Here is a 101,179-nt window from a genome sequence, read left to right on the forward strand (position 1 = left end):
CACCTGGAGGCCATGCTGATGAGGCTCAGCACTGATCTCCTGAAGGTGAGCTTCTAATTAATGTCACATTACAGCTGTGCTGGGAATCCACTGACCTGTTCGTTAATCCCACGTCTTCCTTTCTCCTGTTTCTCTCGCTCAGGAGAAGAAGGACAAGGTGGCTTTGCTGGCTGAGGTGTTGAAGCTTCGCATGAGCAACCAGCACCTGAAAGAGGAATCGCTGTCGGCTAACGAACAGCTGCAGAAAATCCGCCAGATGTTCGGCATAAGCCCTGAATCCGTGGAGTAGAAAGCCACGAGGGATCTTTGTGTTTAAACTTAAAAATGGTTTAAACTTTAATTGGCGGTAAATAAAATATCACGACAATGTTTTAAAACTCTCCGAGTCGTATTAAAACTCCGATAATGCCTCCTAACACAGTAGTTTTGTCGCATAACTAAAATAACATTAATACACAACAAATAAATAAATAAATTATAAAAAACAAAACAAATAAAGCTGTTCCTAAAATGCTACTATAGTTATATTCAGTTATACATATATTATATCTGATTTAAAAAACCCCAAAAACTGTTTACAGCATTTAAAAACACTGATAGTCTTTGAACTGTACGGTGCATAAAAAATAAAATAAAAAAGTTATTTGACCTCTGCATCTTTTGCAATATAATGCAGTTTTGTGTAATTATTCAATTCCTAAACTGCAAGCCAACTTACTGAACTGCTTTTAAAACCTTGAATGCCTCTAAAATGTTTAACGATGTTTAACAATAAGTGATTAACTGAGACTTTTGTACATATTTTGTACGTAGTACTGGAATGCTTAAATACCTACATTACAGTACGATGTACCTGTTTGAGTACTCAGCATTATGTTGAAAATAAATGAACAAAATATGGAAAAATGTACAGAATATTCTCTTTACACCATATGTAGTTAATCATCCATGATATGCTTGGTGCCCAAAGTTTGCTTCCTTATATTTGTATATATAAACATAGATATTTGTAATGGAGGCTTATAGCGATCAGTTCAGCGTCATGTCTAAATCATCACACACCCACCTTGAAAAAATGGTTTGACTCAGTAACTACTACTACTACTAATACTACTATTACTACTACTACTACTACTACTACTAATACTACTACTACTACTAATACTACTACTAATAATAATAATAATAAGAAGAAGCATAATAAATAGGCAAAATATGTTTCTGCTAAAGAAAAAAAAGGGATTTTGGCTTCAAGAAACCACGTCATCAAATATGAACCACTCCACATGGATTGAGATGATAAACTGGTGGCTGTAAGCTTCAATTACTAGTGAACTAAATAATGAATGAAGCAAACTTCAGGGACCAAACATGTCTCTGCTGATCGACTAGCTTTAAGTTACTGGTGTAAATTTCCCTTTGGCTGATTTTTTTCCCCCCACAACGAGAAACACTTAGATAGCATCTCGGTGTGGTGTGGTTGCAGTGAGAGAATAAAGAACATGCTCAGGGCTTTGCGTTGGAGGTGAACCACAGGTCTCTGTGCGCCAGTAAGATGTGCAGTGGACTGGGAACGTAGTCCTCCTTCTCCTCTTCTGCCTCCTGGCCTTCGCTTACACGCACATTACGGTTGTGCTGACGACTGAACTGTCGGGCTTTCAGACTGCAAACAAAGAAAGGATCGGGTTACCATGACAGGGAGTCTGGGAACTGTTACATTTGATGGGTCAGAATTATTGGCACCCTTAATGGGGGGAAAAAAAAAGAGCAAAAAGGATATATATAAAATGATATTTTTGGCATGAACATACTGTACATGGATATTACATTGTTCTATTTCAACATGACGCTCCAAAATGGTTCTTAAATAGTACGATTTGTTATGGTTTCAAAATGTTTGGCATTTTTACAATGTTACAATTCGCCCTCGTTGAGGGAATTATCGCCCTGGTTGTGCTTTAAATCCTACTTACGAATTTATATCTATTATCAACAGATCAAGTCTCGTTTGTGTTGAAAGCATTTGCTTTCCCTCAATACAAGGTGACACCTCATATTTATGCTCCAAAGAGATGGGACATAAGGCCTATTGTCACCTATCGGTAGCTGAGAGAAGATGCTGTTATTAATTGATTTCATTTAGATCATATGAAAGTTCGTTCAACTGAGTAGACAATTTAAGTAATGGGTATATTTATATACAGAAGGGGTGCCAATACTTCTTATGATGACCATGACACAGTGAATGAAAACCTGCAGGCCTACCAGTAAACACGCCTCTCTTGTTTAGGCATGATGCACCACAAGTTAGCCAGCTCTTTGGTCACTACAGTAGAAGGAAGCCCTGGGTGGGTCCTGCTCAGAGGTCAGGAATATGTGTCGTTACTCTTCTCGTTTGAATGAATCTTTCGACATATCCAAATCTCGTTAAAGCACTTTACAAGCTGCATACCCACCTGAGATACAATCTCCTGTTCATGCGACAGAACATGATAAAACCGTTCACACATTTCTTCTTCTTCGGGCCTGAAACAGCCTGGCCTTTTCTGGAGGCCTTCTTATGGTGACCTTTCCTTCCTTTCTTCATATGGATGAGCTGATTTGGGCTCCAGGTGATGTCATCTGAATGTCTGTCCTCTACCTTGCTCTGATAGAAGGCAGGGCTGTCATTGCCACGCGTGCAATGCTAGTATAAAAAAGTGCAAAGGAAAATACACATTATTTCTATTTATACCACAGCACAGTTGAATTCTGAACTCTTATTAGTCGGAAGGTGTCGATGAACATTATTGTATCGTAACATTATTATTATTGTATTCTAACATTAGCATCCCAAATAAATCAAAATAATTTAGTATTTTCGCATCTTCAAAGTGGACGCCCTTTTTGCCGAGAATTTCCAGAAATGTATTCTTGGCGTTTTCTCACAAGATTTCTTGAGGAATTTCCCCGAGATGCTTTTTAAACGGTATTAAAGGAGTTCCCGCCTACGCTGGACGCCTATTGGCTGCTTTTCGAATATTTCGCTCCATGTGATTCGTTTAAAAAAATATTTTTTTGGAAAATAAAATGTTAGTTTTCTAATGAAAGAAACGAATACGCCGGCACGATTATATTTTTATCTACAACACCGATTTCGAACATTTAATCACACACCTTCAGATCAAAAGGTTTTTAAGATCATGAGAAACATTTCAGTTGAGTGTCCACAAACTTTTGACCGGCACTGTATATCAGGCATGGCTGTTACTAGGCTATATATATACGTTTTGTGATTGCTCTTACGTCTGCCACACTAAACAAAGATACGATTTTTCTTTGTATTATTTTAAAAGGAATCTTCATTTATTTGGAGAGCAAAAAACTTGGAGGACTCTTTGCAAACCATAGCAAGTCATGAAACTAGAAAGACAGTTAAATGCTGTTGTCAAATGGTTCAATTATGAGCAAGTGAAATGCACAAAAATAAGTGAGCACACCCACTGAAGCTCCCTGATCGTAATATGGTTTTGTGTTTACGTCTTATTTATTCCCACTGATCCATTTATAAAATTGCATGACAAACGATGTACCTTGGGAGCAGCAGGTTTAGGAGTGACCCACACATCTTCAAATAACGCTGTAAGAAAATAAAGAGCAGTCAAAATGGCAATGACCAAGACTTATTTTATAATTACTTCACTGTTACATAAAGATATGTCAAATCTCTAACTGCATTTTCCAAGCTATATCATTTTCCATCTATGTAACATTTCATTTTTCCCCCCTTCTAACATGTGCTGTAAGTAATAGAGTGAATCTATATGCTGTATTTGTTTTTCATTGGCCTAATGAAACTTCCATTACTACCATTACCAATGCGCGAATAGCATCAGAACTGCATCCGAATAGCATCCGAGTATTAAAAGTAATCCAAATATTTAAGATGGTTAGTTTGTTTGTCCAGTTACTTTTGAGCTTGTGAAAATGGCTGTAATTCATAAACGATGAATGCGACATTTTCGTTAAACCCCTTGAATTAAAGTTGAAGGTCTACACTTCAATCACATCTCGACTGCTTCATTTCAAATCCATTTTGGTGGTATACAGAGGCAAAAAAAGGTCAACAAAAATTGTGTCTCTGTCCAAATACTTATGGACCTGACAGTATATGACTATTTACTAGTACGGTAGTATGTGAAATTATATATACTGTGTGTGTGTGTGTGTGTATATGTATATATATATATATATATATATATATATATATATATATATATATATATATATACAAATGTAATTCTTTAATTGTATGGTTCTTCTTCTTCTTATTATTATTGTCATTAATATTGTTTTTATTATTATAACCTCTATTATTATTGAGATCATTATTGATTAGTAGTGTCATCATTATTATTATTGTTATCAATATTCTAGCAGTTATTATTATTATTTATTTGTAGGTACACTCCACTGTAGGAATTGTGGAGGAAATAATACATCGAAAATGATATTATATTATATTGCTTATTGAAAAATGGTATATTTGAATGTATAGTCACAAGGTCTTACTCTGCAGTTCCTCCTGTCCGTCAGGTAGCAGTGTGTTACTGAGGCCTCGAGCTGGTGATGTGAGCAGCGAGGGACTGAGATTTAGGCCTTCTTGAAATCCCAGCAGTGGCAGAAATGGCAGCATAGGTGTCTGTGGGAGGGTGGGACTATCATCCAACTGGGTTTTGCCCGAAGGAGGAAGAACTCCAAACATTTCATCTTTCAGAATAAATGACCTAAATACGGTAAAAATGTAGCATGGAGTAAATAAGGGTGGGGCGGAGCCGGGGGTGTATATGTGTGTGTGTGTGTGTGTGTGTGTGTGACGTGAAGCAGCATTACCACCATTGAGTTCTTTAATATCACATCAGGTCCTTTCATCATGTGTTATAATCATCTTATACCACAGCAATTAAAAAAAAATTTGCATTAAAAAAAAGTATTAGTAAATGTTTGAAAAAAATAACACCGCACATTTCATCGATTTATGCTATAGTGTTTAATGTTGTGGAACATATGCAAAACAAGGACGGTCTGTCACCCATTTTTGCTCTACATTATTATCGCATCCCTTTTTTTGTTCTTATTACAACCCCAATTCCAAAACCGTTGGGACGCCGTGTAAAATGTAAATAAAAACAGAATGCAGTGACTTGCGAATCTCATAAACCCATATGTTATTCACAATAGAACATAGAAAACATGTCAAATGTGTAAACTGAGTAAATGTACCCTTTTAAGGAAAAAAATATGGTGATTTTGAATTTGATGGCCGCAATTATTTACTAACACTTACTTTGCCAGCCTTTTGTAGCCCTCGTCCCAAGTTTTTTGAGACATGTTGCGGCTATCAAAATGACATTTTACAGTTTTTCACAGCCTCCCAACTTTTTTGGAATTGGGATTGTAAATAATCTAAAACAATCCCATAATACATACCCTGAAGGAGGAGAAGCAAGCTCCTTGCTTCCTTGACTCCCATCTTCACTTCCTGTCCTATCATCACAGATAGAGCACTGGCTTCCAAGTCCTTGACATGGTGATTCCTGATCCACACTGCTTCCTGCTTACAGACACGAGTGCAAATAAACTGGGTCTTATTTTACTATTTGGAAAGTACAAGATGCTTCAATAGGAACACCTGTACACCTGCACATTCATGCATTTATCCAAATCAGTGGATCATATTGCAGCAGCGCAATGCACTATCAATAATGCCTTAATGGTGAGGGAGATCAGAGGAGAACGGTCAGACTGGTAACTCACATAACCATACTTTACAACCGTGGAGAGCAGCCACATCAGGTTCCACTCCTGTCAGAACCTGCAAGAACAGGATTCTTGAGGCTACAGTGGGCACAGACTCACTAAGGTGAAGATTGGCAATGTTTTCCGATCTTGAAGCGTCCAGTTTCTGCTCACCACATTTATAAAGAGTGATTCATTGAGTTACTGTGCCGTTCCCGTCAACTGGAACCAGACTGGCCATTCTTCTCTGACCTTTCTCATTTCAGAACTGCAGCTCACGGGATGTTTTTTGTTTTTCGCACCAGTCTGTATGAACTCTAGAACAGGGGTGTCCGATCGTATCCGCAAAGGGCCGGTGTGGGTGCAGGTTTTCATTCCAACCAAGCAGGAGACACACCTGATTCCACCTGTTTAATCAGTTCATCTTGGCTTGCAAGAGACTCAGGTGTGGCTTCTGCTTGGTTGGAATGAAAACCTGCACCTACACCGGCCCTTTCCGGATTAGATCGGACACCCCTGCTCTAGAGAGTCCGTTGTGTGTGTGAGTGAAAATCCCAGGAGATCAGCAGTTTATGAAATACTCAAACCAGCCTGTTCAGTACTCAACAACCATGCCACACTTAAAGTCAGTGAGATCACATTTTTCCTTTTCTGATGTTCGATGTGAGCATTATCTGAAACTTTTGACCTGTATGTGCATGATTTGATGTATCATGCTACTTGGACAATTGCATGAATGATCAGGAGTACAGGTGTTCCTATTAAAGTGACTAATGGGTGTATATTATATAATATCAGTACATATTAAAAGTTAATCAATTTTTTGATTTGAAGAAGAATAAAAATATAAATAAATTGTAAAAAAAAAAAAAAAAAAAAAAAAATTCATAATAATAATGAATTAATCTTCATTTATTTTTAATTGAAATATGCTAAATTCCCTGCAACGTGACTGCTGCATGTCATGGAATTCATTTCCTTTTGTCAACTAAGCAAATACATGATCCAGTTTGACAGCATACTGTCAGAATAAAGCACCACGATCTGACCTGCTGTGGACGACGAGGTTGTTGGTAGAACTGCACTGACACTGTAGTTGGAATCGGAAGAACATGGAAGCGAGTTGTCCTCAGCAGACCCCACAGTTTCATCAGCAGCCCGTGTATGGGGACAGTCTCCATTTGTGATTGTCTTTACATTTCTATCAGCATCTTCTTTACGAAGAGTCTGGCTTTTGTCATCAAACAGTTCTGCATACAGTTGCATCATACAATATGGTTTTAGTTTAGCTTAGCAACCAAACAGGAGACCAAGACATCCATGACTGAGTGCAAAATGTGAATGAATAACATTAATTAAATTTCTGATTTATATATAGTAATAATAATGCAATTTAACGAGACATTGACTAAGTGTATTTTTTGATCAAATACACTGTAAAACCGGATAAGTTCATTTAACTCAAAAAATCTGCGGAAACGAATTACCTCAAAATTTTTAAGTTGATAAATCAATTTCTTTAAGCCAAATACACTTAAACAGAGTTAATTGAGTTAAATTTGTTATATTTAAGTGTATTCGGCTTAAAGAAATTGATGTTATTTTAAAAAATGTTAATCCAATGTTTTTCTGTCGTAGTGTCACTTCGTGCAAAATAAAGTTCTATACATCCAATGAACGCTCTTAATGAGATACCTACTTCTAAAAGGACGTGGTACGCATCAAGTTTGCATCAGGACATGTTTGTACTAAAAATTTTGGCATTCTAGGTACACCCGTCTCTAACCGAACCGTTGATATATTACACCAAATGGTTTAATTAATAGTTGTGGGAAGCTCTGAGCACCTGACACGCATAAACCCGTGTTCTAAGTGTTACTTAGCAGTAACTACCTGAATTCGGTGTGTCTTTCTTGCGGGAGCGACCACAGCTATATTTTCGTTTGGCTTTTAAGATGCACGGAGGTGTGCAGAGCTCTGAGTGAGCTGTGTCGTCACTCTCTGAATCGGACCCTTCTCTCAAAAACACACACACACACACACATATATACACAAACACAGACAGAATCTATATCAATGCATGCATCTGCTTACATAATCAACTTACATAAAAATAAATTGACCTAAAAAGGACCTAAGGAGAACGAATTGCACCTCTGTCATTGGGCTGAGGGAGGTAGTGAGGAGGAAGGTTGCTGTGTAATCTCTGAATATGAGTCTGGAGAAAGTCAAAGTAGCGTAGCATGTGGATCAGCGTCTCTTTCTGTTGGCGAGAACGTATACGTATAGAAAATGTTGGGGGTTTTTTTCAGCTTCAAAGCATTGGAAGATGTAAGTCTTGTGAGCTTTACAACGTAGCAGAATTCCTGTTTACCTTAGAAAAAGCTCGTCCGTTTTCTGGCTCGGAAACAGGTAGAAGACAGCTGATGTTTTTCAGGCTATTGCCCCAGTTTATATTCCAGTAACAGTGAGCCCTAAACAGTCCCAATGATCCAATGAGAAGTAACACAATGAGTAAATTTAGATTAGCTGGCAACGATTTTCATAATCGATTTTTAGTGATAAGTTGTCGCAGCTCTACAGTGCTGTGAAAAAGTATTTGCCCCAGCTTGATTTCTTCTGTTTTTGTGTATATCTCATTCTAAACTGTAGAAATTAAAGCATAATCTAATATAAAACAAAGGTAATCTGAGTAAACACAAAACACAGTTTTTAAATGATAATGTTATTTATTGAAGCAAAAAAAAGTTATCTAGTACCAACTGAGCCTGTGTGAAAATGTATTTACACCTGTAGTTACTAATTCCACAAATCTATGAAACTGCATTCATAATGGGGATCAACCGGGCCCGATTACTGCAAACCCTGTTCAATCAACCCTGTTCAATCAGGGTGATGTTGGTTAAAAGGTCTTACCCAGTAACACACTATGCCTAAATTGAAAGAAGTTCCAGAAACGATGAGGAAGAAGGTGATTGAAATACAATGAGAGTCATTATCATCATCTCCAAATGGAAAAACTCGGCACACTAGTGAACCTTCCCAGAAGTGGCCAACTTTCCAAAATTCCTCCAAGCGCACAGAAACGACTCATCCAGGAAGTCACAAAAGAGCCAAGGACAACAACAAAGGACCTACAGGCGTCTCTTGCATCAATAAATATCACTGTTCATGACTCCACTATCAGAAAGACACTGGGCAAAAATGGCATCCATGGAAGAGTGGTGAGGTGAAAACCACTGCTAACAGAGAAGAACGTTAAGGCTTGTCTGAATTTTGCCAAAACACACCTTGATGATCCTGAAACCTTTTGGGAGAATGTTCGGTGGATTGAGGAGTTGAAAGTGGAACTATTTTGAAGACAGGGGTCCCGTTACATCTGGTGTAAACCAAACACGGAATTCCACAAAAAGAACATCATACCTACGGTCAATTATGGTGGTGGAAGTGTGATGGTGTGGGGATGCTTTGCTGCTTCAACACCTGTTCAACTTGCAATAATTGAGAGAACCATGAATTCTGCTCTCTACCAGAAAATCCTAAAGGAGAATGTCCAGTCTTAAGTCAAGCGCAACTGAATTATGCAGCAAGACAATGATCCAAAGCATAGGAGTAAATCCTAGTCCTAGAAGTAAGTGAAAGTCTGATCTCCAGTTATCGGAAGCGTTTGGTTGCAGTTATTGCTGCTAACGGCGGCACGATCAGATTCAATCAGTTTTTCACATGGGTGATACCTTTACATTTACATGTATTCATTTAGCAGACACTTTTATCCAAACTGACTTACAAATGAAGTGACGAGAGGTGTTGGATAACCTTTTTTTTTTTTTTAAATCTTCAATAAATAAATAAATAAATAAATAACTATATTGTGTGTTTACTCAGGTTGCCTTTGTTTTATGTTGTATTTCATTTGAAGATCTGAAACTATTTAATATGAGATATGAGGTAGGAGGATGAGGTATGAGGATGGTGCAAATACCAAATTCAAACTATGCCTCTTGCCCAGAGATGCCATCTTGATGGGAAAAATAAATACATTTTGGAAACTGACTCTGCTTGGTCATATGATATAGATATAGTTATAGATAGTGACCCTTGTATCTCTAATAAAATATACACGGTATCATCTGAAAAGACTGGAATAGGCTCATTGGCCAATTTTTCCAGCCAAAGTTTTCCAGAACTTCTAAGTCTTCAGTTTTCTGATCTATGTATGGGATCTGACAAAAAGCCAGCACATGCAGTCTACTACATTATTTAATCACCTCATCTTGCAAGAGCTGTCTTTGAGTTTCATTCTGGCTGGCACCATGACTTCACCAACACCACAGACCTGTGTACATAGTTAAACAATTTAAATAATAATAATAATAATAATAATAATAATAATAATAATAATAATAATAATAAAATATATAATAAATTTAAATCTGTTAGTTACATCTCCTCAACGTTGAGGCAAGTGTACAATTTAACTCACGTGACTGACACACATCCATATTTAACATTATAGTTTGTCTTGATGGACAATTAATAGACAAATTATAATTGACATCTTTCATATCTAAATTCTTCTGGCGTTTCATTAACTTACCTTAATATTATTAAGACCTTTAATAAATTCTCATGACAGAATCGGTGCTGTTCCGCTCGCAGTCCTGCTTCGCCGCCATTGGCTGCGGTGAAAATAATTAGAGCCAATTATTTTCCTGCTTCACGTTGATTGGCCAGCGCACAACCAATAAAACGCGTCAGCTACGTATCAAACGAATTTATATCCTAGCGCAACAACCGAACTTTATCTTATTGGCAGCAGCGTTGCTACGCTGTTACTACGCGGAAAATGTTATACAGCTGTGAAGAATTTCACCTCAGTTGTCAACACTAAGTAATTCGCAAATGAAGAGTAAATACTTTATTGGACAAAAAAAAAAATAATAATAAAATATATATATATATAGCCCTTGTTCTTTTGCTTGTTTTACTTGTGTTGCTTACAGGCAAGCGAAATACAAATTAAAGGACCACACAGCAGCGTTGTGTGAAAATGATTCTTCTTGAGTGATTTGATTCACTTTGTTCAGTACACTAAACGATTCAAATCTTTTACACACTGATTCGTTTGCTCGAACCAGTGGGATTATAGACATAAACGATTATTTTGTGACCATATAACGCAGCAACTAACCGTCCCTAATTGTGCAGTCACGTTATCATAATTCTCTCAATACTAGTTTGTGGTGTCATTAAATAAAATCGAAGAAGGCAGAATAAAAGACATTTTACATTGTTTTTTTTTTGGAGAGGGGGAGGGATCATACTGATTATGAATAACCTCTCATTTTAAGGAAAGTACTTAGCTATCCCCCTTGCAATTTAATTGTATGTGTGCAGGACGGGATGAGTTAGTGCTGCGTTTCTGCGAAGATGAATAAGCGAATCATTTGCACATTCGGCTCAGTGAATCTTTTAGAGTCGGTACACTCCGATTCACCCAGAAAGAGTGAATCACATCGCTGTCACGCAGTGCTCGATCAGAGAGCCGCGCGCGTGCTGTGTAATGTGCAGTAGATAGACGATGCGAACGCTATATGAATACGAACTGATAAATCAAATGCATTTTGGAATTGTCATGTAGAATGGCGAGGACGATGCACTTTACCGTCCTTTCCTAAAACTAGGTGAATGCATCAAGGTTGTGCAACTCTCAGTGTCACTGCAGGTAAGTGCGATACTCTACTGTACACACTGTATTCAGTGTTCTTGTGTATGGCTGTAACTGTAACAGGGACATTGCTACAGTATTTATTATTAAAGTCTGTTGTTCGTATCAAATGATCATGTAATCAATCCATTTGAAATGTTCTGTAATAATAATGCAGATACTTCTGATCAGAAAAATCTGAATATTAACATAATTTGCACTGTGAATACCAGTGTGCAGTAGAATTTGGTTTTGTAGTGTGTAGTGTTGATGATATAGTCTGTTGTCTACTACAGGGGTTCCCAAACTTTTCCAGGGCAAGGCCCCCTAAATGGCATTAACATTTGACCTAGGCCCCCCTTTTGCAAGATGTCTTTAAAACACATTAAAAATACAAACTTCTGAATATATCCCCCCTTTCTTTTTATTTATTTATTAATAATTACATCTTACATCTTTACATTACATTACATTAGGAATTGATTGTGTGTGTGTGTGTGTGTGTGTGTGTGTGTCTGTGTGGTTGTCTGAAAAAAAAATCATGTAAAAAAAATCATGTATTTATTTATTTTTCACACCAAATTGCTGAGGCCCCTGGGCGCCCCCTGGCGGCCCCCACTTTGAAAATCACTGGTCTACAGTATACTTACTGTATTTATTGTCTTTGACCTGGCTCGCAGCTGATGTTCCAGTTCACTCCAGAGGTGTTGAGTGGGGTTGAGGTCAGGGCTTTGTGCAGGCCACTGGACTTCCTCTACACTAAACTCATCAAACCTTGTCTTTAATGAACTTGATTTGTGCACAGGTCTACAGTCATGCTGGAACAGGAAAGGGCTTTCCCCAAACTGGTGCCACAACGTTGGAAGCATACAATTGTCTAAAATGTCTTTGTATGCTGTACGTTTGCCTCGTACCTCCAGGGTTTCGGGTTCGATTCCTCGCCTCTGCCTTATGTGTACGGAGCTTGCATGCTTTCCCTATTCCAAAAGGCATGCGTTGTCGGCTGATTGACATTGCCAAACTGTCCTGTGAATTTTTTTTTTTTTTTAACATACTCAGAGGCCCCACTCTGTATGGTCTACCACTTTGTAGCTGAGCTGTTGTTGCTCCTGGACCAGGGGTGTCCAATCTTATGTGGAAAGGGCCAGTGTGGATGCAGGTTTTCATTCCAACCAATCAGAAGCCACACCTGTGTGGTAGGTTCTAACCACTGCATACCGGGAACCCCTCACAAGACCTGCCGTTTTGGAGATGATCCGACCCAGTCGTTAAGCCATCACAATTTGGCCCTTGTCAAAGTCGATCTGATCCTTAAGCTTGCCAATTTTTCCTGCTTCCAACACATCAACTTCGAGAACTGACTGTTCACTTGCTGCCTAATACATCCCACCTTTTGACAGGTGTCATTGTAATGAGATGAGCAATCTTATTCACTTCACCTGTCAGTGGTGTTTATGTTATGGCTGATTGGTGTTGGCTCAAAATGTGCATATGGCTTACAGCTGCAGTATGAGTTGGTGTATTAAAAGAATAGTCTAACCACATGCGAAACTGACACATTTTCAGCAATGTGAAGTTGGCTAAACGGTCTCAACGAGCAGCACACTATCACATGATAAAATTTTGAAATAGATTAGTCTGTAACGGGTTACCAAGCCATTTCTAAGGCTCTGGAACACCAGCAAACCACCGTGAGTGCCATTATCTCCAAACGAAGAAAACTTCAAATAGTGGTGAATCTTCTCAGAAATGATCAGCCTGATAAATTCTCAATCGATTGTGCTCTGAGATTGGTTGGCACTCTGTCCCGTGTGTCCCCTGCCTCGTGCCCCGAGTCCCCTGGGATAGGTTCCATGCTCCCCGTGACCCAATCTAGGATAAGCGGTACAGAAAATGGATGGATGGATTTTTTTGCAGAAATATTCCAATAGAACATGCAGTTAAGGAAACTGGTAGTGTAAACAAAGCAATTTTAACTATTCATGTGTCTGTTCATAGATTGAGTTACATTCTGAACAGTTTGAGATGAAGCGCAGAACGTCCAAGGCCACTCAGCTGAGCTGTATTTTTGCCTTGTGCAGTCACCCACCTATTTGCCGAATGAAAATCCTGCTACTCTGCTTGTGCGCGTTGTTGGCAGTGACCCTCAGTCTGGGTTTAATGCTGTCTGACCATGATGCAAGAAGATCCGAAGACTTATTACTCAGAGTTCCAGACCTTAAAAATGATAAGGTGGGTAACCCGCGTCTCTCTCTGTTTTGCGTGTATAATTGAGATGATACCGACCTGTCTGAAACGTAGACCTTTTTTTTGAATCCTTACATGAAATGAAAGCAGCTGTGAGTGGGCGTGTCTTGAAGGCATGAAGGCTCGAATGCATGATGAAAATGTGCAGGACACTTTGTATATTACATTTATTTTCCATGCATGTTTATACATACAGTATAATGTCCTGAGGACGGAAATGGCACCCATTTGATGGAATGGCTCATACACTGATAACTGGCTAACATTTACAAGATGTCAGGATTTGAGGGTTTTGAATTTGTTTCTTCATGTTTCCTCCATCTTAGAGAGGTTCCCCTTGCCTTATTCACTGCAGGCTAATATTTGTAAAGTTGCTTTGAGACAATATGCACTATAAAATGTAAATTCTAAATAATAATCCTTCCAAGACCTTGATAGCGAAATATCACCTACGCATATCTAACATGTCAACCTGGACATCTCTCTCCCACACCTCTTAGTTCATTTGTGATTTCTTTTCCTAGCTGACTCACAGACTGAGTAAGCCCACCGTGGCGCAGGTGAAGCGGCTGGTCTCCGAGGTGAAGTGGGCTCGGTTGTGGTATACCCATCTCAAGCCTATCCTCATAGAGCGACACCCAGGCTCTCCTGGTAGCCGTACTGTTCGAAGGGTAAAGTTATGAAAGAGTAATGATAAGGTGGACAAGAAGCATATTAATCAAATGTGCCAAAAAAATGTTTTTTTAAAACAAGGCGTACTTCAGAGACCATCATTTATACACACATTTGCTTAAACTGAGAAAAAAAGAATCTATTTACCTGATACAAAAGGGGATACAATTGTAATATAAATCTGTGGGCAGTTGTTGGGGAGTGACTCAACATCGTTGTAGACTACTTTCATGAATTCTTCTTGAAAGGCATTTCAGTTAGGTTTTTAAATCTGTATAACCTGTCCTTTCAGAGATGGAACCATATTTTGAGGGAGGAATTTGTGCATTTGTTACCAGAATTCTTGTGCGGATCTAACTGAAAAGTGAAAGAAACCGGAACTACTGTTTACTGTATTGTTCCAGTGTTGGAAAGTAAAATAAACTCTATAAGGACAGCTTTGGTAAGACTTTCTTTCATGTCTATCGAATCCTAGGACCTTTATTGTTTGAGTGTAACAATAACCCGCAATATATAGTTTTACATTGATAAAATTCAACAACTGTTCTTCTGATTCAGGACAGGGAAATGGGCTGTAATTCATGTCTGTAGTAATCACACATACACGATAGATGTGGTGTATAGGGATTAGATTTAACAACTCTGGTGTATTCCTGGTGTAAAAAATGTATGTATGGTTGAATTTCTCTTCTCTGTGGTCAATGCAGCATGTTTCGTCTGTGCTGGACTCTCTCTCAGCGGGGTGGTCAGTGCAGATCGATTCCTTCAACTCCAAAACCCCTCATGGCCCAATCAACTTCTCCAACATCCTGGCGGTATTGGACCCCATGGCTCCACGCCGCCTGCTCCTAGCTTGCCATTATGACACAAAGAACATACCTTTAGGGAATCATGAGAAAAAGCAGGTGTTTGTTGGTGCCAGTGACTCAGCTGTTCCTTGTGCTATGATGCTGGAGCTAGTCACTGCGCTGGACAGGCACCTAAAGATGCTCAAACAGCAGGTATGTTTTGTTGGCCTTCCCTGCCTCTAATCATATACATGAACTGTCCACTTTAACAGGAACACCTGTACACCTGCCCATTTATGCAGTTATCCAATCATCCAATCATGTGGCAGCACAATGTGTAAAATCATGCAGATACAGGTCAAGAGCTTCAGTTAATGATCACATTAAACAACTCTGGGACTTTAAACGTAGAATGGCTGTTGGTAGCAGATGGGCTGGTTTGAGGATTTCATAAACTGCTGATCTCCTGGGAATTTCACACACAACGGTCTCTAGAGTTTACACAGAAAGGTGCAAAAAACAAAAAAAAACCCCAAACCTCCTGTGTGCAGAGGGTCTGCAGGCTGAAACACCTTGTTGATAGGAGGAGAATGACCAGACTGGTCTGAGCAGCCAGGAAGTCTATAGTAACTCAAATAATCACTCTTTATAACCGTGGTGAGCAGAAATGCATCTCAGAATGCACAACACATCAAACCTTGAGGTGGATGGGCTACAAGAGCAGAATACCACATCAGGTTCCACTCCTTTCAGCTATGAACAAGAATCTGAGGCTTTCGTGGGCACAGAGTCACAGAAACTGAACAGTAGAAGACAGGAAGAAGACCAGGTGATTATTTTTTTCTAACGGTCCAGTTTTCTGTCAGATTCATGTTCTTCAGGCGGGTTGGGTCGGGGGTAGTTGGGGTGTGCAAAGTATTGTATATGCTTTTTCAGCACCCCTACCTTCTCACAATCTGTTCCACAGATGTAATTTCACACACAAGACGACAGTAACACAGCATTTAAAGAGGACCTATTATGCCCTTTTTTACAAGATACAAGGTAATATAAGTCTCAGGTGTCCCCAGAATGTGTCTGTGAAGTTTCAGCTCAAAATACCACACGGAACATTTATTATTCCATGCTGTAAATGCCCCTTTTTTGGGTGGAAGCAAGAAAGGGTGGAAGTTTTTGAGTGTGTCTCTTTAAATGCAAATGAGCTGCTGCTCCCCGCCCCCTTCCCAGAAGAGGGCTGTGCCTTTACAGCTCGTGCTTCGGATACTACGGCGACAACAGATCAGGAGAACCAATATGACTGACACCTTAAATACCTGTGTTCAGCCCTATATGTATGAATTATACCGACAATTAGCTTTTTCGGGTTAAAAATAAAAATGACAACATAGCTCTGGTCTCTGTGAATACAATCAGAGACAATGGTAACTTTAGCCGCAATAGCCGCAGAATTTGCTAACAAGCCCATTCGGAAATATATTCACAATATAAAGTGCGATACTTACGTCTTCATGAATAGTTGATACTGATCCATCCTTGAGAATCAACTTTTCAGCAAATCCTGCTTTGTATTGACCCTCGTTCACAAAGCAGTCTGGTGTAAAATGATTCGAACAAACATACACGAATTTAGCTATTTTTGGGGGCACATTTCCTTCAAAAATAAAACTATTCCAAGTCACCTTAATCTATCATTTAAAATCCACTTTTTTTATTTGGCAATAGGGTTGTCTTCTCATATTTTAGTTTCTTGATAGGAAGATTCCCAAAAGACATTCCCAAAGAACAAATGACTACATTTGCTTTAGGGAGCTGGTTTACAGAATAAATTGAGTGTCAGATGTGATAGCATGAACCGCTATATAGTGTTAATGCGTTTTGATGTATGGGAAAGTGTTTAGGACAAAGGAGTTTGCGCTTTTTGGTTTCTTGGTAACATTTTTGCCTTATTAGTCTTAAAAGAGAGAAAAAGAGAATCTGGTGAGGGAATAACTGTTTATAGTGGCAATAACATAAATGATAACATGAACTCTGCTAAATAGCCAACAGTATGTGGACAGCTGACCCTCACAGCCATACTGTACAGTATGTGGGACTTCACTAAACTGTTGCTGCAAAGCTGGAAGCACAAAATTGTCTAGAATTGTCTTTGAATGACGTAGCATTAAGATTTCTCTTTACTGGAACTATAGGCCAAGCCCAACTATGTTCCTGCATGACATTGCACTTGTTCACAAAGCAAAGTCCATGAAGACATGATTTGCCAAGGTTGGAGTGGAAGAACTTGAGTGATCTGAACAGAATCCTGATCTCAACCCCACTGAACACCTTTGGGATCAATTGGAATGATGGCTACCCACCAGGCTGTTTCACCTGACATGGCAACGTCTTGCATTCCTGTGGCTGAATGAACACAAGCCCTCACGTTCCAAAATCTAATGGAAAGCCTTCCCAGAAGTGTTCCCAGAATGGCAGGTTCAATACTCACACATTATGGGATGTCCAAACTTTTGGCCACAAGTGGGCCAGGTTCCTGGATGTTCCATAACATTAAATGTAATCATACAGTGGTGCTTGAAAGTTTGTGAACCCTTTAGAATGGTCTTTATATCTACATGAATATGACCCAAAAAATCATCACATGTTTAAAGTAGAAAAAGGGAACCCAATAAAACAAGTGAGACAGAAATATTATACTCGGTCATTTATTTATCGAAGAACATGATCTAGTATTACATATCTGTGAGTGGCAAAAGTATGTGAACCTCTAGGATTAGCAGATTAATTTGAAGGTGAAATTAGAGTCAGGGTTTTTCAGTCAATGGGATGATGATCAGGTGTGAGTGAGCATCCTGTTTTATTTAAAGAACATCATTCTACAGATGAACAGTACAGTACAGAGCAGCTTCAACTCTGGGATGTTGGTGGGTTTCCTCACATGAACTGCTTCCTTCAGGTTCTTCCACAACATTTCTGTTGGATTAAGGTCAGGACTTTGATTTGGCCATTCCAAAACATTAACTTTATTCTTCTTTAACCATTCTTTGGTAGAATGATGGCAAGGCCCAGATGCAGCAAAACAGGCTCAAACAATGATACTACCTCCACCACCACCACCACCACCACCATGTTTCACAGATGGGATAAGGTTCTTATGCTGGAATGCAGTGTTTTCCTTTCACCAAACTTAATGCCTCTTATTTAATCCAAAAAGTTCTACTTTGTTCTCATCTGTCCACAAAACATTTTTCCAATAGCCTTCTGGCTTGTCCACGTGATCTTTGGCAAAATGTAGACTGGCAGCAATGTTCTTTTTGAACAGCAGTGACTTTTTCCTTGCCACTCCGCCATGCACACCATTGTTGTTCGCTGTTCTCCTGATGGTGAACTCATGAACATTAGCATTAGCCAAAATGAACATTATCCAAATTAGAGAGGCCCTTGGTTGCTTAGAAGCTACCCTGCCTCCTTTGTGACCTCGTGGGCTATTACGCGTCTTGCTCTTGGAGTGATTTCTGTTGGTTGATCACTCCTGGAAAGGGTAAAAATGGTCTTGAATTTCCTCCATTTGTACACAGTCTGTCTGACTGTGGATTGGTGGAGTCCAAACTCTTTAGAGATGGTTTTGTAACCTTTTCCAGCCTAATGAGCATCAACAACTCTTTTTCTGAGGTCCTCAGAAACTTCCTTTGTTCGTGCCATGATACACTTCTACAAACATGTGTTGTGAAGGTCAGACTCTGATAGATCGGTATTCTTTAAATAAAACAGGACGCTCACTCACACCTGATCGTCATCCTATTGATTGAAAACACCTGAGTCTAATTTCATCTTCAAATTAACTGTTAATATTCATCATTTTCCTCAATACATATAGTGTATTATTTTTGTCTCATTTGATTCATTGGGTTCTGTTATTCTACTTTTAGGACTTGTGTGAAAATCAGATCAAGTTTTGGGTCATATTTATGCAGATATATAGAAAATTCTAAAGGGTTCTGAATACATTTGAGCAGTGTTCCTATGTCTGCTCTTTGTGAAGATGGCTCAGGTGACACTGCAGTTGGTCTTCTTTGATGGGGCAGAGGCTTTTGAGGAGTGGACCACCTCCGACTCTCTGTACGGTTCCCGACATCTTGCTGAACACATGTCCCATGTTCCACATCCTCCAGGCTCTGAACACACAACCCTGCTGCATGCTGTGGTAAGAGTGTGCGGGTGTTTTTTTCTTTGTCTGTATTTTTATCAACTATATTGAAATCAACTATACTGAAAATAACACAATTTTATTGCAATCACCAGGATCTCTTCATTCTCTTGGCTCTGATCGGTGCCCCAAGTCCAACATTTGTGAATCATTTTAAGAACAGTACTCGCTGGTTTGATCGACTTGTATTGGCAGGTAATGAAGGAAGGAATTTTAGTCCTGAACTGAGATGGTTTTAAATTCAAGTCCAGTTTTAATGTTTTGACATTTATAACAACAGCATGGCTCACTCATGAATGAGTTAAAGCAGTGCTTTTTCTATAATAAGATATAGAGGTCCACAGTTGAGATATTTGCTACTAGTAGTACTGAAATACTACTACTACTACTACTACTACTACTACTACTGCTATTACTACTGCTACTACTACCGCTATTACTAGTACTACTACTACTACTGCTACTATTACTACTACTACTACTACTACTACTACTGCTATTACTACTACTACTACAATTACTACTAATACTACTGCTACTACTGTTACTACTACTACTACTATTACTACTACTACTACTACTAGTACTGCTATTACTACTACTACTACCGCTATTACTAGTACTACTACTAGTACTGCTACTATTACTACTACTACTACTGCTACTACTGTTACTACTATTACAACTACTACTACTACTACTACCACTATTACTAGTACTACTACTAATACTGCTACTATTACTACTACTACTACTACTACTACTACTACTACTATTACTGCTACTACTATTACTACTACTACTATTATTACTACTACTACTACTACTACTGCTGCTGCTGTTACTACTACTACTACTGCTACTACTACTGCTGTTACTACTATAATACTACTACTGCTGTTACTACTATAATACTACTACTGCTGTGACTACTACTACTACTACTAGGGCTACTACTGTTACTACTACTACTAATAATAATCATTTATTTAAGTTGATTAAGTAACTGCTGGTTTGAAACAAAGACTAGACTTTGCAAATAAAAGGGCATGTCTATAAATAGTTCCAAAATTATATATACACAGGCTGTACACTCACACACACACACACACACACACACACACACACACACACACACACAGGTTTGTGCACAATGAGGATTTTACAATGGCTTCAAAGAAAACTATCCATTTTATAATAAGTAATAAAGGTCCCAGCATGTGGCAGTCCTCAAGATCCTGTATGTTATACTGAATCACTTTTTAATGAATAAAATGATCATTTTGTTGTAAATGAACTCTGTATCTCTTCTCTCTAAGAAAAGAGACTCCATAAACTGGGCTTGCTGTCTTCCCACCCCAGTGAGCAGGCATACTTCAGAAAGGATATAACTGTGGGGCCGGTAGATGATGACCATATGCCGTTCCTTCAGCAAGGTAAGTATGTGAAGTTTAGCCTAAATCAGTGATCCTTAAACATTTTGCTCCTTCTTATTCCTAAAACAGCCGAATATTTCCTTGTTCCTTGTTCTTTTTGGCTGATTGCAGGGGTTCCAGTGCTAAACATAATTGCTACACCCTTCCCATCATATCGGCATACAGTGGAGGACAGTGCAGACAAAGTTCACAGTGACACAGTGGAGAACCTCATCAAAGTGCTCGTGGTCTTTTTAGCAGAATATCTTGGATTGTAGATGATAATAACTCGACTGTGGACCTTCCACATACCTCTCAGAATCTACGCTAAATCTGAAAAGCTGCCTTATTGTTCAGTTTAAACCGAAGTACAGTATAACCTAGTTCTTTGGACTTGTGTTATGCTGAATAATAAGCTCAAGCTACCTTTCAATAGCCTTAGATTGTGTGTACAAAACACAGAATGAATGTACATTAGCATCACGTTTGTGGAGAGCTTACACTGCTTCTAACAAGAATGCAATAATAATCAATATAGAAGCCGTCCAGCAATATATACACACCCAATAATGGCTGTTAACTTGTATTCACACACACTTAAATAATGCAGAGAAATGCTGCCATATTATAACTAGAAATAAGAATAATAGTAATATTTCGGTTTAAAACAGGGCTTAAAGGACTTTTTACATAAATATTATTATTATTACTATTATTATTATTTTATATCTATAATTTGGGTAACAGGGTTGTACTTTAAAATGACAGCCAATATCACAATATTATTGATATTACAGAAAAAGGAATGAGAGAACTTACTTTTCTTCTTCCTGTAATCTTCAGAAAATTCAGATTATGTACTTTCCTATTGAACGTATGATTTATGGTATGTTCCTAATACTATATATCATTGGGGTGAATGAATGTGTTCAGGTAGCAGGGTTGGGTGAATGTTCTGGGAGTCAAGAGTAAAAGCATTTTACATTTCCAAGTATTACAGTAGAAGATAACATTAAATAATTGACCATAGGTGGGGGGGGGGGGGGGGGGGGGCAGGGTTTCCAGAGAAAAAAAATTTATGTTGGCTCTCACCAACTTGGATTACCTGAAAAAAACAGAAGCAAGTATGACAGTCAAAGTTTAGTTTAGTATCATTATTTACTGCTCTTTATAGTAGTTTTTATTTATTTATTTTATTAGGTAAAAGACCTTTTAATATCATTCTTTTTGAAAACGTGAAGGACACTTTACCCTGTGTAATGTGTATATATAGTGTGTTTTATCTGTCCCAACCACTCACACCAGCCATCAGTACTACAGTCGTATGAAGTACGAGTTTATTTTGATGGTTCATCATCAAAAAATGTTCTGGTATTTCACTTCAAATCTGTTTTACCTGCTCTGTATTTCAGCCAAATCATAGCATTTCAGCAAATGATAGCGTCATGTAAAGCAACCATTTTGAATGGCACTATTCAGTGTTACGCAGCTATTACACTATGATCAGAGTCACGGTGTGAACAAGTGGTCTGATATCTCATCAATGCTAAAATGTTCAGAAAGAGACTCGAATCCCATTTTTGAGTCCACTTGTATTGTGAAAACCAAAAGCACTGAGGCCATTTAAAGCTAGTTCCCTTTCCGGACAAGACTGAGTATGGCTCAGTGAAAAAGATATGTACTTGAAATGTTTTGAGGGGCGCATGGCGCTTCTTAGTGGTTAGCACGTTTGCCTCACACCTCCAGGGTCGGGGGCTCGATCCCGGCTGCTGCCCTGTGTGTGTGGAGTTTGCATGTTCTCCCCGTGCTGCAGGGGTTTCCTCTGGGTACTCCAGTTTCCTCCCCCAGTCCAAAGACATGCTTAGAATCTCCAAAATGAATGGGTGTGTGAATGTGAGTGTGTATGTGATTGTGCCCTGCGATGGATTGGCACCCCGTCCTGGGTGTGCCCCGTCTTGTGCCTGATGCTCCCTGGGATAGGCTCTAGGTTCCCCGCGACCCTGTAGGATAAGCGGTATAGAAGATGGATGGATGGATGGATGGATGTTTTCAAGCAGAAAGGCTAGTAGTAAAATGTAATACAAAGCGCTAATACAGCCAGAGCACCAGAGGGCGCTGTTAGCTAGAGATGTCATCGCGTTATCACCTCACAGCAAAACGATTTAAGGTCATGTGTGAATACTGTAGCAGCTAGTCTGCTAATTAGCTAGCAGAGGTTTTAAATAGCAAGTTGAGAGATTTAATAAACATAAACATGAACATAACCATTTCTGCACTTCAGGTAGTGACTCCTCAGTGATACAGCAGGTAAAGTGAATCTTCCTTCCTCTGCTAGATAAATGAGTGTGCAGTTTCAGCATTATGGACGTCCCATTTTGTCATACTGTGTCTCAGAAGCTCAGCATATTTCATAGTTGCTATGGAAATATTTGAAATGGACCTTTCAGACAGATAGTTTAAATTTACACGCAGCTCTGGTGAATTCTGGGTTCTGATTGGTCAGAATGTGTTGATTCATTTTCTATAACAGCAGCTCTGACACTGATGCAGCTGCAGATCACTGGATTAATATTCATGCTCTAGTTCTAATGTTATTTCTGTATGAACAGCTCATTTACATGCACTTGAATAGAGGACACTCCACATAAAAAAATATCCCAAACGTGTGCAGTCGTTGATCTTATGAAGTTTTCTATAAGGAGATTACGGTTTATTATAAAGAGAATAAAGAGAGGCTGCTGTGAGAACAAATGTTTATAGCTGCTATAATGTAAGTGATAACAGGAATGACGAACATGACGGTAGAATGAAATGTAACTATAAACGGCTAAAAAAAAAAAAGGATGTTGTTCTTGTATTCAAATGAATAAATGAATAAATAAAAGTTGTAGTCATTGGTGTATATTGCAGTGGTATAAAATAAAACACTTAGGGATATTGCTGTTTGGGGAAATGATCCGGGTGGTAACAGGAACTTCTAACTCTGTTGATTTATTTTCCTGTAACTGCACACCACCAAGTGTTTTATTCTTCACCTACTACGCCATTCATCTTATATAGCACTGCATCACAAGTAGAACTCAGAATCAGGAACTTTATTAGTCAGGTAAAGTATATGTAAGAGGAAATTTGTCTTCATGCAGGGAGACAATATATGAAAGACTGAGGTCTAGAAATATAAACATAAGATAAATATTACATAATAATATTTGTACTCACCCCACATAACCTTGTGCACATTTTATATATATATATATATATATATATATATATATATATATATATATATATAAATATATATATATATATATACACATACATACATATATACACATATATACACACAAGCGCTCACCTCTCTTTTTTTCTATAGGTTTCTCTCTTTATGCTGCCTCCATCTCCACCATGGTGCGTCACAGTAAGCTTCAGAAACAGGTGTTATCTCTGTACCGTCAGTTCCTGCGTGCTGGACAGGACAAACCTGATTTTTTACCCAGAATACGGGAGGAATTTCGCACAAACGCTGCCATCCAAAAGACAGATGTGATGCATATAGAATATTTGTGTCGACGAGCCCAGAGGCAGTTGGAGCAACTTCGCGATGTGAACACCAAACATCTGGGTTTCTTCAGCAAGACCAAGGAGGGCAACTGATTTCAAAATAAATAAATAATGTAAATTATGTATGTGTAAGCTCTATTTTGGTTTCATCTGACCATAGAACCCGATCTCATTTGAAGTTCCAGTAGTGTCTGGCAAACTGAAGACGCTCGAGTTTGTTTTTGGATGAGAGTAGAGGCTTTTTTCTGGAAACCCTTCCAAACAACTTGTGGTGATGTAGGTGACTTCGGATTGTAGTTTTGGAGACTTTCTGACCCCAAGATGCAACTAACTTCTGCAATCCTCCAGCTGTGATCCTTGGAGATTTTTTGGCCACTCGAACCGTCCTCTTCACAGTGTGTTGAGACGATATAGACTCACGTCCAATTCCAGGTCGATTCATAACATTTCCAGTTGACTGGAATTTCTTAATTATTGCCCTGATGGTGGAAACGGGCATTTTCAATGCTTGTGCTAGTTTCTTATAGACACTTCCCATTTTGTGAACCTCAACAACCTTTTGTTGCTATATATCACAGCTATATTCTTTGGTCTTACCCATTGTTTTGAATGACTAAGGGAATTTGGCCTGTGTGTTACCTCATATTTATACCCCTGTGAAACAGGAAGTCATGGTTGAACAATTTCCTGTTCCTAAAATTTTAAAAAATATAAATGGGAAATTCATATATAAATCCATATCATTGTTGCACACCTGTATTTAACAAAGATAGTGTGTCAGCTAGATGCTGTAAATGTAAATACGTACAGCCCTGCTGGAAAATAAATAGATACCATCACAGAAATTCTAAGGTTTCCACTACAAATAACATTACAAACCATCAGCTAACCGTTAAAACCATTAACATTGTTGGTCCTTAATGGGATCCACTAGATATAACATTCCACCAATAGAAGGCAACAAATTACCAGTAGAGACCCACAGCGACCATTACAGTTTCCAATAAAACCTATACAATTCCCATTATAACCATTAAAATTTCTATGAGGGTTTCTATTGTTGTTTTTTTCAGCAAGGAGTCGGATCCATAAGCATTTGGATAGTGACAAATTGCGTGTTTTTTTTTGTGTGTGTGTGTTTAGTTTTTTTGTATTTTGTAATTTGTAATCATTTTTTAAATGAAACAATCAAGATGTGATTGAGGTGTAGACTTTCAGCTTTAATTCAAGGGCTTTAACAAAGACATTGCATTAACCATTTAGGAACTACATCCAACTTCATTCCCTCCATTTCCACAGGCTCAAAAGTAATTGGACGATTCAAAATTGGCCAACAGTTTCCTTGTTATTTCATGAGATAAAAGGTCTGGAGTCGATTCCAAGCATTTAATTTGCATTTGGTAGCTGTTCATGGGAACTCTCGATATGTGGTCCAAAGAGATGTCGATGCAAGTGAAGAAGGCCATCATTAGACTGAAGAAACAACAACAAAACGAAACATATAGGACATTTTTCTTTTTATTTCGTGCCCGCGATATAATGCACTAATCGATTGGAGCCACTAGGGGGCACTGATACCCGACCGACGCTGTTAAAACTCGACAACAGAGAAAGCAGTCAGTGTAAACAGGAAGTGAACTAGGAAGTGAGTGAAAACCTACCTTATAACTAATAACAAAACGTTATTTGATTAATTGTTGTTGGGTTTTTTTGTTTTGTTTTTTTTAAATCAAGGAAATGTAAAAGGAGTTTCTTTTTTTTGTAAAACCATCTCTTGACACAGGCAGAAAAAAAAAATGGCGGAGTCGAGAAAGACAAGCAGCGAGATGACAGACTCTCAGTTAATTCAGCAGGTCAGTCTTATTATAACCAAGCTAACGATATAAATAAACTGTATCAAAGCCTTGGAGGAGTATAATCAAATATAAAAATCTAATCAGCTGTAACAAAGCTCTAATAGGCTTAATATAAAACTTAACATTATACAAAATCAGTTTTGCTTCTTTCTAATCCACATTTGAGTTTCAGACGTACAGAAGTACTTATTTATTATATACAAATGTTTATATCAGGTGTATTAATATTAAAGAATAAATAGTAAAATAATAAATGTTTATATCTAACTCTATGGGCATTACAACAAATCCTGTAATAATCAGTTACACACATTAAACATTGTCATGTAGTGCTGCTTCTCTGTCAGGATGAGAATGCAATGCTTGTGATAATAATGTCATTTTTTTTGGGTGTGTGTTGTGTGTTAAATTCAGTTAGCGCTGCTCGGCTGGCTGAACACCGACAGTGTGGAGTGTAAACGGTTCCTCACAGCTGTTACTGGCATGCAGCTGGCCCGAGAAGTCCTTAATCGATTATCAGGTCAAGGAAAAGTGGACGCTTACAGGGTGAGGTGTTTCTGTCGATCACGTGGTTATTCATTGCAGTTTATTTGATATTATCTGAAGATGATACAAGAACAATCATTCCTTCATCTTCAGTAAGCGCTTTATCCTGGTCAGGGTCGTGCTGGATCCAGAGTCTGTCCAGGTAACACTGGGTGTGAGGTGGGAATACACACACTCGTGCACACACACACACACGTTCACACGCTCGTTCATCCTGGCATGTTTATGGAGGTTGGAGGAACCCGGAGAATCCAGAGGAAATCGCAGAGATACAAGGAGAACATGTGGAACTCTACACAGATGGTAATCCGAGCTCAGGAACGAATTGGGGATCAACCGGTGAGACGGCAGTGCTACACTCTGTACCACACAATTAAGAAGAGTGGTATATAAGAAATAAGAAGTATTCATGGATACAGCAAGGACTTTTTTTTTTATATATATATATATATATATATATATATATATATATATATATATATATATATATACACAATACCGAGAACATAGCTCTGAGTATTGTCTAATAATCCATACCGTTATGTGAAGCATTACAGACGTGATGTGTGAAGTGTCTGGTGTTCGAATACACTTGTCGTGTCAGTGAACATTACGATATAAAATAATGCAGGAAAAAAAAAAACACCTGTGGATCAGATGGAAAAGTTTCATCCAATATTTATCTAGAGTTTCAGGTCAGTACGGGCATGATAACAGCATTCATTATTGGATTGATTCTAATTTCAGTATAGTACAGTGGGAAAATTTGTACATCTGTGCATAATACCATTTAAGTCATTTTTCGGCTTCGATGTCAGCGAGCCTAATCACGAATGCATTTCTATAAGTAGTTTTACATTCTTTAATGGGGTAGGGTAATAAAAAAAAAAGCTGTTAATGAACAGAAAAAGGCACAAAGTGCAGACAGAAATCAGGGTTCTATAAATATATGCAAATTTTAAATGCTCCTAAGCAATGTGCCCTGTGCACTTTTGTTAATGACATGCATTTGCATAATATTGGAACTTAATTGGCTCTTTAAAAAAAAAAAAAAAATTATAATGCACAGCCGGTCACTTGCTCCATACTACAGTCTGTTCAGGATTTTGCGATCGCAGAAATGAATGCGAAATCAAGGAAACTCGGGAGTATTCGCAGGAGCGTGCAATTTTTCAGATTTGGGCCAAGACGTGACATCATCACAACACACATTCAGCCAAAAGCCCTCTTCGCTTCATGAATACGGCTAAAAGGTCTCATTTACCAGCATGCATCACTGTGAAACAGCGTGCAGAACAATTTATGCCAATTCAAGTAGTTTTCTGCAAAAAAAAAAAAAAAACACAAAAAAGTCAGCAAATTTAGAAGAAAAAAAAAGCCGCAGCAAAATCGAGCGTTTTTGAGCGCAACAATCACCAAAAAAAAAAAACACTCCACGAAATCCTGTACGGACTGCTCAATACTGACTCCGGTGAGGTTTTCTAAAACGCTGCACTGACAATTTTCACACTCAAAGTCAATTGTGCACTCAAGTCAATTCCACCAAAAAGATTTAATCAGTAAAAAAAAAAAAGAAAAGAAGACATTTTATAAAGCACCTTGTCCCCAGACTCATCAATATCAGATATATCCGATATGGAGTGAAGTTCACATTTTAATCATATATCTTGACAGAACGATTGCATCCAGAGTGTGGCGGATTTCGTGAGGAGGAACCCCAGAGCCTCTGATCGGGAGCTGAACGCCGAGGTGAAGAAGAACGTGCTTCTCTTCGCCTCTAGAGTGCAGGCTTTAGACTCCTCACCTCTCTTCTGAACACAGAAATACTGTGACTTCAGTCTCTCCTCCTCACCCTGCCTTACACTTGTCAGATTTGACTAAATATGTATAAGTATATGATTCCTTTTTTTTTTTTTTTTTTTTTTAAAAAAAAAAAAGATGTATGAAATAATATTCCTGCTTGAATGTCGTTTTTAATCACTTCATTTGTTTAGGCTTGATAATATAATTGCTAGGTTTACACAAACATTAACGAACTGAATAAAGTCTGTCTTCTAATGCACCTACGTGCACTTAAAGCTTTCTTTATTTGCGTTGTTTTTCAGAATGTCTTCACAAACTATTAAGTAAGGATATTTATATTCATTTATACCACAGTGCTGTCGAATTCTGGGTTCCGGTGTTGATTATTTTATTTTAAGAGCAGTTCTGACAACAGTGCAGCTGGAAATCACAGGATTTATATTAATGCGCCCGTTCTAATATGTTACTGTTTCTATAGTAACTGCTCATTAACAAGGACTTGTATTGAGGACGTGCCACAAACATATATTTTTTTTAAAAATAAAAATAAGATGTGCTATTTACTGAAGAGAAATGTATAATTGTTGATCTGGTGAGGTTTGTAACAGTCGGAGGTAAAGCCATAACCTTACATTTTCTGCTATGGGAAAGAGTTTATGCTTTGTGGTTTCTCACTAACATACAAACTGCAGTTTTTTTTTGTCTTATAAACTGAAACAGAGAGGCTGGTGAGGGAATGGCTGTTTATAGCTGCTATAACAAGTAGCTTGCAGTATATAGATAACGGATGTTCCGCAACATTAAATGTAGCAAATGTTTCCTGCAAAACTAAAGAATTAACCATCAGCCATCAAATGGAGTACGGAGCAAGTGGGGAATTGTGTACATTTGATTTTTGGCCAGTTTAATGCATACTGTATATAAGATGTAAATAAGAGGACAGGAGAAACAGAACAAAAAAAAAAAAAACAGGTGGCGTAGGAAGGGAGAGAAATAAGAAGCAGGGAGAGTCTGTAATAAGCTTTGCTTCATCATTGTATTCATCAAACAGCACCTGCAATGAATACCATTATGCAGATTTACATCTCAGATCCCTTGATGACTTTAAAGGCAGTGTCGAGCGCTCGGCCCAAGCAGCTGATTAGCCACCGTGCTTTTCCAGTGATTGGAAATGTGTCTGCAGCTTGCCAGTGATAGCAAGGAGTTATAAAATAAGTACGGCCCTGCAAGATAGAAAGAACAAGCTTAGAATAGTAAACTCTTTGATATAGCGTCCTAGCTGCACCTGGGCACTTACAGGCAACGGACAGTTCTCTAATGATGGATGGTATCTTATGAGCTGCCGGCGCTCAAGATGAAAGGCAACGTGTGACTGGTCAGAGAGAACAAAGCAGCGCAGTCCCCGCCAGTCTACTGTCTGACCACAATAGCAGCCCCTCAACACCGCTTTGGGTTTTTCTCATCCTGGAAACGTCAAACAAAGCAAAGTCTTCATGTCGGTGTACTGAGAGAGACACAAACAAAGCAATATCTGATATTCTTCTCCATAATTCTGCAATTGTTGTGACGTCATGGGGTTTGAATCAAATCACGAAGCGCTTGGCTTTTGATAGAGAATGTTTATAGGGTTCCTGGGTAAGTATTTTAAGGTTGTTCAGGTTCATTCACCAATATAAGCCTGGAAATTGCTTGCAGGAACTTTGTTGCAAAGTCTCTTAAAACCCAGTTTTAATAAGAACCCCTATAGATTTCTAATGGAACTTTCATTTTTAAAAAAAATTTATTTATTTATTTTAGAAAATATGCATTATTTAATGGATCTTGGATTGGAAGGGTTTTTACTTTGAACCCGTTATGATAAACTTGTAATGCAAGTCTACCTCGCTCAAAATATTTCAAACGTACACTCAATGGTTCTTCAAGGGTACTTTAAAGATTCACTGGTTAATTGAGGGTTCTTGTCTTCCCTTTCTGAACCCTTTGTGATAAGGAAACAGTTTAGAACCTTTCATGGTTCTCCCAGAGAGATAACAGAACAATACTTAAGAGTTCAAGATTTTCTCAGAGTGTATACTACAGCTCCACATGAATGAAAATAAAGACCATTTAAGAAGGCTCCTGAAACATGACTGGTTCTTAACATGACCCAGTTGCAATAAGAACCCCAAAAGACCCCAAAAGAACGGAGCCTACAACAGTTTTCCGCTATTGGAGAGGGTACCAAACAGAACCATTTTAGTTATCAAAGAACCCTTAATTAGCCTATACAATGTACAGTCATGGGACAAAAAGAAAGCACACCCTCTTTCAATTCTATGTTTTTATTTATCAGGGCCTAAATCACAATTGTGTGGCGCTCACCAACTTCTATAACCCCAGGTGACAGCAAAATAACATAACAGATTTCAATATGTAGTCATTATTTTCCCCCCAAATAAACCAGCATTCAGAAAACAGGTGGGAAAAATATCTACACCCTATAATTCAGTAACATGTAGAACCATCTTTAGCAACAGTAACGTGGAGTAAATGTTTTCTGTAAGAGTTTAACAGTCTCTCAGATCATTTTGGAGAAATTTTGGCCACTCTTCTCAACAACATTGCTTCCGTTCATTGATATTTGAGGGCATTCATTCATGCACAGCTCTATTAAGATTCTGCCACATCATCTTGATGGTGTTTAGGTTTGGTCTTTGTCTTGGCCATTCATTCCAACACCTTGATTTTTTTTCTTCTTTAGTCATTCAGATTTAACGATTTGCTGGTGTGCTTCTAATTATTATTGTGCCGATTGTGCAGTTGTGCCAATTTCTGCCCAGCTTAAGCTGCTGGACAGATGGCCTCACATTTGTCGCAAAATATTCTTGTATAAAATGTCTCAATGACTTCATCGTTGTCTCAACGAACGCAAGTTTCCCCGGTCCTGTGTCTGAAAAAACAAGCCCAAATCATCACCCCTCCACCACCATGCTTGACAATGGGTATGCAGTGTTTTTGGTGATATGTTGTGTTTGGTTTTCTCCAAACATGGCACTGTGCACAATTAACCTTGGTCTCTTCAGCCTAAAGGCCCAAAGAGAAGGCACACTTCCATGAAAGTCGGTCTTGTTCAGGCTGTTTCTGATTGTGCTGTCATGAATATAAACATTTAATCGGCTTACAGAGGCCTGCAGGGCACATGATGTAGCTCTTGGTTTTTTCTTAATATCTCTGAGCATTAAACAGTCTGATCTTGGAATGAATTTGCTGGGACGCCCACTCCTGGGAAGATTAGAAACTGTCTTGAAGGCTCTCCATTTGTAAGCAATCATTCTCACAGTAAAACGGTGAGTTTCAAATTATATGGAGATATATGACCGTATAACCCTTCCGAGATTGATGAGCAGTAACGATTGGTTCTCTGAGGTCATGGCTGATGTCCTTTCTTCTTGGCTTGATGTACTATAGACACACACCTGAGTTCTCCAGAACACCAAACTGCCAAAGGTTCTGCTTTTAGTCACAGTTCTTGATGGCGAACTAATCTTGTGCAATTCATAAGCAACACCTAGCCGCTAATTATTCTCGTAATGTTTGTCGAAGTTGGAATGGTGTACTTGTAAAGTACTAATGTACTTTCCTGTTTTTTGGGGGGGATGACTACATAGGCGCACGGTGGTTAGCACGTTCGCCTCACACCTCCAGGGTCGGGGGTTCGATTCCCACCGTGGCCCTGTGTGTGCGGAGTTTGCATGTTCTCCCCGTGCTGCTGGGGTTTCCTCCGGGTTCTCCGGTTTCCTCCCCCAGTCCAAAAAAATGCATGGTAGGCTGATCGGCATGTCTAAAATGTCCGTAGTGTATGAATGGGTGTGTTAGTGTGTATGTGATTGTGCCCTGCGATGGATTGGCACCCTGTCCAGGGTGTACCCCGCCTTGTGCCCGATGCTCCCTGGGATAGGCTCCAGGTTTCCCTGTAACCCTGAAGGAAGGATAAGCGGTATACAAGATGGATGGATGGGTGGATGGATGGGATAACTACATGTTGAAGTCTGTTTTGTTTTGTTTTGTTTTGTCATTGTTGTCACCTGAGGTTATTATTTATTTATTTATAGAATCTGGAGAGGCTCACATCATAAACCCCTGATAAATAAAATCATAGAATTGAAGGAGGGTCTACTTTCTTTTCCCCATGAATGTACAGTACCTTAGAGAACAATTACACAGGACTGAAAATGGGGCGGGAATGGTTTTCAGAGGATCCCTTTTAGGGGGTTGTTTCACTGGCAAGTTACTTAAAAAATGTTTTGTGTTAAATCTAGGATAATAATTTTTTCTCTTTAAGAACATATATTAATATTAATATTAACATTAACCTGTGATTTGAATTACAGCCGCAACTATTGTCAGAGGTGCTCTTAGCCTATAGAAAATTAATCGACGGCTTCCCATTCGAGAAATCAACATCCCTGTAATATAAGTGTACAAGAAGTAACTCTTTTTGTTGTTGTTGTGGATATACAGTACCTATATAAAAAATGTATATCTCTCTCTAGCCTATATATAGGCCTATTTATTTATGTTACATATGTTCACGTGCTATTGTTTGGCGCAGTAAGCCTACTGTAATTTAGTTTGTCCAAGGAACTGTCAATAAACTCTTGAATTTTGAATATAACAGGATGGATAGCCCACTAAAACCTTCACCACTTGCAGCAAAGACCCCCTCACTCCGACCCCTGTCTCTTGCACCGCCGCTCACTTCATCCGGGTTGCCAGATTGGTTTTATTCCTGTTTGCGCTGAATGTGTCTGGGTTGCAGGTGAGAAAGTATTTTGTCCGGGCGGCCTGAGAGCGGTTCAAACACTTGACATTGATTTCAGCGAGAATTAAATATAAATAAGTAATAAATATATAAATAAATATCATGTCTAGCCTACTCTAGGCTATGTGGAATGGACTGGAATAAAGTTGGTTTGACGTTGGACGTTCAATATTCTCAGATATGCGGAAATTAAGGGCCCGTCTCTAAAGTTACATACGACATTGTTATACACGTTTCTAACTTCAATAGCATTCGAAGGGAATGACTTACAGTCATATAACCAACTGTTCATCTAGGTGTCAGGTATGAGAAACTCCTTTTAGATTTTTGATATTTATCCAAATAAACTATTAAATCATATATAAGGCACGCACATAAAACATGTATTTTTACCCCAAAACAAATTGGTGGTTATTAAACTAAGGGTCCGAATCCACCGAACCTACTTGGCAACCCCGTCTTGGAGCGCACTTGTGCCGCTGTCTTCCACTTGAGTCTCATTTACTGAGAAGCTACAGAGCTGTCACGACGTGGACACATACTGAAGCTGGGGGGGATATTGTTATTATTATTATTATTATTATTATTATTATTATTATTATTATTATTTTAAACCTGCCAGCTGAAATGCGCAGGATGATTTTTACTGTGAAAATCCTCACAATAAGACAAGAAATCGGTGATCAGGTAAGGTGCATTATGTTTCCTTTCGTCTTTCAAACCGCCGATGCAGCTTGGAATGTTTATCATTCAAAGAAATTTTTATTTATTTATTTTTTTAAACAAACATTAATCCAAAGTTATTCACACTTTCAGTTCTAATATACTATTTTATATGCACTTAGTTTAAGATATATGATTGAGGCATGGGTACAAGTGTGGAACAATATCCTAGATTGTTTTTCTACTGTTCAGGATCTTTAAATAAAAACAAACAAACAAACAAACAAAAAACAATCCTGTGTTTCTTCAGTGCTACATGACGTCACTACATAGGAGTCCCCATGCATTGATGTTTTTTCTTGCAGAGATGATGGTGCAGGAGGTGGACAGTTCATCAAGAACTAATTATTGTTTCTTAAAGTGGAATGCATCAAAACTGGACACTGCCATGTCAGGAGATAGCCATCAGGATTTGGGCTGCAGCTTAATGTTCCATCTCATGAAGCCTCAGGAACTGGTCATATTCTGTTACTGCCTCACTGAAGAGGAGGAATACAGACCCTATGAGTCTTCAATCTTGATTTTCAGCTCATTCATGTAGGCAAGCCTGTTGTGTGTCTTTTTACATGTGTGCATGTGCATATGTATGCTGGCTTTGTGGCTTTGTGTGCTTGCTTGGCCGTGTCATTTCCTGCTGGTGCTTAAGTCATGCCTCGCAGACCTGATGTCAGAAGCAGCTGTTGCTGCCCACTGCACTTGAATGAGGACAATGCTCGTTTTGGCCTGTTGGCGGCGCTCATCCTGCTGTACCTGCTCTGTGGGGCGCTGGTGTTCTCCGCGCTGGAGCGTCCATCCGAGCTGCAGGCGCACCAGCGCTGGGAGGAACAGCTTGCTAACTTCACCCAGCAGCACAGGCTGAGTGTGGAGAGCCTACAGGCTTTGCTGAGGCACTACGAGGAGGCCTTCGTCACGGGCATCCGTGTGGACGCTCTGAGACCTCGCTGGGACTTCTCCGGGGCGTTCTACTTTGTCGGTACCGTAGTTTCCACAATAGGTCAGTTTTGTTTTTTGAGTCTCACACCATTAATGCCCATTCGTGTGTCAGATTTCCATAAACCCTTCAATTATTGAAATGATATCATTTCAAACATAGCATAGAAAAGCTGTGAATTTCAATATTAGTATACAATGGATCTGGGCGGTTTCTTCACTTCAGGTTTGTCTTCACATTCTCTCTGCTCTGAAATAAACTTTACTCCACCCCTTCTCCTTAAAAGGCAACTAATAAGCCATATGAGCTGGAGGTGGTTGGTTGGCTGATGGTGGGGGTGCTACGAATGAACACATCACTACTTTAAAAAGCCATGTATATCCGATATGACGATCCGTTGCTTATTTGCAGGTTTCGGCATGACCACACCTGTGACGATAGGCGGCAAAGTGTTTTTGATATTCTATGGACTCATTGGTTGTGCGGCGACCATCCTGTTTTTCAACCTCTTCCTGGAGCGCATCATCACCATGTTGGCGTACATCATGCGCTGGTGTCACGAGAGGCAGCTGCGGCGTGCTGGTGTGGGAGGAGAGGTGGCTCACAGCGAGGATGACAGCCTGGAAGGATGGAAGCCCTCCGTCTACTACGTGATGCTCATCCTGGGGGTTGCGGCGCTGCTGATCGCCTGCTGCGCCTCAGCACTGTACTCGTCTATGGAAGACTGGGCTTACTTTGACTCACTCTATTTCTGCTTCGTGGCCTTCAGCACCATTGGCTTCGGAGACTTAGTGAGCAGCCAGAGGGAGAGCTACAAGGCACAGGAGGCTTACCGACTCGGGAACTGTCTTTTTATCCTCATGGGTGTCTGCTGCATCTACTCCCTTTTTAACGTCATTTCCATCATCATAAAGCAGACCCTAAACTGGATCCTGGGTAAGCTGGACTGCAGCCGGTTGCAGTGTCCCTGCCGAGGACGCACCTACAGAAGGCAAGGCTCAGCATGCTGTTGTTGCTGTCTCCCCGGGCTGCATCGCAGCCAGCACCCCATAACTGGAAACCCCCGGCAGAGGGCACAGAAGCGCAATGCTGTACACCCAGCCCCTGCCAATGAGGCTGCACGGAAGCAGCGCTTCACTAATGCATCAGTGGAAACAGTGTGCGATAGTGAGACTGATCCTGGCCTGGGGCCAGATGGAGGTTATCTCACAGGGCATAGACTCTCAGGAGAAATGATCTCTGTCAACGACTTTATGGCCAACAAGGTTTCTCTGGCCATTCTGCAGAAGCAGCTCTCAGAGACCGCCCATGGAAACCCAAGACAGAGTCATGTTCGGCAGAACGGCTTTTCTGTCGGAGTGGGAGCCTTCGCCATCATGAATAACCGCCTACAAGAGACGAGTGTCGACAGGTAGTTCAGACATAGCGGATCATAGCGTCTAGCATCGTCTGGTGTATTTTCTTGAATGAGCAGAATAGGAAAGAGAAAGATTTTAACATTGGTAAATGCTAGAGGTGGGGTTTAGTGGGGAAATGAAATGTAGACAATTTTATTCAGTCAATATTTAGTCTGTTCAAAAATGTTTGAGGAAACTCAGCTACTTACTGTTTATTAGCAGTAGGCGTTTCTTGTTTTAAAGTAAAATTAAACATACACAATTTCCCCTCACACCAGTCATCCAAGATATGTTTGGTATTTGAATTTTAGTTCTTTAGTCTTGCACTGGAGCTAGGCTAATGTAGCTAATACAAAAAAATAAAAAGAAAAGATGTCTTTCTCGCCTAAAAAAAACCTTTTGCGTAAATACTCTCAAACCATATCCAGTTCTTCACTGATGCCACACAGACTTGCTGATGTGGTTTAGGACAGTGGGACTTCTCCGTGTAGCCGAACAAGAGAACGTTTGTTGACAAACCGAAAATGTTCCTTACTTTAGTTCTCCACCATTCCACTTGCATGAACCCAAAGCACATTGAAAGTGGAATTGTAGCGGAAACCTGGAAATGCTAACAATTATAATAACTCCATTTTGAATGTGAATGTGAATGGGTTAACACAGATTATAGCTGATCTTTTCCCGAATAGTTTGTTTAAAAATGACATTACATCGTTTAATGATGTGATTTAAAGCAGTGGTCTTCAAAGTGAACGGGTCCAACAAGCACAGCCAAGGGATCTGTGATTTAAAAAAAAAAAAATGTAGTTACAGTGGTGGAAATCACGACCTACCGACTTCTTATAGTTGTTAGCGCATTGCACTGGTCGTGTGAACTTAATGTGCGTAATCCAATGCAATTAGGGCTATTCAAGTTCAATTTGAACTTGAACCTAATGTGTTTGGTTTATGGAAAGTTTCGAAGTAAAAAGCTATATAGATGCAATAATTAGACACATTATTTAAATAATATTCATGAAATAAATCTGTACTGATGGTTGTATGGATTTCATTTGATAGTTAATGGTGTCCCTGGCTACAAAAATTGTTGAGAACCCTGACTTAGACATTTGAATATTTGAATTTTGGGGCATGAATTTATCAAAAATAAATAAATAAATAAAATAGGTGGACAAGATTTGTATTACTTGATACCGACATGAGCCATGTAGCTCCTGTGCAAAGCTAAAAATCCAAACATGGCTAATCGACTTCATTTTGCGCGACAGAAACATTATTTCATCGTGAGTTCTCCTAAAACCACACTTAATATAGAATATATACAGATGAGTCTGCTGGTGTGATCAAATTATTCCAGATTTCGGGATGGGTATTAAAGTCTAGACCATGTCTAAGTTAAGAATCACTGCGTTAATTAGGTAAGTAGTTCATTTATAACACGTCACGGAACACACGCAGCGTCACGTGATCATGATGCTGGTTTATGTGTGAACAATCTTCCTCTACTCCAAGTTTCATATCTGATCCGAGTGGACATGTTAAAGACTGAAGCGTTGCGATTGTATCAGCTCATCCGAGAGTCACTTTGGACGGCTGAAGTGATTGGTTTATACTGTGAGCAATCAGACTGGGCCTCTGGAGAGCTCTTTCAGCGACCCTTCAGGATTATAGACTGATTTACGAGAGCTGTGCAGCAGCTGTCACGTCACGCTCAGAAAAGAATCATTTAAAAACACTTTACACGTTATTTAAGTCTACGTCTGTACATATATAGCTGTACTATATCTAGAGATGGAATGTAAAACATGCAGATACTGTAGATATTCTGTTGTACAATGTTGTAAATAGCTTCTCACTAGTACCACGTATCTGCAGAATGAACACTTTAAAACTGAAGCAGAAAAACGATTCATGGGCATTTTGCCATGTCATTTTTCTTCCGTAGCCGGTGTGCTGCTTCCACATCTTCCCTTTCTTGTTTGTTGTTTCACTCTGAGGAACACTGGTGGCCCCATTGTTAAAACAGCATCAACAGGATGATGTTACCAAACACAGAGTATTCTCATGACGTATTCACGAGTGTAAGCTGAGGAGTTACGCGCTGGTGCCCCCTCGAGGCTAAAAGTTTGAGACGGGTTAGTGATCACAACACCGTTCCTCCAACCCACACTTTATAATAATCGATCATTTATAAGACATAATATAAGTGAGCCTTTATCTCGTAGTAAATAAGCAAGATGCCGTATTAGTACCATCTTCTACATCGTCTTCGACAGATTCCGTTAAAATGACACGGTTTTTATTAAGTTCCCGGAGGTCGTCTTCAAGCGGGTGAACATAAGGCCCTAAATGAACATCCAGCATGCTGATTGGTTGATTATGTTATAAAGTGTTCGTACCACAGCGCTGTTGAATTCTCAAATTGCTCCGAAGATGTTGAATCATTTCCTATCAGAGCAGCGCTGACAGATCTTTATATTAATGTACTCATTCTAGTACAGTATTATTTCTGTAGTAACAGCTTACACAGGGCCTTGTATAATGCGTGTAATTCTTGATGTGGTGAAGTTTATCTAACATTTATGGAAGGAGTCGCCAGTGCCAGAGCTTTGGTAAAGGTGTAACTTAAAGTTTTCAGACACAGGAACGTCTTCAGGTCAGAGGAGTGTATACCTCGTGTTTCTCAGTAACAGGACAAAGATGTGGGGTCTTATTGAACTTAAAGAGAGAGAAAAATGAAATGCTGGTGAGGGGATAAATATTTATAGCTGCTAAAACATAAGTGGCAACACAGTTTCAGAGACATTCAACAACATTATATGTAACTATAAAATGTAGAAAAAGTATGACGTGTCATTCTTAAATAAATATATACAAATTAGCCTTGAAGAATTGCTGTGGTACAAGAGGAATAAAGCACTTCTCAATTTGGTGTCGTCAGAAAAGTGTCAACTTTGGGGTGGTAACAATAACTTGTGTCGCTTCGCATCACACTTCGCATCAGCACCCTGTTGCTGATTATTTTCCTCCAGCAGTACACCCTGTCATATTGTGAGAAGGATCAGGTGTGGTCTCAGCCAGGAAGTCTTTGAGCTGTGCAGAGTGGGTCCTCATGACTGGAACTGAGAAACCCTGGGATAACCGTGTACCACTCACAGCGTGAAGATACGTTTATATTTAGCTTTTACACAGGTCAAGTTCCTTTACTGGAACCCAAACTTCAATTATCTTAGAAACCAGATGGCTTTCTAAGAGAGGCGAAAGCCAAACCTCGGCAGTGTGAATCCCAGGATTGACCGGGTAGTCCTGATTGATGACTGGGCTGAAAACCAAAGGTTCCAGGATGGTACACCTGACTAACTCTTTATTGTGCTCTTGGAAAAAGTCAGACGATACTGCGTTGGGTATGGCTGGACAGTAGAACGATTAAATTGTAAAAGGAACGAATAACTTAAAGTTGCAGTATGTAACTTTTATTACATTGTTGAAAACGAAGTCGCATTATTGACGTATTTCATTTAAGAAATAATATTCGGAAGCATGACGTTGGTATGCTGCTGTGATTCGCTCTGGAAGGCCTAAAACGTTAGTTCAACACTGGATATGTTTCAATTCATTGCAGATTGATCACAACCATGCGTACTGCTTAAAAACTTATTGTGTATCGACTCAGAACTCATAGCACAACTAACATTAAAAACTGTTCCACCATGAATGGCTTGAAATAACACATTACTACTAGAGAGGCCACTAAATCCCTGAACCCCTAAAAGTTACATACCGCTGCTTTAAAAAGATATATATATATATAGAATGTAATGACTAGATGTGGAAAACAGCTTTTTCCACTTGTTAATCTTTACACATGGAGACCGAGGTGATACTTCATACTGTATGTTCATAGGCCACGGCTACTACAAATAAACCCACATTTTATTAACCAGCTGTTCTGGTTTTATTCCTTTATTATTGAGGATTTGACCTTTACATTACCACAAACGTTGTTCATATACAAGGTGTGTAAAATATGCACAAAGGCCATTTCACATAACATTATACAATAATTAATCCAATTTAAAAGACACTAGGAAATCTATTAATAATATTAATGCTGTCCATCTAATCGGTGTTATAAGTGGTCAGTAAGGCAGCACAATACAGATCATGCAAACATCAGATCAAATTACAGGAAAAGACATTTGAAGATCTTCGTGAGCATCTGCGATGTGGGTCTGTACGTTCGGAAATCTCACAGAACTCGCTGTACGTGGCTGTGTCGGGTAATCGTACAGCGTTGGCATGCAGAACATGACTAATCAGGAACATGTCATTCTGACCAACTCAGTGAGACTCAATGCTACAAATCTTTAAACATCAGAATATTTCTTTAAAACTCCAAAAGTCTTTGTTTTCAAGTTTGTTTTTGTTTTTTTGTTTTTTTTTTTTTTTTTTTTTACAAATTACCTGAGTGTTGCCATTATTACATTGAATATATTTATCATATATATATATAGGAAATCGTTCTGGAAATATGTCAGGAACCTAAGTACATATACATTACATTCATTAGTTATTATCTTGAGAATTGTGTGGTTTGTAATAATCCTTCTAGCTAGTTCTAATGGAGAGTCCCCCCCCCCCCCCAATAAGAAAACAATGTTGAGTGCAGTCAGATAAACCCATTTCTTACTCATAATAGAAAGATTTTATCAGACGACACGACATACAGGTGTCAGTCTGTCTGTAGTAAGGGTTTGGGAGACGACTCTAAGTGGAATCTGCAGAACCGAGTTCCTGGAAACATAAATGGTAATATGGTTATCGTTTATACGAGCACATGGTGTTTGCACATACAGTGCCCTCCACTAATATTGGCACCCTTGGTAAATATGAGCAAAGAAGGCTGTGAAAAATTGGCTTTATTGTCTAACCTTTTGATTTTTTGTTCAGAAAATTCATAAAATACTCTGCGCTCATGGGCATCAAACAATTGCAAACACAACACAGGTTTATCAAATAATAATAAAAAAAAGAATAGAGGCTTTTTTCTTTGAAACCCTTCTAAACAACTTGTGGTGATGTAGGTGACTTCGGATTGTAGTTTTGGAGACTTTCTGACCCCAAGACGCATATAATTTCTTCAATTCTCCAGCTGTGATCCTCGGAGATTTTTTGGCCACTCGAACCGTCCTCTTCACAGTGCGTTGAGACGATATAGACACACGTCCAATTCCAGGGTGATTCATAACATTTCCAGTTGACTGGAACGTCTTAATTATTGCCCTGATGGTGGAAATGGGCATTTTCAATGCTTGTGTTATTTCTTATAGCCACTTCACATTTTGTGAAGCTCAACAACCTTTTGCCGCACATCACAGCTATATTCCTTGGTCTTACCCATTGTTATGAATGACTAAAGGAATTTGGCCTGTGTGTTACCTCATATTTATACCCCTGTGAAACAGGAAGTCATAATTGAACAATTTCCTGTTCATAGTCACCCAGGTGTACTAAAAACATGTAAAATATCAATGGGAATATACTTCAAATATATTATTCTTGTAGGAATTCATAGGGGTGCCAATAATTGTTGCACACCTATATTTAACAAATCTTTTCTTGTTGTTTGCAATTGTTTGATATCCATGAGAGCAGAGTATTTGTGATTTTTTTTTTTTAACAAAAAGATCGAAATGTTAAACAATAAAGACAATTTTTTCACAACCTTCTTTGCTCATATTTACCAAGGGTGCCAATATTAGTGGAGGGCTCTGTATGTTCATAATATGGTGATCTGCAATAAAGTATGCAATGCAAAAATGATATCTTAATATTATTTTTTTATTCTTCTATTTTTTTTATTCTATTTTATTAACATATTTTCTGTACATATTTTCTCATTTCAGTTTTGAGATTCTTTTTCCACTACAGAAATAAAGTCTTGAAAGTAGCAAAATTACTGGCCAATGGAGTAATTCCAGACAATATTTGAGTACAAATGTCTCAAAATAGGATTAAATGATGCAATAATTTTATAATAACCATGTTTTTCCATGATTGTGAAATGTCAAAATACAGAAAATGTTACCTGGGCTAATCTGGCTTTACGGGCCTCCTTTTGCTGATAGTAAGCAGAGATGATACAGTTTCGTCTACAAAAAGTGTAAGACATCAGTATGTAAGATATCAGTAGGGGCAAAATGTTATACAGTGCACAAAAAGTAGGAAAGTAATTAGATATTTTTAATCATTAGTCTATAATTTGAGAGCTTCTGTACTTGAAAAGAATCGAAGGTGCATGTGTGCTGTCATTAAAAGAAAAATGGTTCAGCAAAATAATAATAATAATAATAATAATAATAATAATCATAATTTTACCCCAAATGTAGTCAATCAGCTGAGATGTTTAACGTCTGAAGTTTGCTTCTTTAGTTTATACAGTAGCTATGATGCTAGTCTTGCTAACAAGTAATTGAAGTAGACCTTGACCAACAACTTTTCCTCAAACACACGAATTGCTTTAAACAACATCAAAGAGTTACTTATGTTATTTTTAAAACAGCACTGAGAGTCATTGTTTACAGATGTAAGTTTTACCTGGAACTAATTATAAGTGGAACTAACTATAACTTGTTTTAAGTTGAATTATATTGGAGAGGCGGTGCCTTTCTGTGCTAACTGGGCTTAATAGGCTAGACTAGAAATTCATTTTCTAGTGTTGATATCGGCTAGTCGGGCAGTCGGAAAAATAATAATGAATCATACAGTAAATAAAGCAGTTGACTATACATTAATATTTGCCCGAGACCACAAAACAAATTTTTCTTTCGCTTTAATGGAGCTTTGATATCACAAAGTGTAGCCTGAGATCCCACTCAGCTCATTTAGAGTCAGATCGGTGGTACAGGCCAGCTCAAAGACACTGATCCAGATCAGTTTTCAGACTCTACTGAGGTAGGATTTGAACATGACAATAAATTCTCCCAGATGTAGATACTGCCTCCTCCATCTATCATTAAGCTAGGATTTTATCATCGTTACTCTATAAGGAGTTTCCGCACCGCTCTGCGATTTCAGCCGAGCCAGCTCATGCACACGAGAGCATTTTAAATATTGGTACATCACTAAATAGTGTAACCTGACATTTATTTATTATGTATACATGTATTCATTTGCATATATATATTGCACTGATTTATTTACTTTCATCATTACTAGTGTAGCGTAAAAAGCATTGAATGCATGTTAATTGAAGTGTGGTTTGGTGCATTCTTTCCTGTCTTAAAATGGCAAAGCAGTGAAACAGTTAAACGATCAAAAAGATGACTAGTCGACTATGTATTGGACAGGTAAAAAACAAACAAACAAACAAAAACAATACGTACTCATGCAACTTGCAACTACGTACTGGAGTTTAGTTCTGTGTCCTGAACCACATCAGCACGTCTGTGCGGCATCACCGAACAAGCGGTGTGGGTTTGGACTTCTATTCCTTATGACTTACATTAACTTCATAGCTACTCATAACAAAATTAAAGAAGCAACGTCAGACAGCAAACATGTTATATGCCTGTTTGATTACATTTTGAGATTAGGCAAAGTGCAAAGTGCCTTACTTGCTCTGAAGGCCACCCCCTGGTGGTAGTCCAGGGATCTCATTTGAAGCCAGAACAGTAAGAACTGATAAGAGATCAGGCTCGTCTCCTCTTCCACTCAGTTCCTCGAAGATCTCTGTCCAGAAGAAATTCATGAAATTCATCCATTTTCACTGATGATAGTTAGAACTAGATACTGAAACTGTGATATATCAGCATTGTACAGATTGTGAATATATCATGATCTCATGATGCATGTTTGTGCAGTATATGGAACATTTATGGAGCTGCTTGTATCTACTAATCTACGTGCCAGACCTGTTTATTTATTCATGATATATTTAACATTTTATATCTATACTTATTTTTTATTTTATGCTTTATTGCTTCCTACTTTGGATTTTTATTGCTCTTGTTTTTTGTCCTGTGTTTCACGTGGCTGCCTGTCTGTCTCTATCTGTCTGTCTGTCTGTCTGTCTAGGAAGAATCCCTGATGTAACTATCGTTTACTTAAGTAATTATTGTAGATGTGATCTATCTATCTATCTATCTATCTATCTATCTATCTATCTATCTATCATGTGCCAATTCTTTAATAATTTCATTGCTGCAATAACAACTATAATACTCACTATAACAACTATTGGATTTGACATTAAATCTGACTTCTTGAAATTTCCTTTTCCTCGTTACATTTTTGTAGATATTGAAATTTTAAAATAAAATAATAATAAAAAAACAATTCTAATTTTCATAATGTTCCTCCTTTGGTTGGAGATTTGTTGTCAAAACGTCATCAAAACTACATATCATGTCCCATGATAAAGTATTGCGATATATTTTGTCATATCAACCTCTGCTAGCTTGTAATAAAACAACTGTAGTATTTTGACACATCAGTCGAAAACTGGTCAGATCTCCTCATCATGCTCTTATCATGTCTTATTATTATATAATCCTGTATAGCAATATAAGTTACAAATTGATTGGCATTTATAAAGGACCATGTAACAAAATAATGAGTAACAGGTAAGTGTAATTAATTAGTAAACGTGAGGGTTTGCTCAGTGTGGCTGAGAAGGATGTGTGGTTATAGGTGGGGGTTTCCTGTTGCTTTTGAAATAGTTTTTTTTTTTATTTTACATTAATTATTAAATATTAAACAGTCACTCTCTAGTCAGAAATGAGTATTCACCTATTCATAACTGTTAATAGAACGCTGGAGTTGATGAAACAGTTTCAAACAAGGGGCGCTGTGCATTTTCTGCTTTCAGGGGCTTATACATAAATGCAGCTGAGTCACGACCAGTGAGAATGAATTAAGGGCAACGCTTGATGTCATCCTTGGTGTGATATTTACATTGCACGTTTGGTCTGAATCCGAGGTGATACGGTTAATCGTTATGGTCTCCTAACCTAAAGATGATTTTGTTTTTGACTTTTGTTACTACAAAAAGATGGGATCTTGTCTGAAAAATATAACCGGATGAAACTGTCTAGATTTTCTATAGCTAATGAAATAAAACCAGCACTTGGTTGTGGGTGCAAACTTTTGGTCTGTACAGACTTTACATAGAACAAATAATAACACATATTAGAGACAAATCCGTTGATTTACAGTTTGGAAAAAGGGGTAACAAAAGTGATGAAATATCTAAACAGTCTGAACAAAGAAAGGGTCTCGAAGTGTAATTATATAGACTTTAATACACACCTGCAACCTTTGACTCCAGGTAGTCCTCTAACTCAGCCTCCTGGTGCAGTGCCTCAGGAGAAAGCTGGGGGGCGCCAGGGAAACACAACACTATGACGCTGATATTGTCAAGACTTCCCTGGGGAGCAAGAAACAGAAGAATTTATACTATAGAGCAGGGGTTCCCAAACTTTTCCAGGGCAAGATCCCCCAAATGACATTAACATTTGACCGAGGCCCCCCTTTTGCAAGATGTCTTTAAAACACATTAAAAATACAGACTTCTGAATATATCCCCCTTTTTTTATTTTTTAATTAATAATTACATCTTACATCTTTACATTACATTACATTAGGAATTGATTGTGTGTGTGTGTGTGTGTGTGTGTGTGTGTGTGTGTGTGTGTGTGTGTGAGAGAGTGAGAAAGAGAAAATCATGTATTTATTTATTTTTCACACCAAATTGTTGAGGCCCACCCCCCCTGGGCGCCCCCTGGCGGCCCCCACTTTGAAAACCACTGCTATAGAGGAACTAAGTCCAAAGTTTTCATGCCCTGCACCTGGAGTAATTCACCATAGACAGTCCTCCTACTGGCATGTTTTCACATGATGGAAGGAAACCAGAAAACCCTGAAGAAATCCATGCTGATTTCCAGTAACTGGAGCTCAAGCTCGAACTGGGGAACCCATAGCTGTGAGGTGGCAATGCTAGTCACTGTACTATGTCACCCATGTAACAGTTTGAGGCTATAAAATGTAATATTATGAATTGTAATTCACCTCTAATTGTAATCCATGTTTCATGAATACAATCCACATACAATATTCCAAGTTGAAATGATCATTTATGTCCTTACAGTGTTTTTTTGTGTTGCAGTCCCATATAATTATTTTTCTTTATATATATATATATATATATATATATATATATATATATATATATATATATATATATATATATACAGTAGGAAATGAACTCTATACAAGTACTAATTGCGTGTATAATTTGGAATAAGTATGTACATACAAGTAAAGTCTGCCAGTATATGAGCTTAGTGTTTGACATTAAGATTACATCATTATAGCATTTGGCTAAAAGAACGCCCCCAGGTTACCGCTTCTGTTCATTCTGATCATTTATTATGCCGTGACTCACATGCAGGTTGTGCCCAGAGCTTGTGAGGCTCTGTTGGCTGTCGGCCGTGTGCCCTGACATTACTCGGTACTAGGTTAAATGTCCTAATTTTGCCCTGCGGCTAAAAGTAGATCATCCATTTGTGGCTTAGAGATTTGCTTTGAATCTGTGGTACTGCCATCACAAAATACAGCTTACTGACTCTTCTCTAAAGCCTCTCGTAGCCAGTAGGTTATCCTTTCTCTTACATAATCATCTAGCTCAAGTCAGACTAATGCAGTCATTGTAGACTTGTGAAAGAGTACGTGTGGGCGTTCAGTCTTCTGTGGTGCTCTAAATACAGTCATGCCAACAAAATATGAAGCATTGGTGTTGCTGGTTTCTAAATGCATCCATTAGCAAAATGCCACAAGATGCCACCTTGCAGTCCTCAAGTGTGAAACAGAAGCCTCGTGGGAGTCATACATTATTTAGAGAGAGGAACTGTCAAGCGATTATAGGTTTAAATTAGGTCTAATAGATGAACTTCCAGCAGTTTGCGTTCTACTGTTATTTATTAAGTACAAGCCTACCTTATAAAGACAAAGGTCGATGACCTGAGAGCAGACCTCTCGCAGGTCTGTACACACTCGCAGTCGGCTGCGCACGAATGCACAGAGCTCCTCGTTACTGACTGTGTCCCAAACACCATCACATGCCAGAACTATGAACTCGTCCGCTGGTGAGCGCTCCACGGCTGTGATTTCTGGCTCTGGAGAGACCATCTGCTCAGTCGCTGGGCGCCACTCGACCGACTTGTAGCTGAAGTCGCCAAGAGCTCTGGAAACGGCCAGGGAGCCATTAACGCGCTGCAAAGTGACTGAGCCGCCAGCATTCTCAATGCGCTCCTTCTCTCCAGGACTGAATGGCTTGTGGTCTTCGGTCGAAAACGCCACACACCCGGCACGGCACAGAACTGCCCGCGAGTCTCCGCAGTTTGCAAAGTAGATGTGGTGTGGAGTGATCACAGTGGAGACCACAGTGGTGCCACCACGCTCCCAGCCCTCACGGCAAGCCATTGCATAGAGGTGTTTGTCCATGAGGAAGAAGCCTTCCCGTATGCCTTCAGTTACGTGCTCCACATCTTCCTCTGCCCGGATCTTACCTGTAAGAAGAAGTCAAGATGCATTTACTAGTGCAATAACAGAAATCAGCTTATGTTAATTATCTTCGTAGCGGATAAATATGAACAATAATTTCACAGATTCTTGAAGTAACGACTGAAAACCATCCATGAGAAACCTGATATTCAATATGTCTTATCTGCTATCCATCATTTGGAAGATGAAAGAGACTAGGAACGTGAAAGTCGGGCTATTCAAATCATATCAAACTCTATCCTGTCTCAATTGTAAGTTGCTTTGTATAAAAGCGTCAGGCATTTCTTATTGACTTCAAGTTACTAAACTGCACCTTGCATTATTAGGGTGGTGTTCTTTTGAACGTTCTGAGTTTCATATCCATGCCAGTTAGCATATGATGCAACATTCCTCTTCTAGGAGTGATGCAATTTACTGTAATCATGCATAGCAAGTGCTGTCAAATACAGCTGATGTTCCCAATGAGTCATGGATATCGAAAGCCGTACAACAGGCTTAACATTTCGTCTCGAGCTCATAATTATTCACCCTGCCCAAAAGAAATGAAGCATGAAGCTTTTAACTCACCTGTACCTAGTATGTGCTCCAGTAGGTTTCGTGAGCAGTGTTGAGCTACTGTGCTGCCAGCATGGCCATCATACACTGCAAAGAAGCCCCAGTGAGAGAGCTCTCCACCCAGCTGGGGGAAGCAGTTATGGAAGTCCTCCATATGGGCCCTCCAGCCTTGCATGCAGCCCAGAGCATAGGTGAGGCCCCAAGAGGCACAGCCCTCTTCAAAATATTTATCCAACACAGGACGTTCAAGATAAGGACTAGGGATGACCCCCTCCTCCTCTCCAGCCTCCTCACTATCAGCTGGCTCACCCCCGCCTCCCCCACGCCCCCCTTTAAAAAAAGAGGTTACTCGTTTCTCTGTCTCCTTCACCAGCTGCCGGACAAAAGCTGGCATTTCCACACTTCCCTTCCTGGATGTTCTCATGCTGTCTTTGATCAGTGTCTAAATCCTCAGGCCCTGTTTCCCAGCCTCCGCCCCTGTGCTTCTCTCAGTGCCTCGGCCGTTGTGTGCTGAGGGCCTTCAGAGCATGACTGATCCTGTTATTCCAAAAATCAGCAAATAATAGAATCCAGGAATCTTGCCCCTTGATAGTCTACCCATCACTGGCTGTGGTCAGGAGTCTAACCTATCCACATTCTTCACCGTTCTGTACAAACTGCTCTGTCGTTGTCTTCGTCCTGCTCTGTCTCTCAGTTCTATTCCCTTCCCTCTCTTCTCCCCAAACCTGTTATTTGCCTGTCGTCCCTCTGATTGGCTGAGCTATTTCTGTCCTCCAATCCCTTCCTGCTGCTCCGCTCCTTCCTCCTTGTTTTACACACGCATGCACAATCTCTGTGTCACTGTCACTGGTTCCTTTTTATTCTCCCTTTTCTCTGTTTGTCTCTCTATCTTTTGAACTCTTACCATTATTATAGACCAGGAAGCCATGCATTGTGGGTATAGATAAAAAAATATATATATATTTTAAATTGAACAAGACCATAGTGTGGACATTTTTCAAGGTCCTAATAATGACATTTTAATGAAAAAGGACCTTGGCTTTTAACAACCATACATACAGTGTAGTCAATAAAGAAAAGGAAGTCCCAGTTTTCACAAGGCCATGAGAGAAAGCCAATGGATGACTGGATTATATAACATCCAAAAATGCACAGAAATTGTAGAATTTCCTAATAGACAAATGGAAACAGAAAGCACTAAGCTCTATTTAATCTAAAATGCATCGGAGACAGATTCATTCAGGGAACACGGCTCGCCATGTTCTGCACCGCATCCAGCCTGGGGTTTATTTAAACATAAAGATGATTTTTCCGGACACAACAAGGCTATATTTATCCATCTGACTCATCTCTGTGGCCTGATGTTGGCAAAATGTTGACTGCACTGAAACATTATTGAAACGCTTGCACTATCTTAAAAGAATATTCCCCTCTTTACAGGGCCACGTGCAGTTTAAGGTGCAGTTTGTACTGATTAAATGACCTATAATAATCATATCATATCAAAGATACTTTATACAAATTGTGTATAAATTTGCTACATTGCCATGCAATTAATTTGACAAGAAGGTTTTTTCCCCCCCCATTTCAGTTCTGTTTATATTTGTCTTAACAGGAAATGAACACTGCTGGAAAAGAGCAGGTAACACATATTTTCCACAGAGGTGCTGGGGTCGGCTGGGGGACGGCCCATTCGTCAATCTTCTATACTGCTTATACTTTTCAGAGTCATGGGAAACTTGGAGCCTATCCCAGGAAGCATCGGGCACAAGGCGGGGTACACCCTGGACAGGGTACCCATTCATCGCAGGGCACAATCACATGCACACTCACACACCCATTCATACACTACGGACACTTTGGACACGCCAATCAGACTACCATGCATGTCTTTGGACACTGGGGGAGGAAACCAGAGTACCCGGAGGAAACCCCCGCAGCACGGGGAGAACATGCAAACTCCGCACACACAGGGCCACGGTGGGAATCGAACCACCGACCCTGGAGGTGTGAGGCGAACGTGCTAACCACTAAGCCTAACCCTAACCCTTGGGGGAAAGGTGAAGGCATGAAAATATTTATAATGTAATAGCAACTCACAGGCAGCATCGGTCTCTGGAAATCACAATCTGCTTCTTTAAACCCAGTTAAATCATTGATTATCTAGGATATTTTAAGCTTCAAATGATCTAAATAGTTCATTTTCATAGCCAATAACATTGGCCCATATTCATACAGTAGTTGCGTTTATATCAATATTGCATACATCAGGATTCAGACCTCAGGTGCATCTTAACCTTAGACACTGGTTATCTGAAGTCGATTTACTTCATTTTAATAATCTGAATGAGGCGACCCAGAACATCGATTTAAGTCCCTGTGGAACCTGACTTTCCTCACATGTGTCAAGATAACCTGAAAAGTCTCTAACTCGGAATACTGCCCATCATTTGCAAAGATATGACAAAAATATTTTGGGATTCAGTTGAGCAACTCATCACTCTAAGGAACAAGAGGCATTTTAATGTTCATTAATTATTCATGGTTGGCATTTAATGTTTTACCAACATCCCTAGAAGAGCATTGATTAGCTGTTATTATTGCTGGGTAAAGCAGGTTAAGGACCTACAGCTTCAACACTTCTCTACACACAAGCACGTGTTGAAATCCTAGAGTGCTGAGTGGCTCTTGGAAGAAGAAATAGGGAGTGGTTTTGTGTGTAATGGTGTCTGGTGTGTGTGTGTGTTTGAAGATGGGGTGTCCAAATGGTGGGGGATATAATTAGGTCTGGTCGGCTCATTACTGCTGACAGTGCTGGGGTGGCCAAAAAAAGCCTGCTGGGTCTGAGGAGTGCAGGGAGGAGAGGGGGTTTGGCGTGAAAACAGCAGAAATGGCCAGCAAAGGTGAGACACCACTACACGACTCATGAACTGGAACTGAACTCGCATAATATATAGAGGATAGTATGATGCTATTGTGATTATACATGTAGTAACAGGTGAAAGGGTTTTGGCAGCACTTCGGCAGCAGTGTTTAACGGAACTACAATAAGACTGCTGACGGGTCACTTCATCACAGCGGGCTCTCTTACAGGATATTGGCAAGCAGAAGGGAACTGATGGATGGATTACCTCTAGGCATTGGGCTCTAGGATATACTGTGCTTCTTTTGAATGTGATGTTTGAGTAAAAGAGGTCAGACCCCACTCTTTCACTTGTTTCGGCTGTGCCACCAGACGACTCCTTGGAGTGATTTAATCTGGCCCAGCCATGTTAGTCTGAATTAAGAGCTTTGTTAGCTTAGCTATGGGTCTTGCCCGAAGACCTGCTCTATTGTATATGTGAGCTTCCAGGAGGTTGCATTTGAACTCTCGCCCTGGCCTTTCACCTGTGCTTGCCATGGCACAGATTTGCACCTGCTTGCTGAATAATCACAAGTGACAGCTGTTTGGATCTGTTAGCTTAAGGTGCAGAGATATTAATGGTACTTCACACAGAGCTGCTGTACCATGTGCCTCTGCACTCTTATGAATGAGAAGAACATCTGTTGATCTGTTGTTGCTGTCTTGTTGTCTTGTTATATGTGATATGCATGTCACTGGGACTAATGCTACACATAGGCTACATAGTATAATTATAGTTGTCTGCATACAGTACATGAAAATGTGGGCTGTTTTTTTGTTTAGAACCTCCATAATAATTCAATTTTACAATGCGAGCAGTTTTACTATCTTGTCTGGTCTGAGGATGAAATTTCATGCATGACAAAACCATTAATATGAGGTCTGAGAACCGATCTTGAGTACTTTAGGAATCCTACTGTTCATTTGAGATTACTATTTATAATGAAGCCATGGCTTGACAGTAGAGCTACAAAATGTGAACAATAACAGTATATTATGATTATTCATAAAATATCATTGTTTAATTCTTGATTCTGCTTGGACAGATGGTGCTTTTTTGCAGTTTCTCAGAATATGACGAGCTGCCTTTTTTTTGTTGTTGTCTTATTACAGTAACTTCAAGAAAGAGAAAAAAGTGAGGCTGGTGTGGGAATGACTGGTTATAATTGCTATAATGTAATGATAACAGAAATCTTCTTTTGTGGACATTAAATGTAACTATAATGGATAAAAATTACATGTTGTTCTTTAATAATAATAATAATAATAATAATAATAAAAAAAAGTTAGCCTTTGGGATGTGCTGTTATAGGAAAATATTCAGCTTCTGACTGCCAACGGTAACCCGCTTCATGTTGGGTCACATCATGTAGCAATCATGATATGATATGCCTTGCAATATGTGAAAAACAACTAGACTAATTTCACCCATTTTTACCCATTTATTTTATTCCAATGCCATTTTTGATTAAAAAATACCCTCAAGAAAATATCTAGAAGCTCTAGAATTGGACAAAATGTTCAGATAACACAATTAAAACAATTATCGTTTGGTATCCTAGTTAAATTTGAAAAATGTAAGGTTTTGGTATTCCAAATACCAATACTGCATGACCACTGACAAACAATATACAGTCAGGTCCATAAGTATTTGGACAGGGACACAATTTGGACAGTAACCTTGTCTCTGTACAAGATGTGATTGAAGTGTGAACTTTCAGCTTTAATTCAAGGGGTTTAACAAAACATATTGCATTGACTGTTTAGGAACTACAGCCATTTTTTTTTTTTTTTTTTTTTTTTGCATAGTCCCTCCATTTTCACAGGCTCAAAAGTAATTGGACAAGTGACTGATTTTCACAATTTCAATTGTGGACAAGCTGATAAAAGTTCTGGAGTTGATTCCAAGCGTCGAATTTGCTTTTGGTAGCTGTTCATGGGAACTCTCAATATGTGGTCCGAAGAGGTGTCGATGCAAGTGAAGGAGGTCATCATTAGACTGAAAAAACAAAACAGAGAGCTAACAGTTCAGAGAGGTAGCAGAAACTTTAAGAGTGGCCAAATCAACAATTTGGTACATTCTTAAAAAGAAGGAACGCACTGGCGAGCTCAGCAACACCAAAAGGCCTGGAAGACCACGGAATATAACTTAAGTGGATGAATGCAGAATTCTTTCCTTGTTGAAGAAAAATCCCTTCACAACACCTAGCAACGTCAGTAACACTCTGGAGGAGGTATCATTGTCAAAGTCTACAATCAAGAGAATGTACTGTAAATTCAGAGGGTTTACCTTAAGATGCAGTCATAACACTCAAGAACAGAAAGGCCAGATTACACTTTGCTAAAAATAAATAAATAAAACTTCTAAAAAAAAAAGCCTGCCCAGTTCTGATGTGAGAATAATTTGTGCCAGAATGATGGGAAGCGAAGAATATGGAGAAGGAAAGGAAGGGCTCATTTTCCAAAGCATATCACATCATGTGTCAAACATGGAGGAAGGGTTTTGGCATGGGTATATATGGCTGCCAATGGAACTGGGTCACTGGTGATTATTGCTGATGTGACTGCTGATAGAAGTAGCAGGATAAATTCTGAAGCTTATAGAGCTATATTGTCTGCTCAGATTCAGTCAAATGCTGCAAAACTGATTCACAGATGGATAATATCCCAAAACATACCATGAAAGCAACCCAAGGGTTTCTTAAGGCAACAAAATGAAATGTTCTTAAATGTCCAATGACCTCAACCCAATTAAGCATGCTTTTCTCTTACTTATTTTATTTTATTTTATTTTTGCTTGCTGGAGACAAAACCGAAGGCCGAAAGACCCACAAACAAGCAGCAACTAAAGTCAGCTGTAGTAAAGGCCTGACAAAGCATCTCAAGTGAGGAAACATCATTTGTTGATGTCCATGGGCCACTGACTGCAAAGGATTTGCATCCAAGTATTAAAAATAATCCTAATGTTTATAATTACGTTAGCTTGTCCAATTACTTTTGAACCTGTGAAAATGGAGGGCAGAAAAATGGCCACAATTCCTAAATTATTAATGCAATATTTTTTGCTAAACCCCCCGAATTAAAGCTGAAAGTGTATGCTTCCATAACATCTTGATTACCTCATTTGAAATCCATTGTGGTGGTTTACAGAGGCAAAATTACCAAAGTTGGGTCAGTGTCCAAATACTTATGGACCTGACTGTATTGTGTAGCCTTACTTGCCAGAACACTACCCATTTAGACCAGGAAATAAGTCATGGCATTGTTGTTTTTCTGTAATCAGCTTGTTATTCAGAAAGTGTTATTTTCCTTTTGTCAGTGGTGGACCTGTTATATTGGCGGGATGTGGGAAAAACGGGACTGGTGTTCACAGGGCTTGTGGTGGGCTTGGCCTGCCTGTTTCAGGTGAGTGCCATCTCTCTGCTGTCCAACCTGGGCCTGGGCATCATGGCCTTCACCCTCCCTGTACGTCTCCTCTTCAAAACAATGGACCTGGTCCGTCTTAACGATGGAACTCATCCCTTCCAGTAAGTATATATACAACAGCATGCTTTTCCTCTCTTACATTAAAGCATCCATAAACAGTTGTTCTCTCACTTACTCTTAAAGGCAGTTTAAAAAAAAAAATGCAGTGTGTCATGTTCCTGAGAAACCACAAAGCGTAAACTCCTCTTTCCTGAAGACTTTGCCAAGTTGAAAAACTTGCAGCTTTATCTCGGATACTGTATATAAATGTTAAATAAACCGAACCTCACAGAAAACTTCACCATATCAATGATTACACGTTTTTATTTGTTATATATATCTTTTTTTAGATTATGTGGAGAAACCCCCCACCCCGCATGCAAGTCCCTGTGAATGGGCTGTTACTTTCTGATCAGATTCGAGAATTCAACAGTGCTGTGGAATAAGGGAGAATTAGTTAGGATGTGGAAATTGCCACAAAATTTAGGTTCTGAAAATCAACCTAAGATCCTTTCTGTCACGCAGCAAAATCAGGAAATGCCATCTGATAAATCAAAATGTCAGCTGATATTAGGTTCTTCAGATCCTAAGGATGTTGTATATGATAACATGATAGCACTTAATGGAGTTTGGATGAATTCCAGGACATGCTTTTGTCACCTGTCTAATTATATCTCGTTTTTCTGTGTTACTTAAAAGGTCCTATTTGGACGAGGACAGCACTTTGACAGACGAGACCACGGTTCGTGTCGTGGAGAAGATTGTGCTCCTGATTGCTACTTTAATCACAGAGCTGAAGAGACTCTTCTTCATCGACAGGATTATAGACTCGCTGAAGGTCTGAATGCATGAGAAAACGCATGCTATATGCACAGTTATAAAGCACAAGCTGACCCACTTCTAAAACACAGGGGAAGGATATGATAAAAGACCAGATAAGAACCACTAACAGTCTTTAAGAAGAATTAAAGAGTTTGACATTTGGTAGCGAGAATATTCCAAATACAAAATTCATGACACACATCTCCCATGTGATTAACAAACATATCCAAAAGGATGTAAATTTTTATTCATTTTTTCAAAAATAAAAACAAATAACAATGCAGTATTGCTACAAACAGTTTTGCAGTTAAAATGTGACAGCAGTATTAGCATAAACAGACAGAATAGCATCCAAGCAGCTCTGTGTCAGGAGCAAAGAAGCAGAAAAAGAAGAATCCACGAGATGAGAGACCAAAATACAGCTACTATTTTCTATTTTCACTCATATAAGCCTCATATCAGTGTTATTTGTTCAAAACAGTTCAAATTATTCACTTGCTAGTTGCTGCTAGCTACCATGCCACCAGTGTACTGATACAGAGAGTGGAAGCAAGGTTGTTAGCTGGTTAAAATAGGTTATGATCGCTAGATAACAATGCAGACAAGAGTTTCAGTGACATGGAAGGTGAAATTCCATGTTTTTCACTAGTTAATACACATCCTTATTCGCTAGCAAGTTGGCTATGATGAATGTTCCAAACATTAGCTAAGTTACTAGCTAGCTTCTAAGTGCTGTACTAATGGCTGTAGTTTTAGGTCTTGCTATTTGCTAATTCAAATAGCTCGCTAGCAGATTCCAGAAGCAATATAGTTGTGTATATATAAATAAGTTGAGAACTGATGCAGAGACATGTTACAAATTAAATATGTTATATCCTGTTCTAAATGAATATCTTTTTATTTTTATTTTTAATAGTTTATTGTGCTGCTGTACCTGTTGACCTACGTTGGGGTAAAAGCCAATGGTCTTACACTTGTTATTGCTGGTAAGAGCTTTCTGTCTAATGATAAGCTGTTTACTTAACTTTTTTTGTTTTTGAATTCACTTGTCTTGTGAGTTACATACAACCCCAATTCCAAAAAGCTGGGACAGTATGGACAGTATTTCGTTGCCTTATTTTGTGCTTCATAATGCGCCACACATTCTCAATCGGAGACAGGTCAGGACTGCAGGCAGGCCATGCTAGAACCCGCACTCTCTGCTTACGCAACCATGCGCTTGGAATCCGGGCAGGATGTGGTTTGGCGTTGTCCTGCTCTGGATGGCAGCGTATGTTGCTCCAAAATGTGTACATATATTTCTGCATTAATGCTGCCCTCACAGATGTGCAAGTTACCCATGCCATGGGCACTGACACACAGTGTTGATGTACGGCTTCTGCTGTGCATAGTAAAGCCTTAACTTGCATCTGTGGATGCAGCGGCGAATGGTGTCGACTGACAAAGGTTTACCAAAGTATTCCCAAGAACATGTCAGGATATCCATTACAGACTCATGACAGTTTTTCAGACATTCAGAGGTGGTTTTCGGCCTCGCCCTTTACACATCGAGATTTGACCGTATTCCTTGAATCTTTTAATTATATTGTGCACTGTAGAAGGTGAAATGCACACAAAATCCTACTGATTTGTCTTTGGGGAATGTTCTTCTCAAAGTGTTGGATTATTTGCTGAGGCATCTGTTGGAAGATCGCCGAGCCTCGACCCATCCTTGCTCTTGAAGGATTATATACTGTGATTAGACGATTGCCTCACCTGTTTCACGTCAGCTTCTTATTTCAACTTGTCACATCGCTATTAGTGTTGCATGCATCAATTTCAAAATAAACGTTTACCTTCAAAAAAAACTATGCAATTGATTAGGTAAAACATCAAATACCTTGTCTTTATACGTTTTTTGTTTAAATACAAGTCAAAGTACATTTACAAATCACTCCTCTTTGTTTTTATTAGCATTTTCCATACTGTCCCAACTTTTTCGGAATTGGGGTTGTACATAATTCTTTTTTGCTTTCTTTGTTTTCTCCAGGTGTGATTTGTGCTTTCTCTCTGCCTCTGGCATACAGACTTCAGCAGGTAAGTTTTTGAGGAAATTACATTATCCATAATTCAGTGTCTTAAGATATTCCTGTCATAACTTTCAATAATTTTGACAGGAACGGATTGACAGGATTATCAGTGCAGTCCAGTCATTGGTGACAAAAACAAAGGAGATGTAAGATCTTGATTTTAATGACATAAACAATTCCACTGCATAAACGTTCCTTATAAAACATGATTAGTTCTCAACCAGTCTGAATGAATGAGAATTAATATATTACGATAACCAGAAAGATTTTATTTTATAATAATGGTCTATAAAAATATGAGGTTTATTGGTCTATTTTGAAGGTTTAACTGTAATTTACACTATTTTCCCTGGTCAGCATGTTACAAGGCTATTGTTGCTAAAATATCATGAAATCCTATATCTACAGATTTAACAGCATGCAAACTGGATAAACTATACTTTTAAGCCAGTCCTGGTCCATTTTGATTTAGTCCATATCAAGTTTGAGATTAATATCATAATAATGGATTAAAAGCACTTTTTCTTGCCATCAATCTACACACAATAACCATTAATGACAAAGCAAACACAAGTTTTTAGAATTTCTTGAAAACTGAAATTTCTCATTTAGATAAGTATTCAGAGCTTTTATTCACTACTTCATACAGTAAAAGCACCTCTGGCAGCAATTACAGCTTCCAGTCTTCTTCTATTAATGGGCTTTTATCTGTCTTTGTTTCCCCAGAGTGGAGCTTGTGATGTCATTAGTCAAAACTCCTCCTCCGGCTTCAGCTCCTGTGCCTGCTCCTACACCCAAACCCAAACTCAAGACCAAATAATGCGGCTAAGGGATGGAGGGAAGAAGGACATAGTCTTATTTTACAGATATGGCTGGGAGTTATTATTGATGTAGGGTGACATACTGTAAGAAGTGGAATGACAGACATTTCTTTATGGTGCTAGGAATGTACTGGAATTTACTACAGTAGTTCTGCAGCTGGTCTCTATGACTGTGCAAAAAAAAAAACAAAAAAAAAAAAAACAAAAAGAAAACATGAATCAGTAACCTTGGAAAAGAAAGGACTTGGTGGGAAATCCCCATCACACCCAAGTGTAAATGAACTGTAACTATAGAATTAAAGAAATCTGTTTTAATGGCAGGTTATTATGTGACTTTTAGATTGCTTTGGGCTTAATTTTTGGTGTAATGTTATCTCACATGGGGAGCATGGTGGTGCAGTGGGTAGCATTGCTGTGTCACAGCTCCAGGGTCCAGGGTTTGATCCTGCACTCAGGTCATTGTCTGTGTGGAGTTTTGTGTGTGTTCTCCCATGTTTTTTTTTTTTTTTTTTGGGGGGGGGGGGGGGGTTCCTCTGGGTTCTCCAGTTTCCTCCCAGAAATATGTGGGTAGGTCTAAATGAGTTTGCAAGTGCGTGTGTGTGTGTGTGTGTGTGTGTGTATGTGTGTATGTGTGTACGTGCATGGTGCCCTGTGATGTTCAATGTTCTTCTGATAGCCTCTGGATCCATGATGATCTTGACCAGAATAATGTGCTTACTCACCTTAGATGAATTCATTAAATGTCATATAGTTGTGCTCATAAATTTACATACCCCTTGCATAATCTGCAAAATGTTTATATATATATATATATATATATATATATATATATATATATATATATATATGTATATATATATATATATATGTATATAAGAGGGATTATTAGATTTGCATTTAGTTTTTTATTTATTTAGTCCTGCCCTGAATGAGCTATTTCACATAACAGATGTTTACATATAATTCACAAGACGCAATAATAACTCAGTTTACACAAATGAAAGTTAAACTGCTCACTGTTCTTCAGAAAAATCCTCCAGTTCCTGCACATTATTTGCTTTTCCAGCATCTTCTGCATATTTGACCCCTTTCCTGCAGTGTCTATACACTATTACAAAAGGTGCAAACATTCACTGATGCAACACGATACATTAAGAGCCAGGGGGGGTGTAAACTTTTGAACAGGACGATCGGTGTAAATTGTTATAATTTTGTTTAAAGATCTTTTTTTTTTTTTTCATTTAGTGCTGCCATTCAGACGCTAAATAAGATATTTACATGTTTCCCAGAAGACGAAATAATAACAATTTACACCGATCACGATGTTCAAAAGTTTACACCCCCCTGGCTCTTAATGTATAGTGTTGCATACATTATGCAGTCAAATATGCAGAAGATGCTGGAAAACCGAATAATGTGCAGGACCTGGAGGATTTTTCTGAAGAACAGTGGGCAGTTTAACTGCTCAGGACAAACAAGGGACTCATGAACAACTATCACAAACCATAAAAACAGTCGTGGATCATCCAGGTAACGACACGCAGTATTAAGAATCAAGCGTGTGTAAACTTTTGAACTGGTTCATTTGTGTAAATTGAGTTATTATAATTGTGTCTTGTGGTCTATATGTAAACATCTGTTAACATCTGAAATAGCTTATTCAAGGCAGGACTAAATACAAGCGAAATGCAATTTTAACGATCCCTCTTATGTTAAATTCTTAACATTTTGCAGATTTTGCAAGGGGTACGTAAATTTCTGAGCACAACTGTAGGTAAAAAGTTAGCATTGGATGTAAATGCAGTTATTGATTTCTCAAAATTAGACCCTTCTTTCTTCAGCTTATCATTTTGGAGGAATCCTTAAAGCTTCTATGTAGAAACCCACAACATAAGATTTCCCATTCAGAAAAGGAAACGCTTACCTTCTAACCTTCGAAAGAACCCCCCGAGGAGTGTATACACAATCTGTCTATCTATCTCCACGTCTTCTGAATGTGTCATTTGTGTGTTAGCAGAAACCTTCAGATAAAACTGTTCTAGGTAAATCTGAGCCCTTTTACATGGTTCTTGTACCTCAGTGTCAAAGTTTACACACAGGTGAGTTGAAAGGTTCGTGGATTTCAAATTCTGAGACTGCCTGGCATGAATTTCAGCAAGGTCCTTAGCCATCAATCACTGCTGTATCCTGGCTAATTTCTAAGTTGCTTTGGGTAAAGACATTTCAGAGAAAAAAACCTTAAACCTAGACACTTAAATAAAAGAAGAAGCTATGAACTATCCAAAAATGCCTTATTCTGTAGATTACTGTCCAAAGCTGTTGAAGGTCATTCCAGTACTTTGAGGAGAGTAGTACACCGCCATACTGTGTTCTCTCCACTAGAGGGCGTAACAAGACCATGCCATTTTTCAACAAGCCAGGACAGCGACACACAAACATCCCTTTCCATAATAAATAAAAAATGATGACCTGACATCACATCTGGTCTGCTCTTACCATACTTAACTCTGAATTATACCTGACAGATTACAAATGTCATTTCTTTGGCAATTTATCAAGTTTTGCATAACCATCTCCAGACATTTGCTGATGTATCTCAGTATTTGCAATAGTTGTGTGGGGTTGGCTTGCATGCCATTATATGACAATATACATTTCAGAGTTAACATAGCTGTTGGGAATACAGACTCATTTCTAAGGAATGTCTACAGTTCAACATCTTGAGAGGAAAACCTTGCAAACCTCAAATCGTTCAAATAGAAATCACTGTTTACAGAATACAGATTTAACACCGCAAGTGCTGATTATATTCCAAACCTAATAAGGATCTGAAGAAAAATCTTTGGCACTATTTATACACTGTATAGCTGTATAGCTAAGTAAGTTATAAAATGTTTGGGACCGTACTGTTAAGCACTGGAATATAATTAATGACGGGGTGGTGACGGTGATGCGGCCTGAAAGAAGTGGAGTTACTGTAAGCATGTCCCAAATTATGATTATTTTATTTATTAAAGAATGGGACGACGTTCTTTTGATCCATTTGTAGTTACATTTAACGTTGCAGAACGTCCACGAAACAAGTTCGTTCTCTCTCAGGTTATACTCGCGAGAAAACGTCGGGCCTTCACCGGCCTCTCTTTTTTCTCTGCCTTCGAGTTTATAAGAAAAAAAAGCCTCCTCTCTCTCGAAGAATTTCCCGTGTCGTAAAAATTCAAGCTACAGCTTTACCTCTGACTGTTACTAAGCGTTGACACTAGAGACTCTTTCCATAAATGTTCGAATAAACGTCTCGTTACGAAAAACTCCACCATAGGATGATTAGATTCGATCATTTTTCTCTGTTAAATAGTGTTTTCAATTTTATATATATATATATATATATATATATATATATATATATATATATATATATATATATATATAGTATTAGTCTTAGATTATGTGGAGCAGGTCCCTGTGAATTAGCAGTTGCTATGGAAACAGTTCATAATTACAACATGCACATGAATATAAACCTGTGCTTTGCCATGTACCTGGGACTACTGTGAGAGATGACCAGTTAGAATCGAGAATTCAACAGCGTTATGGTATAAATGTCACGTCACAACAAACCGGTGACTACCTTTCCCATCCTGCACTGCGGCCTACAAACATGGCCACCACGGACTGCAATTCCCAGAACACTCACGTTCATTCTAATCACGCACACCTGCATCAAATTCACAAGCACTCACAAGCACAGTATAAAAAGACTGTTTGAACACAATGACTTTGCGAAGTATTGTGTGTTATCACCGTACCAAGCGTTTGTACCCTGTTTCTCCTTTTCATTCATGTTCTTTGATCTTGTTTCTGGTTTCTCGTTCTCGATTCTCGCCTTGCCTCGCCTCGTTTATGCCTATTTGTTGATCGTCTGACCCATTGCCTGTTTTTGACCACGCTGTTGTCGTATGATTTGGATTTGTCTGCCTGCCTCTCTTTATTAAAAGCTCTTATCTGCACTTGCATCCGTCCTAACCTCCATTACGTGGAATACGTGACAATAAATAAGAGACAAAAACTGTATCCAGCTGCTTGGCCGCAATTCTGTCTTTCGGTCTAACGCTAGCTTGAAATGGTTGATGGGGAAAAATAACAGAATAATACCGTTGTCATGGTTTTACATGACAAGGGTCAGGAGAAGCCGCCGTCTATCGGTCATACTTTTCGGAAATGTGATTTTTGGCATGACTATGAAGCTTCACTGTCTCTTTAGTGACTAATTATTCAATACTGACATAGTCTGACTGTAGAAATGTCTTCATTTTAAGGAGTGTACAACAGCTCTGATGGTGAAGTGGTAGCTCAGTGGTTAAGATGTTCAAATCCAAACTGCCACTGCTGGGCCCTTGAGCAAGGCCCTTAACCTTCAACTTCTCAGCTGTATAAATGAGATAATTATAAGTCGCTCTGGAGAAGGGTGTCTGCCAAATGCCTTAAATGTAAATTATGTCATTCTTGTGGTGTTTTAAAGTAAACTAGGAGCTACCCGTTACCCCACTGACACAGACGTTATACTTTATTAATACCTCGCTCCAGAGTTTTTGTTTCCAACCTCAAAGCGTTCTTGTGCACACTGCATGAAGTTGTTTCTAGAAGCAGACTTGTTCCAGGTAACTTTAAGAGTGCCCTTGTCTCTTAATCATTATTGATCTATTGTGTAAGAGGTGAACAGGCTAATGCAGAATTCTGGTCAGGTACTGTCAGATTGGACAATGTCCAAGCAAAATTTTACCCGACTATGCTAACAAGGACAGCCTCAGAGGAGCAGGAAATATAGTGCAGATTCATCACATGTCATCACTCAAAAGATGAAGATGTGTATCTTTTTAATGGTCTAAAAACAGGATCCTTGATGTGAAAAATTTACAGTATGCATATTACATTACTTCTGGCGGAGAAAAAAAAAATGGCTGGTGTTGTTTAACATCTAATCAAAGGAAATACTGCAGTTCAAAGAATTTTCATTTCCTCATATGTGGAGAAAGAAAACCTGGAGCGCTAAGCAGGTCAGATGTGTCATTTTATCCATGAGGAGATCCCGTCAGATCACCGTGCCAGCATTTCTGGGGTTTGTGGCTTTTTAGAGCCAAATGGTGGAAATACTATGAGGGGGTACGTCAGCACGAACAAGATCCGTTTCTCGTCCTTGACCAAAAACATCTGCAACAAGCAGAAATAGTGCAAAACAAACACAACTGTGATTCATCCTTCGCAATGTTGACACACATTTCTACATAAACATGGACATACCTACCACCCTTCCGACACACATACACACACACACACACACACACACACGCACACACAGATGTGCATGGGCAAACTTGCGGTTAAAATACTCCTCCACATTAATTATCCCGTAATGGACTAGATCAAACACGCACAACACACAAGCACATGTATGTACAAAACTATTATGCATAAACACATGCAGTTATAGAAAAATAAGATGGGGAAATAATCATAATGGGATGAAGCAGAGTTTCCGTTATCACACATAGTTGACTATTTTTGTCTATAGCAGCACATCCTGGAATGTTTTTAATTCTTCCTATAGCACGGCAATTTACCAATGCTAACAATTATTTATTTATTAACGAACACTACGTCATCATTTCTATCGATTTATAGTTACATTTTATGATGTGGACCGTCTACAAAACAAACTTTTGTCATCGCTTACATTAAAGCAGCTATAAACAGTTGTTCCGTCACCAGTTTTCCTTTTTTTCCTACTGTATCTCTCTAAGTCATTAAGACAATTTAAAAAAAATAAAAATACGCAGCTTGTCATTTTACAAAGAAACCACAAAATGTAAACGCCTCTGTTGTAAAGACATGCCTCTGCCAGAACATTTAAGGTTACAGCTGATTCTACAAAGCACTGAAACTAGAGATTCCTTCCATAAATGTTACAGTGCTGTGGGAAAGTATTTGCCCCATGCTGCTTACTTCTATTTTGTGTATCTCTCATACTACATTGTTTCAGAAATTAAAACAAAATCTAAGCTAAAACAAAGGCAACCTGAGTAAATGTTATTTATTGAAGCAAAAAAGTTATACAATACCAACTGGGCCTGTGCGAAAATGTATTTGCCCCCATAGTTACTAATTCCCCGACTCTATGAAACTGCATTCATAATGGGGTTCAGCTGGACTAGACACAACCAGGCCTGATTACTGCAAACCCTGTTCAATCAAATCAACACTCCAATAGAACTTTTTCAACAGCACGAAGTCGGTTAAAAGGTCTTACCCCGTAACACTATGCCAAATTTGAAAGAAATTCCAGAAATGATGAGGAAGAAGGTGATTGAAATACATCAGTCTGGGAAGGGTTACAAAGCTATTTCAAAGACTCTGAGACTTCAAAGAACCAGAGTGAGAGCCGTTATCTCCAAATGGAAAAACTCGACACAGTAGTGAACCTTCCCAGAAGTGGCCGACCTTCCAAAATTCCTCCAAGAGCACAGCAACTACTCATCCAGAAAATCACAAAAGAGCCAAGGACAACATCAAAGGACCTACAGGACTCTCTTGCATTAATAAAGGTCACTGTTCATGACTCCACTATCAGAAAGACTCTGGGCAAAAATGGCATCCATGGAAGAGTGGCGAGGTGAAAACCACTGCTAACCCAGAAGAACATTAAGGCATGTCTGAGTTTTGCCAAAACACACCTTGATGATCCTCAAACCTTTTGGGAGAATGTTCTGTGGACTGATGAGTCCAATGCGGAACTGTTTGGAAGACAGGGGTCCTGTTACAGCTGCCATAAACCAAACACCGAAATCCACAAAAAGAACAACCTACGGTCAAGCATGGTGGAGGCAGTGTGATGGTGTGGGGATGCTTTGCTGCTTCAGGGCCTGGGCAACTTGTAATAAATGAGGGAATCTCCTAAAGGAGAATGTAGTCTGTAAGTTGAAACTTAAGTGCAACTGGATTATGCAGCAAGATAATGACCCAAAGCATAGGAGTAAGTCTTAGTCCTAGAAGTAAGTCAAAGACTTAGAAGTCAAAGACTTACTTCTCCAGTTATCAGAAGCGTTTGGTTGCTGCTATTGCTGCTAAAGGCGGCCCAACCAGATTTTAAGTTTAATGGTGCAAGTTTCACATTAGTGATACAGTAAGGGTTGGATAAAAAAAAAAAAAACTTAAATTAAAATAAATAAATAAATAAATAAAAACTGTTTTGTGTGTTTACTCGGGCCGCCTTCGTTTTATGTTGTATTTTGTTTGACGATCTGAAGCTATTTCGTATGAGATATACACAGAAAGAGAAGAAATCAGGATGGCGGCGAATACTCTTTCGCAGCACCGTAAATAAATGTCTCCTTATAGAAAATTTCGCCATAACGTTTGCTTAGGCAGATGTTATATTGCCTTTAACAGAGGTTCTCTTTGGGTTCACATTGATTTTGGACATAAAAAGGATTCCTATCCTGGATAACATCATACCTTTATCCTGGATATGCATTTAAAGGTTAAAAGCTTATTTGGTGTAGTAATAAAAGTCTTTTATAGATATTTATGCTTTGTGTTGAAATAGCATTTTAATGGCGGTGAATAAGAAGGAGAGAATCAGGTTTACTTTGAAACTATTATCATTATTTTTATACTTACAGCTACACACATGAGGATTAGGCATGCCAAAAGAGGTATAATCATTAACAAGAGTATAACGAGAGTTTACTTGTTCTTTAAGGACTAAAAGACACTGAAGGAGTCACTGGAGAGTGCGGGTGAGGCCGCTGAATCTGAGGACTGGTGGAGGAGGGTTGCAGAACAGAGAGATAAAAGAGAGGGAAGGGCCAAACCGCATAGTGTGTAGTGCTGGTTATCACAGCTGTCACTAAAGAACATCCCCTCCTGCACCATCACGTCCCTCTGTTCCTAAATCTGTGGATTTAAGATCAGAGAGTGTCAAGATCGTGTGTCATAAACAGGGTCAGGCTCAGAAGAGTCTTAATCACACTGCAGCCTGTGTGTGTGTGTGTGTGTGTGTGTGTGTGTGTGTGTGTGTATTTTCATGACAGTTTCCTATCTTCCATGTCACAATACAGACCAAATGTAGGCCTTTCTAACAGCAGGTAATGCAAGTCTATCTGTAGTGGTAACAGTAACTCACATCACATAACCCCATCACTAATTATTTTCATTGTAACGGCACACCCTGAGCATTTCATTCCTTTCATATCTTCCAGCTTTACGTTTGATTCCGGCTTTGATTCCAAACTTTGGGAGGCGAGGCCTAGGGGCTGAAATAAAACGACAGCAAACAATACACTGGAAAAAGACATTACAGTTGTCCAAGATGGCTGCCCTCATAACATTCAGGCATTCAGACACACTGTGGTGTTTTGTTCATGTTTATAGATGACAATAAGTCACACTGTAGAGTACTAAATGAACTGAGGCATATATTTACAGAAAAGATTTAGGATGATTTAGACATCCATCACTTGTTAGCTACAGTCGCGTCATAGTTGAGAAGTGAAACCAGACAGACAGCAAACATCCTCATTGATTACACATGGGTTAAATGGGGAAAACTGTGTGCTTTGATTGTTCACCGAACTATTATTTCACATTTACACACTCATGACTACCATGAAGACGCATACTCTCTCTCTCTCTCTCTCTCTCTCTCTCTCTCTCTCTCTCTCTCTCTTCCATGCCTATTATAACTCAAACTACACCAGATGCATTTCTAACATTTGTATTTCAGAGGCTGAACTGACTAGACACCCACTAACAAAGAATAATTTATGCTATTTTTATGCTTCTCCGGAGGAACAGCTCTCTCATCATCCAGAGTAGATGATAAATAGGGAGGAGACTCATAAATTCTGATTAGAGACAAAAAAAAAAGTGAAAGGTTTTAATTCTGGTAAAAGATGCATCAATATTTACATCTCTATAGACCTAATATACTGCTATAAAGTCTTTATAAAAGGATTTATAAAAAAGAATCACTCTCATTAAACCTTTCACCAACAGACCTACACTTATAAAGGACAGGAATTTCCTGTTTACATCCATCCATCCATCCATCCATCCATCTTCTATACCGCTTATCATTTTCAGGGTCACGGGGGAACCTGGAGCCTATCCCAGGGAGCATCGGGCACAAGGTGGGGTACACCCTGGACAGTGTGCCAATCCATCACAGGGCACAATCACATACACATTCACACACTCATTCATACACTACGGACACTTTGGACATGACAATCAGCCTACCATGCATGTTTTTGGACTGGGGAGGAAACCAGAGTACCCGGAGGAAACCCTCGCAGCACGGGGAGAGCATGCAAACTCTGCACACACAGGTGGGAATCGAACGCCCGACCCTGGAGGTGTAAGGTGAACGTGCTAACCACTAAGCCACTAAGTTATAGAAGGGAATTATTTATAATTGCACTGGGTGTCACTCAGATGAGGATGAGTCTGGTTTCTCTCAAGGTTTCTTCCTCATATCGTCTCAGGGTTTTTTTTCCTTGCTATCTGGCTTTCTCATTAGGGATAAATTTCTGCATTTAGTAGCCTAATCTGAGTATCCAATTGCCAAATCACGAAAACGTGAATGTGTATAACTACATAATCTCCATAGTCCCTACACTGGGAACCCATTAACAAGAGAAAGAACATAAAATTGATTAAATGTATAATGCCATTTTATAGTCTCAGATTACACATGCAATGATTCGTTTTCCAGAAATAAATGAATGAGCAGTTGTATCACTGTACGTTGTAATAATCTAACGTTAGATTGCCAAATAAATAAACATGATAACATGACCATGTGTGATGCAAATCATCCAGGTTGAAAACAAAACACCCTGCAGAAGCTTGTCCTCCGGTGTTAATTGAATTGTTTTATCACTGAGGAGACGTCTAAAACGTTATTTACAGTTGTCACCCAGTGAAACTAATCCCATCCATACCCAATGCAATGGAACATTCATGGCAAAAGTAAATGCATCCATCTTAATAAAATAAAATAAAACCTCTTGATGGCGGAAAGTCTGAATAACTCAAAGCCCACGCCTTCTCAGTAAACATATGCTGACAATGTGAGCGGTTTCCAGGGTGAAAACATAGAAAATTCATATACACGTGTGCTTCCGACTCACATCCCAGCTAATCACCTGTACGTAATGCAGTATTGACCACTTGATTTTAAGTACAAGAGCAGATACAGACACAGAAACAAGTACTGCAATGCAAAATAACTCTGGAGTTCGAGCCTGTGTTGAGCTCTATCAGACCCACACCCCCTTGCACATTTGGAGCTCTGAGACAATTACATCAGCACTGGAAAGTCAGGGAGACAGGGTGACCCTGAGCAGAAGCAAAGAACGATGCCCACACTTTATCCTCCTCATTAGTCCAGTAAATCTCTTGTAGTGATCATCCCCTCATTGCACCCCAGTCCCTCTCACAGCTGTAAATCTGGTTGCTCCGGAGCAGCCCGACTAACAGCTTAATGCGACTGGAGCATGGCAAGTGTCCAATATGGCTGCCACCTTCTGGGTCCCCACTAAAACTCAGCTGTGGGAAAGTTGAGAAAATGTTACGAGAGAGACACCTTTAGAGTCTGGGAAGGAAAATGGGAAGCTGACAGCCTGATATCATCCCACTTATAATAAAATTAACCAGCCTCCAGGTAACTGCTGTAAAATCTTTGGGTTGTCTTTGCAGCTCACCATTAAGAGGCACCAGTCAATACAGTCTCCCAGCTGCATTAATCGGTGGTGACAAATTGCTTTTTACAAGCACTGAGAAGAATTTTCCTCTCTTTCCCATCATTTCTTACGATTCCATGACCTGCTCAGGATCACGAACATAAAACAGAAATCTCCCCAGGGTCTGAAATATCACTAGGTGGTTGAGGGTAATTTACTCTTTTGTTGACCAGGACAGACATTTCTGGCCTGCTGGTGAAGAAGAGTGAGTGGCTGAACATGTACTTTATCACATAATGCACCCTGAGGTAACATCCTCCAAAGATACTACTGCAAATATATTTATGCAACGTTCCAAGCTGTGTCTGGAGTCTTGCAAAAATGTGAGCCGCGTTGGATCCAGAGAGGTTTCACTCATCCAAAATAAATACATGAACCCTCGTGTGAAAATATGGATGGTGGAATAAGCACCTCTGCTCCCTCTATTGAGTTTTAAGGTGGTAACTTTCAAATAAAATATAAAACCTGAGATGTGTCCAAATTGAAGACAGGGAGTCAGTATGGGAGCCTTACAAACCACCTTAGAATATATGGGTTCTGTCAATGCAATAACTGCACTCGTGTTGCAATATGGTTCCAGCTCGATTGGTATACACTGATGAGATGGATATACTAATGACTTAAACACAACTCAATGCTTAGTAAGAGATTTTGGGTGAGCCCAAACACTTTTATGGGCCCAAGACGGCCTATTTTGGATGTGCAGAGCTTGATATTTTATGGTGGTACTGACACATTTTTATATATCAGTTCTGAATGCATTCCAGAGAGGTGACTCATCAATGGCTAGTGAAACAAACAATGCTCTCATTGAGTGTTTGGGATATAGTAGCCTTTTCCCCAACTACATTTAGGCCAGAATAGCACTGAATGGTCCCCTGTGCCTGCCACCTCATTAAAATCCTGCTGTTTCACAACCAAGCTGCCCAGCAGATACACTGTTTATGCACCTTTAATAAATCTCACAAGTTCATCTCATCCAGATTGGAGTCTCTGCAGGACGTGACATTTCTAAATTCTCATGGCAATCCCATCCCTTCCCCCCATTTAAAAATGGCAGCATTCCAGAAAGAATTTTCTGTCATCAGATTGAGGAACACGACCGAGTCTAGACGACTATCGGCATCCATCATGCGTTAAATCTGGGTCCCTCTCTATTTGTTCCCAAACCCCCAGCTCATTAGAGCCGTATCTGAGCCATGCTAATCAGTCCTCAGACTTAACCATGCTCTGGGGATCTTTTCCACAGCATGGGAAAAATTCAAGCACATAAACAAAAGGTATACAATAACGGAGCCAAACACAAGTCATATTAAAGCTTATTGCTCCAATAACGTGTGTTCACACGGTTTATTTGTGTATTTGTGTGCTGTAATGTGATTGCTTTGGATATTGGATTTTTGCCATTCCAACATATAGTATAAAAAATAAAAGTAAAAAAATAAAAACAGGTTAATAAGCCTCTCCGTTGATTTTCAAACCCAGTAAGGAAGTGAAGTCTAGTCTATGCTCACATATGACTCACATATCTATTCTAAGTATTTACAGAATAATAAAAAAAATGGCAGACATGAAGAAATAATAAAACAGAAAAACAACCAACATATCTCCCAAATATTTACATAGCAAACAGGACAATATGCGGATAAGATCAAACTTCTTGGTGTTGAAGCGTCATCCTGAAAATTGACATCATTAAAGAGCCTTTTAAAAAAAACAATTTTGATATAGCAAATGATTATTAAAAAATTACATCAGTGTTACTGCGAAAATAATGGAGTAATGGCATAATACTTCATACGCGTATCAGTGAGTTGAGTTTTACTGGACCAAAACGTTGATTCAGATAAAAGATATGATTACTTCATGATGACCGTTATAATGACTGGAGAAATCATTATACATTGCATTTTCAGTTGAATTTGGGGGAAACCACTTGAAGCATTTGTTGTGTTGAACTATTTCAATTGCTTTTGTTTGATTTGTTCATTGCAAACAGCTGAAAGTCTGTCGGCGTATTACAGAAACTGAAGGAACATACATTGTAGCTCTGTGGATTACAGTTTAACATGTAATAGTGTTACAGTGCACCAAACTTCCGAATGTCACCTGTGGTATCTGGATTTTCATTTTGTGTTACAGCATGCATTGAAACATTCTGTACAGCAGTACCACAAGACTGCTTTGAGGTGGGGTAGACATTGTGGCTTTGTGAATTGTTGGCACTAGCATCAGACATAATGCTCTCTGTGGTTGATGTAAACACGGTCGTCCCCGTTCTGATGGCAGATCCACTCCCGATAGGACAGCGGGTGGTGGGTGGGGTTCTGGAGTTCACAGTGGGTCATCCTGCCTGGCATTCTGTCCACCTGGCACTTGTCCATCCTGTAAGGCTATACAGTAATTAGCAGAGCATGAGCATGTTAGCATGATACAGCCTGAAGCTAAAATGGCTAGCATGGTCAATAACCTACTGCTTGACTTTGCTTTGTGGAAGGTTTTCCATTTTTGTACTGTGGGACTTGAGCATTTGACTCTATTTAGTCTGTCAAGTAAGATCTAAACCACAACAAGAACTGTCTAAATGACTGTGCAGATTGAGAGAGAGGGGGGGAGGGGCTGAATTTTACCACAAAAACCCATTTCAAAAACCCAGTTTTTCCCCATTTCTTAAGAGGTCAACAATGATGTCATTCTGAGTCCCGCCCACTCAGTTTCACAAAGCTCACAAGTCTGAGGTTAGTGAAAGTTCACACAGATAAAGTTGATGCAAATCAAGTGTAACTGCTACCAGAAGCAAATGCTCAGCTTTAACATCCTATGGCCTTTCCTCTTCAGTGAATAATCTTTTCCAGTGGGGGAAAATCAATTTTACTCACTGATTCACACTGAGTCACAATTTGTGATAGCATTTACATTAAGGGTAAAGGTTTAATGACATTAAGTGCATATTTTCTTTCACAAAATGATTAGAAAATGTCACTCAAAATTGTACTGTATATATTATAAGTTAACTTTGCCCTGCGATGGGTTGGCACCCCGTCCAGGGTCCACGGCCTTGTGCCCCGAGTCCTCTGGGATAGGCTCCAGGTTTCTCATGACCTCATGTAGGATAAGCGGTACAGAAAATGGATGGATGGATGTTATAAACTTTTTGGATGTTCAAGGTTGAGTCTGCCTTCCTGTGCGCCTCGATAATACTTTATTTAGACAAAGTCTTCTGATTCTTCACTGTGGTCACTTCTTTCTTATCACACTACGAAACAATCGTGAAAATAACATGAAGAAACATGAAAATTTAGAAGCAACATCTTACTGTCTTGGCATCTCTGTCAGAGCAGCTATAGCAGACAATGAATCGCTTCTATTCCGAATCTCCCACAGCTACAGAATATTCCACAAACATGTGTGCTGAAATGTGCGGTCTAATATAACTGGAAGATGAGAGATGGTGCATGTGCCAGAGGGGGAGAGAATGAGACAGATAAGAGAAAATGGAGTCCATAAAGGACAGTAATTGACGGTGGAAGACAGCTAAAGGGGACTGAGAATAGATAATAATTAGGGTGCAAAAAGTAATCACATTTGTCACAGTCATTTCGCTGTATAAGGAAACACCACTAAGCAGTCCAAGAGAAAGGGCTCTCACCCACCTGGGAGAAAGAGGCAACTGTGAGAGGGTCCTGGGGGACAGCAAGGGGTCTCCCGCTGTACGGAGGAGGTGGCCTGTGTGTCGGAGGCAGATCAATGCTGTAGAAGGAAATAAATAACATTTTGTGACCTTGCAAAAACAAAGAAGACGGCATGATATAGAGGTCAAGGAAATTCCTTATGTAGAAATAAGGGTGAGGTGAGCTTGCAGAATTCTTCTGCTATTATCACTAAGCAAGGCAAATATTTTCCTAAACTCGTGTTATGTTAGTTGATTAACCAGGGGTTAAAGAATGCACACGCCCTTTTTTAGTTCCCAGTGTAAAAGCGAAAACGTTTCACTTCCCTATCAGCACTGGCCATCAGTCCATATGAACAAGAAACAATTACACGTTAAGGTTGAAACTTCCTGTGAAAAAAGCAAAGTCGCCTCTGCAGAGATTTCACATACTGAGGAAATCCTGGAGCAATACCTCTTAATCCATGTCTCGCTCTCACCCAAGCAGGATGGCAGACACAGGCCCGCGTTCACATTCACACATTATGACTCTGTGACAGACTTTTGAGCTACTAAACAAAACAACAGGGATTTATAGCACTGTGTGGGAAAGGAAAAGAGAAAGTTGTGTCCATTTTTTTTTTTTTTTTTTGGTGTGTGACCGGATAGCTTTTCTAGCTTTAACAATCTCAATGCAATTCAACATCTGTTTATTAGATCAGTAATTACGCTCTGTTGCAATTCAATAATTTCCACTGAGCAATTCTCAAATGTTAGGGCTGTAAAATGCAACAATGGCTATGGGGTTTGAAATTAGATGTCACTAATTATGTGTCATTAATTAGTATAGAATTTATACTAATATATTAATTAAATAGAAATTACGTGTCACCGTTAGTACTAGCAAAAGTTATTTTTCTGTGACACAGAGACAAGATGAGAATCCTTTAGCAGAAATATACACACACACACACACACACACACACACACACACACATATATATATATAACAATTACACACTTTAAACAAAAAAAAAAATCTGTTTATGTGGCACATCCACCATACAAGTCCCTGTGAATGAGCTCTTACTACTGTATATAAATGACAATGTATTGGAATGAAAACATTCATAAACCTGTGATCTTATAGCTGCACTACTGTCAGGGCTGCCATAATATAACATTAATCAAAATCTTCTGACCAATCAGATTTGAGAACTGAACAGTGTTATAGTATAAATTATACTATAAAAAAAAGTGCTACAACACTTGGAACGTTTCTAGCACTAGTGCTACCTTGTCAGAAGGTTACTGTACATGCCTGACCAAAGGCAGATCATTTTTCAGCCAAATTCTAAAAGGGTAGAAAGGTCAGTGCCAGACCTCAGAGAAACCCAAGTCGAATAAATAAATAACGTATTATTCCCCATGATGGTCTGATTAACAGAACGGCATGCGCTTCATTGAGCTTTTTCAGTGCTTGACCTACAGTATTAGTCTATTACTAGAATGAGAAATTAATAACTGACACGTCTATAAACTTGTTTCATTTCTGTTTCACGTATTATTAAAGAGAACTGGTCTGATTAGTGGTTAGCACGTTCGCCTCACACCTCCAGGGTCGGGGGTTCGATTCCCACCGTGGCCCTGTGTGTGCGGAGTTTGCATGTTCTCCCTGCAGGGGTTTCCTCTGGGTACTCCAGTCCAAAGACATGCATGGTAGGCTGATTGGCATGTCCAAAGTGTCCGTAGTGTATGAATGGGTGTGTGAGTGTGTATGTGATTGTGCCCTGCGATGGATTGGCACCCTGTCCAGGGTGTACCCCGCCTTGTGCCCGATGCTTCCTGGGATAGGCTCCAGGTTCCCCCGTGATCCTGAAAATGATAAGCGTTATAGAAGATGGATGGATGGTCTGATTGGTCCCATTAATATTTTCTCATTAGGATATAATCATTTTTTTAATGTTCATATTATTCTAAATGAATAAATAATGGCTTTGATAACTTTAAAACCCGGTTGTTCACAATCAACAAGCTCTTAAAGTCCACCCGTATTCTGTCACAGGCCTGACAGATTCATGAAATTGTTCACTAAGGAAATTGACTTCACTGGTTTACCCTTTCCTTGTCTTCGGTCCACATGTCTATCCAGCGGCAAGGCAATGATTCCATGACGAGGACCACCACTTGCTCTCTTGATCCTATCCCTACATCACATTTAAAAATGCTTACCTGCTGGATTTGGTCCTTCTCAACTAAAAACTGTTCTAACTCCAGTCCCTAAATAACCTGGTGGTAACGTATCCAATTACCAGCTTAATTTCTAATTTTCTGTTCTTAGACAATTTTTTTTTTACAATGCACAAAACTACCTTTCTGCCCCCTTCACCCCCTTGATTTTCTCCCTCATTTAGGAGGCCAATTGCCACCCGCTATTTAGGTCTCCCCTATCATACAACAGCTACCAATCTGGGAAGGTGAAGGCTCTCATGTGTGACTCTGGAGTCAATGGTATCTTGATCCTCCTGGATCTTTTGAGATGCTCAGTCATACCATTTTACTTAATTGCATGGACAAATTCTTGGGCATATAAAGAACAGTGATGAATTGGTTCTTTCTAACCACTCTCAGTGTGTCATCCTTGGGGAGCATGGATCTGACTCAGTGCCTGTTAAACAAGGTGTTGTACAAGACTCACAGTACCCTTCTGGGGCCTCTTTTATTTTATATTCTACATGCTTGGACATATATTCAGGAAATAAGGACTAGGAATGTCCACTGGTACGCAGTTGACATACAACTTCACAGAACCACCAAATCTGACATGACTGATTCCACCCTGATCCTCTGTGCTTGCTTACGGGACATCAAAATATGAATGCAGCACAACTTTCTTAAACTCAACCCTGTGTCAAAAACAGAGGTTATTCGAACTGGTGCAAGCTAATGCATTAGTAAAGCGACCATGCTCTGGTATCTCCATCCTCTCAGAACCTTTAATTTGAACCTTTAATGTTCAGAACCTTTAATTTGAGGCAAATATTAACAACATAACCAAAAATGGACTATTTATTGATTTATTTGTTTATTGGCATAGATAATCTAAATCATATTAATATAGTATTTTTTCCCCGTTAAAGTAAACATTTAAATAATATGTACATAATTAAAATGTGTATATATATATATATATATATATATATATATATATATATATATATATATATATATACACATTATTTTGGGAATGTCGTCTTTTATTTTCTACATTTGTGTCATTGGAGAACAGTCATGTGTTGTGCTAAAATACTATATACAAGGCACATCTGCATACATCATGCTAGTCACTGCATATGCTAACTCACCATTTATTTCTCATAGTTGCCGTTTCCAAATATGATCAAATTTGCATTTTGTTGGTATATAATAGGTTGTTATGCTGTAATTTTTTTCCTTTTTTATTTTTTATGGTCTTTATGCTAGTTGTTGTGCTGATGCTAATGTTTTGCTAGCCTGCTAATTCTGTGTTAGGGACAGCAGGGCAAAGAATTCTCAGGTCAACACCAGGATCGACAAGAAACTCCGTTTCCCAGAACCTGCCTCGGCATACAAACATGGCCGCCATGAACTACACTTCCCAAAACCCACAGTCTTTGTCCCGTTCACCTGAGTTCTAATCACACACATCTGAACACAATCATATCCACACAGTATATAAGGACTCCAGTTCCACACTCACACTTTAAAGTAATGCTCAGTGTGTATTTACTTGAATTTACCAAGTCTTTATTTCCCTGTATTGTTATTGTGGTATTGATGTTTGCTGACCATTGCCTGTTTTTGGATAACACTGTTTTGGATTTGTTTGCCAGCCCCTTGTAATAAAACCTTGAACCGCATGTGCATCCATCTTTGCCTCCATCTCATGACAGGAAGCATAATGATTAAAACGATCTCTTCTGTTTAATTTAAAATGATAAATGTAGTCTAACTTGCTACAGGTTTTAAAAAAAATAAAAATAACATAAACAAAATAAAAAACCTTTTCCCAGTTGATTTATGGCTGGGATGTGGAGTTATTAGCATTTTATCAGCAATAAAGCTACATTCCCATCAAGTCTCGCTATTATTTTAACCATTGCCGCCCCCACCAATGCAAATCTCACAAGTTGCACCAGTGTTTCCGCCAGTTAATTCAAATCTTGCCTGACTTCGTGAAAAGACTTTGACATTGGAGCATTTGTAGTTAATTCTGGGCCAGCTTGATCCGTCCAATAAAAATATGCCCTTTTTTGGTCCGTATTCTATGAGATGCATTTTCGGCAGTCATCTTTTCTACATCTTCAAGCGACATGTTAAAAACTTTTACTCTGGTTAAATCTAGATGTCCTTTGAAATGATATATCTTTAAACGTCCTCCAACACACACATTCGAACACATACTGTCTTCCAAACACAATACAGCAAGTTCTCGCTCTGCTGCCAGTATTGAATGATCAGTTCAACATATCACGGTTCAGATTTCTTCATTTCCATCTGTCAGTACTCCTTTGAATTAGTTTGGGTGAACATTGCCATTCAGGCAGTTAATTGCCTCCTACTTCAACACATGTATACGTCTTGCCACCATGAAAGGTTTTTTTTTTTTTAATACTTTTCTCTTTCACCCTTCCCACTTAATATTTAATGTGTCAGTCTCTTATCTCTCAACTAGCTCTCTCAGCCTCTTCCCTTCCGTTCTGTCCTGACGTTAAGCGACATGAATGGAACCAAGCCCTGGAATATTTAAGAGACGTGGTTTAAGATTTGAATAAGTGTGTGGGTTCAAGCATTGGTGGGTTAATATCCACTAGGCTTCTGTTTATGATCTCCTAACTTTTTACACAATTCTACAGGGTCACTGCTGTCCAGACCTTGAATTCCTTGGATGCCTAACGGACTCAGAGATGCCTCTTTTTGCCCTTTTAATTCCTTATTGTCATGACTCACTCACTGAGTGACCTGGAGATAAGACCACGGTGTTGCTGGACAAATATGGAGTTACTCTAGTGTCAGATCTGTCTTCTACACGCCGCCATGCTAAAGAAGAGAGAAGAAAAGGACCATGATCTCCTTGACCTGTGATCTCTGGTTTCTTGATTATGTAAACTGGACTTCACTACAGAACCATCCTCTTTACTCTTTGTTGTTCCAAATTCCGTGGACACTATATCTCAAGCCATTGCAACCAAGTATAACTGAATTGTAATGGACTATTAGCTCTGTGTAAGGTGTCCCCTGTCCTCTCTAAATAAAGCTTTACAACTGAAGAAGCTTTTTACAAATCGTTACAGGAGTATGAATTCACATTAGAATTTCCCATGAAAAGTTACGAGGGCGATAAAGGCATTTAGGCCTTAAGGCAGTAGATATGATCCATTGTGCACATATGGGGGATGTTGGGAGTGTTTATGGACTGAACAGGAAGAAGAGCAGACAGCCCTGAGTTCTCTCACCAGATCTGGCTGGATGTCCACCAAGACAGGGCAAGGACCATGATTTTGGGTCTAACATCAAAGTGGGAGAGGAAGCACCTTCTTTCCATCTCGCCCTCCCTTACTACACACATGCATATGCACACAGCTGAAGGTCAGTTTTCAGAATTTTCCTGCGCAAGACTGAAATCTTGCTGCTTTTCCATGTCATTTTTAATTCCAAAAAATCCTTAGCCCTAAAGGTTCTACTCTGGAGTTGATAAAATTAACGATGATAACGCAGCACACAAAGGTTTCAATTCTATCTTGGTGAGTCCTGTAGATTTAGACCGAAGATTTACATGTACATTTATGACATTTGGTAGACACTCTTATCCAGAGCAACTTACATTTATCTCATTTAAACAACTGAGCAGTTGAGGGTTAAAGGGCTTGTTCAAGGGCCCAACAGTGGCAGCTTGGTGGTGCTGGGATTTGACCCCATGACCTTCCGACCAGAAGTCTAACATCTTAACCATGAGCTACCACTTCCCCATGCAGATGATCGTGTTTGCCGTGGTTTTATGCTTCCTTACTATGTTGCGCCATACAACATTAGTCTTAACTCCGGAGAGCCGTGTGGATTTTTTTCCTCTCTGCCCAGGTGTGTTAGACGCCTGCTGTTGTTTATCTCCCTGCTGTCTGTAGCACAATGGCAGTAGAATCTATCAGGCTGGCGCCAGCTGTCCCAACACACTGATCTGCATGCGGCTTAAAGCCACAGCCAATCTAAGTCCAGACAGGCGGAGGCTGAACGAGGATCAGCAGCAAGGCAGAAGCGATAAGGCTGTCTCAGTCTGTTAAACACAGACAGCACTATGGGGAACTTTCATCAAAAAAATGCTCTTAGAAAACTGTCATCTGAGGGAAGAGTTATTTCACATATTTAGCTGATGTTTTTAAGATTCCAATCGAATGCCTGCTCAATTTCAGCTCGGAAGATTCATAGGGGGTTATTTGTAGAAATGTAGAAAATAGTGTTGCTGCATTTAATGCTACATGCATGCTCAGAATCGACACTCAACCCTCTTTAGGAATTTCAGGCATTGTTATTAATGAGTGGTACCAGCGTTGCTGTCTGACAGCTCTGGGGTCACCGGTTCGATCCTGATCCTGGTTACTCTCTGTGTGGAGTTTCTCTGTGTCCGTGTGGGTTCCCTCGGATTTGTCTGGTTTCCTCCCAAAAAACATGCAGATGGATTGGGTATGTTACAGTAAATTGCCCCAAGACGTGAATGAGTGTGTAAATGCATCGTGTGCTGTGAGGTACCGGTGTCCCATCCATGAGTAGAGTGTATTCCCCTCTCACACCCATTGTTCCCGGGATAGACTCTGGATCCACTGCCACCCTGATCAGAATAAAGCAGTCACTGACGATGGATGAATGACCTTGAATGATGGGTGGACTGTACCATGCCAGGGTACTCTGGGCCCTCATTCTCATGACAGCAGCATCAATCGTCATCATGCTGGGGAATTTCACAAATGTTTACGTAACTATTTATAATCATATATTTGCATTGGAGCACTAACATATTTTGCACAGGGTGATTTTCAGTGTTCCTGCTGGTCTGTCCAGCATGAACTGCAGGGGCAATGAAATGGAAGTGAAACTATGTCCAAATTAGGGGACGTTACATGCTCTTTAACATACTCATGGTCAAATAAAGGCATCGTAGTGGGAGAGCTTATGGATCACATACTCCAAAGATCAACCTTGTTTAGGGTTTTGAGCTGATATAATGTAAAAATAAAAATGTAGTGTGGATCATTATGTCCATAAATGGAAATAATAGTAGCTATGTTGGAAATGGTTCCCCCTGTTCCCTTCAAATGGCGTAGTGCGTTCAAGGTTTTTTAAGGACCCTAACTTATTATGTTACTTTGTGGAATATATATATATATATATATTCTCAGATTCTGAGAAGATATACCCCTTTGACCCTTTCAATCAGCTTTTGTCCTCTCCGTAGTACTGAAACTGCCCTCGTAAGCGTCTCCGGTTCTCTTTCTATTCTTCTATTACTTGATCTTAGTTCCTTTTTTGATATTATCTGTCATGACTCTCTTGCCTCTCAGATATTGGTGTTCAGGGTGCTTCTCTTTCCTGGCTTACTTCAGATCTCACAGATATACAGTTGTACATATCTATGCAGGATTGTCGCCTGCTGTATCTCTGAAATTAGGTGTCCCTCAGGGATCAGTTCTTGGGCCTCTACTATTCATTGTAAATACACTGCTTTTGGGTCAGCTTATTCACCGCCACGGTTTCAGTTACCACTGTTATGCTGATGACATTCAAATCCATACAGCTTGTAGATCTGCTCCCACTCTACAGACCGTCCACCGGTCCACTGTATAAATGAAATAAAAGGATGGCTTAACTCCAACTTTTTCAAAGTGAACATGAACAAAACTGAGATTATTATTTATTGGAACACCAACACTTACTAAAAATGTCCTTTATGACCTTACTTGTGACATTGATAGTACTCTCATTAAACCGTCCAGTACTGTAAAAAAAAATTTGTAGGCATCATCTTTGATCTCTCCTTCACCTTTGAAGCTCATAAAGAAGCTCGTAATTGAAGCTCGTTTCTAAAATTGGATTCTTTCACCTTCGTCGCATTGCTCGCCTCCGTCCCTTCATTAGCCTCAAAGACGCTGACCCACTGGTTCATGCATTTATATCCTCACGTCTTGACTACTGCAATGCTCTCCTCATTGCTTTACCTGCTAATTCTATTGCTAGGTTGCAATATATTCAAAACTCTGCCGCTAGACTTCATACACGTACCAAGCGCTCAACTCACATTACTTAACTAATGTGTCATAAGTCATACTAATGAACGCTAATCATTTGCACTGCTTACTAGATGGCAAACATAACTAGCGTAACAAAATTTTAGTCTTGAAGTCTGTTTAGGATTTTGACTCATATATTCATAAATGTTTATAATCCTTACTGCTAATGCAAACTAACAAAAGCTCGTGTTTTTGTGATTTCCAAGAGGTCATATTCATAAATACTGATAGTCTTCACTGGTCACTCTAACCTAAATAGACAGAATTACTTAAAAGCTGTCATATTCATAAATGTTTATAATCTATACTGCTAATGCAAACTAACAAAAGCTCATTTTTTATTTTATTTCCAAGAGGTCATATTCATAAATGCTGATAGTCTTCATTGGTAACTCTGATCTAAATAGACTAAGAATTACTTAAAAGCTGTCAAATTCATAAATGTTTATAATGCTTACAATTGCTAATGTAAGCTACCTGGCAAAAACAAGCTAACCTGACAGGATTCAGAAGAATTCCCATCCGACTCTGACAGGCTTCTTGCTCAGGCTTCGGCCTGAGGAATATAAGACGTGTGAACTGAAGTTTGGATACTCTCACACAGTGACAGGATGGAGACTAGCTCTGCATGTCAGAGCCAAAGAAAACTGCCAGGCCCCCTTCAAAAATCCTAAAAGAGGCCGACCTTTCTTGACCTTAAAAAGTGCTGCAATAGCAGGAGACAACTTCTGTATTTAAAGTGAACGTGAATTCAGAAGGCAGTTCTCTTTTTTTTTTTTCTTTTCTTTCTTTCTTCAGGTCAGATATAGCTTTCCTTCCAGTTTCTGTATTGTATTAGAACAATGGTCAGTTCACCCCTTATAGGCTTGACTGGGTTTCTGGCCTTTAGAGGTTATTGACCAAAAGAAATCGTCTGTGTAGCTAATCGAGGATGGGGCCACAGAGAGGCACTGTAGCATGAAGGCGCTCATTTGGACAGGGCAACAGGTGAAGCGTAATGTATTTAATGATATCCTGACAGTCACCTGAGAAACTGTCCCGAATTCTGTATTCCGTCCCGAAATAATTACTCAGAACTTAGTGAACTTTGACCTGTAAGGAATGATGACGTTTTTTTTTTTTTTTTCCCTTGGTTAAATAACTACTGCACCTCGTCACAGTTGTACTTTCACTTTAAAAACATTTTGAACTCAATTCATTCGTTCATTTAAACTGAAAGATGAAATACTTGCAGTTCATCCAGAAATGAAATGTACATCATTTAATTTATTCCCAAATATTGTTGACCAAGCAAGACGAGCTTTTCAAGATCTGGGGATGGGTGGCCTAAAGTTCTAACATTTACTTTTACAGCATGTATCAGATGCCCAGATGTTCATCAGTGCTTTAAATCTGATGCGGGCAAGTGAAGAAAACCAGTGGATGGAGCATGGGGTGTTGTGGGAGAACTTTGGGAGGTTGAACACATGTCATGCAGCTGCATTCTGGATCAGTTACAGGGGTCAGATTGCACACAGGTGTAAACCAACCAGTAGCGAGTTGCAATAGTCCAGTCTCGAAATGACAATGGACTGAAAAAGCGCCAGGAAGGATTTGATAGCTGATTGTCCAGGACTACCTCAAGGTTGCGAGCAGTGAAAATCTATTAAATCTATTAAAGCGTTTTAAGGTGGAATTGTACATTAGAACTGTTTTGGAATATAGTGTTTGATTTTGTATTATGGTTTATTATGCTATTTAATGAAACGGTAAGTTGAAAAGTTTTAAGGTGATCATTTAGTGAAGGCTATTAGCTTTTCTGAGGCCCTGTACACAGGGCTAAAGTTTGTTTTTCCCTCCATTTTTATCCCTCCATTTTCAAAAATATCTGTATATGTGTAAACAAAGAACGTAGAAACTTAGCAAAATGATCCCAGGCATGCGTTTACATTTCATCTCTGGCCAAACTATTTATTTAATAGTGTTTATTTTTCAAATTTACTTCAGTTTTACCTTCAGTTTTCTAGTAGCTTGTTGCTGCATTTAAATTCTTTTGTAAACTCACAATATGGAGTAACAGTCACCCCCAAACATACAGTTTATTTTGGGATTTTAGAAGTGCTCTGGATATTCTCTAGTATCCTTTTGCTATGTGACTACAACACTGTAAAGCTTATAAAACAGTGCACTAGGATTAGCCTGCTAGCTAACACTAGTTAGCCTGATAGCATTTATGAGGATCTAGTCATACTCTTGCATGTTCATAATTCACTGCTAATCCTAGCTGGCAAACACAAAATAACTTGACATGCTTTCAGAGAGTCATATTCATATGAATAATAATAATAATAAAAACATAATTATTGCTATTGCTAACTAGCTGACAAACATTCATTTGACATTCACTATTATTGCTAGCGAACTGAATAACTGCATAGCTAGTTGAACAGGATTTTTGCTAATATCTCATATTTACAAATGTTTTTATGATTTGCTAACACAGCAGCATTTTGAGAGGATTATTTCATTATATTCATAAAATTTCATATTCCTTAATGCCAGTGCTAGCTAGCTGGCAAACATAAGCTAATGAGACAAGATTTCTAAGAGGGTTTTAGTCACCATATTTGTTTTGTAAACCTATGAACAATTGATATGGAGTAACAGTCACCTCCTAGGCAAAGCATTTCAGGGTGTGCACTTTATCTGAAGAGAAAGTCGCTGTACCTCTAGCAGTAATAGTGAGCTGTAATCTGTCAGTCTCGGTTCAAAGGACAGTCAGTAAATGGCTGAGAAAGCACAGCCTTTTCAATAATTCAGCAGGTAAGTGCCCATACAGCGCCACCTGCCCCATAATGCACATCTGAGTGCAGAAAGTCTGCTGACTCATGCTAACAGCCTCACACACACACACACACACACACAGAGTGATGCCAGTAATGATACCGTATTAACCAGACACAGCATTAAAGCAGGACCTGGTCCTCAGTTCGAGAAGACTGAAATTCTGAGCTCCTGCCTTTGCTTTTCTATCGTCCATCTTTCATCATCTCAGTTCTCTTAACATGATCTGTGCTTTATATATGGTATTGGAGATAACATTTCAGCTAAATGAACTGAACATATGAATGATATGAAAAAATACACTTACATTTTGTCAGTATGTGTGTGTGAACGAGCCTTGCGGGCAGTAAGGAGGACAATGGTGAAGATGATAATGAGGAAGAGTGCCAGCACGGCTCCCATAACAGCTCCTGCTACAGCCATGGAAGAGGTCTTCTGCTTCTGAGACATTTCTATAAAGCAGTGAGACACAGTCACGCCACAGCAGATATATACAGTAATACAGCAGAGTGCTGTGCTTATAGACGTTTCAGAGAGATAACAAAGACAAGGACACAAACAATACACACATAAAAAAAGTAAACGTAAAATGTAGAAGAGGGATCTCCAATACAGCAGAATAACTCTAGGGCAAAGAAGTTATCATTATCGAACCTCATTATCAAAATGCAAGCTTGTAAATAAACAGTGCACGTCAGAGGTGTGCATCGGGACTGGGATCCCTCGTGACCCCCCCCACAAAAAATGGTCCTGGGCACGTTTTACTTTCATGCGGTGGGAGTGGTCAGTCAGATATGAAGTTCATGGGATAAAGGCCACGGTCATTAACAGCAGAGTATTTTTGGTGCTTTCACAGCGCTACATGAAAAAAAAAAATGTGATAGAAACCCTTACAGAAATTCAAATGGTTTTCACTACAAATGCCATTAAAAACCATCACCTAACCATTAAAACCATTACCATTACTGGTCCTTAATGGTATCCACTAGATATAACATGCCACCAATAGAAGAAAACAAAATTACTAGTAGAGACCCACAGGGGCAGTTACAGTTTCCATTAAAACCAATGCAATTCCCATTATAACCATTAAAACCATTTCAAATTCTATAAGGGATTTTTATTGTTTTGGGTTTTGTGATTTTTTTCGGCAACCTTCATTCATCATCAGTAACTTCTTTGTCCCGGTCAAGCAAGATCTTGATATGTCCATTGTTAAAAGTGCTATACAAATCAAATCGAATCGAATCGAAGATCATGGCGGTTTAAATGACTCATTTCTTAATATTTTGAGAAAGAACTAAGCAGTGTGAAGGTGAAAATAATACGTTTCTCAGAAAATTTTGCAGGCAGACACAAACCATAATGAGTGCAGGAATGGGCAGCAGTGGTCCGAATCAGAAACTCTTTATTGCCTATGAGTTGTGTTCACAGGAATCAGTTTTGGTTTGATGTCGGTGTGCAACATTAAACAGTACGTCAAACATACAGTGTAGCAACATCAACAGACTGTGCAACAAATATACAGTGCAGTAGACACAAATGATTACACAGAGACCGGACAGGAGATAAGAGACATGGTGTCAGTGTGTGCAAACGTCAAAATTGAGGTGGTTGAGTAATTGAATAGCGTCTGGAAAGAAACTGTGAAGGCGGCGAGTAGTTTGGGAGACGATTGACCTGTAGTGCCTCTGCGATGGCAGCTTGACAAAGAGGTGGTTGCTTGGTTGTTTGGTGTCAGCAACAATTTTCCCTGCCCTCCACTTTGCCGTGATGATGTAGCGGTCCTTGAATTTGCTGAGTTAACAGCCGATGATCTTCTCCGCCAAGCGGATCACTTGCTGCAGTCTGGTCTTGCAGATCTAAGAGACAGAGGGGAACCAGACTGTGATGGTAGTAGGGAACACACTTTCCATGGTGGCTGAGTAAAATCTTTTCAGGACCGGTTGAGATCCATCGAGCTTCCTGAGTAGTTGAAGAAAGAACACTCTTTTGCTGTGCTTTCTTGAAGATGGTTGGTGTGTTGTCGGCCCATTTCAGTGAGTTGGTGACGGTGGTCCCTAAGAATCTGAAAGACTCAACCTTAGACACAGCTGAGATGCTTATGCATCTCCAATATTTTAACCATCTTGGCAGCATTAAGCTCAAGCCTGTTATGGGAACACCAAGCTGTATGATGGTCTACTTTACTTCTGTAGATACTGTAGTCTCATCATTGTTGGAGATGAGACCCACTACAGTTGATTCATTTGATGATTTTGATGGAGCTCTGTGTTGTGGTGCAGTCATTGATATAAAGTAGAGGAGTGATGATAGAACGCAGAATGCTTCCTTCCTGTCAGAGAAGTAGTGATCCACTGACAGGAGGGTTGGAGGGTATGTAATGAGTAATGAGTCTTTATTGGTCTTCGCATACCCCAGCATGCCAGGAAGCTGGGGTCAGAGCGCAGGGTCAGCCATGATATAGCGCCCCTGGAGCAGAGAGGCGGACCTTGCTCAAGGGTTGATCGTAGTGATCCAGCTTGGCAGTGCTGGGGCTTGAACCCCCGACCTTCCGATCAGTAACCCAGAGCCTTAACCGCCACTGCCACACAAGCCACCACTGCCCCAAGGTATGTCAAACTCTCCTTTCTGCAGAAGCAGGTGGGAATGCAATTACAAAAACAGTCCCACCTCTAGTGTGTGTTGGACTGTGCAAGCAAAAGCTCAAAATGGCAAATATACAGTTGGAACACAAAAAAAACCAGCAACACCAACACATTTTTTCCTTTAATTTGTCGGTTTTGCCACTCATCAGGTGTTGCTCCTTTAGTATCAAACTGCTCTTGTAAATATAAATTGTACTGGATGAGAACATATTAGCAAACTATCAAGCACCAAGGCAATTAGCTTAGGCAGTTAACTTCCTAGGCGACTGTTGCATTACGTTAAATGTAGCTTATGTTAAAGAGCACAAATTCTACTTTAATAACAATAGATTACTAGCTCAGTTAGTCCACATTCAGCATTACTTTCAAGCATGATGAAGACAAGAGCAATATGTCATGATCAAAGGCAGTGCTAGTCAAGGAGCTATTGAAGTGTGTGATTGTGTTACAGTAGTTTGCCTGACAGAGGCATGTATTATGTTGTGCTTTGGCTGGGGAGGGCTTTACTTTAATTAGTGCCCCATGCTGCCTGCCTTTAAATCCTGCTGCTCCGTCCCGTCTTCTGCTCTGTTTTATTCCCCTTCTTTCTCCGGCAATTTTACACTCTTCTGCAACGTGATGGAGTAGGTTAGCCAAGAACCATGGGGTTCGTTAGATCACAAGCTCGTTATCCCCACAACAGGGGTTGTCTTGGATGAGATTAGCATCTGCTAATTAGAATGAATTAAACTCAAAAAGCCCTTTGGCAGAACAACAGGTGGTCAGTTACACAGCCTTAGCCAACATTATGCAGCACAAACACACTGCATCTGAGCGGGACAGTCTGTGGTGGTAGGAAGCGTGAATAATGGGAGGCACAGAGACTAAACTGAAGCAACATTATACAGATACACTAATGTGATAGTGCAGTCTTGAACATGATTCAGAAGGTTCGTGAATAAAGAGGTCTAATTCAGTTATAATCCAGGCTTAAACATGAGGCACAATATCAGCTACAATGTACTGATTACAATTTATTAAATAATGAGAAAACCAACAAGAGTAAATAAGAGGATAATAATAGATAATTATTCATTCACTGTAGTTACAATGAGTGTAATAAGGAAATGTGTTATTACATGTCTGCATCTAATTGTAAAGTCAAATTAACCACAAAATAAAACCATAATAATGCGTGCATAAACAAATAAACATACATAAACAAACAAATCAATCAAATCAATTGTAATGTGCTGCACAAGAACAAAATTGAGAAAAGCTGGATTTCCCCCCCCCCCCCATTTATTTCAAGCTTGAAATTGTTTTGTTTTACTAGCAGATATGTTTGCTTATTTTAAGCATCTATTTGTACAGAATATATATATATATATATATATATATATATATATATATATATATATATATATATATATATATATAATATTAAATGAGAACAATTTCTAGAAATAGTCTTAATAATTGTATTTAGAGAAATATATAATAAATTCATATGTACCCATTTTTTTCAAACACAGTGGGGGGGGGGGGGAATTCCGTACAAATTCACTTCTGGTTCATTTAACGTTTTTGCTTCATGTCGAGTTCTTTTATTTAAACTCAAAAATCTGTAAACCTGGGAAGCTGGAGCCAATTAGGAAACAAGGGTGAGCTGAGGTTGCTTCTTTCTAAAAAAAATAAATTCATAAACACGGAGGAACTGCCACTTATAACTGCTACTTCTAACTCACACTGGACCAGACACTGGACAATTGTTAGCCAGTTTAGCAGGAAACAGGATGCAAATAGTATTGAAATGATTCCAATTAGCAGCTTAGAGACTTCAGACTTGACTTGGATGTGATGATGTAGTGGTTGTGGAAGTTAGTTAGTATTATCCATATTTAGTACGTTGTAAGTATTCCGTAACACTTTACAATACTGTGCTCTAACTCACAGATAACTAAGCAGGAACTAAAAGGACCAAACACTTAGTTCTTCTATAACACTAATCTTACTCGTGTTAACTACTAAAAAAAAAAAAAAGGGTTTCACTATTAACTATGCAGTAACTGAGTCATATATATTCCCCAGCAGAACTACTGGCTATTTATAATAACTACTGATTATTTACTGATCACATCGACGTTAATTTCCAGTAGCTAAACCTTACCTTCCCCCTGAAGATCTACTACCGAATATACCTTAAGCTATTCCAGTACCTCAGTGTTAAAAATGGAAATGTCTATATGAGTTATTATAGGTCTCCTCAGAGGAGCACATGGTCGGTGTGTTGTTTTTATTTAGCCAGTCACGGTCTAAAAATAGAAACGAACAATAACCTACAAACATACAAGGCTGTAATTTAGCAGTGAGCAACAGAAAATCTTCCTTAACTTACGTCCAAAAGTATAGTGAGTTAAAATATATGCAAATTAACATTCTTAAATGAGTCATGCAACTTGGAGCTGTTATAATGGTACAGAACAGGACTGTCAAATTAATGTAAAAGTTACATTCTAATTGCTTAATACAATTAAATAATAATAATAATAATAATAATAATAATAATAAACTTTTATGAATAGTTTATGATTTATTTTTAGTGTTTTATATTAATTTCTACTTATGTTCCTACAGTACTGTTTTCTCTCTCAGTTCTCATGGAAACTCGCTACTAATTCATTACTAATTGCTGAAACGTTTTGTTACTTAAAAGTCTATTTTTTAACTAAGTTAGTGTTTACTCACTATTGCATCCTGTGTATGCTCTAAAATTCTGCATGTGGGAGACATTAACATTCATTTAGATTCACCTTCATGTACATTGACCTCTAATTTTTTTTTTTTTGTCAGTCCTTGATTGCTATATTTATGCAACATAATGAGTCTTTATTGGTCACGTATACATGACAGTGAAATTCTTTTTTCTTCGCATATCCCAGCGGGTCAGGGTACATGAGCCATGATACAGCGCCCCCTGGAGCAGAGAGGGATAAGGGCCTTGCTCAAGGGCCCAACAGTGGCAGCTTGGCAGTACTGGGGCTTGAACCCCCGACCTTCTGATCGGTAACCCAGAGCCATGCAGTGCTGGGGCTTGACCTTCTGATCGGTAACTGTGAGGGTAACCCAGCTGTCAGCTTGGCAGTGCTGGGGCTTGAACCCCCGACCTTCTGATTGGTAACCCAGAGCCAGGCAGTGCTGAGGCTTGAACCCACGGCCTTCTGATCAGTAACCCAGAGCCAGGAAGTGCTGGGGCTTGAACCCACAACCTTCCAATCAGTAACCCAGAGCCAGGCAGTGCTGAGGCTTGGACCCCCGACCTTCCGAGCACTAACCCAGAGTACCCGTCAAGCCACCACAGCCCCTCAAGCCTTATCTCCAGGTCGAGGATGTGTTTATGGAGCTTTCAACTAATTGAGGATTACATGTGATATAATAGGAATAATAAGGCAGTATAGTACAATAGGCAGGGGTACACCATCATTCTACCGTCTGGCTGCTTTCAACCACTGATGGACCTCCCACAGAGAGTCATAAGACCGCTTTACAGTTCACTTCATATTCAAATCTTCCAACTTCTCACACACCAAATACCACACAGTGCATGAGAAACAGCGTGCTGTGTGCACCAAGATTACGCTCATTCATTTGGAAATATGTTAAATATCAATATTTGAACACAACTAGTTTCTTGTCACGAAAGTGTATATAATAAGAACATCACACGTAGATAGAAAGCATCGTGTGTTGCTAATAGAGATGCTAAAAGTATTGAAATTCTTTACGCAAGTAAAAAAAAATGCCATTAATCGTCTAAGTTGAAATACAGCTTCAAATTCTTCACACACGCTAAAGTAGAAAGGTACAAGCTGTTAAATTTACCTAAAGTATTATAGTAATACTACGAGAAAGATTCCCTAAAGTCATCTGCCTTGATTTCAACTCATGCATTGATTAAAGTTAAGTAGTGATAAATAGAAGCAGATAGATTACAGTGATGGGTATTAGGTCTCATTCTCACCTCTGGGAATGAGATCTTCAATCTTTTGGAAGGAAAGTAGAGAAGCCAGAGGAAACCTACACAGACATGGGGACAACATGCACAGAAACCCATGCTCACGATTGAACCAGGGACCGTAAAGGCGGGGCTACACACCGTGCCACCATGCAGCCCTTGCAGTATACAGTTCAGCACAAAAGTTTGCATCCCCATATGGGTTTGAAAAGGACAAATGAAAAGAAGAAGAATTCCAAGAAGGTAAAAGTAACATGTGGGTGTGTGTGTGTCCTACAGGAAGATAACAATCCGAATCATAAGGAAAAAAATCTATGTGAGTATGAAAAAATTGTCCTGAGCCTCTTAATCTCTACAGACCGGACCTTAAAATAGCCTTATGCGACGTCTGGAAGCATTATAGCGCAAGGCAAAAAAAGATTTGGCCTTTTTGTTACTTATTATAATGAAGGGATATCTGTGAAAGCTAACACACTACACTTATTAAATGTATGCTTGTTTCATTTTGTCCAATGAGGCTGCACACTTTTGCACTCTCTATGCAGTATGTGTTCTGAACTGAATGCCTGGTTGGTTACTTCAAAAGAAACTCTGCCTGAAACATACACAAGTTTCAAGGGCTGTATTGTGGTCAGAAAAGGTTAAGAGGGAAAACATTTTTGCACCCTAAAAAACAAGTAGTGCCTTATTTGGCCAGTTAACCCCATAGGGAGTCGGTTACTTAGATATGTCACGATAGACGACTTCCCCTTGAGGAAGAAGAAAGCAATTAGAAAGAAATTCCACGCTCTTAAAGTATCGGCAGTTAAAGCAAGTCTTATTGACTCGAGCTCAGAGGCCTTTGAGACTCAGACTGCTTTACAGTGACAGGTCTTGAGGTTTAAGAGCTGAACCCAGCAGTGAGCCACGTCCTTTGAAGAGGCACTACTAGTACTGAGAGATGTTTACCCTTCAGATATAATGCCAGTACAGAATGCTGACTCAGCAAGCATGGCTGCGTTTAGAGTGAAGGCGGATTAGATGAGCCACTCTCGGATAGTGGCGTAAGAACAGGCTTGGGATGTGCGAGCCTTCTCGGGCGTGATTATATGGATCGGTTATTCTTGCATTTAAATGTAAGTAAACAAAAAAAAGGTCAGACCACTGGAGAGGCTGTCATTCTTAGTATAAGTAGATGAAGCAGATGAGTTTTCACTGTCGGAAGCCTTTCGGTGATCCAAAATTGTTTTGAGGCAGGAACTTTGAGCAGAGGTACCAACAAATTACATACAGCCTCCTCTGAAAGTACTGGAACAGCAAGGCTGTTTTTGCTATACACTGAAGACAGTTAGGTTTAAGATCAAAAGATGAATATGAGACGACAGGTCAGAATTTCAGCGTTCGTTTCCTGGTATTTACATCCAGATGTGCTAAACAACTTAGAACATGGCACCTCTGGGGGCAGACCACCTAATTTTTAGGTGAGCAAAAGTATTGAAACAGTTAGTCTTAGAGTAAATTCAAGTAAATAAATAACACTTAATAGTTGGTTGCATATCTCGTTAAGGTTCCACTTCTGACAGCCAAGAACAAGAATCTGAGGCGATCATGGGCACAGGTTCATAGAAACTGGACAGTTGAAGATGTAAAAATAAATAAATAAATAAATAAATAAAAACCTGGTCTTTTTTTCCAGTCTTCAGCTGTCCAGTTTGGCCTGTGCCCATGATCGCCTCAGATCCTTGTTCTTGGCTGACAGGAGTGGAACCTGATGCGGTCTTCTGCTGTTGTAGCTCATCCATCTCAAGGTTAGATGTTTTGTGTATACTGAGATGCTTTTCTGCTCACCACGGTTGTAAAGAGTGATTATTTGAGTTACTATAGACCTCCTTTCAGCTCAAACCAGTCTGATTATTCTCCTCTGATCTCTCTCTCTCTCTCATCAACACGGTGTTTCAGCCTGCAGACCCTCCTCTCACAAAGTTGATTGCTGTATAGAGAAGTTCAGGAATGTGGAGGAAAGGATGAGGTGGTGTTTAGGCTTTGTGTTCATTAGAGTGTGTTTTCTCATGTATTCTCCTTCTGAGAAACAACTGATACACTCCTGATCATGAAACCTACTGACACTGACTCTCTCTCTCTCTCTCTCTCTCTCTCTCTCGCTCTCTCTCTCTCTCTCGCTCTCTCTCTCTCGCCCATGTTACTGGATGGTACTGAATATATTTGCCTTTCTTTTTTTAATCCAAAAAACCTTTCCCCCGTTTTCTCCTTCCTTTGTTGAACCCGTCCTCAATTTTTCCAGTTCTTTCATCCTTTTTCTCTTTAACAACAGTTTCTTTTTATCCTTCTTTCTCCTTCCTCCTTCATTTCCTTGATTGATTTAATCCCTCCACATTTCCTTCCCATACTCCTTTTCCTTTCATTCCACTATCCTTTTTTTTTTTTTTGTATTTTTTTCCTTTTATCCTCCCACTCGTTTTTATTTCCAATCAGCCTAACTTCTCTCTCTTCCTTTCCTTCATCTACAGTGAGGGAAAAAAGTATTTGATCCCCTGCTGATTTTGTACGTTTGCCCACTGACAAAGAAATGATCAGTCTATAATTTTAATGGTAGTTGTATTTGAACAGTGAGAGACAGAATAACAACAAAAAAATCCAGAAAAACACATGTCAAAAATTTTATAAATTAATTTGCATTTTAATGAGGGAAAAAAAGTATTTGACCCCCTCTCAATCAGAAAGATTTCTGGCTCCCAGGTGTCTTTTATACAGGTAACGAGCTGAGATTAGGAGCACACTCTTACAGGGAGTGCTCCTAATATCAGTTTGTTACCTGTATAAAAGACACCTGTCCACAGAAGCAATCAATCAGTCATATTCCAAACTCTCCACCATGGCCAAGACCAAAGAGCTCTCCAAGGATGTCAGGGACAAGACTGTAGACCTACACAAGTCTGGAATGGGCTACAAGACCATTGCCAAGCAGCTTGGTGAGAAGGGGACAACAGTTGGTGCGATTATTCGCAAATGGAAGAAGCACAAAAGAACTGTCAATCTCCCTCGGCCTGGGGCTCCATGCAAGATCTCACCTCGTGGAGTTGCAATGATCATGAGAACAGTGAGGAATCAGCCCAGAACTACACGGGAGGATCTTGTCAATGATCTCAAGGCAGCTGGGACCATAGTCACCAAGAAAACTATTGGTAACACACTACGCCGTGAAGGACTGAAATCCTGCAGCACGCGCAAGGTCCGCTGCTCAAGAAAACACATATACATGCCCGTCTGAAGTTTGCCAATGAACATCTGAATGATTCTGAGGACAACTGGGTGAAAGTGTTGAGGTCAGATGAGACCAAAATGGAGCTCTTTGGCATCAACTCAACTCGCCGTGTTTGGAGGAGGAGGAATGCTGCCTATGACCCCTGGAACACCATCCCCACCGTCAAACATGGAGGTGGAAACATTATGCTTTGGGGGTTTTTTTCTGCTAAGGGGACAGGACAACTTCACCGCATCAAAGGGACGATGGACGGGGCCATGTACCGTCAAATCTTGAGTGAAAACCTCCTTCCCTCAGACAGGGCATTGAAAATGGGTCGTGGATGGATATTCCAGCATGACAATGACCCAAAACACATGGCCAAGGCAACAAAGGAGTGGCTCAAGAAGAAGCACATTAAGGTCCTGGAGTGACCTAGGCAGTCTCCAGACCTTAATCCCATAGAAAATCTGTGGAGAGAGCTGAAGGTTCGAGTTGCCAAACGTCAGCCTCGAAACCTTAATGATTTGGAGAAGATCTGCAAAGAGGAGTGGGACAAAATCCCTCCTGAGATGTGTGCAAACCTGGTGGCCAACTACAAGAAACGTCTGACCTCTGTGATTGCCAACAAGGGTTTTTAAACCAAGTACTAAGTCATGTTTTGCAGAGGGGTCAAATACTTATTTCCCTCATTAAAATGCAAATCAATTTATAACATTTTTGATGTGCGTTTTTCTGGATTTTTTTGTTGTTATTCTGTCTCTCACTGTTCAAATAAATCTACCATTAAAGTTATAGACTGATCATTTCTTTGTCAGTGGGTAAACATACAAAATCAGCAGGGGATCAAATACTTTTTTCCCTCACTGTATACGTTTTTTTTTTACTTTCATATTTTCCATCCCTCATCCTTTATCCCTCCATCTATCCGATTCTTCCTTACTTTTATTCCCGTTCATTTTCTTTACTCTCTATTTTTCTTCTTTTATCCATCTATCCATCTATATTTCCTTCCCCCTCCCCCCCCCCCATCCATTCACATTTTTTCTTTGTCTTCCACCATTTTTTTTTCTGCCTTCATTCTTTCACCTCTGAATTATATGCTAATCTATTTCTTCTTTTCCAACAGTCTTGTATATCAAGCTTGTTAATATTATTAAATGGAGTCAGTACCGTGTTCATTTCAGCAGGCTGTAGTTTACAGGGAATAGATTATATGAGCACGGTGAAGCTATAAAATGCAGCACGATGGTCTGTAAAATGTTTTAAATACTCATAATGAGCCATCAGCCCACCGTAACAGTGGACGTCTGTTAAATTAGGAATTCATGATGGTGTGTTCTCTATCTGCACAACGCACTATGCTCATTGTTTCCTTTTAACCTCTCTCTCTCTCTCGCTCTCTCATCCTATTCTCATTCTCTCTTTCTTTTGTCTTTCCTACTGAATTACCCCCAATTCTCTGCAACTCCCTTTTGTTCATCTCTGACAGAGAGTGAAAGGAGAATGGAAGTGCAGGTATGGCTTAAGGGAAGTAGCCCTCGGTCAGTCGCCATTTAAAGAGTGTGTTGCCATGGGGACAGTTAGGATGGCGTGGGGATGGGAGGGAGTGGCGGGGCTTTGATGGGCATTCTAGTGAGCTAATTTCACCACTCACAGCCAAACGATTCAGGCAGGGGGTGGGAAAGGAGAACACAGAAGGTAGGGAACAAAAAAGGCACAAGACACCACGAAGCTCGAGAAACCTAGTAATGCTGCTTTCAAAAGTTTCAGCTGCTCAAACATTGGTTTAGACCCACCACTGCGCCCGTCCATCTGGCTGATCTCCTCTCCCTCAACCCTTCTCAGATCTGAAATGAAACGGATCGAGAAAACCGCAGCGCAAACATGGATCCAAGCAGGTCCACCATATCCCTGGGCTTAAGTGCTCACTTAGTTTAGCCTCGGGCTGAAACTTTGTACTTTAGCCAAAAAAAAAAAAAGACCAAAAAAACCACACACACACACACACACACACACGAGCTTCTGACAGAGGTTGTAAGCAGGAGCTTGCGTGATGGTGTGGATATCAAGCAAAGTAAACACTAAAAAGAGCTGGGAGGGGGAGGGGGATGGTAAAAGGAGCTACTGTGACAAAGCTGATCTCAGAGAACAAGCCGAGAGCTAGAGAGCAAGCAAACCCAGCAAAAGCTTGGGGCATCATGTCAGTACAAGATCACTAATATTAATGTAGGTCCTTGCTTTTTTTTCTTCTTCTTCTTCAATGTAGTGGTAAGAAGATTACAAACCAATGCCTCTCTCTCTCTCTCTCTCTCTCTCTCTCTATATATATATATATACACTGTAAGTAACCGAATATCAATACACTATCCAGAATGAACAGTTGATGTGTTCTAAATAGGTACAAATAAGAAATATATAGAGAGCATAACAATTTTTTCTCTTTCTTAAGAAAAATCTTACTAGAAATGCTAAATGTCCCTCTGGGGCGTTTTTACTTCCACGCAGGTGTGACTGAATGGTCATATCGAGTTCTTAAGTTTACATACACTTTGAAGAATCTGCAAAATGTAAACAATGAAGAAAGAAAACAAAGAGGGATCATTAACACTGCATTTAGTTTTTTTTATTTATTTATTCCTGCCCCGAATAAGCTATTTCACATCACAGATGTTTACATATAGCCCACAAGACACGATACTAACTGAATTTACACACACAAACCAGTTCAAACGTTTACACACCCTCGATTCTTAATACTGCGTGCCGTTACCCGGATGACCGACGACTGTTTTGACGGTTTGTGAAAGATGTGATGAGACCCTCGTTTGTCCTGAGCAGTTTAACATCTCCGCTGTTCTTCAGAGAAATCCTCCAGGTCCTGCACACGCTTTGCATTCCCAGCATCTTCACTCGCTTTCCCTGCATATCTCACTCCTTTCCACCAGCGGCGATATGATTCTGAGCTCCATCTTTTCACACGGAGGACAACCGAGGGACTCGTACACGACTATTACAAAAGGTGCGAACGTTCACCGATGCTCCAGACGGTAACACGGCACATTAAGCGCCAGCACAGATCGTCCTGTTCAAAATTTTACACCCCTCCCCTGAAAACTTTTAATGTAGCATGGTGTTTTCTTGAGAATCGATGAAATATAAACAGACTGAGCATTTAAACTTCAGCGACCCTGACCAGGATAAAGAATTTTCTGAAGATGAATGAAGAAATGAGATAAACGCATCAAGGGGTGCTACATGAGCACCTAATACACTCCCGAATTTCTCAACGTGTCCTTCATTTGTCCTGCGAATTTCAGATCGAACCACCCGTGCCCACCTGCATGAGAGTAAAAACCAGCCCTTCCTGTGACCTTTAACCCCAATATTACAGTTACGCATATTTAAATCATTTTAGATTTATTTGAAATGTTTCAGGAGTCTAGTTTGAATGGTTATATATAACAGCAGACTATATCAATGTTTTACATTACTTGGGCTTACAAAAACTGCAAAATTACCGAATTATAAGGAATAAATTGATCTGGAGCTGTACATATTAGAATATTGTGGTATATTTGTAGTCGTAACGTAGTCTTCTGGGTGGGAGGGGGAGGAGTACGGTAGTTTTTTTAAAATTATTATTATTTGTTTTTACCGAGGCCGAGATCACGTGGTAGATTGGAATCAACCCCACACATCGCGGCAGTGTCAATCAATTAATAAAAGATCACGACATCAAAGGAAGAAAAAAAAAAAAAAGTGCTTTATTTCAAAACAAAACCTATCCCAAACATGAATTTTTTAAATTTATTTATTTATTTATTTAACAAAACAATGCTCCTTCCATACAGCTCTTCTGTATTTTATTCATGACAATTCTTTTTAAACAGCATCTCCTCTGTAGAAAAAGAAAACAAAAAAAAAAAAACTGGTGGAGAGGAGCGCAAGTGGTCGAGAAAACTCAGTAAAGCCTGAACACTTATCATACACAGTGAAGTGGTAGGTGTGCTCTGGTGTCCTCCATCATCACGTCTTTACACAGGAGAGGAAACATATATACAGAATGAACGACTCTTATTTATTTGCACAACCTTTACCTCATCAACTACAAACATACTAATTATTATTAGAGATCACCCTTCAACAAAATTTCCAAATTTTTTTTTTTTTTTTTTCCTTTCTTTCTTTCTGCATTGCAACTCAAGCGTTACAAATGTCATTTCGGTGAGCAAAATATGCTATTGTCTGACTATTCAGGAAAAAACAAAAACAAAAACAAACAAACAAACAAACAAGACAAGTAATGGCACAAATAGACAAAGGTTTTCTAAAGTGGCAAAGGCAAATGGAAGAACTGGAGAGAAGTCCAGGACCATACAGGACGCTCACCAGCGCACCTGCACTGGTCTTTTCACTCAACACTCAGAAACAGATACTCATACATTCACAGAGAGAGAGATCATTACAATAACAAGCCTTCAGAATGCCACTGTAATAAACTACATCTTCACAATAAGGCACTGCGCTCATCTCCCTGACCTGGACACAGTCGTGACACACACAACTAATAATTATTACTCCGTTTGACCTAGTCAACAAAATTCATATCAGCCAAAAATAACGACGAACGCGGGGCTGAGATGCTAGGAATCTCAAACTTTCGAACACTGTTGCACTGCTAGAACCGAGAACCGAGCCATTAAATATACTGTGGAGGTTTAACACCAATCACGTGTATTTACACACATTGCACAAGCATTCAAGTAGGATCAACATTCTTTTTAGCCAATCACAGCCATGTTTCGTCATCAGTGAGCTCCCACTACTCTCGATTCATCGCCGTCCTGAGCCGCCATCTTGAAGAGCCCCCCTCCAGACGTATTCGTCGGCGTCGGTACAGAGAAGGACGACAGAAAACTTTGCTTATTAGGTGACAAATATTGAAACGCTGACCACATTTGATGTCAGTCATGCATTTTAACCTCAAAACAGACACTTCGGGCTTGATCGCAGTCAACGTTGTGCAAATAGACGTGATGAAATTGAGATCTGCTGAGGGTTTACTCACACGACCATCACCAAGGAGAGACTCGCCAAAGTTAAAAACAAAAACACCACCGTGTACAAATCGGGGGCTGACTATGGACTGACAGACAACGTGCCGTACCATCCTCAAAAAGAACAAATAAATGATCAGGAACTTAGCAAAACCGAGCTTTCTTGGCTGCATGTTTACTTTTATTTATTTATTTATTTATTTAGGTCTACTGACTCAACGAAAGAACTGAAGGTTTGGAAGTCCATGATCTTGACGCCAAATAACGCATCGTTTCGTAAACGTTGGTCACGGTGTAGATTAAATACAATTATTAAAAGACCTTTATTTTAGGGTCTATGTATTTACTCATCTACGACGAGTACTTCTTAAATATTTAAATGGTCACCTTCAGCCAAGTGTGAATTTTTTTTTTTTTTTTTTTAACCTACATTTATGAACTGAAAAATGGAGTGGACCAACCACTTTCCTGTCAAGGTGGTGGCTCAGGAGTGGAAGAAGAGGGAGGGTTTTCTCTGACTGATAAAAACGGAGGACAGTGAATGGAAAGAGAGTTCCAATCAAGTTGTTCCAGAAAACAAAACATCCTAACTGAGGAGATCAGGTTCAACATACGAAGAAAGGCACTAAAAGAACAGATTTCATAGGAACTACCGTAATCCGAACTGAGGGTCATGGCGATAAACATCGATAAGCAACATCACTGGGCGGTGTCTAACAAATGGCCGCGATGAACAAAACGTACATCTGAAAACCGGTTTTGGTAAATACACTGCAGCCGCGTGCGCTCTATGTAGGCGTGTGTGTGTTCGTTTGAGACAAGTCCCCCCCTGTCTAGCACGGTTAACACAGCTCACTCCATTTTAACGCCTGAGGAGACGGACATTGAAGCGTTGCCATGGTAACCACACCAGATGGCAGACTGTTGACAAGAGCTAATTTCTGTTTCTATTAGAACTACGATATTACTCAAAGTTCACTATTTCAACACGTCAGCACTGTCCTAAACACCTGTAAAAAAAAAAAAAATAATAATAATAATAATAATAAAAATAAAATAAAAGGGAGATGGGGAGAGACAGATATAGAGATTGTGTACAGCCCTGCCTCACTGCAATTAACATAGGATAATTTCAGGTATTAACATAGAAATCGTAACTTCAATCAGGGACCGCTGAGCATATTTATATATGAAAAAGGTTGCCAGTTTAAAAGCCAACTCTACCTGTATTTGCAAAAACTGGCCAGTTGATCAGTTTCACCTTCCATACAGGTCACATCGTAGGTGTAAACTTACTGACTGGAGCTGATCATCCCCCAATCAATCAATCAATCAATCATCACCATAAGACTACCACTGATCAGATAGAAACCCTAGCAAGGTTACTGTAGTTCACAAAAGTCCACAACCTAAATAATATTTGGTCAGTGGTGGTCCTATGGTGGACTCTTTCCGCTGACAGACTGGGAAAGGGAGACCGAAATTAGACGACGGCTATAGATGGGCTACACTCAGTATCCATGCCTATTAGGATAAAGGGCTCCTTAAATCTTTTCGTGCTAGGTGAAACTCTGTTAATCTCTCTCCGTGTAATACCCAACAACAAAGAACTCTTTAGAGTGCTTGATACGGTTCGTTTTTGACTGTAGGGTAAGTGGACCTGATAAAATGCAGAGAAAAAAGGTAGGTGTTACAAATAAATAGGTAATTCAGGGTGTACTTTTCTCTTTTGGTTACTCGTGTATCCTTTAGATCAATCAAGACAGTAGAAGCGTGAGGGGAAAAAAAAAAAGAAAAGAGAAGAAAAAAAAAGAAAAAAAAAAGGTGCAAAAGGTGCTTTTGTATTCATCTTTTTTTTTTTTTTTCCCCTACAGTACATATTCTATTTCTACCATCATATTCTTTTGCAAGTTTGACGTCTTCTGTATAAGGTTGTAAGCAGTCTTTTTCTGCAGCGCCGCCCTGGTTAGACGTACCATTCTCGGCGGGAGATCATGGAGCCATCTGTGTGTGACACGTAGTCAC

At 39.3% G+C, this 101,179-nt stretch overlaps 7 protein-coding genes across 9 annotated transcripts in view; 4 read left to right on the forward strand and 3 right to left on the reverse strand.

Annotated features, from left to right (window-relative positions):
• Positions 1–1,411: 1,411 nt before the first annotated feature.
• Positions 1,412–10,086, reverse strand: LOC128622733 (uncharacterized). Its single transcript, XM_053649441.1, has 10 exons — positions 10,047–10,086; positions 8,153–8,252; positions 7,924–8,041; positions 7,672–7,818; positions 6,779–7,028; positions 4,552–4,766; positions 3,573–3,619; positions 2,457–2,686; positions 2,266–2,355; positions 1,412–1,663 (listed from the first exon to the last, which is right to left on the reverse strand). Exons 1-10 carry the CDS (start codon positions 10,076–10,078, stop codon positions 1,507–1,509), a joined length of 1,386 nt encoding a protein of 461 aa, XP_053505416.1. The 5' UTR covers positions 10,079–10,086; the 3' UTR covers positions 1,412–1,506.
• Positions 10,087–11,076: 990 nt separating this feature from the next.
• qpctlb (glutaminyl-peptide cyclotransferase-like b) lies at positions 11,077–21,396 on the forward strand. The gene is made up of 8 exons (XM_053649582.1): positions 11,077–11,503; positions 13,484–13,717; positions 14,257–14,403; positions 15,112–15,405; positions 19,232–19,393; positions 19,492–19,591; positions 20,716–20,832; positions 20,944–21,396. Exons 2-8 carry the CDS (start codon positions 13,511–13,513, stop codon positions 21,087–21,089), a joined length of 1,173 nt encoding a protein of 390 aa, XP_053505557.1. The 5' UTR covers positions 11,077–11,503; positions 13,484–13,510; the 3' UTR covers positions 21,090–21,396.
• Positions 21,397–21,898: 502 nt separating this feature from the next.
• Positions 21,899–30,785, forward strand: LOC128622660 (uncharacterized). 2 transcript variants are annotated; one of them, XR_008388438.1, is made up of 5 exons: positions 21,899–23,118; positions 24,185–26,017; positions 26,156–26,225; positions 26,643–26,774; positions 28,449–30,785. XR_008388438.1 is itself a non-coding variant. In XM_053649354.1 (4 exons), the coding sequence occupies exons 2-4, from the start codon at positions 26,169–26,171 to the stop codon at positions 28,587–28,589; spliced, it is 330 nt and encodes a 109-aa protein (XP_053505329.1). In that variant the 5' UTR covers positions 24,504–26,017; positions 26,156–26,168; the 3' UTR covers positions 28,590–30,035. The 2 variants fall into 2 exon arrangements, 1 of the variants encoding a protein (XP_053505329.1); XM_053649354.1 differs by lacking the exon at positions 21,899–23,118 and having other exon boundaries at positions 24,504–26,017; positions 28,449–30,035.
• Positions 30,786–34,749: 3,964 nt separating this feature from the next.
• kcnk12l (potassium channel, subfamily K, member 12 like) lies at positions 34,750–36,447 on the forward strand. The gene is made up of 3 exons (XM_053649442.1): positions 34,750–35,095; positions 35,444–35,993; positions 36,072–36,447. The coding sequence occupies exons 1-3, from the start codon at positions 34,750–34,752 to the stop codon at positions 36,445–36,447; spliced, it is 1,272 nt and encodes a 423-aa protein (XP_053505417.1).
• Positions 36,448–40,352: 3,905 nt separating this feature from the next.
• Positions 40,353–49,374, reverse strand: ppm1nb (protein phosphatase, Mg2+/Mn2+ dependent, 1Nb (putative)). 2 transcript variants are annotated; one of them, XM_053649428.1, is made up of 6 exons: positions 48,565–49,374; positions 47,425–47,996; positions 45,739–45,856; positions 44,046–44,160; positions 42,518–42,581; positions 40,353–41,223 (listed from the first exon to the last, which is right to left on the reverse strand). In XM_053649428.1, the coding sequence occupies exons 1-6, from the start codon at positions 48,968–48,970 to the stop codon at positions 41,197–41,199; spliced, it is 1,302 nt and encodes a 433-aa protein (XP_053505403.1). In that variant the 5' UTR covers positions 48,971–49,374; the 3' UTR covers positions 40,353–41,196. The 2 variants fall into 2 exon arrangements, with proteins under 2 accessions (XP_053505403.1, XP_053505402.1); XM_053649427.1 differs by having other exon boundaries at positions 48,559–49,373.
• A 1,817-nt stretch (positions 49,375–51,191) lies between these two features.
• rtn2b (reticulon 2b) lies at positions 51,192–58,624 on the forward strand. Its single transcript, XM_053648826.1, has 7 exons — positions 51,192–51,449; positions 54,768–54,975; positions 55,613–55,751; positions 56,652–56,721; positions 57,765–57,811; positions 57,892–57,950; positions 58,531–58,624. Exons 1-7 carry the CDS (start codon positions 51,437–51,439, stop codon positions 58,622–58,624), a joined length of 630 nt encoding a protein of 209 aa, XP_053504801.1. The 5' UTR covers positions 51,192–51,436.
• Positions 58,625–97,843: 39,219 nt separating this feature from the next.
• nectin3b (nectin cell adhesion molecule 3b) overlaps positions 97,844–101,179 on the reverse strand; it is a 47,646-nt gene continuing 44,310 nt past the window's right edge. Inside the window, exon 6 of the mRNA XM_053648436.1 lies at positions 97,844–101,179. This exon is cut by the window's right edge and continues 696 nt beyond it. Coding sequence (XP_053504411.1) covers positions 101,121–101,179 — 59 coding nt within the window. The 3' untranslated portion in view covers positions 97,844–101,120.

The sequence above is a fragment of the Ictalurus furcatus genome, chromosome 18 (assembly GCF_023375685.1).
Source record: "Ictalurus furcatus strain D&B chromosome 18, Billie_1.0, whole genome shotgun sequence".
Taxonomy (NCBI): domain Eukaryota; kingdom Metazoa; phylum Chordata; class Actinopteri; order Siluriformes; family Ictaluridae; genus Ictalurus; species Ictalurus furcatus.

Bases quoted from the DNA above. Each gene is read 5' to 3' on its own strand.
- kcnk12l (XM_053649442.1), top strand. From the start codon at position 34,750: ATGCCTCGCAGACCTGATGTCAGAAGCAGCTGTTGCTGCCCACTGCAC. The intron at 35,096-35,443 runs GTCAGTTTTGTT...GCTTATTTGCAG, and splicing joins TACCGTAGTTTCCACAATAG to GTTTCGGCATGACCACACCT. The intron at 35,994-36,071 runs GTGTCCCTGCCG...GCTGCATCGCAG, and splicing joins CTGGACTGCAGCCGGTTGCA to CCAGCACCCCATAACTGGAA.
- rtn2b (XM_053648826.1), top strand. The intron at 55,752-56,651 runs GTCTGAATGCAT...TATTTTTAATAG, and splicing joins GGATTATAGACTCGCTGAAG to TTTATTGTGCTGCTGTACCT. The intron at 56,722-57,764 runs GTAAGAGCTTTC...TGTTTTCTCCAG, and splicing joins TCTTACACTTGTTATTGCTG to GTGTGATTTGTGCTTTCTCT.
- LOC128622660 (XM_053649354.1), top strand. From the start codon at position 26,169: ATGGCGGAGTCGAGAAAGACAAGCAGCGAGATGACAGACTCTCAGTTA. The intron at 26,226-26,642 runs GTCAGTCTTATT...TGTTAAATTCAG, and splicing joins ACTCTCAGTTAATTCAGCAG to TTAGCGCTGCTCGGCTGGCT. The intron at 26,775-28,448 runs GTGAGGTGTTTC...ATATCTTGACAG, and splicing joins GAAAAGTGGACGCTTACAGG to AACGATTGCATCCAGAGTGT.
- qpctlb (XM_053649582.1), top strand. From the start codon at position 13,511: ATGAAGCGCAGAACGTCCAAGGCCACTCAGCTGAGCTGTATTTTTGCC. The intron at 14,404-15,111 runs GTAAAGTTATGA...TGGTCAATGCAG, and splicing joins GTAGCCGTACTGTTCGAAGG to CATGTTTCGTCTGTGCTGGA. The intron at 20,833-20,943 runs GTAAGTATGTGA...GGCTGATTGCAG, and splicing joins TATGCCGTTCCTTCAGCAAG to GGGTTCCAGTGCTAAACATA.
- LOC128622733 (XM_053649441.1), bottom strand. From the start codon at position 10,078: ATGAAACTCAAAGACAGCTCTTGCAAGATGAG. The intron at 8,042-8,152 runs GTAAACAGGAAT...TCTCGCCAACAG, and splicing joins ACGGACGAGCTTTTTCTAAG to AAAGAGACGCTGATCCACAT. The intron at 4,767-6,778 runs GTATTTGCTTAG...TACCGTATTTAG, and splicing joins ATGCTGTCAAACTGGATCAT to GTCATTTATTCTGAAAGATG.
- ppm1nb (XM_053649427.1), bottom strand. From the start codon at position 48,970: ATGAGAACATCCAGGAAGGGAAGTGTGGAAATGCCAGCTTTTGTCCGG. The intron at 47,997-48,558 runs GTGAGTTAAAAG...TTCTTCTTACAG, and splicing joins GGAGCACATACTAGGTACAG to GTAAGATCCGGGCAGAGGAA. The intron at 45,857-47,424 runs GTAGGCTTGTAC...CTTGCTCCCCAG, and splicing joins TCGACCTTTGTCTTTATAAG to GGAAGTCTTGACAATATCAG.